The 144,179-nt window shown below is 44.4% G+C and overlaps 4 protein-coding genes and 1 long non-coding RNA gene across 7 annotated transcripts in view; 3 read left to right on the top strand and 2 right to left on the bottom strand.

Moving 5' to 3' along the window:
* Positions 1-9,960, top strand: part of LOC311148944 (SERPINE1 mRNA-binding protein 1-like) — an 11,465-nt gene extending 1,505 nt beyond the window's left edge. Inside the window, exons 2-9 of one of the 2 annotated variants that reach the window (XM_084185984.1) lie at positions 345-540; positions 3,326-3,469; positions 4,916-4,984; positions 5,293-5,367; positions 5,539-5,710; positions 5,808-5,867; positions 6,016-6,249; positions 8,409-9,960. In XM_084185984.1, the coding sequence (XP_084042110.1) occupies positions 345-540; positions 3,326-3,469; positions 4,916-4,984; positions 5,293-5,367; positions 5,539-5,710; positions 5,808-5,867; positions 6,016-6,249; positions 8,409-8,468 (1,010 nt within the window). In that variant the 3' untranslated portion in view covers positions 8,469-9,960. Of the gene's footprint in view, positions 1-344; positions 541-3,325; positions 3,470-4,912; positions 4,985-5,292; positions 5,368-5,538; positions 5,711-5,807; positions 5,868-6,015; positions 6,250-8,408 lie in introns of both variants that reach the window. The other variant, XM_084185983.1, reaches the window with a different exon arrangement.
* A 17,020-nt stretch (positions 9,961-26,980) lies between these two features.
* LOC311149077 (nucleoprotein TPR-like) lies at positions 26,981-68,335 on the top strand. The gene is made up of 49 exons (XM_084186185.1): positions 26,981-27,199; positions 27,802-27,906; positions 28,048-28,121; positions 28,205-28,301; positions 28,388-28,491; positions 28,616-28,780; positions 30,221-30,394; positions 39,136-39,223; positions 39,367-39,507; positions 39,753-39,850; positions 41,836-42,033; positions 42,357-42,464; positions 42,672-42,898; positions 43,173-43,336; positions 43,545-43,687; positions 44,519-44,667; positions 44,838-45,000; positions 45,181-45,315; positions 45,484-45,624; positions 46,017-46,200; positions 47,264-47,430; positions 47,609-47,761; positions 47,984-48,100; positions 48,376-48,579; positions 51,441-51,628; positions 51,780-51,927; positions 52,543-52,680; positions 52,888-53,019; positions 53,203-53,333; positions 53,887-54,097; positions 54,423-54,569; positions 55,882-56,080; positions 57,964-58,127; positions 58,248-58,318; positions 58,421-58,620; positions 59,108-59,383; positions 59,563-59,783; positions 59,886-60,089; positions 61,343-61,459; positions 61,982-62,075; positions 65,492-65,631; positions 65,849-65,896; positions 66,299-66,366; positions 66,472-66,581; positions 66,783-66,881; positions 67,015-67,171; positions 67,291-67,409; positions 67,689-67,772; positions 68,007-68,335. Exons 1-49 carry the CDS (start codon positions 27,049-27,051, stop codon positions 68,057-68,059), a joined length of 6,969 nt encoding a protein of 2,322 aa, XP_084042311.1. The 5' UTR covers positions 26,981-27,048; the 3' UTR covers positions 68,060-68,335.
* Positions 67,848-109,878, bottom strand: LOC311149078 (uncharacterized protein). 2 transcript variants are annotated; one of them, XM_084186186.1, is made up of 13 exons: positions 109,770-109,878; positions 109,552-109,660; positions 100,094-100,210; positions 99,576-99,698; positions 97,068-97,148; positions 92,729-93,145; positions 91,574-92,467; positions 91,044-91,130; positions 74,575-74,711; positions 74,195-74,351; positions 73,139-73,246; positions 72,546-72,674; positions 67,848-68,500 (listed from the first exon to the last, which is right to left on the bottom strand). In XM_084186186.1, exons 2-13 carry the CDS (start codon positions 109,652-109,654, stop codon positions 68,382-68,384), a joined length of 2,472 nt encoding a protein of 823 aa, XP_084042312.1. In that variant the 5' UTR covers positions 109,655-109,660; positions 109,770-109,878; the 3' UTR covers positions 67,848-68,381. The 2 variants fall into 2 exon arrangements, with proteins under 2 accessions (XP_084042312.1, XP_084042313.1); XM_084186187.1 differs by lacking the exon at positions 97,068-97,148 and having other exon boundaries at positions 109,770-109,859.
* A 4,688-nt stretch (positions 109,879-114,566) lies between these two features.
* On the bottom strand, positions 114,567-118,260 carry LOC311148817. The gene is made up of 3 exons (XR_014614953.1): positions 116,955-118,260; positions 116,797-116,838; positions 114,567-116,586 (listed from the first exon to the last, which is right to left on the bottom strand). It is a non-coding gene; the product is annotated as an uncharacterized lncRNA (long non-coding RNA).
* A 4,821-nt stretch (positions 118,261-123,081) lies between these two features.
* The window catches only part of LOC311149135 (capping protein, Arp2/3 and myosin-I linker protein 3-like), a gene marked incomplete at its 3' end in the record, with an annotated part of 39,330 nt that continues 18,232 nt past the window's right edge, over positions 123,082-144,179 (top strand). Inside the window, 20 exon segments of the mRNA XM_084186227.1 lie at positions 123,082-123,164; positions 125,423-125,517; positions 128,129-128,179; positions 128,267-128,326; positions 130,247-130,368; positions 130,498-130,592; positions 131,444-131,514; positions 134,974-135,047; positions 135,198-135,273; positions 135,370-135,458; positions 135,598-135,692; positions 135,791-135,877; positions 136,494-136,603; positions 137,099-137,176; positions 137,361-137,437; positions 138,002-138,106; positions 138,353-138,422; positions 138,664-138,745; positions 143,534-143,630; positions 143,812-143,866. Coding sequence (XP_084042353.1) covers positions 123,107-123,164; positions 125,423-125,517; positions 128,129-128,179; positions 128,267-128,326; positions 130,247-130,368; positions 130,498-130,592; positions 131,444-131,514; positions 134,974-135,047; positions 135,198-135,273; positions 135,370-135,458; positions 135,598-135,692; positions 135,791-135,877; positions 136,494-136,603; positions 137,099-137,176; positions 137,361-137,437; positions 138,002-138,106; positions 138,353-138,422; positions 138,664-138,745; positions 143,534-143,630; positions 143,812-143,866 — 1,647 coding nt within the window. The 5' untranslated portion in view covers positions 123,082-123,106.

The raw sequence follows: 144,179 nt of genomic DNA, 5'->3' as shown, positions 1-144,179 counted from the left end.
TGTTTCCATCTGCTAGTACTGGCATGGTGCATAATACGAAGTTCAATGTCAGTTCATCTGTTTATAAGGACATTTACATTTAATTGTATTCCTCCATGTTTCATGATTAAGCCCTTACATTCTAGTCCAGTACATCAGTCCTGCTCTCTTTTGGAGACTGGTCTTGAGAAAAGCTCTAGCTTTAATGACAGTAGTCTCCATTTCACTCCCCTGTTTTGAGTTATCTTTGCTAGAAAAACTCTAGAGAAAAGTACTCTTGTACTCCTTTTGTTTTTCAAAGAACCTTAACTGTAAATTGTCTCTCATAAGAGGATTAATAATTCCTATGCTCTGTCCTGCTCCAGGACCTGGTCCCAGGAGGATGGGTCGCAGACCTGAGGGTCAGGGCCCAGCTAGTGGACCGCCCCGTGAGTTCCAGGGTGAGGGCCGCCCCCCTACAGACAGACCCCCCCGGACTGACAGACGGCCACCACGCCGTTTCGAGAGGCCCCCCGGCGGAGAGGAGAAGCCTGGTGAGGGAGGAGAGTTCTCTGTGGAGAAGTGAGTACTGGGTGGCGCAGGGGTACATTCAGTTGGCACCAAATGGGAGATTTTTTATTTTTAAACAGGTACTAACCCAAACAATAACAAGACTCAGATCTGTGTGTGTGCAGGCCTTTGTTCCATCCTAGCAGTAACCCATCTGATTTCACAAATAAACTGATATTAGTCCTCATTTACGACTTTGATACAAAAGACTGAACCCACACCGGCACTCGAATGTAGGACAGTACTGTTCTTTTAAAATGGACACTAACCAGGCCTTTATTGTGTAAACAAAAACAACCCCCTTCTCCATTTGACAGGACTATTTCCCCTCAGGCTGTCAGAGGTAACCCAACCACATCTTAATTATGGGTTCCACTACTGTTTAGCAGCAGAGAAAGTCACGCCACCTTCACTGATAGTTCCTCAGCTTTGCCTTGTCACTTAGCTTAACCTGTTACAGCACAGCAGGGTGTGTAGGAAAAGGGTGGTAATATACAGTGAGGGGGAAAAAGTATTTGATCCCCTGCTGATTTTATACGTTTGCCCACTGACAAAGAAATGATCAGTCTATAATTTTAATGGTAGGTTTATTTGAACAGTGAGAGACAGAATAACAACAACAAAATCCACAAAAATGCATGTCAAAAATGTTATAAATTGATTTTCATTTTAATGAGGGAAATAAGTATTTGACCCCCTCTCAATCAGAAAGATTTCTGGCTCCCAGGTGTCTTTTATACAGGTAACGAGCTGAGATTAGGAGCACACTCTTAAAGGGAGTGCTCCTAATCTCAGCTTGTTACCTGTATGAAAGACACCTGTCCACAGAAGCAATCAATCAATCAGATTCCAAACTCTCCACCATGGCCAAGACCAAAGAGCTCTCCAAGGATGTCAGGGACAAGATTGTAGACATACACAAGGCTGGAGTGGGCTACAAGACCATCGCCAAGCAGCTTGGTGAGAAGGTGACAACAGTTGGTGCGATTATTCGCAAATGGAAGAAACACAAAAGAACTGTCAATCTCCCTCGGCCTGGGGCTCCATGCAAGATCTCACCTCGTGTAGTTGCAATGATCATGAGAACGGTGAGGAATCAGCCCAGAACTACACGGGAGGATCTTGTCAATGATCTCAAGGCAGCTGGGACCATAGTCACCAAGAAAACAATTGGTAACACACTACGCCGTGGAGGACTGAAATCCTGCAGCGCCCGCAAGGTCCCCCTGCTCAAGAAAGCACATATACAGGCCCATCTGAAGTTTGCCAATGAACATCTGAATGATTCAGAGGATAACTGGGTGAAAGTGTTGTGGTCAGATGAGACCAAAATGGAGCTCTTTGGCCTCAACTCGCTGTGTTTGGAGGAGGAGGAATGCTGCCTATGACCCCAAGAACACCATCCCCACCGTCAAACGTGGAGGTGGAAACATTATGCTTTGCGGGTGTTTTTCTGCAAAGGGGACAGTACAACTTCTTCACCGCATCAAAGGGACGATGGACGGGGCCATGTACCATCAAATCTTGGGTGAGAACCTCCTTCCCTCAGCCAGGGCATTGAAAATGGGTCGTGGATGGGTATTCCAGCATGACAATGACCCAAAACACACGGCCAAGGCAACAAAGGAGTGGCTCAAGAAGAAGCACATTAAGGTCCTGGAGTGGCCTTGCCAGTCTCCAGACCTTAATCCCATAGAAAATCTGTGGAGGGAGCTGAAGGTCCGAGTTGCCGAACATCAGCCTCGAAACCTTAATGACTTGGAGAAGATCTGCAAAGAGGAGTGGGACGAAATCCCTCCTGAGATATGTGCAAACCTGGTGGCCAACTACAAGAAACGTCTGACCTCTGTGATTGCCAACAAGGGTTTTGCCACCAAGTACTAAGTCATGTTTTGCAGAGGGGTCAAATACTTATTTCCCTCATTAAAATGCAAATCAATTTATAACATTTTTGACATGCGTCTTTCTGGATTTTTCTGTTGTTATTCTGTCTCTCACTGTTCAAATAAACCTACCATTAAAATTATAGACTGATCTTGTCTTTGTCAGTGGGCAAACGTACAAAATCAGCAGGGGATCAAATACTTTTTTCCCCTCACTGTATATAAACCCTGTTTAAATGCGTTTCAAATACGTCCTTTCTTCCTTTGTGGAAAGAGTTGCTGGTCTATCATGAATAGCCAGGGGATTTTTGGGGGGGCTCACAATCCAACAATGATGACTCTAAAGAAGGACAAATATTTTTTAGGTATTCAAACAGTGCCTAAGGCAGGGCTCTACAGTGTGACCATTTTACTCACAAATGTGCCTAAATATTTTGCTATGTGCCCTGGAATTTTATTTGAGGCATTGCGCCTAGAAAAATGAAGGATTCTAGATTTTATTACCTCTAATGTTTTTCATTGTGCTCCTACATTTTATTTGTGTGCCTACATTTTTCAATTTAGGCGCACACGTGCTCCTTGTAAAAAAGGTCAGCGTAGAGCCCTGCCTAAGGAAAGATAAGTAATGTATGGTATAATACTGTTTCAGTGTAGTTCACAGTATTGGTGATAGATCACACATTGTGTTTTGGGTCCTCATTGTAGCATTTAATGTCTGAAACACCTATTAGTTATGCACTGGGGTCTGTTCGTGAGGATGTAACATTAGAGATCGTTCAGATAACGTGTTGACTCTATTTGTTACATTTCTATCTGCAACGTTCTGAATGTTTTAACCTCAATGAATACACATCAACTGTTCCCTCCTGTGAGGCAGGCTGCTGATTGGTCTGTTTCCTTGTCGGTCTCCCCAGGCCCATTGGTGATAGGCCGATGAGAGGACGTGGTGGCAGCAGGGGCCGGGGCTTGGGCGGCAGGGGCCGGGGCATGGGCAGGAGCGACGGCTTCGACGTCAGAGGAAAGCGTGAATTCGACAGACACAGCGGCAGCGATCGATCGTAAGTCTTCTGTGTCATGTTGTGAATGATGTAGCTAGCTAACTCAGGGATGGATAAATGAAATCTCATTATTAGGCCGTTTTCCTGCTCGAATGGAGAATCTCTGTTCTAAAGTGCTTTTTAGTCCAGGGTTGGAAAACACTGGGCCAATTGCAGCCACTGGTGGCCACTATATCACCAGCTGATCTCTCCTTAAACCATAAATACGAGCTAAAGTCACCCGCATAGCTGTTCTCAATTGCAACCATCATCCGCCACCGATTTACCTCTACATAACGCGGATGTCGTGGTTATCTTTTAGTCGTGATTGCAACCAACATTTTCCAAGACTATTTCGACCCTCTGGTGGGTATTATAATAATAATAATATGCCATTTAGCAGACGCTTTTATCCAAAGCGACTTACAGTCATGCGTGCATACATTTTTTGTGTGTGTATGGGTGGTCCCGGGGATTGAACCCACTACCTTGGCGTTACAAGCGCCGTGCTCTACCAGCTGAGCTACAGAGGACCATTATCATTGGAAAATGTTTAATCTTGCTAGTTGACCAGACTAAGGGCGATTTATCTATTTTACAATCATTCCGTACAACTGAAATAAAGTATTTCCTTGTTTACCACGGCAAATCTACTGTGGCAATTTACCCGACACGTTGTATGAATGGAAAAGTAATGTTGATGGTGTAGCCTACTGTTATTTTATTAATTTCCAATTTATGTAATCCATTAAATACAACTATCTTTAAACTAAAATTGTCTGATATGGGCATTTCTTATCAAGATTGGGGGGGGGGGGGAGAGAATATCCCTGGATAGTACAAGATTTGAAATGTGTAACTAATGAAAGTAAATCTTAATATATTAATTTGCCATTTAAGGTGAAGTATTTTAATGAAATATAGGCCTCACGGTATTTTTACATTCATCAGCCTTGGTTTCCAATGCTCCTGATAGGTCATTTTCATTGGGGGCTGGGAGTAGAGAATCTAGACCAGCTGTCTGGTATCATAATCACTTGACATGATAACAACGCGCGATCAACTGATCTGCTGTTTTATCCTTGTGGGTTTGTTTTCATTGCAATCAAGCGTAGTTTAGCCCGCAGGTGCATGTAATCTCCCGTTAGTAGCGTTTTAAGAAATCTAGCGGTAACCTGCAGGAGCACGTTAGGTTCTGCCTGTTGGTTGCGATCGAGCCACGGTTTCCCGATCACAGATTAAGACTAATCCTGGACTAAAAATACATTTCAATGGAGATTCTCCCTTGAGCTTGCTTTGTAGTCCATGGCTAGGCTTAATCTGTGTCTGGGGAACTGGCCCTAGAAGTATAAGAACGACTTATTTAACGTTTTTCCATCCAAGGTAGTCTCATTGAGAGAAACTGTTTTTTTGCTGGAGAGTTTTGAAGTGAAGGTGTGAGCTAAAGCCCAGACGTTGTTTCAGCAGCCAGAAAGGTGAGGAGAAGCGTGGTGGAAGTGGATCTCACAACTGGGGCACAGTCAAGGATGAGATGGGGTGAGTTGCACTGCCGACCTAGCACAACACACCCTCTCAATAGACTTTCTATAAAAGACAGTAAGGAGTTTTGATTTACCTTGTTTAGTTATGTGTAAACTAAAGTCAACATGTTGAGTCAAGACGCCTAGTCTCTATATTGTCCTGGTAGCGTCACCTGTCAGCATATTGAATGTATGAGAATGAGTGACGTGGATGGGAATGCCATGCAGCCACACAGGGCTGTTCAGCAGGTGTTAATGTACAGGTGGAGCTAAGCTAATGTGGACACACACAGGTGAAGCTAAATTAGTTTTTCCTCTCCACAGCGAGCTCGACCAATCAAACGTGACCGAGGAGACCCCTGAGGGAGAGGAGCATCCGCCCGCCGACTCTGAGAATAAGTGAGTTGAGAGGGCTGAGCCTTCTACCACATCTCCCTCTTCTCCCCGATTGTTCTCTCCCCCTCAGGGATTTAACAGCATGGGCGGAAGGCTTTTCCTCCATATTTTTTAATACTATTTCCAGCCAGTTGTGTGTTCTGACAGTTCTGTTTTGTAATCTGTGTGTTGTAGGGAGAACGAGGTTGGTGAACCTAAGGAAGTGGAACCCAAGGAGATGACTCTGGATGAATGGAAGGCCCAGCAGGACAAGGAGAAAACCAAGGTGGAGTTCAACATCCGAAAGGCCAACGAGGGAGCCGACAGCCAGTGGAAGAAAGGATACGTGCTGCACAAGTCCAAGGACGTGAGTGGACTGTCAAAACCACAAAACTGACTTGGCCTCCGTTTGGTTTTCCATAACCTCCTAACTCCATTTTCTTCCCTCTTTCTCTCCAATAAAGGAGAAGAAAGATGATACTCTGATTGAAGCTGCAGTGGAGGCTGAGGGAGTCGCCCTTAAGGTGAGTATCACATCCAACAGACGCGCACACGCTCTCTGCCCGCACCCACAAACATGTACATCAAGATGACTGAATGTGGCTCAGACGTGTGTGCAGGAAACAAATGTTCAGTCATTGCCGACGCTCTCCTTCCCCCACTGACTTTCAGACAGAGGATGATCACCACTTCCGGAAGCCGGCCAATGACATCACAGCCCAGCTGGAGATAAACTTTGGGGACCTGGGCCGCCCCAGCCGTGGTCGTGGTGGACCCCGTGGTGGCAGGGGGGGCCGTGGGCGTGGAGAGGGCAGAGGAGAGTTCCGCGAGCGTGAACCCAGAGAGCCCCGCGAGCGTGATGGTGGAGCCCCCACCAGGCCGGTCCGCGGAGGCCGGACTGACAAGGTAAGGACTACTAATACTACACTGAACAAAAACATAAACGTAACATGCAACAATTTCAAGTATTTTACTGAGTTACAGTTCATATAAGGAAATCGATGTATTTCACGTGACTGGGAAAACAGATATACATCTGTTGGTCACAGATACCTTTAAAAAAAATCTGGGGTGACCACCATTTTCCTCATGCGGCGCGACACCTCTCCTTCGCATAGAGTTGATCAGGCTGTTGATTGTGGGATGTTGTCCCACTCCTGTTCAATGGCTGTGCGAAGTTGCTGGATATTGGCGGGAACTGGAACACACTGTTGTACACGTCGATCAGAGCATCCCAAACATGCTCAATGGGTGATATGTTTGAGTATGCAGGCCATGGAAGAACTGGGACATTTTCAGCTTCAATTCTGTACAGATCCTTGCGAAATGGGGCCGTGCATTATCATGCTGAAACATGAGGTGATGGAGGCGGATGAATGGCACGACAATGGGCCTCAGGATCTCGTCATGGTATCTCTGTGCATTCAAATTGCCATAGATAAAATGCAATTGTGTTCGTTGTCCGTAGCTTATGCCTGGCCATAACCCCAACGCCACCATGGGGCACTGTTCACAACGTTAACATCAGCAAACCACTCACCCATACAACGCCATATACACGGTCTGCAATCTGCCCGGTACAGTTGAAACCGGGATTCATCCATGAAGAGAACACTTCTCCAGCGTGCCAGTGCCCATCGAAGGTGAGCATTTGCCCACTGAAGTCAGTTATGATGCCGAACTGCAGTCAGGTCAAGACCCTGGTGGGGATGACGAGCAAGCGGATGAGCTTCCCTGATAAGGTTTCTGACAGGTTGTGCAAACCCCCAGTTTCATCAGCTGTCCGGGTGGCTGGTCTTGGACGATCCTGCAGGTGAAGAAGCTGGATGTGGAGGTCCTGGGCTGGCGTGGTTACACGTGGTCTGTGGTTGTGAGGCCGGTTGGAAGTACTGCCAAATTCTCTAAAACGACATTTCTCCTTTGCCAAGATAATCCATCCACCTGACAGGTGTGGCATATCAAGAAGCTGATTAAACAGCACTATCATTACACATGTGCACCTTGTGCTGGGGACAATAAAAGGCCACTCTAAAATGTGCAGTTTTGTCACACAATGCCACAGATGTATCAAGTTTTACATTTACATTTTAGTCATTTAGCAGACGCTCTTATCCAGAGCGACTTACAGTTAGTGAGTGTATTTATTATTATTTTATTTTTTTCATACTGGCCCCCCATGGGAATCGAAACCACAACCCTGGCGTTGCAAACGCCATGCTATACCAACTAAGCTACATCCCTGCCGGCCATTCCCTACCCTGGACGACGCTGGGCCAATTGTGCGCCGCCCCATGGGTCTCCCGGTCGCGGCTGGCTACGACAGAGCCTGGATTCGAACCAGGATCTCTAGTGGCACAGCTAGCACTGCAATGCAGTGCCTTAGACCACTGCGCCACTCGGGAGACAAGTTTTGAGGGAGCGTGCAATTGGCATGCTGACTGCAGGAATGTCCTCCAGAACTGTTGCCAGATAATTTAATGTTAATTTCTCTACCATAAGCCAATGTCGTTTTAGAGAATTTGGCAGTACGTCCAACTGGCCTCACAACCACAAACCATGTGTATGGCGTCGTGTGGGCGAGCGATATGCTGATGTGAACAGTGTGCCCCGTTATGGTATGGGCAGGCATAAGCTATGGACAACAAACAATTGCATTTTATCGATAGGCAATTTGAATACACACAAATACCGCAACGTCATTCTGAGGCCCATTTTTTTTTTAAAGGTATCTGTAACCAACAGATGCATATCTGTATTCCCAGTCATGTGAAATCCATCGATTAGTGCCTAATTTATTTATTTAAATTGACTGATTTCCTTATGAACTGTAACTCAGTAAAATCTTTTAAATTGTTGCATGTTGCGTTTTATATTTTTGTTCAGTATATATTTTTTCCGTATAATTACTATTGGTCTGTTACGGCTGCTGTGGCAAAGATTTATGCAAGTTCAAGTTAAGGGAATTTGGATTGTTTAAGTACAACAGACATTGTCATAATTTCACTGTATACGTCTGATCAATCTCGTTCCTTTTTGTTTTCCCAACCCTCTAACCCTCCTCCCAGCCGAGCGGGGTGATCGTGCCCAACGTGGACGACCCCGAGGCCTTCCCGGCCCTGGCCTAAGATGGAGTGGCTGCCCCATAGGCCCCCAGGAGCCCTTAGCAGACCCCCGGGCAGACCCCCTAGGCCCCTTCTCTACGAGGCTTGCATGTTTCTGGATCCTTCCGAAAAAATTATATGATGGAGAAGACTGTCATGGCCCATGACACTCGCATCTGCGGACTGAATTTTACCCGTTTTATTAAAAAGAAAATGAGAAAAAAAACAGAAATGGAAAAAAAGATATAAAAAAGAAAAGGACTTCTTGCTACTTCCGGAGCAAATTATTGGTAGAGGTTTTGTACTTAGAGACAAGGTAGCAGGGACGTTTTCATACAGTATTTTTTTCAGAGATTATGCGTTCTTCATTAATACTTTTTTTGTATTGCTGCTTGAAAATACGCATGTCCAAATATAAGGTATGAGAAAGAGTTATCATTTGAGCTTGTGGTGTCCCATAGCTTGCTTTGCTATATGATCACTTCAAACCAGGCTGTGCTGTGATGGAACCCAAGCCAACTAGCTCTTACCATACTGGGTATTTCTGAAGAGGTTACTGTATCATCACTCAGTGAGATTTCAAGGACTTTGCTTTAGTTCTGCAGTTTTATGTATTTTATTTTTATTTTTAATTAAGGCCTAGACCTCTATGATATAGGCCTGAAAAAGAAATTCATGGTAAGAGATCTTGGGGTGAGATTATATTATTTCTTATGGTGCAGATAGGGACATGCCTTGGATCGTTGATCTAATAATTTAGGCTCCATTATAACTATTTAAGTGTATATACACTACACTTAACACATTTTTAAAGTCGAGCCTAAATCAGTTCTGTATTAAAAGGTATTTTGAATAGAAAATAGTTTTCAAAGGACTCGATAGCAGGGGGAAGGAAGACTTCAATGATTTAAAATGTATCCCTCTGACATCTTTAGCTCTATAGGTGAACCATTCCCCCTGTATGGTTTCATTTAACAACTCATAAGCTGCGTCTCAATGACATAGTGGCTTCCTCACCTTGTTTCCTCTACCTGCACTGATCTGAAAACAGTTGACACATCAGTCCGAGGTAAGGAAAAAACTGAGAGGAAGCCACGGATTTGTGATGCAGCCAAGGTCCTTTGGAAGCCCTCAGACCTTCTCACACTGTTTACACACCATTCCAGGGCCGCATTCAGCAGTGCCCCGCATTGCGCAACGTTCAGATAGAAAGTATTGTATAGAACAGACGTAGATTGAGTCATGTCATCTCTACTCATGGCATTTCTGCAACGCTCTGTACATCGCACCCTGCTGAACGGGGCCTAGTATACTGATATCAATGTGAACCTGCTCCTGCAGTATTTCCTGTGGTGATTGAAGATCCTCCATTTTGATTTTCCCTCTGGCACCCTACTGCATATTTGCTCTGAAATAAATACAATTGTGTGTGTGGGTCAGCCAAGTGCTCAACAGATGTGTGAATCCTAACCCTGCTATTATAGACCTCCGTCGGTAAATAAAGATGGTCGATTCATTTTTGCATTGTTATGACTAACACCGTCACATACATAATCACATACACACGAAAATATGTGTTCTTTCGTGATTAAATACATTCACAGATAAAGGTGCCATTGTGTGGCGAAGGTAAAATATAAATAAGGACTTTGTTCCTGAAGTTATTTTTTAGGGTAGTCTGGAAATTGATATCCCAATGCTGTTTAATGGTGCACTGGTTCCCGAGTATAGTAATATTAAGAAATTGAACTTTTAAGACAGACTGTTTAGCTCCCTAACCATGTAATTTAGCTTTATGGTTGGATAGATATTTCACTGCCAGAGCTATGTTAACTTCTGTAGTCAACTACAAACTGGAACAAAAACCTACATCCACACTGGCCTTCACAAGACTTCCCAATATGTGATGCGTCTTAGTAAAACCTTAGTGGACATTTGGATTATTACTTTGAGATAGTGCTCATCTACTATTTGAACATGGATGACACTGCATATAAGCACTGGCAGACTTACTATTTGGCAGTAGAGGCAATTAATTGCCCCAGGCCTCACATCATCAAGGGGCCTCATGAGCTGGGCTTAACACAATGTTTTTATTTAAATTGAAATAAATAAAAATCCGCTTGTGGTCACCTCATGCTCATCTGGCATAAATAAATATAAAAATCCCCATCAAAATCTTCTGTTAAAGCTACAGATATGTTTTTTGCATGGGCTGCATCTCAATCCGTCGATGTCGGCCTTCTGCATCTGTGGTGTTTGTCAGACCAGGAAACATCTCGAAAAACGGTCTTCTCACGAAAACGTCTGTAATGTGCGAACGGTTTGGCCTACAAATTAATATGACCCCTCTATGGAAAGGTGGGCACAATGGTGTTCTCCGTTTTGCACTACAAACCCCCAAGTGTCACGGGACACGTCTGAAGATAACCCGGTACCCGGCTGAAAAATTAATGGAGGTGAATAGGGCATTTCCACGTCAAAGGTAATTTCACAGTAAAAACATTTTAATTTATTTGTACTTATCTCAGATATAGGACAGACACTTCAAAACATTCTTCCTTTTGATAACATTTTTTACTGTTTTTCCCCATGATTGAATCTGTTGTTATTCAATGGGCTAATAGCAGTAAGGCCAAATCCAATGTTTCATCAAATAATTTGTTAAATAAGTTTTGGGATAATTACAGGGATCCTAAAAATCAAATAGCTAAATTGTCCTTGGTATGACCATCTTAAAACAATTCCATATGTTGTCTTAGTAGTAGTCTCGCGTTGCCATTCCTCCAAAATCACATCGCTGTCACGCCTCCCTTGGAGGTCTGGATATTTTTGTATCGCAAAAACAGTTTGAATGGTCAGCTGGCTCCCAGCGGCAAGATTTTGATTGGATGTTACATTTCTAGAACCCTCCTTCCACATGCCCATTGGTGCTATGTGTTATGTTCGTCACTGTTTTCAGACCGGGAAGGACACATTTTGCAGAGAGTTGTTCCGTTTGCAACATTGCAGAAAATTGAAGAAATACTGGAGAAAAAAACTGAATTATGTTTTGTCAGAAGTGCGCTCTATACACAAACTCAACATTTAATTGGTTATTTCCCAGCCATCCTCCCCATAGACCGTAAAAGGAATCGACACGCACTGTTGCACCTACAACACTAATCTAGTGAGCACTATTGGAGCTCCGCCCAAGCAAGGCATTTGATTGGTTTGACGTGTAGCGAGGGGTCACTGATTTACACCGGGTCTCCACCCTATTTAGCTATTTTTCCTGCCATACACGGTGTTGCCATGTGTGCAGTTTTCCTGTAAAATTGGGCAACTTTGAAAATTATGTCGCGGGTTAAAATGTATTGGTCACGGGTTGCGGGTTTTTGGGCTATTTCTAAATGTCACCGTGGCTGCCAAGGCATTTCTTTTAAAAATATACAGTGCCTTCGGAAAGTATTCAGACCCCTTGACTTCTTCCACATTTTGTTATGTTACAGCCTTATTCTAAAATTGATTAAAAAATAAATAATCCTCAGCAATCTACACACAATACCCCATAATGACAAAGTGAAAACATTTTTTTTTAGAAATGTTTGCACATTTATTACAAATAAAAACCAGAAATACCTTATTTACATAAGTATTCAGACCCTTTGCTATTATACTCAAAATTGAGCTCAGGTGCATCCTGTTTCCATTGATCATCCTTGAGCTGTTTCTACAACTTGATTGGAGTCCACCTGTGGTAAATTCAATTGATTGGACATGATTTGGAAAGTCACACACCTGTCTATATAAGGTCCCACGGTTGACAGTGCATGTCAGAGCAAAGACCAAGCCATGAGGTCGAAGGAATTGTACGTACAGATCAGAGACAGGATTGTGTCGAGGCACAGATCTGGGGAAAGGTACCAAAAATGTCTGCAGCATTGAAGGTCCCCAAGAACACAGTGGCCTCCATCATTCTAAAATGGAAGAAGTTTGGAACCACCAAGATTCTTCTTAGAGCTGGCCGCCCGGCCAAACTGAGCAATCGGGGGAGAAGTGCCTTGGTCGAGGAGGTGACCAAGAAGCCGAATGTCACTCTGACAGAGCTCCATAGGTCCTATGTGGAGGTGGGAGAACCTTCCAGAAGGATAACCATCTCTGCAGCACTCCACCAATCAGGACTTTATGGTAGAGTGGCCAGACGGAAGCCACTCCTCAGTAAAATGCACGACAGCCTGCTTGGAATGTCCGTGAGTGGCCCAGCTAGAGTCCGGACTTGAGCCCAATCTAGCATCTCTGGAGAGACCTGAAAATAGCTGTACAGCAACGCTCCCCATCCAACCTGACAGAGCTTGAGAGGATCTGCAGAGAAGAATGGGAGAAACTCCCTAAATACAGGTGTGCCAAGCTTGTAGCGTCATACCCAAGAAGACTCGAGGCTGTAATCGCTGCCAAAGGTGCTTCAAGGAAGTACTGAGTAAAGAGTCTGAATACTTATGTAAATGTGATATTTCATTTTTTATTTTTTTTATGAGCAAAAATGTAAATCCTGTTTTTTCTTTGTCATTATGGGGTATTGTGTGTAGATTGATAGAAAGAATAGAAAGATAGAGGGAAAATAACAATTTAATCAATTTTAGAATAAGGCTGTAACCTAACAAAATGTGGAAAAAGTCAAGGGGTCTGAATACTTTCCGAAGGCACTGTATATATTTCACTGTGACTTACTCCTGACTGTCAGGCAGTGAGACAGGCTGTTGCTGAGTGACCTCTGTGACTGACCCAATATTAAGGAAAGCTTTGACTATGTACAGACTCAGTGAGCATAGCGTTGCGATTGAGAAAGGTCGCCGTAGGCAGACCTGGCTCTCAAGAGAAGACAGGCTATGTGCACACTTTCCACAAAATTAGGTGGAAACTGAGCTGCACTTCCTAACCTCCTGCCAAATGTATGACCATATTAGAGACACATGTTTCCCTCAGATTACACAGACCCACAAAGAATTCGAAAACAAATCCAATTTTGATAAACTCCCAATTGGCCCAGCGTCGTCCGGGTTTGGCCGGTGTAGGCCATCATTGTAAATAAGAATTTGTTCTTAACTGACTTGCCTAGTTAAATAAAGGTAAAATACCACAGGGCAATCACAGCAGCAAGATTTGTGACCTGTTGCCACAAGAAAAGGGCAACCAGTGAAGAACAAACACCATTGTAAATACAACCCATATTTATTTATTTTCCCTTTTGTATTTTAACTATTTGCACATCACTACAACACTGTATATAGACATAATATGATATTTGAAATGCCTTTATTCTTTTGGAACTTGTGTGAGTGTAATATTTACTGTTCACTTTTTATTGTTTATTTCACTTTTGTTTATCCATTTCACTTGCTTTGGCAATGTAAACATATGTTTCCCATACCAATAAAGCCTCTTGAATTGAATTGAGTGGTGGGGAGGGCTGGATGGGTGTGTGTGTGTGTGTTGAGAGAGCACTACAGTTATTGGCTGAGTCACGTGAACGAGAGGAGACAGAGCAGCACGTGCACACGTTGTGACAACTTTTTACCAGTTGTAGGTTGGCTATTTAGATTGTCATTATGGAGACACCTATTTCCAAACCTATTTCCATAAAAAATATTAATACTCTAGAACTGATACACAACAAGAAATAATGGAGACAAAGCACTGGAAATAACTTTAGGCGCATTAGAGCGCTTTACATAAATCTGACATTAGGCTAAATGTGGAGAATTATACATTTGCCTCTGTTGGCCATCAAGTAGACTATTAATGTATATGCCATTGTAGGCTACCATTTGGCAGTGGTGTAAAGTACTTAAGGAAAAATACATTAAAGTACTACTTAAGTCGTTTTTTGGGTTATCTGTAATTTACTATTTATATTATTGACAACTTTTACTTTTACTTCACTACATTCCTAAAGAATATTATATACTTTTTGCTCCATACATTTTCCATGACACCCAAAAGTACTCATTACATGTTGAATGCTTAGCAGGACAGAAAATAGTCAAATTCCCACACTTATGAAGAGAACATCCCTGGTCATCCCTACTGCATCTGATCTGGCGGACTCACTATAACACAAATGCTTTGTTTGTAAATTATGTCTGAGTGTTGGAGTGTGACCCTGGCTATCTGTAAATAAAGACATTTGTGCCGTTTGGTTAATATAAGGAATTATAAATTATGAATACTTTTACTTTTGATACTTAAGTATATTTTAGCAACTACATTTACTTTTGATACTAAAGTATATTTAAAACCAAATACTTTTAGACTTTTACTCAAGTAGTATTTTACTGGGTCACTTTCACATTTACTTGAGTCAATTGCTGTTACGGTATCGTTACTTAGCATATTCAGTTCATATACATATTATTACTATTTAATTCAGTGATTGAAATTATGACCCCATCCTCAGTAGCCTATTCCAGCTGGCTATTGTGGAAACAAGCACTTCTTATTGCGAAATCGCCTCACTATTCATGTTGAATAAATTAGTCTGTTAATTTGAACTAAGCAAGCTGCTAAATCGTTCAGTTTACATCTTGCCTACATCTTGTTTAGGCTACTATAGACGATCTGAAATGAACTGTAGGCATATCAGGGGCTATAGGCTACCTGCCTTTATCTAAGGCAACATTTTATTAGAATCATAAACCCAGATTTTAGTCTGAAGCCTATGCCTATTTTTTTTAAAACATTTTTTAGTCATTTAGCAGACGCTCTTCTCCAGAGCGACATACAGGAGCAATTAGGGTTAAGTGCCTTGCTTAAGGGCACATCGACAGATTTTTCACCTAGTCGGCTCGGGGATTAGAACCAGCGACCTTTTGGTTACTGGCACAACGCTCTTACCCACTAAGCTACCTGCCACCCCCAATGACAAGTCAATCTCGCAAATGGGCCATTTACAGTGCCTTGCAAAAGTATTCATCCCCCTTGGTGTTTTTCCTATTTTGTTGCATTACAACCTGTAATTTAAATTTATTTTTATTTTTATTTCATGTAATGGACATACACAAAATAGTCCAAATTGGTGAAGTGAAATGAAAAAAAAGAACATGCTTCAAATAATTCTAAAAAATAAATAACGGAAAAGTGGTGTGTGCATATACACTGCTCAAAAAAAATAAAGGGAACACTTAAACAACACAATGTAACTCCAAGTCAATCACACTTCTGTGAAATCAAACTGTCCACTTAGGAAGCAACACTGATTGACAATACATTTCACATGCTGTTGTGCAAATGGAATAGACAACAGGTGGAAATTATAGGCAAATAGCAAGACACCCCCAATAAAGAAGTGGTTCTGCAGGTGGTGACCACAGACCACTTCTCAGTTCCTATGCTTCCTGGCTGATGTTTTGGTCACTTTTGAATGCTGGCGGTGCTTTCACTCTAGTGGTAGCATGAGACAGAGTCTACAACCCACACAAGTGGCTCAGGTAGTGCAGCTCATCCAGGATGGCACATCAATGCGAGCTGTGGCAAGAAGGTTTGCTGTGTCTGTCAGCGTAGTGTCCAGAGCATGGAGGCGCTACCAGGAGACAGGCCAGTACATCAGGAGACGTGGAGGAGGCCGTAGGAGGGCAACAACCCAGCAGCAGGACCGCTACCTCCGCCTTTGTGCAAGGAGGAGCAGGAGGAGCACTGCCAGAGCCCTGCAAAATGACCTCCAGCAGGCCACAAATGTGCATGTGTCTGCTCAAACGGTCAGAAACAGACTCCATGAGGGTGGTATGAGGGCCCGACGTCCACAGGTGGGGGTTGTGCTTACAGCCCAACACCGTGCAGGACGTTTGGCATTTGCCAGAGAACACCAAGATTGGCAAATTCGCCACTGGCGCCCTGTGCTCTTCACAGATGAAAGCAGGTTCACACTGAGCACATGTGACAGACGTGACAGAGTCTGGAGACGCCGTGGAGAACGTTCTGCTGCCTGCAACATCCTCCAGCATGACCGGTTTGGCGGTGGGTCAGTCATGGTGTGGGGTGGTATTTCTTTGGGGGGCCGCACAGCCCTCCATGTGCTCGCCAGAGGTAGCCTGACTGCCATTAGGTACCGAGATGAGATCCCCAGACCCCTTGTGACACCATATGCTGGTGCAGTTGGCCCTGGGTTCCTCCTAATGCAAGACAATGCTAGACCTCATGTGGCTGGAGTGTGTCAGCAGTTCCTGCAAGAGGAAGGCATTGATGCTATGGACTGGCCCGCCCGTTCCCCAGACCTGAATCCAATTGAGCACATCTGGGACATCATGTCTCGCTCCATCCACCAATGCCACGTTGCACCACAGACTGTCCAGGAGTTGGCGGATGCTTTAGTCCAGGTCTGGGAGGAGATCCCTCAGGAGACCATCCGCCACCTCATCAGGAGCATGCCCAGGCGTTGTAGGGAGGTCATACAGGCACGTGGAGGCCACACACACTACTGAGCCTCATTTTGACTTGTTTTAAGGACATTACATCAAAGTTGGATCAGCCTGTAGTGTGGTTTTCCACTTTAATTTTGAGGTTGACTCCAAATCCAGACCTCCATGGGTTGATACATTTGATTTCCATTGATAATTTCTGTGTCATTTTGTTGTCAGCACATTCAACTATGTAAAGAAAAATGTATTTAATAAGATTATTTCATTCATTCAGATCTAGGATGTGTTGTTTAAGTGTTCCCTTTATTTTTTTGAGCAGTGTATATTCACCCCCTTTGCTATGATGCCCCGAAATAAGATCTGGCGCAACCAATTACCTCCAGAAGTCACATAAGTAGTTAAATAAAGTCCACCTGTGTGCAATCTAAGTGTCACATGATCTGTCACATGATCTCAGTATATATACACCTGTTCTGAAAGGCCCCAGAGTCTGCAACACCACTAAGCAAGGGGCACCACCAAGCAAGCGGCACCATGAAGACCAAGGAGCTCTCCAAACAGGTCAGGGACAAAGTTGTGGAGAAGTACAGATCAGGGTTGGGTTATTAAAAATATCAGAAACTTTGAACATCCCACGGAGCACCATTAAATCCATTATAAAAAAATTGAACGAATATGGCACCACAACAAACCTGCCAAGAGAGGGCCGCCCACCAAAACTCACGGACCAGGCAAGGAGGGCATTAATCAGAGAGGCAACAAAGAGACCAAAGACAACCCTGAAGGAGCTGCAAAGCTCCACAGCGGAGATTGGAGTATCTGTCCATAGGACCACATAGCTGGGCTTTATGGAAGAGTGGCCAGAAAAAAGCCATTGCTTAAAGAAGAAAATAAGCAAACACGATTGGTGTTCACCAAAAGCCATGTGGGAGACTCCCCAAACATATGGAAGAAGGTACTCTGGTCAGATGAGACTAAAATTTAACTTTTTGGCGATCAAGGAAAATGCTATGTCTGGCGCAAACCCAACACCTCTCATCACCCAGAGAACACCATCCCCACAGTTAAGCATGGTGGTGGCAGCATCATGCTGTGGGGAGGTTTTTCATCGGCAGGGACTGGGAAACTGGTCAGAATTGAAGGAATGATGGATGCCGCTAAATACAGGGAAATTCTTGAGGGAAACCCGTTTCAGTCTTCCAGAGATTTGAGACTGGGACGGAGGTTCACCTTCCAGCAGGACAATGACCCTAAGCATACTGCTAAAGCAACACTCGAGTGGTTTAAGGGGAAACTTTTAAATGTCTTGGAATGGCCTAGTCAAAGCCCAGACCTCAATCCAATTGAGAATCTGTGGTAACTTAAAGATTACTGTACACCAGCGGAACCCATCCAACTTGAAGGAGCTGGAGCAGTTTTGCCTTGATGAATGGGCAAAAACCCAGTGGTTAGATGTGCCAAGCTTATAAAGACATACCCCAAGAGACTTGCAGCTGTAATTGCTGCAAAAGGTGGCTCTACTAAGTATTGACTTTGGGGTGGTGAATAGTTATGCACGCTCAAGTTTTCTGTTTTTTGGTCTTATTTCTTGTTTGTTTCACAAGAAAAAATATTTTGCATCTTCAAAGTGGTAGGCATGTTGTGTAAATCAAATGATATAAACCCCCCAAAAATACATTTTAATTCCAGGTTGTAAGGCAACAAAATAGGAAAAATGCCAAGTGGGGTGAATACTTTCGCAAGCCACTGTATAACTGTTTGTAGTCTTAACATCTGGCACATAATAACAGCACAATTGCCAGAAAATTGCCTAATATTCGTTTTTTAATGTTCATCCAATTATTTCTTTCTCAGAGATTTCAAGATCCTCTGTCCAACTTTCATCATTCAAACTCTCCTGTCGGATTTATCTATAGTTATGCACATGCGCAAAGGGGATTTATTTACAATTATAAACCTGGTTCGAGCCCTGAATGCTGATTGGCTGAAAGCTGCGTCATATCAGACCATATACCACGGGTATGACAAAACATGACTTTTTACTGTTCTAATTACGTTGGTAACCAGTTTATAACAGCAATAAGGCACCCCGGGGGATTGTATATACCACGGCTAACGGCTGTATCCAGGCACTCCGCGTTGCGTTGTGCTGAAGAACAGCCCTTAGCCGTGGTATATTGGCCATATACCATACCCCATTGTGCCTTATTGCTTATTCATAGCAGTCAAGCGAGTTAAATCGACATCCATTGATGGAAAATGATCTGGCGAGTTTAATAAAGGCAAATTATCTTTTCTCTTGTCACATATTCTAATTCCTTTATTACGTCATGTCATAGCTTGCAATAATTATTATTTTGAGGAAACCCGAATTTTGCTTCTAACGTCGTTACAAGTTACTATGATATTCCTTCTTAATTGGCTCCATAACTTTCTGGAAAAAGGGTTTATGGCAACTCCTCTCTTGCTGTGAAAAAAAAAGGCCTAGTTTTCAGGCCTTTCGGGCTCGTTTTGAGGAGTCATTGGGCTAGAAATTTTGAGCCACTCCTTTGTTGCCTTGGCCGTGTGTTTTGGGTCATTGTCATGCTGGAATACCCATCCACGACCCATTTTCAATGCCCTGGCTGAGGGAAGGAGGTTCTCACCCAAGATTTGACGGTACATGGCCCTGTCCATCGTCCCTTTGATGCGGTGAAGTTGTCCTGTCCCCTTAGCAGAAAAACACCCCCAAAGCATAATGTTTCCACCTCCATGTTTGACGGTGGGGATGGTGTTCTTGGGGTCATAGGCAGCATTCCTCCTCCAAACACGGCGAGTTGAGATGATGCCAAAGAGCTCGATTTTGGTCTCATCTGACCACAACACTTTCATCCAGTTCTCCTCTGAATCATTCAGATGTTCATTGACAAACTTCAGACGGCCCTGTATATGTGCTTTCTTGAGCAGGGGGACCTTGCGGGCGCTGCAGGATTTCAGTCCTTCACGGCGTAGTGTGTTACCAATTGTTTTCTTGGTGACTATGGTCCCAGCTGCCTTGAGATCATTGACAAGATCCTCCTGTGTAGTTCTGGGCTGATTCCTCACCGTTCTCATGATCATTGCAACCCCGGGCCGACGGAGATTGACAGTTATTTTGTGTTTCTTCCATTTGCGAATAATCGCACCAACTGTTGTCACCTTCTCACCAAGCTGCTTGGCGATGGTCTTGTAGCCCATTCCAGCCTTGTGTAGGTCTACAATCGTGTGTCTGACATCCTTGGAGAGCTCTTTGGTCTTGGCCATGGTGGAGAGTTTGGAATCTGATTGATTGATTGCTTCTGTGGACAGGTGTCTTTTATACAGGTAACAAACTGAGATTAGGAGCACTCCCTTTAAGAGTGTGCTCCTAATCTCAGCTCATTACCTGTATAAAAGACACCTGGGAGCCAGAAATCTTTCTGATTGAGAGGGGGTCAAATACTTATTTACCTCATTAAAATGCAAATCAATTTATAACATTTTTGACATGCGTTTTTGTGGATTTTTTTGTTGTTATTCTGTCTCTCACTGTTCAAATAAACCTACCATTAAAATTATAGACTGATCATTTCTTTGTCAGTGGGCAAACATACAAAATCAGCAAGGGATCAAATACTTTTTTCCCTCACTGTATGTGTAGCCCATGTATCTGATGCTGTCTGGACGAAAAAAGGGTAGCTGATGCTGTCTGGCCGAAAAGAGTATGACATGTCATACCCTTTTTTCGTCCAGACAGCATCAGATACATGGGCTGCATATAGTAAGACAGAGCGGCGCTGTTTCGCTCGCTCGGATGCTTTCTCCGGTGAGATAGTTTCAACCGCTTCTTCCATTCTCGGAACGTAAAAAAAAACGTTCAGTTTTACTGGTCAGGAACCGTATGGCTTCGTTCGCAGAACCAATAGGAAACCTAAATTGAAACCAATTGTGCTAGCTGGGAGACAGCTATCTGAAACCATCTATCCATCTATCTATCTCTTATTTTTCTCAGAATACTGTACATGCCTGTTTGCTCACCACAGGTTGTTTGTGTGTTTTGCTTATTGTTTCTATCTGATTAACTGTACATTTGAGAAGCAGGCTGATTAGTTGATAACCAAATGTAACCCCAAATAACAAATAAAAATCGAACATCTAACATTTAAATGTCCAGTCTCATGTATACACTTTCACCATAGAGCACCTGAACTCTCTCCAAGGATCCAGGACTCTAGGCTAAGGCTGACCCTGCATATCCCAGTACTGTCTCTGTGAAGATACTATCGATTTGTAAAAATAAGTCAACTTCAAAATATGAACTCATAGTGCACTTGATATAACTCCAATTGTATATTTAAGAGAAGCTCCTTACTTAATGCCTGTAAACTGGAAGAAATGTAACAGATGCATTGTTTTGTATTGACCTTAGAGATTATACTGGTAATGATGTAATGCAATAGAACTGTTAATAAGGATTGTTGGTTAGTGAGAATCAAAGTCATAAAACCCTGAGACGAAAACATGAAGGGCTCAGATAAGACCTTTTGCTGGACTGAAGAGCACTTTCAATCAAGATTGTGATAATTAGCTTTTCATGTAATAGTCCAGGACTAAAGTTCCAGTCACATTCTATGGCTGCGGTTACGGCTAGTGACAGTGTCTGAGGTTTAGGGCAGGGTATTGGGCGGACGCGGCTAGTGGTGACTGTTTAACATTCTGATGGCCTGGAGATAGAAGCTGTTAATCAGTCTCTTGGTCCCAGCTTTGATGCACCTGTACTGTTTCCGCCTTCTAGATGGTAACGGGGTGAACAGGCTGTGGCTCGGATGGCTGGGGTCTTTGATGATCTTATTGGCCTTCCTGTGACACTGGGTGCTGTAGATGTCCTGAAGAGCAGGCAGTGTGCCCCCGATGATGTGTTGGGCTGACCGCACCACCCTCTGGAGAGCCCTGCAATTACGAACAGTACTTTTGCCGTACCAGGTGGTAATACAGCCCGACAGGATGCTCTCAATGGTGCATCTGTAGTTTGTGAGGGTCGTAGGGACCAAGCTGAATTTCTTCGGTCTCCGGAGGTTGATGAGGCGCAACACTTCACCACATTCTGTGTGAAGGGACCATTTCAGGTCATCAGTAATGTGCACGCCGAGGAACTTGAAGCTTTTGACCCTCTCCACTGCGGCCCCGTCGATGTGGATGGGGGCGTGCTCTCTCTGCTGTCTCCTGTAGTCAACAATCAGCTCCTTTGTTTTGTTGACGTTGAGGGAGAGGTTATTTTCCTAGCAAACTCCGCCAAGGCACTCACCTCCTCCCTGTAGGCTGTCTCGACGTTGTTGGTAATCAGGCCTACCACTGTTGTGTCATCAGCAAACTTGATGATTGAGTTGGAGATGTGCATGGCCACGCGGTAATGGGTGAACAGCGAGTACAGGAAGGGGCTGAGCACGCACCCCTGTGGGTCCCTGTGTTGAAGATCAGCGTGGTGGAGGTGTTGTTGCCTACCTTCACCACTTGGGGTCGGCCGTCAGGAAGTCCAGGACCCAGTTGCAGATAGACTCCATACTCAACTAGAGATTGAAAAAAAATGTGTTTCTTTGAAAAGATGTGCCTGGCTGGCATGAAAAATACATTAAGGGGAAAGGATCCACAGACACAGAGGCTGATTTATCTTTCTCTTTATTTAAAATGCTGGCTGCCATGGTTAACACAAATGCAGGACATTGAATGCTACCTGAATTGACTCAGAAAAGTTACATAAGTAGGCCTACAGTATCAAAGCGAGGTCAAACAGGTGTGGGTGTCAGTCAGATTATCCAGTATCCACAGCAACACTGTTGATTAGTCTCTACCCCCAGTGCATGTGGTGTACTGTGATCTTAGTCATGCTCTCACTAACTCTAATCTTTTCTCTTTCTCTGTCTCCCCTTCTGGAGGGCCTGAGGCTCTTGGACCGCGACTGAGGACACCCTGGCCTGACACCTGGACGTGCCTGGCCCAATCCCACCTTGCCCCACTGTTGCTGCCTCCACTGGTTCTTTCTTCCCCTCAAGTCACTGTCCCACTCCCCACACACCCAGAAACTTGTATTCCATTACTTTTCATATGACTTTATGAAAAGCCATCTGACCATAGGGTCTTAAAGTATTAGTACTTTCGCTATAGTCATTATAGATATTGTCTGAGCCTGCTAGCCATTAATACTGTTATTGCTCTTTCCTTATTGAAATGGTGAATAAAGGGAGACTATGCTTTCATTTTCAATTAAGACACAATTAAGATATTGTTAGATTGAATGTGTGCTTTTAAACTGTCTGTATCTCTGTATTACAGCAAGTAAAATAAAGATACGTGCAAACTGGAAGTGTGACTTCTTTCCCCAATGATTTCCTAAGGCTGAGGTACTTTGTACTATATTCCATACCAAGGCTAGGCGATGCTGAATGGCAACAACACCACACACAACTGCAATGCAACTAATTCATCTCATTGGTACATGACTGTTCAGTCTGTTGAATATTTCATCAATAAAAAAATTGATTTCTTCGCTGAATGAAGGTTTTATTAAACCTTCAAAAAGGGACACATACACAATAAAGAAAGTTTATTAAATAAAGTCATTGACAGGGAAAGTAATTTACTACATAAATTATAGTCACAGCCTCTCCCCTTCATTTGCTTAACTGGAGGAATGGGATGGAGAAATGGTTTACATGAGGCAAGGTGGGGCTCATGGCTACATAGATCCATGACTACATGGAACTCTATTCCACATCAAGTAACTCATGCAAGCAGTAAAATCAGACGATACAAATACACCTTATGGAATAGCGGGGACTGTGAAGAGACACACACATAGGCACAGACACACAGACACACGATAACATACACACTATACACACACGTATACATGGATTTTGAGTTGTAGATATGTGGTAGTAGAGTAGTGGCCTGAGGGCACACACTTAACGTGTTGTAAAATCTGTTGTGAAATGTGATGTAAGGTTTTTCATTGTTGGCAGCAGCTAATGGGGATCCATAATAAATACAAATACAACAGGAGAATGCATCCCAAAGGAAGGGCACTACTCCCTATGACTGTTCCCTGTATAATGCACTACTTTTGACCAGAGCCCTGGTCAGATGGCTTTTCATAAAGATGACGCCGATAGACATGGTTGCCTTGTTCATGGCTCCTAAGCAACTTTGCAGTATTTGTTTTTGTGTGTGTTATTTCTCACCTTATTAGCGCAGAATGTCTTTTGCATTATTACATACAGCCGGAAATAACTTTTGGATATTAGAGCGACGGAAATACGACTTTTCTGAATTGGATCCTTTGTTCGTACTTCCAAAAGCAATTCTACTTATCCCAGACTACTCCAGGATGCCGCCGGCGGAGAAGAGGTATTCAGAGTGGACTTTTAGTCTGACTCATGAGACGTGCATACCACCCACTGCTTCCGAGTATATTACTCGCTAATCTTCAGTCCCTGGACAATATAGTAGACAAGCTCAGGGCGAGGATCTCCTTCCAGAGATATGTCAGGGACTGTAACATACTCTGTTTCACGGAATGATGGCTCTCTCTGGATATACTGTCCCCATCCATACAGCCAGCTGGGTTCTCAGTATATCGCGCAGACAGGAATAAAGAACTCTCTGGGAAAAAGAAAGGCGGTGTATGTTTCATGATTTACTCATGGTGTGATTGTGGTAATGTACAGGCACTCAAGTCATTTTGTTCCCCCGACCTAGAATATCTCACAATCAAATGCCACATTACCTCCCGAGATAATTATCTTTGGTCATCGTCACAGTCGTGTGTATATTCCCCCTCAAGCCGATACCAGAACAGCTCTCAAGGAACTACACTGGACTTTGTGCAAACTGGAAACTGCATATCCTGAGGCCGCATTTATTTTAGCTGGGGACTTTAATAAAGCAAATCTGAGGAAAATGCTACCGAAGTTATTAACACATCGCCTGCGCCACTCATGCTTCAAAAACTCTCGACCATTGCTACTCTCCCTTCCAGGACGGCTACAACTCCCTCCCCCGCCCTCCCTTTGGCAAATCAGATCACGCCTCCATCCTGCTTCTCCCTTCTTATAGGCAGAAACTCTAACAAGAAATACCCGTGGTAAGGGTAGTTACCAAGGGTCAGTTACCACGGGTCTGCCCAACGCATCACCGGGGGCACACTGCCTGCCCTCCAGGACATCGTCAGCACCCCATGTCACAGGAAGGCCAAGAAGATCATCAAGGACCTCAACCACCTGAGCCATGGCCTGTTCACCCTGCTACCATCCAGAAGGCGAGCTCAATACAGGTGCATCAAAACAGGGACCGAGAGACTGAAAAACAGCTTCTATCTCAAGGCCATCAGACTGTTAAATAGTCATCACTAAATGCATGCTCTTCAATCGAACGCTGCTTGCACCCGCCCGCCCGACTAGAATCACTACTCTCGGCGGGTCTGACTTAGAATATGTGGACAACTACAAATACCTAGGTGTCTGGTTAGACCGTAAACTCTCCTTCCAGACTCACATTAAGCATCTCCAATCCAAAGTTAAATCTAGAATCGGCTTCCTATTTCGCAACAAAGCCTCCTTCACTCATGCTGCTAAACATGCCCTCGTAAAACGGACTATCCTACCGATCCTTGACTTCGGCGATGTCATTTACAAAATAGCTTCCAACACTCTACTCAGCAAATTGGATGTAGTCTATCACAGTGCCATCCGTTTTGTCACCAAAGCCCCATATACTACCCACCATTGTGACCTGTACGCTCTCGTTGGCTGGCCCTCACTATATATTCGCGCCAAACCCACTGGCTCCAGGTCATCTATAAATCACTTCTAGGCAAATCCCTGCCTTATCTTAGCTCATTGGTCACGATAGCAACACCCACCCGTAGTATGCGTTCCTGCAGGTATATCTCACTGGTCATCCCCAAAGCCAACACCTCCTTTGGCCGCCAGCCCTTCCAGTTCTCTGCTGCAAATGACTGGAACAAACTGCAAAAATCTCTGAAGCTGGAGACACTTATCTCCCTCACTATCTTTAAGCATCAGTTGTCAGAGCAGCTTACCGATCACTGCACCTGTACACAGCCCATCTGTAATTAGCCCACCCAACTACCTCATCCCCATATTGTTATTTACATTGTTATTTATTTTGCTCATTTGCACCCCAGTATCTCTATTTGCACATCATCTTCTGCACATCTATCACTCCAGTGTTAATACTAAATTGTAATTATTTTGCACTATGGCCTATTTATTGCCTTACCTCCATAACTTACTACATTTGCACAAACTGTATATAGATTTTCTATTGTATCATTGACTGTACGTTTTGTTTATTCCATATGTAACTCTGTGTTGTTGTTGTTGTTTTTATCGCCTTGCTTTGCTTTATCTTGGACAGGTCGCAGTTGTAAATGAGAACTTGTTCTCAACTGGCTTACCTGGTTAAATAAAGGATGGGAAAAAAAGAAAAGAAAAAATATCACTAGCCTCCCCCGCCCAGTACCCTGCCCTGAACTTTAGTAGCTGTCACTAGACGGCTACCAACCGCTTACTCTACCATGCACGTTAGAGGCTGCTGCCATATGTACATAGTCATGGAACACTGCAATTCGTTTCCCTGGATGATATGACTGCTACTTCTAAATACTATAAGAGTACATTAATAGATGACATTCACTGCTATAAATCTGTCAAAAATATAATCGCATAATTTACACAGACCCACCGCGGACCTTCGTGTCTATTTTGTCAACGAGCTCAATGTATTGCAAACACTGGTGGTAACCGGATGATCCCAATAATTTAGGTAGCCAGTAAACTGGTATGTTCTATTGCACACTGTCTGGGACTCGTTGTTTTCTTGTTTACTACGGAAATATATTTACGTATTAAGTCAAAGACGAAATTAACTGCAATACACTGGTCTCAAATATAACATGATAACTACGCTACACAGAAGAACAGCAAACCCGTAGAATGAGAGGCTTTTCTCTGTATTAAAACGTGTCCCGGTGCAACATGCCTAGCTCTGCCCACAGGGGCGTGGCTTAAGGAGCGCTCTTTGAAATAAGCGTTTGTATCATCGTATTCCAACAGATCGAGATATCTCACCACACAGGTCACTGAGAACAAGTAGTCACTGCGCCTGCTTAGAGCCAGGTGTTTCGTGCAGGGAAAATGTCGGCAGTGCTGCCACAAGCGCTGGATCGCGCTGAGATAACGAAACTCCCAAAAGCTGTTCAAAATAAACTGGAAAAGCTCCTCTCTGATCTGCAATATGAAATAGATTTCCTCAAGGCACACCATGAGCAATTTAGAGTCGATAGTGGTAAGAAATGGCTGAATAGGTCATTGTATGTGTACAGCCTAGCTAACTACGTAGTAGGATAACGTAGTAGGTTATTAACGCGTAGATGGCTTTGACCGGCAGCATCAACAACTGTTTACTATCTAGCTAGTTAGTTTACAAGGCAGAGTAATGTGATGGATTCAAAAATAACTAGCCAACATTGTTTATCAGCCATGTCTAAATTGTTTTGCTACTGTAACTAGCTAGCTGTACTGGCTGACGTAACGTGGTGAAGGAAAGACTTAGTGAGTAGGGTAACGTTAACTCAGGGTCTCCAACCCTGTTCCTGGAGAGCTAACGTTACCGTCCTGTAGGTTTTCACTCCAACCTCAGTTGTAACTGGCCTGATTCAGTTGATCAACCAGCTAATTATTAGAATCACGTGCGCTAGATTGGGATTGGAGCGAAACCCTACAGGACCTGGTAGCTCTCCAGGAATAGGATTGGAGAGCCCTGCGTTAGTTTATTAAGAACTTCTCTACTCCCTGTAGCTAGCCAACTTCATTAAAGTACTTTGATTTATCATTTAGCCTTCAAGACAAGAGCAGCCAAGTTAACATGTGTTGTTGTCACTCTTGCAGAACAACAGTTCTTTGAGAAAGTGCAGCGTCTTGAGCAGAGTCAGGAACAGTTTGTGACCCAGACTGAACAGCACCACAAACTCAGAGAGGAGTTCACCAAGATCGGTAAGTGGAATTAGTTACTTGATCCAGCCAAAGGCTCTTTACTGACTGCTGCATACATGTAAACACTGGTGTTACTGACCATGACTAAAGAATGGGGGATGACAATCCACTGTTTAATGAAATGGCTATTTTTTTCTATAGATGAAGAACTCAAGAGTTTACGGGAAAATAATAAAAAGTGTGAAATCAACCAAGAAAAGTTTACATCTGAACAGGTGAGACTCATGATCTTGTCACCTCTTTAACGGTTGGTGTTGACACCTTTTTGAGCTTAACATTGACATAAATGTTATTCTAGGCCCAGTTCTCTAAAGCCAAAGATGAACTGGAGTCAGAGAAGCGGGAGCTTGTACATACACTGGAGAGGAGATCCCAGGAAGTGGACTATCTGAGTGGTATGGATGAATATATGTGGAGGGATACATACATACACACATACACACACTTTATCTAATGTCTATGGGATTTATTTGCTCATCAGAGGACCTGCAGCGCCTCAATGACAAAGTGGCAGAAGTCAATGCCACAAAAATGAAGCTGCAGCTCAAGCTGGACGAGCTCGAGTCCTCAGAGGTCAACATCAAGGTGAGCCTATTTGAATGTTCTGTAACTTATGACCTTTTGAATAGGACCCAGCTCTCAAGGAAGGTGTTGAAATGATCTGATACATCACATGTGTAATCCACACTGTTGTGCCTGGTACCTCCAGTACCGTGAGAAGCGTATGGAGCAGGAGAAGGAGCTGTTGCAGGGCCAGACGGCCTGGCTGAACGGAGAGCTCAAGGCTAAGAGTGAGGAGCTGCTGGCCATGTCACGCCAGAAGGGCAACGAGATCCTGGAGCTCAAGTGCAGCCTTGAGAACAAAGAGGATGAGGTATGACCAAGACTAGCCCAATAATGGACTAAAGGAGCCTAATGTTAGTCCTTATAGGCCAAGGACCTTACATGTTCTGTTAGAGGTGAATTGGCTCTGGAAGCCAAAACAGCCAAATACTCCATCTAAACGTGAATTGATTCTCAATTGCAGTACGGTTCTAGAAACATGAGTCTACTTTCATATCACATAAAAATAATTTCACAAATGCTAAATGTACACTTACTGTGAACTGTTTTAACCGGTTTTACCAAAGTTGCAGCTGACAGTATTTCACATTGACAACGTTTGTGGTGTCAGTCTTCCGTTTACACACAGGTGTTCGGAGACTGACACCTAATTAGCACTGGTAGTCCAACTCTGTCTCCCGTCAGATTTCTGTAAACAAGCGCTGTAACGTGGAAATATGGCCGTGTGGGAACCATACCGCTATAAAGGTGTGTCGTAATTTAACCATTAGTTTTTAGAAAATTATTTATCACGGATATGAAAGATACGTTCCTTATGTTTCCAAAACAGTACTGCAAGCGATGCGCGATAACGTTTAGAGCAAGCATCAGGGCTCTTAACTAAACTTCCCCGGCCAGAAGATACTATCGTCAATAGGTGTTAAAGCAAGTTATACCATGGCATTGTTGAATACTCATTTCTGATTGGCTTGAAGGGGGTTCTAGAGCGTACATTATGTCCCTATAAGGCACTTTATATCAGTGCGGTAGAATTCAATGGCTATAGTTAATTCTGATATGTTCTATTGAGCTGTTTTTTTTAAAGCAAAAGTCGAATTGAAAACATATTGACATTGTTGAATTCGATTTTCATAATAGCAAGCTAGGACTTGATGGTTTAGTTAACTAAACTAGCAATTCTGTTTGTTTGCTTACCAAGGCAACTACTGTAGCTATCTAGTAAACTTGCTAGCTGCTTCAGTGGATGTTGGAACACATTTCTACCTGCAAATGAACACATTTCTTGTGCCAAATGTGTTAAATTATAGCCATGGTATAAAAGGGATAATCCACTCGTGGATCTATGCGTTCTCTGGAAAATAATGCCACTCCGTGGAAGGTCAGTTCTGTTCCGCTAGCGCCTCATGGAACACACCTTCCACGGAGTTCATTATTTTCTAGAGAAAGCATAGCTCCTCGTTGATTATCCCTTACGTAGTTAGTGTCTAAAACAAAACATCTTTGTATCACAAATAGTTATTACATTTACATTTTATTATTTTAGTCATTTAGCAGACACTCTTATCCAGAGCGACTTACAGTTAGTGAGTGCATACATTTTTCATACTGGCCCCCCGTGGGAATCGAACCCACAAATCTGGCGTTGCAAGCGCCATGCTCTACCAACTGAGCTACACGGGACTATGTGAATGTCTCTAAACTATTACCCCATTTACTGTGTCAACATTATGTTTTTGGTTGTTTTTTGTAGATGAACAGAGTCCAGGACCAAGTGAACAGTTTAAAGACTTCAAATGAAAGCCTTCAGAAGCAGACTGAAGACATGATCATCAAACTGAAAGAGGCTAAGGAGCAGCACGCTAGCATGGAGGACAAGTTTAGGAATGAGCTGAATGCCAACATAAAGCTCTCCAACTTGTACAAGGTATGTAGAACAAGTCTTGGATTTGCTTTGGATTCCAATGAATACTCTATAGCTCTCAAAGGCAGTCATCATTGCAGACGTTGCTTCTTTGATCGTTGCATTTTTGTGCTTTTCAAATCAAATGTATTTGTCACATGCGCCGAATACAACAGGTGTATACTGTACCGTGCAATGCTTACTTACGAGCCATTTTTCAACAATGCAGAGTTAAAAAGAAAGAACAATGTGCACACAAAAAAGGAACCGGTAACACGATATAATAACGAGGCTATATACAAGGAGGACCGATACCGAGTCAATGAGCAGAGGTACGAGGCAATTGAGGTAATATGTACATGTAGGTAGTGGTAAAAGTGACTAGGCAATCAGATTTGACCGAGTAGCAGCAGCGTATGTTAAACTTGAAAAAGTGTGGAAGTGTGTCTGTGTGTGGCGTCAATATGCACGTGTATGTGTTGGGAGTGTCGGTGTAGAATGTCTGAGTGTGTGTGGGTAGAGTCCGGTAAATGTGCATAGATCCAGTGAAAGAGTCAGTAAAAAAAAAAAAAAGGGGGTTCAATGCAAATAGTAGCCATTTGATTAACTGTTCAGCAGTCTAATGCAGCCTTTCCCAAACTCTCTCCTCGGGACCCAAAGGTGTGCACGTTTAGATTTTTGCCCTAACACTACATAAAAAGTATGATTGAAATGATCAAAGCTTGATGATTAGTTAATTATGTGAATCAGCTGTATAGTGCTATGGCAAAAAACTAAACACGCACTCCTTGGGTTCCCGAGGATCGAGGGAAACCCTGGTCTAATGGCTTGGGGGTAGAAGTTGTTCAGGAGCCTTTTGTTCCCAGACTTGGCTCTCCGGTACCGCTTGCCATGCTGTATCAGAGAGAACAATCTATGGCTTGGGTGGCTGGAGTCTTTGATAATTTCTAGGACCTTCCTCTAACACCACCTGGTATAGAGGTCCTGGATGGCAGGGAGCTAGGCCCCAGTGATGTACTGGGCCGTATGCACTACCCTCTGTAGCGCCTTGCAGTCATATGCCAAGCAGTTGCCATACCAAGCGGTGATGCAGCAAGTCAATATGCTCACAATGGTGCAGCTGTATAACTTTTTGAGGATCTGAGGGCCCATGCCAATTCTTTTCATCCTCCTGAGGGGGAAGAGGCGTTGTCATGCCCTCTTCACGACTGTGTTGGTGTGTTTGGACCATGACAGGTCCTTAGCGATGTGGACACTGAGGAACTTGAACGCAACCTCTGAGTGCCACTGCCACAGAGGAAAAACGGAGCACAGTGACAGTCATCCTTGTGCATTTACCAGAGCATATGAGCGGAGTGGAGCGGGAGCGAGCGTGGAGCGTGAGCGGACGGATTTTGAACAGAGCGCAGAGCGGCATTTTTAAAAGGACGGAGCGTCGCCCTATGTCCCGCTCCAATTTCGCTCGCTCACACCACGAGTCTGAAGCATGCTCAAGCCTGACCCAGAATCCATCTGTTTAATTTAATTTGTGTCGTCCATTAATTTGTATTTTATAGAGCGAGAGGAGCAGCAGCAGCAACAAGAGAAAAGGGTTGAGGAATTCAAAAGTTTATTCACTGCACGCAAAGGCCCAACCATAACAAGGGAGAGAAAAAGAGAGCTGGATGTAGCATTTTTTGAAATGATTTTCATGGACTATGAACCGCTGAGTAAAGGAGAACGCGAAGGGATGCAACACTTCGCCAGCGCAGCTCAACCGGGCTACACTCCCCCAAGAAACTATGATAAATCAGTACTTTACTTTGTCAAATTTACATCTGAGATGCCCCATTCACATGCTTCAGCTGGCGATCAAAAACGCCGTTAACAAGCACGACAACATTAATAGGCTGTTAGTGAAAGTCGGGCACCTGGTGAAAAGTGTACGCAAGAGCACAGAGGAAACCGACCAATTAGGTGTCCGCCCCACAAATGCCTGCGCCATTTGATGGAGCAGCCAGCTGCGGATGATTCAGTCGTTCATCCGGTTGTTCCAAAAAGACCCGTTATGGTAAAACAAACTCAAGTCTAATGTTGCTAACATCACCCTGAATCAAGTACGGCAGCTGACGCACCTTGTCAGTGTGCTGACACCACTAGCAGACCTCACAGACAAAATGCAGAAGGAGCTGGGGAACCTGGGGATGATCCTCCCTGCTGTCACAGAAATCAAATCCCTGCTCACCGATTACACTCAAGCTGCACTTCCAATGGGCATCGCTGCTTTTGCAGAAACATTGGCAAACAACGTGTCAATTCGCTATGGAATATACTATACTGATTAACATCTCATTTTAGCGTCAGTGTTAGATCCCCGTTTCAAGACAGAATGGATAATCCGAGATGAGTCTGTATGCAACAAATTCGGGGAGATAAAGTAAGGCTGTGGTTTAAGCTAAAAGTGAAATACATTTTTTTCCTTTTTTGGACTGAGCGGGGGGCGATTTGAGTGGAGCGCGATGCAAACTGCGTTGAGCGCTGAGCGATAATGAGCGGACTGGCCTGATGTGGCTTTGAGCGGGGGGAGCGGAGGGGTGAACAGCTCCGTGAGCGAGGAGCTGAGATTCTCACCGCTCCACTCCGCTCATATGCTCTGGCATTTACATAACAAAATCACAAGTTTCTAGACCAAAACCCATTCTAACGCGAATTGGCGCACATGTTATATAATTTTTATAAACCATGTTGCGGGATGTTTTAAACTACTCGTGGGCCGCAAGGTTTTGGTTTGATAACAAACTACCTTTTTTAGTCATGTTACCTAGCTAGCTAGCTGACAACATGGTACCCCTTAGCTATGCACACATTTGGATGGCGCAGGAAAAAGATGGATGGCCTACTCAAAGATGCTTCAAAGGTAGGATGCATATGCCTATCCTCATCAATGTAATTCTAAGCTAAATCTGAATTAAAAAATCCATATTCTTCTGGTGTTCCTTAAATTCTGTTTGCTGCCTCACCTTTGTGAGGTAGATGTGTGTGTGTGTGGAAGAGAGAAGGAAAGAGTGGTGTGTGTGTGAGGGAGAGTGTGTAAAGTTGTCTGAAGAGTAGTCTAAAGATGGTTTCATATAGGCCTAGTGTGTTTTCCCCTTACTGCCACAATGAAAATGCAGATCATTATATAATTTACATTCTTTACTACATTCCTCCTGCCCACAGGTAGGACTTTGGATATGAGCAAATCAGCTATTTTCTGCAGTTGCCTTTTCTATTATACAGTAAGAAGTGCAGTGTTTCCCCTATATTAATTCTAAATAGTTCCCGCCACTCCCAACAATATGATGGTAAAATATTTTTATTGTTATATCATTTAAAAATAAGATCATCTTTGAGAACTAACAATTGGCAAAATAATAACAAAAATGTCATGGCACGGGGCCCCCATTGATTTTGTTATGAGTTATTCAGATAGCATAAGAACACTGCATAAGCCAAGGCAAAATGTGTAGAATTGCAGGAAATGTGCTTTAAAACCAACATTTCCTTTCCGCCCCATGGCAAAATGTATAGAATTGCAGGTAATTTGCTTTAAAACAGCAAAATGTTGTCTCTGCGGCCAAGAGGATGAGACTGTGCCATTGGCCACTGTCACTATCCTTCGGTATCATGATACTTGGCCTGGTATCACATCGTTAGTCAAATGTTGGTGTTGTGACAACCTCAATCTGAAAATATGCAATTTTTTGTGCAGTTTACATAGACCACAACAAGTGTAGACCTTACAGTGAAACGCTTACTTACAAGCCCTTAACCAACAATGCAGTTTTAAGAAAAATAAGTGTTATGTAAAATAATTAAAGAGCAGCAGTAAAATAACAGTAGCGAGGCTATATACAGGGGGTCCCGGTACAGAGTCAATGTGTGGGGGCAGAGGTTAGTCGAGGTAATTGAGGTAATATGTACATGTGGGTAGAGGTAAAGTGACTATGCATAGATAATAAACAGAGCGTAGCAGCAGCCTAAAAAGAGGAGGAGGGGGACAAAATGCAAATAGTCCAGGTAGCCATTTGATTAGCTGTTCAGGAGTCATAGAGGTCCTGGATGGCAGGAAGCTTGGCCCAAGTGATGTACTGGGCCATACGCACTTCCCTCTGTAGTGCCTTGCGGCCGGAGGCCGAGCAGTTGCCATACCAGGCGGTGATGCAACCAGTCAGGATGCTCTCGATGGTGCAGCTGTATAACTTTTTGAGCATCGTGAGGACCCATGCCAAATCTTTTCAGTCTCCTGAGGGGGAATAGGCTTTGTCGTGCCCGCTTCACGACTGTCTTGGTGTGTTTGGACCATGATAGTTTGTTGATAATGTGGACACCAAGGAACTTGAAGCTCTCAACCTGTTCCACTACAGCCCCGTCGATGAGAATGGGGGCGTGCTCAGTCCTCTTTTTTTTCCTGTAGTCCACAATCATCTCCTTTGTCTTGGTCACGTTGAGGGAGAGGTTGTTATCCTGGCACCACACGGCCAGGTCTCTGACCTCCTCCCTATAGGCTGTCTCATCGTTGTCGGTGATCAGGCCTACCACTGTTGTGTCGTCGGCAAACTTAATGATGGTGTTTGAGTCGTGCCTGGCCACGGAGTCGTAGGTGAACAGGGAGCACAGGAGGGGACTAAGCACGCACCCCTGAGGAGCCCCTGTGTTGAGGATCAGCGTGGCAGATGTGTTGTTACCTACCCTTACCACCTGGGGGTGGCCCGTCAGGAAGTCCAGGATCCAGTTGCAGAGGGAGGTGTTTAGTCCCAGGATCCTTAGCTTAGTGATGAGCTTTGAGGGCACTATGGTGTTGAATGCTGAGCTGTAGTCAATGAATAGCATTCTCACGTAGGTGTTCCTCTTATCCAGGTGGGAAAGGGCAGTGTTGAGTGCAATAGAGATTGCATCATCTGTGGATCTGTTGGGGCGGTATGCAAATTGGAGTGGGTCTAGGGTTTCTGGGATAATGCTGTTGATGTGAGCCATGACCAGCCTTTCAAAGCACTTCATGGCTACAGACGTCAGTACTACGGGTCGGTAGTCATTTAGGCAGGTTATCTTAGTGTCCTTGGGCACGGGGACTATGGTGGTCTGCTTGAAACATGTTGGTATTACAGACTCAGTCAGAGACATGTTGAAAATATCAGTGAAGACACTTGCCAGTTGGTCAGCACATGCTCGGAGTACAAGTCCTGGTAATCTGTCTGGCCCTGCGGCCTTGTGAATGTTGACCTGCTTAAAAGTCTTACTCACATCGGCTACGGAGAGCGTGATCACATAGTCATCCGGAACAGCTGGTGCTCTCATGCATGCTTCAGTGTTGCTTGCCTCGAAGCGAGCATAGAAGTGGTTTAGCTCGTCTGGAAGTTTTGTGTCACTGGGCAGCTCGCGGCTGTGCTTCCCTTTGTAGTCTGTAATAGTTTTCAAGCCCTGCCTTCACTAGGAGCACTGCCTCTGGGTGAGCATTTTCTTGTTTGCTTATGGCCCTATACAGCTGGTAGAGTGCGGTCTTCGTGCCAGCATCGGTTTGTGGTGGTAAATAGACGGCTACTAAAAATATACACTGAACAAAAATATAAACGCAACAACGATTTCAATGATTTTACAGAGTTACAGTTCATATAAGGAAATCAGTCAATTCAAATAAATGTATCAGGCCCTAATCTATGGATTTCACATGACTGGGAATACAGATACCTTAAAAAAAAAGGGTAGGGGCGTGGATCAGAACCAGTCAGTATCTGGTGTGACCACCATTTGCCTCACGCAGCGTGACACATCTCCTTCGCATAGAGTTGATCAGGCTGTTGCTTGTGGAATGTTGTCCCACTCCTCTTCAATGGTTGTGCGAAGTTGCTGGATATTGGTGGAAACTGGAACACGCAGTCGTACACGTCGATCCAGAGAATCCCAAACATACTCAATGGGTGACATGTCGCTGGATATTTCCATTTTAGTCATTTAGCAGACGCTCTTATCCAGAGCGACTTACAGTTAGTGCATTAATCTTTAAGATAGCTAGGTGGGACAACCACATATCACAGGCATAGAAAGTACATATTTCCTCAACGTAGCTATCAGTACAGCGCTAGAAGGTGGTGGTGGTGGGGGGGGTCAAATGCAAATGCTGGTTAAGTGTTTTTTTTGGGTGGGGGTCAAGGTGAGGTGGAGGATTATTTAAGATACTGTTTGAAGGTAGGGTTTCAGATGATGGGCAGAGACTCTGCTGTCCTAGCTTCAGGTGGAAACTGGTTCCACCATTGAGGTGCCAGGACAGACAAGAGCTTGGACTGGGCTGAGTGGGAGCTTCCCTCCCGTAGGGAGAACGGAGTGCTCGGGTTGGGGTGTAGGGTTTGAGCATAGCCTGAAGGTAGGGAGGGGCAGTTCCTCTTGCTGTTCTGTAGGTAACCACCATGGTCTGGTAGTGGATGCGAGCTTCAACTGGATGCCAGTGGAGTGTGCAGAGGAGCGGGGTGACATGAGAGAACTTGGGAAGGTTGAAAACCAGGCGGGCTGCTGCGTTCTGGATACGTTGCAGGGGTTTGATGGCACAAGCGGAGCCCAGCCAACAGCGAGTAGCAGTAGTCCAGACAGGAGAGGACAAGTGCCTGGATTAGGACGTGTGCCGCTTCCTGTGTGAGGAACCTGCAGGAGCGGGTCACTGCTTTGATGTTTGCAGAGAACGACAGGGTGTTGTCCAGGGTCACGCCAAGATTCTTTGCACTCTGGGAGGGTGACACTGGAGTTGTCAACTGTGAAAAAGGTATTTGAGCGGGCAGGTCTTCCCCGGGAGGAAGAGCAGTTCCGTCTTGTTGAGCTTGAGGTGGTGGGACGACATGCAAGTTGAGATATCTGCCAGGCACGCAGAGATGCGTGTCGCCACCTGGGTGTTAGAAGGGGGGGGGGAAGAGGAAAGTAGTTGAGTGTCATCCGCATAGCGATGATAGGAGAGACCATGTGAGGATATGACGGAGCCGAGTGACTTGGTGTATAGAGAGGAGAGGAGAGGGCCTAGAACCGAGCCCAGGGGGACAACATTAGTGAGAGTACGTAGTGCAGACACAGATCCTCTCCACGTCACCTGATAGGAGCGGCCTGCCAGGTAGGATGCAATCCAAGAGTGTGCATAGCCTGAGACGCCCAGCCCTAGAAGGAGCTGATGGTTCAGTGTCCAAGGCAGCGGATAGATCTAGGAGGAGGAGAGAGAGTCAGCTGTGGCAGTGCGGAGAGCCTCCGTGTCACAAAGGAGCAGTGACCCGTCTTCAAGCCTGACTGGTTAGTGTCAAGAAGATTGTTCTGAGAGAGATAATGAGAAAGTTGATCAGCGACCACACGCTCAAGTGTTTTGAAAAGAAAAGAAAGGTGGGATACAGGTCTATAGTTTTTGACGTCAGATGAGTCGAGTATTGGTTTCTTGAGGAGGGGAGCAACTCTGCCATTTTGAAGTCAGGGGACGCAGCCAGTGGTATTGGCGGGAACTGGAACATGCTGTCCTACACGTCGATCCAAAGCATCCCAAACATGTTCAATGGGTGACGTCTGGTGAGTATGCAGGCCATGGAAGAGCTGGGATATTTTCAGCTTCCAGGAATTGTGTACAGATCCTTGCGACATGGGGCCGTGCATTATCATGCTGAAACATGAGGTGATGGCGGCGGCGGAATGGCACGACAATGGGCATCAGGATCTCATCACGGTATCTCTGTGCGTTCAAATTACCATTGATAAAATGCAATTGTGTTCGTTGTCCGTAGCTTATGCCTGCCCATACCATAACCCCACCGACACCATCAGGCACTCTGTTCACAACATTGACATCAGCAAACCACTTGCCTACATGACGTCATATACGCTGTCTGCCATCTGCTCGTACAGTTGAAACCGGGATTCATCCATGAAGAGCACACTTCTCCAGCGTGCCAGTGGCCATCGAAGGTAAGCATATGCCCACTGACGTCGGTTACGATGTCGAACTGCGGTCAGGTCAAGACCCTGGTGATGACGACGAGCACACAGATGAGCTTCCCTGAGACGGTTTCTGACAGTTTGTACCAGAAATGCTATGGTTGTGCAAACCCACAGTTTCATCAGCTGTCCGTGTGGCTGGTCTCAGACGATCCCTCAGGTGAAGAAGCCGGATGTGGAGGTCCTCGGTTGGCGTGGATTACATGTGGTCTGCGGTTGTGAGGTCGGTTGGACGTACTGCGAAATTCTCTATATACACTACCGGTCAAAAGTTTTGGAACACCTACTCATTCAAAGGTTTTTCTTTATTTTTACTATTTTCTACATTGTAGAATAATAGTGAAGACATCAAAACGAATTAAATAACACATATTGAATCATGTAGTAACCAAAAAAGTGTTACACAAATCAAAATATATTTTATATTTGAGATTCTTCAAATAGCCACCCTTTGCTTTGATGACAGCTTTGCACACTCTTTTCAGTCATAGGAAACAATGGCAGAAACATTATGTAGAAAAAAAGTTAAGATCAGCGCAAAAAACACTAAATGGCACAATTGTTCAGGAGCCTGTAAAATGGCTGCTATTCCCTCCAGCGCCATTCTACAGTTTTTATTTGAATATTTTTGTAAACTTTTTTTTTTTGTGTGGGTAGGCTTTTGATGAACATTTTAGTTAACAGGTGCATGTTACATTTTCCTGGTGGACGATGTGATGCATTGAACTAATAAGTGCATTAATTGTTCCTGGCCCAACACTGGCCAACAACCCTTTACCTTGTATTCCCAGGGAGCTGCTGCAGACTCTGAGTCCAAGAGTGAGGAGTTGAGTGGGGCTGTAGAGGAGCTGCACAAGCTGCTGAAGGATGCTGGGGAAGGTAAGAGAGGGAGACCAGAAAGACCGTCACACGCATCTATTGTCTCAATGCAAAACTGTCTAACACAGGCACTTTATCTTGTCAAAAGTATGCTATAACTTTGTGTTATTAGTCTGAATTCTCTTCTCCTTTCCTCTCTACAGCGAACAAGGCCCTGGAGGTGAAACTGCAGGAGATGGATGCCTGTCGGGACAAGGAGGCTGCTGAGCTGAAGTTGAGTATCTCCAGTCTGGAGAAAGAACTGGACAACGCTAATGAACTGCTGTCCGACACCAAGCTCAGAGGTCAGACCTAAGACACAATCGCCTGGCTGTTTTTTTTTACTGAACAGTTGACTGGACTGTAAAATTGCTTTAATAGGGACGGTGTCTCCGAGTAAGCATCATTACCAGCAGATTTGACAAACTGGCCACTGACTGATTTGTATTAGGATGATGGGGTTTCTTTGATCATGCTCTGGAGACTTCCATTTGAAATGGAGGATGAACTTTGACCTGTTTGTATGGTTGGTTATTTCCATGGCCTGCAGGTGCAGCCTCAGTGCTGTCAGAGGGAACGATTACCACCATGTCCCCGACTGCAGCCGCCGTGGCCAAGATTGTCAAACCTGGCATGAAGCTGACTGAGGTAAACACTAGAGAACGACCAGTGTGGATTATTTTAGTTTTTTTGGGTGTCAAGGAGGCAGATGGCCAGTATTTTAGGCCCATATTCAATATTTTTGTATATAGTCCCCCCATTTTAGGGGACCAAAAGTATTGGGGAAAATATGTGTATTTGGTAGTAAAAAGTTTAGTATTTGGTCCCATATTTGTAGCACGCAATGACTACATCAAATTTGTGACTATACATATTTGTTGAATGCATTTGCTGTTTGTTTTGGTTGTGTTTCAGATTATTTTGTGACCAATATAAATCAATGGTAAATAATGTATTGTGTCAACAAATCTGTAGAATCACAAGCTTGATATAGTCATTGCGTGCTATGAATATGGGACCAAATACTAAACTTTTTACTACTTTAATACGCATACAAGTGAATTTGTCCCAATGCGTTTGGTCCCCAAAAATGGGAGGACTATGTACAAAAAGTGCTGTAATTTCTAAACCGTTCACCCTATATGGATGAAAATGCCCTCAAATTAAATCTGGCAGGCTGACCTCGTAGTTATTGTATCATTTCAAATCCAAAGTGCTGGAGTACAGAGCCAAAACAACAAAAATGTGTCACTGTCCCAAAAAACTTTCATAGCTCACTGTATATTAGCCTACTGATCATGTTATCAGTAGAAGCATCACTCCAGAATGTCACGCCTGTATGGAAGGACCTCATATAGGCATTGCTGTTTGAGACTATAAAATATCATCTATTCAATGCAAATAATTCCAATGTAACTTCATGATTTGTGATCAGATGCTTATGAAACTTGATTGGGAAAAAGGTTCTATTTTTTTTTGCTTTCAGGACGCATCTCTAAACAACTCAGCTGCCAGGACGAAATTCGAAAAAACTAAATTGGCTAGTTCAGCTATCTGTCAAGAGATGGGCGTGTTGTAACTTGATCCTACTGCTACAGTTGGATAGAGCGAGGCTGTAACTCCGCTCCCTTTCACATCTCTCTCCATTAGTGATGGGTAGGGTTGGGCAGTATTAGGGCTGTTCCGGTGACCGTATTACCGCCACACCGGCAGTCATGACCGCAGTCAAATTCCACGTGACCGTTTAGTCACCATAACTCGGCTTCTCCAAAACTGCGCTTTGATGCTGCTGATGGTCATTAGCAGCCGACCAAACTTGCTAACTGCCTGGTACTCAGCACTCTATTGTCCCTCTAATGACTCTGACATCAATGCAAAAAATATAAATTTCCCCCTGCTCCTGTTCTGAGACAGGTGCATGATAATGGTCCATTCAAAATCCAAACAAATTTCACACATATATTATTTAGTATATGTAAAGACAAGATTAAATCAAGAATAGTCTGATGGGTGACAATATTATCACTTGTGAATGATGCCCAGCATATGCAGTAAGGCAAGAAACAGCACATGCCTTTTTTTTTTTTTGCTACTTTTTCAAATCATAGTCGGACACATCATGTAGCCTAGCCCATAGGCCTATATGTTTTGATAAGGTTTGTATCACAACTAAAGTGACCAAGTAACTTCTTAAAATGAAGCACATTCATCCGCTTTACAACCGGTGTAGAGCGTAACTGGCATAGGTGGCACACGAGTTTCAAGTTTTGGGAAGATAATATTCACCATAAAAATGCACCTTTATAATAAAGCATTACATGCATAATCGCGTTTGCGGGCACTTTTGAGAACGTGTTTTCCCGCTAATTGATAGCATTTTGGAACATTCCCACTTATAGCCAGCCTACTGCAGTGTGCACATTGCTGCGCTTATAATGTGAAGAAATATCCTAATAGTTGATCAACATTTTATGCCCGAAATATTGTCAACAACTCCAGTCACCCAAGTCATAGACTGTGCTCTCTGCTACTGCCAGAGATGGTTGACTTCGCTCAGCAAATGGTTATATTAAAAATAACATGACGCTCATAGTATACAGTATGAGTTTGAGGTCCATCTTTCTTCTCTCCAGTTGTATACGGCCTATGTGGAGAGCCAGGAGGCGCTGCAGCTGCAGTGTGTGGAGAACAAGCGGGTGAATAAGTACCTGGATGACATAGTGCAGGAGGTGGAGGACAAGGCTCCCATCCTCAAACGCCAGAGGGACGAACATGAGCGCATGCAGAAATCTGTAGCCAGCCTGTCGGCCAAGCTGGAACAGGCGGTTAAGGTGTGTGTTTTGAGTTTGTGAATTTGTTATACTGTACCAAAAAACCTGTACCTGTAAGTAAAACATCTGATGATATGTGAGGATAATTAGAAACAAATCAGTCAACTCCTGATTAATGCAAGGTTTTGAACTGCACTAAAACTGCACTGAATCAGATCATGCAGATTGTCCAGCGTAAGTGATAATAATGTATTTGAATTGTTATTGGTGAACTGTACTGCGATGTATTTGACTTGGTATTGGTGCATTTGCAGATGCCGTGCACTTATGAGAGTCCACTAAATAGGTTCTGACACACTATAACTGGTTACTATGTGTTTCAGGAGGTGCACCGTCTGCAGAAGGTGACTGACGAGGCCAACAAGCGCTCTTCTCTCCTGGAGAGAGACAACCAGAGGTCTGAGGTGCAGCTGGCAGACATGGCGCAGCAGGTGGGACTCCAAACAGAACGTCCTGTCTTATCTCTTTTAGTAAAGCCTTACTGCTTGTCCTAACATCCCCTCTAAAACCTAATTGTTGTCATAGAATTATGTGTGAAAAATCTATACATGTTGATCATAAAAAAGTGAAGGTTTTGGTATGACTGTTTAATTAGGACCTAATCAATAGCTTTTGCACCCCCTACCCTAACCCACTAGATCTGTGTCCTACTCATTGAGCTGGAGGAGGCGCGTGGCAACCACGTTGCCCCCAACGAGGAGGTGAGCTCTGCTGACATCAGCAGCACGTCGGAGGTCATCACACAGCACCTGGTGACGTTCCGTGGCGTGGAGGAGCTCCAGCAGCAGAACCAGCGCCTCCTGGTGGCCCTCCGAGAGCTCAGCGACGCACAGGAGAGAGATGAGACCGAGACCACAGGCACCAAGTGCGATATACTTAATTGTCCATGTTCTTTACTGATTATTTGTTTTGCATTCAACCCAACACCCCCCCAAAATAAGTGTCTGATTGTCCATGTCTCCATCCAGAAACAACCCTTAGTCCCGACCATCCAAAAGCGTTTGTAGATCTGACGTTGTTGGATGAGTGTAAGCAATATGGTGGTAGCTCCTGCTCCACCTTTCCCTTTGGTTTCCCTGTGTCAGCAAAACATTTCTGTTGTCTGTGGATAAATAAAGGTCATTGTATTCTCCCTCCAGGCGCGGTGAGCTGGAGCGGAGTCTGGAGAAGGCCCAGGCAGAGCTGGAGGCTCTGAGGGAGCAGCGGAGCCACCAGATGCAGCTGGCTGAGTCTATTGTCAGGCAGAGAGACATGTACCGTGTGCTGCTGGCCCAGGCCACCGGAGTCAGCTTCCCTCAGCAAGGTGGGGTTCACATACATTTACTTCTTCAGGGCCTGATGAGGCTAGTGTAGTAAAACCTTTGTAGATGTGGGTGCAGGAATAAAGCACGGGAGCATATACCGTGTGTAGGATTTGGTTCTTTATTATTAGTCTGTTTTGGCCCGCCCCGGTGGAGAACTTTGGCTTGTGTATATTACCCACACACTGACCCTTTGACCTCTTGTCTCAGGTGCAGCACCCGAGGAATTCTCCCTGACCTCCACCCCCCGCTGCTCTCCAGCTGCCACCCCCACCACAGCCACGCCCACTGGAATCATTACTATGGCAACAGAGTCAACCGAGGCGGTGGAGGCCAAGGCAGCCCTCCGGCAGGTGAGCCCACACAATCCCTCCCCTTTTTGCCCTGAGAACAGCCTCAATTCGTCGGGGCATGGACTCTACAAGGTGTTGAAAGCGTTCCACAGGTATGCTGGCCCTTGTTGATTCCAATGCTTCCCATAGTTGTGTCAAGTTGGCTGGATAACACGGGGAGCTGATCAGGGTGAAAAACCCAGCAGCGTTGCAGTTCTTGACACAAACCGGTGCACCTGGCACCTACTACCATACCCCGTTCAAAGGCCATGACATAGAATGACCAGAATCCAGGTGAAAGCTATGATCCCTTATTGATATCAGTTGTTAAATCCACTTCAATCAGTGTAGATGAACTGGAGGAGACAGGTTAAAGAAGGATTTTTAAGTCTTGAGACAATTGAGACATGTATTGTGTAGGTGTGCCATTCAGAGTGTGAATGGGTGCACCGGTTTGTGTCAAGAACTGCAATGCTACTGAGTTTTTCACCCTCAACAGTTTTCCGTGTGTATCAAGAATGGTCCACCACCCAAAGGACATCCAGCCAACTTGACACAACTGTGGGAAGCATTGGAGTCAACATGGGCCAGCATCCCTGTGGAACGCTTTCGACACATTGTTGAGTCTATGCCCTGACTAACTGAGGCTGTTGAGTGCAAATGGGGGCGCAACTGAATATTAGGATGGTGTTCCTAATGTTTTGTTCACTCTGTGTATTTGCAACTATCTGTCCTTCTGTCGCACCAAAACACCATTTTTATGATGGCTCACAAATAATATCCTTCAGTCAGGTTTATACAAAATTGTTGCAGTACTCGTATCTAAAGGAAAGTCTTGTTTTGTGTGTGTAGTTGCAGGAGGTGTTCTCCTCCTATAAGAGGGAGAGGTCTGAGAGTGACAAGGCCCTGGCGGAACAGACTGAGAAGCTACAGGAGCAGGTGTCTGACCAGAGATCACAGAATGCCAAGATATCCACCCAACTGGAGTTTGCTTCCAAGAGGTAAGAGCATTGCACATCGCTCTCAGGACACTACTCAAGACAATGTCACATGATGTGGTAGGTTGTCTTTTTCTTTGAACTTGGGAGCATGAAGATATTCCAGAATATTTTAGCCAAGTTTGCTTGATAACTAACTGAACCTGCTTGGTGACGTACCCCCCCCCCCCCAGGTATGAGATGCTGCAGGATAATGTGGAGGGCTACAGGAAGGATATTGCCTCTTTGAAGGAGAAGGGACAGAAGATGGCTGCTGCAGCCCAGAAGAATGAGCAGACTGTTCACACCATGACCGAGGACCTGAGAGTTGCACAGGAGAAACTCAACATGGCAGAGGTGTGTGTACCTGATGTTTTGTGTGTCCCAAGCCTTTTGTTCATTGTGTTAGACAAACAGACAATACTTAGTCTCTCTCTCTCTTATAATCTGTGTTAGTGTTTTGTTCCATCTTTCTATACATGCATTACATCTAGTTTCTAAGCCACAGTGAGTTGAGCTGAGACTGTTCTCTCCCAGGGTCGTGCTGAGAGCCTCAGGAAGGAGAGGGATATGCTGAAGCTAGTGGAGTCCAGACTGACCCAGGAGAAAGATCACATCCAGACCCAACAACGAGGACAGAACATGCTGCTCACCAACCTCAAGACCATACAGGTTTACACACACACACACTCCATGTGCTTGCCTATACACATAAACACCAATGTCAAGACAATAGAAACATCTCAAACTAACCACTCATAAAATTGTTGAGGCACTGTTCTCTCTGCATTCATGTCATGTCTGTTCATGTAACGTTCCACTCCCTGCGTGCTCATCCAGGCCACATTGGAGCGCTCAGAGACAGACACCAGCCAGCACCTGAACGCCCAGATAGAGAAGCAGGAAAGAGAGATCGGCCAGCTGCAGAAGAGACTGGAGCACGAGGTGGAGCAACGCCATCTGCTGGGCAGAAACCAAGATGTAAGTCCCTGATACCCCTCATCCCAGTGCCAACCACAACCCCCTCTACCTGGGTTCTATCGATTGTCCTCTTCCATCTTTCCACTTTCTCTAATATAACACTTATTCATTTTTCCCCAAGAGACTTGCTTCAAAAAGGCAGCAGTCAAGCATTTGTTACATACAAACCAGTGGAGGCTGGTGGGAGGAGCTATAGGAGGACAGGTGCATTGTAAAGGCTGGAATGGAATAAATGCAACGGTATCAAACACATGGAAACCACGTTTGATTCCGTTGCTTTTATTCCATTCCGGCCATTACAATGAGCCCGTCCTCCTATAGCTCCTCCCACCAGCCTCCAGTGATACGCACCATAGATAAAATCAACCCCTTCCTCTCTTCTCTTTTTCCAGTTGCAGCTGATGGATACCAAGAGGCAGCTAGAGACTCAGATGGGCCTGCTCCAGAAGACCAGGGATCAGCTGTGTGCTGCCCAGCTGGAGGTGAACTCTCTCAGGCTGCAGCAGGGCAGTGAAGAAGGCTGTCGTCCGTCCCTGGGCTCCCGAAGCTCCCCGTCCATTCCCATGGGCCTCGAAAGTAAGAGTACGCACAATGTTACAGAATCACATCAACCTCAGTGCCTTCTGAGACATCAGAGAATGTTCTGGAACCACTCATAAAAGTTTTTATAGCCTGAGAATGTTGGAATGGCTTGAATGTGGATAGTACTCAGTTGGTGTTTTCTTCAAGACAGGCACTTACGCAATTGCTATTTTAAAAATGTTTAAATCCCAATTTGTTGTCCTGTCTTCAAATAGTCTCTGATTTATATTTTTCAAACAGCTAAGTCTGTCTACAATTAATTGATGTAGGCCAGTCCAACATACTCTTACTCTCTTGTTTCCTTAAAGCTGTGGGATGTTATCCTGCTTTTCCTTGTGTAGACATAGGTCAGGTCGGTGTCTACAGCCATGCTTTCATTAGGTCGTCTTATGGTATTTTATAGGAAATGTAGTAAAACAAGCTAAATAAAACCCTCAAACAGTCCTGGAGGGTGTGTGCTTCTGGGGCCTGCACCATTAGCAGTGTTATGGCAGTGTCATTATGGTTCTTTTTTTATGCTGCCCGTGCCAGCTGTGACTTCAGTCTGTGGCACTTACACCTCTCTCTTTCCCTCTCTCTCCTTACCTCTCTCCCTCTCTCTCTCTCTCCTTACCTCTCTCTCCTTACCCCTCTCTCTCTCTCCTTACCTCTCTCCCTCTCTCTCTCTCTCCTTACCTCTCTCTCCTTACCCCTCTCTCTCTCTCCTTACCTCTCTCCCTCTCTCTCTCTCTCTCCTTACCTCTCTCTCCTTACCTCTCTCTCCTTACCCCTCTCTCTCTCTCCTTACCCTCTCTCTCTCTCTCTCTCTCTCTCTCTCTCTCTCTCTCTCTCTCTCTCTCTCTCTCTCTCTCTCTCTCTCCTTACCTCTCCTTAACGCTCTCTCTCCTTACCTCTCTCCCTCTCTCTCTCTCTCCTTACCTCTCTCTCTCTCTCCTTACCCCTCTCTCTCTCTCTCTCTCTCTCCTTAACTCTCCTTAACGCTCTCTCTCCTTACCTCTCTCTCTCTCTGCTCCTCGCCCCTCTTTTCATCTTCACCCCTCTACTCTCACCTCCCCAGGCCTCCAGGATTCAAAAGGGGTCTCTGAGGATCTGCGTGGCTGCCTGAGGCAGGCCGAAACGCGGGCAGAGGAGCTGGCAGAGCAGCTGAGGACAGCCACCTCCAGCATGGAGCAGTACAGAGCCATGGCCCAGAGCCTAGAGGAGTCCATGGATAAGGAGAAGCAGGTCAGGACTCCGCCCTGGCCCCTTAACCCACTAGTAGAGTACCACCCCTTAGTAGAATACCACCTTGGCCCCTTACTAGTGTACCACCCTGGCCCCTAACCCCTTAGTAGTGCGCTTCCATAAGCATTTTAGCCCCAAATCTCTCTCACTCGCTTCCTCTCCTCGTTCGTCTCTCTAGGTGATGGAGCAGGCTCGGTCCTCCATGGAGGAACGTGTAAAGGAGGCTCAGGAGCAGCACCGTCAGCTGGATAGGAAGCTTGTGGAGGCAGAGAAGGAGAAGCAGGGCCTGCAGGAGGAGAAGAGGAAAGCCCTGGCCTCCGTGGAGCAGCAGGTATGAAGCAGAGGAACATCGCTAAACATCTATGCCCTTAGTGAAAATCTCCAAACTGTATAGCTCGAATGGTATAGCTGATACATTCAGTATTATTTAACCACATCCAGTACGCACCATAGGTGCTGGGTTCACACAGTGCCGGGGTCCTCATTGTTCCATGTTGAAGAAATTAACACATCACTACTCAATTCCTGTTTTCCTTATCCCTGTGTGTGTCAGGTGGCTGAGCTGAGGAGGAGTCTGAGCAGTGTGCAGGCGGACCACCAGGAGGCGCTACAGAGGGCAGCAGTGGCAGCAGGCCAGGAACAGCAGGCCATACTGGACAGCCAGGAGCAGGTGAGAGGGAGGCTTGGGCCGTGGCTAATTGGCCCTTATCTTGTTGTAGTGATGTGCCAACTTTTCACAAGGCATATCTGACCAAGCTATTTGCCACCTTGTTCCCCACTTTCCTGCTATAGAACATTACCTAGCTTGATTGTCGCTAACCCAAGTAAATGTCAACCATGATAATGTAGCATACATTATCAACCATTCATTAAGTACTGTATTCCAGCTAGGTCGTCAGATAAAGCTTGTCTGTAATGCTGGTCTCCTCTTCTCCCCCCTCCCAGGCCAAGCTGGTGTCGGAGGCGCAGGATAAGTACGAGCGCGAGATGATGCTCCACGCTGCAGACGTGGAGGCCCTCCAGGCAGCGACGGCCCAGGTCCTGCAGGCAGCCACGCTCAGACAGCAGCTGGAGGAGAGGGCCCAGAGAGCCTCTGCTCAGCTGCTGGAGGCCAGAGTCTCCTGGGAGGAACAGGAGAATATCCTCAAGGTAGGTAATGGCAGTCAATTTATTGATTTGATAGTGGTCAAGGGAAATGCTTATATTATGAATAGTAGATATGGTGATTGTTGCAAATGGTTTGATGTGTAGATGGTGATGGTTCGAAAATTGATTTTTACACTTTTGCGTTGATGTTGGAAGCTAGCTAGTGATTGTGAACTGCCACTCACGTTTGCAGGGGTTGTGCTGCTTACATACACTACCATTCAAAAGTTTGGGGTCACTTATACATTTCCTTGTTTTTGAAAGAAAAGCAATTTTTTGTTCATTCAAATAACATCATTGATCAGAAATACAGTGTAGACATGTTAATGTTGTAAATATGATGAAGTATGAAAATGTATGCACTCACTTAACTGTAAGTCGCTCTGGATAAGAGCGTCTGCTAAATGACTAAAATGTAAATGGCAATTGTAGCTGGAAACGGCTGATTTAAAAATAAATAAATATCTACATAGGCGTACAGAGGCCCATTATCAGCAACCATCTGTCCTGTGTTCCAATGGCGCGTTGTGTTTGCTAATCCAAGTTTATCATTTTAAAAAGCTAATTGATCATTAGAAAACCCTTTTGCAATTATGTTAGCACAGCTGAAAACTGTGTTGATTTAAAGAAGCAATAAAAGATGCCTCACAGGTCCTCAACTGGCAGCTTCATTAAATAGTACCCGCACAACACCAGTCTCAACGTCAACAGTGAAGAGGCGACTCCGGGATGCTGACCTTCTAGGCAGAGTTGCAAAGAAAAAGCCATATCTCAGACTGGCCAATAAAAAGAAAAGATTAAGATGGGCAGTCTGAGATATGGCTTTTTCTTTGCAACTCTGCCTAGAAGGTCAGCATCCCGGAGTCGCCTCTTCACTGTTGACATTGAGACTGGTGTTGTGCGGGTACTATTTAATGAAGCTGCCAGTTGAGGACCTGTGAGGCGCCTGTTTCTCAAACTAGACACTCTAATGTAGTTGTCCTCTTGCTCAGTTGTGCACCGGGGACTCCCACTCCTCTTTCTATTCTGGTTAGAGCCAGTTTGCGCTGTTCTGTGAAGGGAGTAGTACACAGCGTTGTACGAGATCTTCAGTTTCTTGGCAATTTCTCGCATATAAAAGTCTTCATTTCTCAGAACAAGAATAGACAAGACGAGTTTCAGAATAAAGTTATTTGTTTCTGGCCATTTTGAGCCTGTAATCGAACCCACAATTGCTGATGCTCCAGATACTCAACTAGTCTCAAGAAGCCAGTTTTATTGCTTCTTTAATCAGCACAACAGCTTTCAGCTGTGCTAACATAATTGCAAAAGGGTTTTCTAATGATCAATTAGCCTTTTAAAATGATAAACTTGGATTAGCAAACACAACGTGCCATTGGAACACAGGACTGATTGTTGCTGATAATGGGCCTCTGTACGCCTATGTAGATATTCCATTAAAAAAAATTCTTTTTATTTTTTTATTTCACCTTTTATTTAACCAGGTAAACCAGTTGAGAACAAGTTCTCATTTACAACTGCGACCTGGCCAAGATAAAGCAAAGCAGTGCGATTAAAAACAACAACACAGAGTTACATATGGGGTAAAACAAAACAAAGTAAAAAATACAACAGAAATAAATATATATACAGTGTGTGCAAATGTAGCAAGTTATGGAGGTAAGGCAATAAATAGGCTATAGTGCAAAATAATTACAATTAGTATTAACACTGGAATGATAGATGTGCAAGAGATGATGTGCAAATAGAGATACTGGGGTACAAATGAGCAAAATAAATAACAATATAGGGATGAGGTAGTTGGGCGGGCTAATTTCAGATGGGCTGTGTACAGGTGCAGTGATCGGTAAGGTGCTCTGACAACTGATGCTTAAAGTTAGTGAGGGAGATAAGTGTCTCCAGCTTCAGAGATTTTTGCAATTTGTTCCAGTCATTGGCAGCAGAGAACTGGAAGGAATGGCGGCCAAAGGAGGTGTTGGCTTTGGGGATGACCAGTGAGATATACCTGCTGGAGCGCAGACTACGGGTGGGTGCTGCTATGGTGACCAATGAGCTAAGATAAGGCGGGGATTTGCCTAGCAGTGATTTATAGATGGCCTGGAGCCAGTGGGTTTGGCGACGAATATGTAGTGAGGACCAGCCAACAAGAGCGTACAGGTCACAGTGGTGGGTAGTATATGGGGCTTTGGAGACAAAACGGATGGCACTGTGATAGACTACATCCAATTTGCTGAGTAGAGTGTTGGAGGCTATTTTGTAAATGACATCGCCGAAGTCAAGGATCGGTAGGATAGTCAGTTTTACGAGGGCATGTTTGGCAGCATGAGTGAATGAGGCTTTGTTGCGAAATAGGAAGCCGATTCTAGATTTAACTTTGGATTGGAGATTCTTAATGCGAGTCTGGAAGGAGAGTTTACAGTCTAACCAGACACCTAGATATTTGTAGTTGTCCACATACTCTAGGTCAGACCCGTCGAGAGTAGTGATTCTAGTCGGGTGGGCGGGTGCAAGCAGCGTTCGGTTGAAGAGCATGCATTTAGTTTTACTAGTGTTTAAGAGCAGTTGGAGGCTACTGAAGGAGTGTTGTATGGCATTGAAGCTCGTTTGGAGGTTTGTTAACACGGTGTCCAATGAAGGGCCAGGTGTATACAAAATGGTGTCAGCTGTTTCCAGCTACAATAGCCATTTCCAACATGAACAATGTCTACACTGTATTTCTGATCAATTTGATGTTATTTTAATGGACAAAAAAATTGCTTTTCTTTCGAAAACAAGGACATTTCTAAGTGACCCCAAACTTTTGAACGGTAGTGTAGCTGGTGTACACCACAAGACTATAATGTACATCTCTCTCTCGCTGTCAGGAGGAGATGTCTAAGGTGGTGTCTCGCTCTGAGGAGCTGCAGAGGCAGAACAGCCTCCTCCATGAACAGATTCAGACCATGAGCAGCAAGATAGCCGCCACCCTGCAGCACCAGACCAACGAGAGCCCTCTGAACATCTCCCTCACTGAGCAGGGCAGGTCTCAGGACCAGGTCCTCGAGATACTCAGGTAATGGTCTCTCTCCCCCGCTCTTGATCGGTCTGTCTCTTTGCAAAGCAAGAGCAAGTCTGCCATTTAAAGCCAATTTCATGCAATCACTACACTCCTACAACACCTTTTCTCTCATCATATCCTCTGTCCCCTCCCTGTCGTGCTGCAGGTTTGTGCGCCGGGAGAAGGAGGTAGCGGAGTCACGGTTCGAGGTGGCCCAGGGAGAAAGTCGTCGCCACAGGCTGAGAGTGGAGCACCTGGAGAGAGAGCTGAGAGAACTACAGGAGAGCCTTAGTGCTGAGAGAGAAAGGATGCAAGTGAGCTGGACACTATGGACAGCCAATGGTTTATGGGGGGATTTCCTGGACCCAGATTATTCCTAGACTAAAAAGCCCTTTCAATGAAGAGTGGAAAAAACACCGATTTTTGTTGTCCCCCATGATGAAATCTGATCTGTCACCACTGGGCCGATTTTGACTAAACTTGGGTGAATGATGCGTATTGCCATAGATCTGGCATTTACTAAATTTCTAATTGGTCCAAGGGGAGCGCTGTAGTAATGAACTGAAATTCCAAACTTTGAACAAACATATCTCCTGTCCCGTTTGAGCTACAGTCATGACATTGTGTACATATATGCATCTCCTCATGAGAAACAAGTTTCCCATAAGTCTCTATAACCTCCGCCCATTCACAAAAGGTGAACATTTTGAAAGGGTGTGAAGACAGGCACTGTAATTCCATGCAGATACAGTTGACAATTTATAATTGTCACTAATTGGCCCAAGGGGGGCGCTGCATCATTGGTGGCAGCAGACATGTTTACTGTTGCCTTGTTCATGAATGTTGAGGGTGTGGGTGATGACAGAAATGGCAGCTCAAATGATCATGTCACCTAAATGCTGCTTATGACCTTTAACCCCTGACCCCAGGTGACAGCGAAGACCCTGGCTCAGCACGATGAGCTGATGAAGAAGACTGAGACCATGAGTGTCCTGATGGAGACCAACAAGATGCTGAGGGAGGAGAAGGAGGGCATGGAGCAGGAGCTGCAGCTGACACAGGCTAAAGTAAGACAGCAGGTTTACTTTCTCAGGGTTAAAGCACCAACCTTTGGATTTGATATCATAACCAATATTAACATTTTTCTCTCGAAACCTTCTGTGAATTTGGTCCCAGTTTAGTTTTTAGGCCTGTTTTAGACTGAGGCCCAACTTTTTTTCTCTCTGTATTGATTGACATATATTAATCTATGTTTCTCCCTCTCCCTCTGTCAGGTGCGTAAGCTGGAGTTGGACGTGATGCCCATGCACGAGTCCAACGCTGAGCTGAGTGAGAAGAGCGGCATGCTGCAGGCAGAGAAGAGGATTCTGGAAGAGGACATCAAACGCTGGAAGGCCAGAACACAGGTTACTCTTCGACAGAAAAAATAATACCCCCAAAAAAACGCTGAAGCCTAGAGTAGACATTCTCAAAGTAATGATACCAAGCTTGAACGATGCCTTCCTTGTGACCCACAGCTTGTCAAATGTCTGAAAGCCGGTCTATTGAGTTTGGATTTGAAACATAATCTGTTCTGTATGTCCGCATAGAACCTGGTGAGCCAGCAGAAGAACACAGACTCAGAGGAGTACAAGCGTCTCCACTTCGAGAAAGAGGCTCACCTCAAACGCATCCAGCAACTCACTGAGGAGACAGGCAGGCTCAAGGCTGAGGTGGCCAGGTGAGAGTTAGCCTTGTCTATAATCCAAACTGAAATCACTGTTTCACTATTCTCTTATTACTTGGTACCAACGACCGCTAGGAAGCTGAATTACTTGATACAATAGACAAATGGGCTCCGTCTCTTGTTGTCAAATGGGAAAGCTCCACCCTCCCTCTTTTCCATCAGCGTCTCAGAGGCGTGGTAATCTCCTCAGGAGTGGAATCAACAATGGCAGTAGAAATCGCTCTGCCATTACCTGGTTGCATTATTATTATTTTTTATGTTTGCCTAATTTCAGTTTGTCAAAAGAAGTGTAGAAAATCGTATAATCTAAACCGCTGTGAAATATATTTTAAATAACCCAAAATATCCTATTTTTCAGATGTTTGAAGCTGGTGTACAAAACTGAAAGTATTAAGACTCAAAAGCGGGTCAGGGGACAGGGAGTAAAGCCAGGAAGGAGGGGGGGGAGAGAGTTGTTTGAATTCAGGCTGTTGTTGTTGCAATTCACCTAGTTCCACAAGGGGGCTGCATTCTACATGTAGATCCTAAATACCTGATCTCCCTGTAGGAGTGGTGGGTTCGTGACGTCCCTGCAGAGCCAAGTGCAGATGCTGCGTGAAGGCCTGGGGAAGGCGAGCTCTGAGCGGGATGCTCTCAGGAGGGACGTAGAGGCCAAGAACCTGGACATCCAGGAGAAGTTCTTCACCATCACTCAGGTCAGGAAGATCGGCCGCCGCTACAAGACCCAGTATGATGAGCTCAAGGTGGAGCACGACAAGGTGGGTTACTTGGTGAACCAGCTGGTGCCTTTTCTGGTTTCATAGAGTGATTTTTAAAATTGTTTTTTTTATTGATTGTCACAAAGTTGTTTCCTGAAACTCATCCTTGAATTCACTCCATCTCCAAGATTCCTCTCAATCATTTTCTCATTAAACTAATAATATCCCTACTCATCTTGTCGCTAAATAACAAATGTGCTTGTCTGGATGGGACCATGTCGGACAACTCAAAATGTCTAACCTGATGTCCTTGATTAAATAGACGTTCTATTGTGTGAATTCTGCCATGCTGTATTGAGTGTTGATGGACTGATCTCCTCTCCAGATGGTGGCAGAGGCAGCATCCACACCAGCCCAGGAGCAGGAGGCCCAGCAGGCCTCAGTCCAGGAGCTCCAGGGTCTGAGAGACTCCCTGGGACAGGCTGAGACCCGGACTAGAGAACTGGAGGGACAGCTGGACAACCTCAACAAGGTCAGAGCAGTGTTTCCCCTACACCAGTGGTCACCAATGTTTTCTGAGTAAAGATCACTTTCTGAGTCAAAATACCAGCCTAGATCTACCGCTCAGATTTTTTTTTAACATGACATAAACGTAAGCCTATGCAACATTTAACCAATTAAAAACAGTTATTTCTGTAGCAATGACGTTTGTGCAGTGGGCTATAGCCCCAACACATCATTATCACTGCATATTGGCTATGCTTGAATTACCCTGCCAATGTCCTTCTCAGACCATCTTGACATTATATTTAAAAAATGTAAGTATATGATCACACTGGTAATATATAATTTGTTGTATTACAAAGTGTTGACAGTGCTGAATAACAACTTAAAAATGAACTTACTCAAAAACAGCAGAACTTTGCTGTATTCGTTGAGTCTCTCTATCGACTTTGATGTGTGTTCAAGGCTTTTTTTTTTTTTTTTACAGTCTATGGCTCGAGGAAACAGCAGACAGGGTGATCTGATTGGCTGCAGTAGGCCTATAGGTGCACTTGATTTGCTCTCAGGGCCTGCCGGGTAGGCAAAGTTCTACCTTCAGACACATTAAATGGTTCAAAATAGGAACACTTTGCCTTCCCGGTGTTAGGGCTGCTGAATCGAGTGCACCAACAGCGCGAAACAAATAACAAAAAAAAGGAACACAAGGCTTTATCGTTGGGTTTTTTACAGAAATGTTTGGTGAACGCCTAGGAATGCCTTGAAGATCGACCGGTTGGTGACCACTGCCCTACACTATTTTCCAGGCAACATCCAGACCAATACCTCACGAGGCTTCTTCTCTCTAAGATGAGACCTAGAAACTGAGATCTTTCGTTCTCAAAATAAAGGTCTGGGCATACTGCCAAATTGCAGATACTGATAGTGAGGATTTGTTCAGTCAGTCACTTGCATGAACACAGAAATTAGTTAGTACAAAAGCACAAACATTAAACATTTCCAGCACATGCCTAACTCTTTTAGGCGGAGGGTTCATGGGATAAGCCATTTTTCTACTTACCCAGAGTCTGATGAACTCGTGGATAGCATTTTTATGTCTCTGCCTGCAGTATGCTATTGAATACTGCATTGTTGGGAAAGAGCTTGTAAGTAAGCATTTCACTGTACTGTTTTACACCTGCTGTATCCTGTGCACATGACAAATAAAGTTTGAAAGTTGAAGGAAGTTAGTTTCGAGAGCCAATGCTAACTAGCGTTATTGCATTGACTGGAAGTCTACAGGTACGCTAGCATATGCTACCATACCTGTAGACTTCCACTAAACCATGGTGTGTCCCTCTCAGGTGGTGGGTGAGCGTGAGGCAGAGGTGCGTGGGGCCGAGGAGCAGACCTCCGGGCTGCAGACAGAGCTGACCAGGTTGAGACAGGAGCTGCAGGAGAAGGCCTCCCAGGAGGACACCCTCAAACAGCAGATGTCTGAGAAGGAGGAGAAGACCAGGAAAGCCTTAGTAGGGGCCAAGCAGAAGATCAACCAGCTCATGGGTAAGAGGCCAGGCCAGGCAACCTGACTGTGGCGCAAGCTTGTGTGTTGGTTTGGGTCAGGGTGAGCTTGGCATAGAGGTAGATGTGAATGCTGATCTCGCAGATATGTTTTGACTTGTCATCTCAACCGTTTGCTGGTTGGCAGGGCAAAAAATTAACAACCGCCAAATGCGCGTAGATTTAGGTATTGGCAGGTAACAATGTCTATATCACCAGCCACGTTGGCGGGTGGTCAATTTGCAGGGCTCTACAGTGCAAGCATTACGTTTGCTTGCACTAAAATACATTTTAAATGAATTAATTAGGCCCTAATCTATGGATTTCACATGACTGGGAATACAGATATGCATCTGTTGGTCACAAATACCTTAAAAAAAAAAAAGTAGGGGCGTGGATCAGAAAACCAGTCAGTATCTGGTGTCACCACCATTTGCCTCATGCAGCACGACACATCTCCTTCACATAGAGTTGATCAGGATGTTTATTGTGACCTGTGAATGTTGTCCCACTCCTCTTCAATGGCTGTGCGAAGTTGCTGGATATTGGAACGTGCTGTCGTACACGTCGGTCCAGAGCATCCCAAAACATGCTCAATGGGTGAGAATGCAGGCGATGGAAGAACTGGAACATTTTCAGCTTCCAGGAACTGTGTACAGATCCTTGCGACGTGGGGCCGTGCATTATCATGCTGAAACATAAGGTGATGGCGGTGGATGAATGGCATGACAATGGGCCTCAGGATCTCGTCACGGTCTCTGTGCATTCAAATTGCCATTGATAAAATGCTATTGTGTTCGTTGTCCGTAGCTTATGCTTGCCCATACTATAACCCCACCGCCACCATGGGGCACCCTGTTCACAACGTTGACAACAGCAAACCGCTTGCCCACACGACGCCACACGCCATCTGCCCAGTACAGTTGAAACTGGGATTCATCCGTGAAGAGCAGTCTTCTCCAGCGTGCCAGTGGCCATCGAAGGTGAGCATTTGTTCACTGAAGTCTAATACGACGCTGAACTGCAGTCAGGTCAAGACCCTGGTGAGCGTGCAGATGAGCTTTCCTGAGACGGTTTCAGACAGTTTGTGCAGAACTTCTTTGGTTTGCAAACCCACAGTTTCATCAGCTGTCCGGGTGGCTGGTCTCCGATGATCCCACAGGTGAAGAAGCCGGATGTGGAGGTCCTGGGCTGGCGTGGTTACACATGGTCTGCGGTAGTGAGGCCAGTTGGACATACTGACAAATTCTCTAAAACGACGTTGGAGGCGGCTTGTGGTAACAGCTCTGGTGGACATTCCTGCAGTCAGCATGCCAATTGCACGCTCCCTCAACATGAGACATCTGTGGCATTGTGTTGTGTGACACAAATGCACATTTTAGAGTGGCCTTTTATTGTCCTCAGCACAAACACTTTACATGTTGCGTTTATTTTTGTTCAGTATACATTGTTTTGTTCACAAGCTCGGTTGTTTTTCAATGTTCGTTTGAATCTGCTGCTTCAACTGATAGCGAAGAGAGACTGTAGACACTGTCTACTACCAGTCACATCCCAAATCTCAAACACATACACGTGACATGACTCGAGTGGCCCCGTTGGCACGGTAATGTCCCGTCCTTAAAGGGGCAGCAGAACATTGTCTCTTCTGATATTTTGGTTACAAAACTTTGGTCACAAAATTAAATGAATGTACCATTACTTATTTTTTCTTTTTCAGAAACAATGCATGGTCTTTTTTATTGATGAATTATTATTATTATGGCAAAAATATTTTGGCTGGTAAAAAGAAATCCTGCCACAATGGCTGGTGGACTAAAGTTAATTTTAGGCCCGTCTGGGTGACAAAAACGTTTTGACCTTTCACCTCATCCCATCCTCTTCCCCAGGCTCCAAGGACCAACTGCAGAAGGAGAATGAGGAGCTGAAGCAACAGAAGGAGGAGCTGGAGGTCAGGGTCAGTGTTCTGAAGTCTCAGTACGAGGGCCGTCTGAGCCGCCAGGAGAGACACGGAGAGCAGAGGGACGAGGCTCCTGAACAGGGCCTCAGCAAGGTGAGATGGAGGGCTTAATGGAGGCATAGATTTCAATAGAGCACTCCGCTTTCTACCACACAAGCCTGGATTGCTATTCATTATGGCCGTGGTGCGAATAACACACTCTTCCACCTGTAGGCCCAGGAACAGCAGAGGGCCACAGAGCAGAGAGGACCACTGAAGACCACCCCAGCTGCAGACAGGGGCAGGTAAAGTACACACACACACACTACTCCTGCACACCACGTGCAATGATGTTTGGTGTTGCATTGCAACACCTGTTCACCTGTTGTATTTCCCCTTCCCTATAGCGCCAGTACCTCAGAGCCCCCCACTGCCAACATCAAGCCCACCCCTCTGGGGGCCCAGGGCCAGAGCAAGCCCCCTGCCAACCCCGGGAACAAGTCCACCCCCCGGGCCAGCATCCGGCCCATGATCACCCCCGCCACCGTGCCCACCCCCACTCCTACTGCTACCGTCATGCCCACCACACAGGTGGAAAACCAGGAAGGTGAGGAGTTCTGTGGAGCTAATATCATTGTCAAATCAAATAACATTACAACTGGTGTAGATGTTACCTTGAAATTCTTACTTACGAGCCCTTTCCAAATAATGCAGAGTTAAAAAGTAAGAAGATTTGGCAAAAAAGGAAATGATAACATAAATAAAATTACAATAACAAGACTATATACAAGGAGTACCGGTACCAAGTCAATGTGCATGGGTACAAGGTAATTGAGGTAATATGTACATGTAGGTAGTAGGGGTAAAAGTGATGTGAATGTTATAGCATCATTATTTGAGTATTGGTCATTTTAATGTGATAGATGGCTCAGTCTGTATTGTGGTTTGGTAGTTGAAGTGCACTTTATTACTTGAATCAGATGAGATCCATGAGGGGGAAAACTAATGCACATTTCAGACAGAAGGATAGAGAATCAGACCGTAGCCATGGTATTTCCCTGTCTGACCCCCTATTGACCCTCTGACCCCTCCAGCCATGCAGTCTTCTGAGGGCTCGCTGGAGCATGTGACCGTGTATGGCAGTGCCAGCGGTTCAGTACGGTCAACCAGCCCCAACGTTCAGACCACCAACCCAATGCTGGCGGTCCAGCAGACCCAGACCACAGCCTTCGTCCAACCAACACAGCAACAGAGCCTGCCCCACACTGAACCAGCCAATCAGGAGCAGCCCCTGGCCCCAGTCGTCATTGAAGCTGCACCCAGCTCGCAAGTGGAGAGGCCATCGACGTCCACAGCTGTGTTTGGGACAGGTAGGAGACGGGATTGAATCTAACCTGGGGTTTCTATAGATTTGGGGTATAGTAGCTTTGTCTAACTAAGCTCAAGGGTTGGCAATGTACTCACTGTATTACCACTGGCCCTCTAATATTGAATGAAATATGCATATCCACCAAGTGAAGTTAGAAATGTGACTTGTCCAACCTTTCAGTTTCAGCCACCCCAGGGACATCCTCTATGTCCAAGAGACCTCGTGAGGAGGAGCAGGACACCTCTACGGTGACTGACACAGACACCCCCCAGGAGGACCCCTCTGAACCCCCCATCCCCAAGAAGCTACGCATCATGCAGAGGGTCGACCCAGAGGAGCCAGAGGCCCAGGAGGTGGTGCTGGCTGAGAGCAGGACAGTGTTGGCCCCAGAGACCAGCCAGGTGAGACTGTGTGTGTACGCATGCGTGTACCCACCCTATGTCTAGAGGCTGATGGGATGGTCTTTCTGGTTTGCGTGTAACCATGTGTGTCTATATCAGCAGGTGGTGGTGGAGTACCCAGTACTAGAAGAGGCTGATGCGGGGACAGCGTCTCAGTCTGTCCCCGTAGTGCTACTCCTGTCCCAGCCCACAGAGGTCACATTCTCATACGACTCCCCCGATGAATCGCCTCAGCACGACGTCATCGTCATAGTGACTGACTCGGAGAGCGAGGATGAACAGGAGGATGAGGAGGAAGAGGAACAGGTATGGACTGAGGGAAATATTTTAGGGGCCAGACACTTTACTCCCTCAAGTCCTAGCAGAAATGTTGAAGATGAAAAATCTTGCCTAAAATTATTTTAGAAATGTCAAATTTACATTTTATTAATTTAGCAGACGCTCTTATCCAGCGCGATTTACTGTAGTGAGTACATACATTTCATATTTTTCTAAACTTTTTTTTGTACTGGTCCTCCGTGGGAATTGAACCCGCAACCCTGCCGTTTCAAGCGGCATGCTCTACCAACTGAGCCAAACTCAATTAGAAAGGATGAAAAGGTTGATGTGAAGCCCATACTCATAAAGATGTTAATTTCAACATTGACAGTGCTGGATTATGAGACCTTTTGGTAACACTTTACTTGACACCCAGCCTCATAACATGGTCATAACCATGTCATGTCATAACAGCGGACATAACTGGTCATAACCATGTCATAACAGCGGACATAACTGGTCATAACCATGTCATAACAGCGGACATAACTGGTCATAACCATGTCATAACAGCGGACATAACTGGTCATAACCATGTCATATGTCATAACAGTGGACATAACTGGTCATAACACTGTCATGACACATATTTAGACCTGTTGTGACATATATTGCGTTATTTGATGGCTGCTTATGACAGAGTGTAAAAACCCACAAAACCTACCACCCAATGAAAAACATTCCATTACACCATAGCCTATGTGTTATCAGTATGTTTATGTTGTATAACATATATATTTTTTGGACCAATTGTAATTGCGTACACATTGATGTCAGACATGCACCTACCCCAATGCTCTGTTGCTGATGACTGAGATGAATGCAGGACCAGATTTCAGGAGCAGGTCAAGACGTCCTATTTTCTACTGATACAGTATAAGGACATGTTCGTGATGGGCCTATCTGATTATGATGGTCATAATGCTTCTTGACAGTGTCGTAAAGTGTATTTTCTTAGTCCAAGTAAAGTGACACAGGATGGTCATAATGATTCATGACAGTGTCAAAGTGTATTTTCAACAAGTTATTTAAATGTATGATGAAAAAACATGACTGTAAAACTTATTGGCAGGGAAAAAAACTAATTTGAATAAATGTGGGTTTTGACACTTATGTAGGTGTCATAACTAGCCATAAAATAAAGCAATATACGTCACAACTGATGTAAATATATGGGTCATGACAGTGTTATGACACTGGGTGTCAAGTGTTACCGACCTTTTATACCTGCCTCTCTGTAGGACTATGATGAAGATGACGAGGAAGATGAGGAGGATGAAGAGATGGGAGATGAGGGAGAGGAGAGCAACGAAGGTAGCGGAGATGGCAATGAGGCATTCGAAGGCGACTACAGAGAAGTAAAATCAACACACACACTGTTACTAACCTAACTAGATCATTTCCAGTATGTTTTGTAATCCCACCCTCTAATTCTTTCCACTCTCACTCCTACCTTGGATGTTACAGCCAGCCAGCATGTTTTCCTGTGTGACCAAACAGTGTCTCAGCAGTGCTCTTGCTTCACTCTGCTACCTCATGTCTGTGTTGTGATCTTGTGGCGGTGTGTGTGGGAGGGAGGTGTTGGGGGGAACTGGAGGATTTGCAGGGGAGAGGGGTGGGTGCTTTGTGGTCAGGGTAGGAGTGCAGAAGAAAGTGGGGCAGGGAACACAGTCTCTGCCTAGCTAGCTGTAAAGTTACAAGACCTCTAAGGGAACGCCTGTACAAGGGAAATAAATAATGATCAGAATGTGTTGCTGACCGCACCAACACTGCCGGGCAGTAGGTAGTGCGTGGGAACCATCCTGTAACCACCTCCTTCCACCCTCTTTCCTCTTCTTTTCTGTCTCTCTCCCACTGTGTGTGTCCCTCCTCCCTCAAAGGGTGCTGATGTGACAGACCCAGGCACGGAGACGGAGGAGGGTCTAGGAGCATCGGACTCCACTCAGCGCCCGGCCGACTCCCAGACACACAGCTGTAAGATGATGGAAACTCTGTCACACACTGTTGTCTCGACAGTCACATATGACATATGCCTGTATTCAGACCCCTTTTTCCACATTTGTTACATTACAGCCTTTTTCTAAAATGGATTAAATAGTTTTTTTCCCTCATCAATCTAGACACAATACCCCATAATGACAAAGCAAAAACAGGTTTTTAGAAATTGTTGCAAAAATACACTGCTCAAAAAAATAAAGGGAACACTTAAACAACACAATGCAACTCCAAGTCAATCACACTTCTGTGAAATCAAACTGTCCACTTAGGAAGCAACACTGATTGACAATACATTTCACATGCTGTTGTGCAAATGGAATAGACAACAGGTGGAAATTATAGGCAATTAGCAAGACGCCCCCAATAAAGGACTGGTTTTGCAGGTCGTGACCACTGACCACTTCTCAGTTCCTATGCTTCCTGGCTGATGTTTTGGTCACTTTTGAATGCTGGCGGTGCTTTCACTCTAGTGGTAGCATGAGACGGAGTCTACAACCCACACAAGTGGCTCAGGTAGTGCAGCTCATCCAGGATGTCACATCAATGCGAGCTGTGGCAAGAAGGTTTGCTGTGTCTGTCAGCGTAGTGTCCAGAGCATGGAGGCGCTACCAGGAGACAGGCCAGTACATCAGGAGATGTGGAGGAGGCCGTAGGAGGGCAACAACCCAGCAGCAGGACTGCTACCTCCGCCTTTGTGCAAGGAGGAGCAGGAGGAGCACTGCCAGAGCCCTGCAAAATGACCTCCAGCAGGCCACAAATGTGCATGTGTCTGTTTCTGACCGTTTGAGCAGACTCCATGAGGGTGGTATGAGGGCCCGACGTCCACAGGTGGGGGTTGTGCTTACAGCCCAACACCGTGCAGGACGTTTGGCATTTGCCAGAGAACACCAAGATTGGCAAATTCGCCACTGGCGCCCTGTGCTCTTCATAGATGAAAGCAGGTTCACACTGAGCACGTGACAGACGTGACAGAGTCTGGAGACGCCGTGGAGAACGTTCTGTTGCCTGCAACATCCTCCAGCATGACCGGTTTGGCGGTGGGTCAGTCATGGTGTGGGGTGCATTTCTTTGGGGGGCCGCACAGCCCTCCATGTGCTCGCCAGAGGTAGCCTGACTGCCATTAGGTACCGAGATGAGATCCTCAGACCCCTTGTGAGACCATATGCTGGTGCGGTTGGCCCTGGGTTCCTCCTAATGCAAGACAATGCTAGACCTCATGTGGCTGGAGTGTGTCAGCAGTTCCTGCAAGAGGAAGGCATTGATGCTATGGACTGGCCCGCCCGTTTCCCAGACCTGAATCCAATTGAGCACATCTGGGACATCATGTCTCGCTCCATCCACCAACGCCACGTTGCACCACCGACTGTCCAGGAGTTGGCGGATGCTTTAGTCCAGGTCTGGGAGGAGATCCCTCAGGAGACCATCCGCCACCTCATCAGGAGCATGCCCAGGCGTTGTAGGGAGGTCATACAGGCACGTGGAGGCCACACACACTACTGAGCCTAATTTTGACTTGTTTTAAGGACATTACATCAAAGTTGGATCAGCCTGTAGTGTGGTTTTCCACTTTAATTTTGAGGGTGACTCCAAATCCAGACCTCCATGGGTTGATAAATTTGATTTCCATTGATAATTTTTGTGTGATTTTGTTGTCAGCACATTCAACTATGTAAATAAAAAAGTATTTAATAAGATTATTTCATTCATTCAGATCTAGGATGTGTTATTTTAGTGTTCCCTTAATTTTTTTGAGCAGTGTATAAAAAATATCAAACTGAAAGAAAACATTTACATAACTATTCAGACCCTTTACTCACTACTTTGTTGAAGCACCTTTGACAGCGATTACAGCCTCGAGTCTTCTTTGGTATGACGCTACAAGCTTGGCACACCTGTATTTGGGGAGTTTCTCCCATTTTATTCTCTGTAGATCCTCTCAAGCTCTGTTAGGTTGGATGGGGAGTGTCGCTGCACAGCTATTTTCAGGTCTCTCCAGAGATGTTCGATCGGGTTCGAGTCCGGGCTCTGGCTGGGCTACTCAAGGACATTCAGAGACTTGTCCTGAATCCACTCCTGCATTGTCTTGGCTGTGTGCTTAGGGTCGTTGTCCTGTTGGAAGGTGAACCTTTGTCCCAGTCGGAGGTCCTGAGCGCTCTGGAGCAGGTTTTCATTAAGGATCTCTCTGTCCCTCGATCCTGACCTGTCTCCCAGTCCCTGCCGCTGAAAAACATCCCCACAGCATGATGCTGCCACCACCATGCTTCACCGTAGGGATGGTGCCAGGTTTCCTCCAGACGTGATGCTTGGCGTTCAGGCCAAAGAGTTCAATCTTGGTTTCATCAGACCAGAGAATCTTGTTTCTCATGGTCTGAGTCCTTTAGGTACCTTTTGGCAAACTTCAAGCGGGCTGTCATGTACCTTTTATTGAGGAGTGGCTTCCGTCTGGCCACTCTACCATAAAGGCTTGGTTGGTGGAGTGCTGCAGAGATGGTTGTCCTTCTGGAAGGTTCTCCCATCTCTACAGAGGAGCTCTGTCAGAGTGACCATTGGGTTCTTGGTCACTTCTCTGACCAAGGCCCTTCTCCCCAGATTGCTCAGTTTGGCTGGGCGGCCAGCTCTAGGAAGAGTCTTGGTGGTTCCAAACTTCTTCAATTTTTAAGAATGATGGAGGCCACTGTGTTCTTAGGGACCTTCAATACTGCAGACATTTTTTGGTACCCTTCCCCAGATCTGTGCCTCGACACAATCCTGTCTCTGAGCTCTACGGACAATTCCTTCGATCATGGCTTGGTTTTTGCTTTGACAAGCACTGTCAACTGTAAGACCTTATATAGACAGGTGTGTGTCTTTCCAAATCATGTCGAATCAATTGAATTTACTAAGGTGGACTCCAATCAAGTTGTAGAAACATCTCAAGGATGATCAATGGAAACCGGATTCACCTGGGCTCAATTTCGAGTCTAATAGCAAAGGGTCTGAATACTAATGTAAATAAGGTATTTCTGTTTTTTAGTTTTAATAAATGTGCACATATTTCTAAAAACCTGTTTTCACTGTCATTATGGGGTATTGTGTGTAGATTGATGAGGGAAACATTTAATTTCATCCATTTTAGAATGAGGCTGTAACGTTACAAAATGTGGAATTGTCAAGGGGTCTGAATACTTTCCGAATGTACTGTATGTTAGTGTCTGTCCGGATTGAGAGTAATACATTTGAGTCAATCAGTTGGTAGACTAACCAAGTCAGTAGATTCACCATATCGTAAACTCATACAGACATGAGCCTATTTTACAATATTACAGCGTTGTCTGTTGGTTTATTATGATTTTGATGTAAAGGAGAACTCTCTGTCAAACTAAACCACTGTCTCCCCTCTCCTGTTTTGTCAGTCGAGGGCAGCAGCAGTATGGAAGCCTTCTCCAGTGAACCAACCAGCTCTGCTCCCGGAATGCCCTGGTCACCACGGAGGGCACCCCACCTGCTGCCCCCCCGGCTCAACATGACCCAGGAACTGGGCCCCCCCGCTCAGGTACAGGTCTGTGCTTATGACTCAATATAACCATCTAAACTGTATCTCTGTGTGTAAAACATTTTTACATTTTAGTCATTTAGCAGACGCTCTTATCCAGAGTGACTTACAAATTGGACAGTTGTATTGCTGTTTGTGTTATGGTTACATTTGTGCAGTATCAGGTTGTGGTAACCAGTAGTGTGTGTGTGTCTTACTGCGCCCCATGCGTCGCCAGTCTGTAGGCCGAGTCCCTCAGCTCAACCCTGGGATGGCCATCAGCGGAGTAAGTGACACCCTTGCATCTTAAAGGGATATAGTGTGAGATTTTTCAACCCAGTCAGATGAACCCATGAATACTATTTTTGTCTCTGCGTGCAGTTTTGAAGGAAGTTGAAGGTCGTTTTGCGAGCCATTGCTAACTAGCGTTAGCGCAATGACGAAGTCTATGGGAACAGATTGCATGCTAGCTATTCCCATAGACTTTCGGTCATTGCGCTAACGATAGTTAGCAACTTCCTTCAAACTGCAAGCAGAGACAAAGAAATGGTATCCATGAGTTCATCTGACTCTGGGGAAGTAGAAAAGGGGCTTAATTGCCAAAATCTCGCACTATCCCTTTAAACTATCTTATGTGTTGTGTTTTGTTGTCAGTGTCTGTATAAAATGATCTCCTTCCCTCCTGCAGCAGCACTACTGTGACGATGACGACAGGATGGTGCCACACCGCTCTGACGGCTTTGCAGAAGCTATCCAGTGAGTAACACACACATACTTAAACACACCAAAATCAGCAGCTAAACACCGCTAGTGAAGTTCCCATAGCTGACCCCATAGTACTAATCTCTCTCTGTGGTCCAGTTCTCCCCAGGTGGCTGGTGTTCCTCGGTTCAGGTTCGGCACCCCAGAGGACCTGATGTCCCAGACCACCTCCTCCCACTCTGACCTGGGACAGCTGGCATCACAAGGAGGTACTGGACTGTACACAGGCACACCTCATCCCTTTTCTTTTTCTCCATACCCTACCATACCCTTTTTTTTCTCAGAGACCTTTGATTTGAAGAGATCTTACTTTTGCCATGTCTATATCTCTGTATCTCAATCTCTCATTAGTGAAGTCAAAATTATTTGTTTATTGTAGGTTTGGTTCTAAAGTGTATCTGTGTATGTAGGTCTGGGGATGTATGATAGTCCTCTGTTCCTGCCAGGTCATGAGGATGAGTCTGGGGGTCGCAGTGTTCCCACCACACCCCTGCAGGTGGCTGCCCCAGGTATGGTTCACACACATTCTCTTTCAACTATCTCGACTTGAGACAATTTGAGAATTGTGACGTGTATCAGGCTATTACGTTTCATTATTGGTAATAATATTTTAACACTCCAGAATTCACTATCTCCCGCCAGTGTCCATATTCGCAGAGGGCCTGCCCTCTGACGGCACTGAACACTCCTCCCAGTCTGTTCCCATGGTAACCACCTCTACCCCGGGCCTGGCGGTGGCCGGAGGACCCAGTCCTGGGGACGAGAGGGATGATGTCTTCATGGAGCCTGAGGGAGACCGGTGAGACCAACATGCTTGAAATTGATCAAAAGTAAAGCTAGCTGAACTTGAACCACAGCAGTAGTTAATGGTGTGATCCTCCATAGTGAATGACTAACCTGTGTTGTGTATGTGTCCAGTGTGGAGGTGTCTCTGGAGCCTGTGGCGTCTCAGGCAGGGGAGATGGAGGTACCTGCCCAGCCCTCAGATGACGTAAGCCTGCCTTCTACCAGTAAGGAACCCTCCTCCAGCTATGCAGGTACTGACCCCTACATTATAACCCCTACCCATGCTCCAACCTTATATCAAACTATAAATAGGTGGAATTTACATTCTAGTGAGATTTCAGTCAATTTGACAGGCTTAATACTGTTTTTATAGGAGCTTGGTTCCGACCACCTTGGAATGAATATTTAACGGAAGGGTCCATTGTCTTTCTGACTAGTAGGCCAGATTGCTTTCTCATTTGGCTGTAGTAGCACCCAGTGTTGGAATGAGCCGTGTAACTGTGCCCCTTCTCTCACCCTCTCTACCTTAGACACTAGTAGCACTCAGCCCAAACCCTCTAGACCAGGACCCAGCCGACAGCTCCAACGCTGGACAGAGAACCGTATGAGGAGAGGTGAGATAAAACACAAACACACTTATACTGTACACAGCTCTTAATAGCACATAAAAACCATGTCCAGATCCATTGTTGATGTTGAAGCAATTTTAAGTCAGAAGATAAAACATTTAATGTAAAATTGTTACATTAGCATTGTCTTTGCATTATACATTATATAGAATGTGATTGTTTTTACATTGGTAAAGCAGACCTTTGTCTCATCAGTATGTGTCTTTTGATGGGAAACAGGTACATTGCCATCACGGGGTGTAACTGGGACTGGGAGGAGATTCGCCAGATAAACAACCAATCAGAGCTCCTGCCCCGACATAATTCCTGTCTCCATGGCGCTACAAGATTGGTCACCATGGTTCCAAAGATAACACCCGCGGTCACCATAAATCAAAATGACATATTGCGTTTTAGAATCGGTTCTAGTCATGATGGATCACCTGATCATTTCATTAAAGTTGATTAATCATATTTTTTTGTACTTAAAGTTTGTAAGCTGAGTCCTTGCTAAAGCATTGTGTTGTTGGTTTTATGAATAATAAAGTTTGCGATCTGTGAGAATAGTGTGTTTGTGTGACCCAATCTGTTTTTGATTGTCCTGGCTGTTTTTTCTCAGACTTCCTTTGGACAGTTTAAAAAGTCTTTGGCTGAGTTCTTCTGGGGAGCGGTGTTCACTGGAGGAGTAGCTATGAAAGGCCGCTCATCTCCCATATTGACGTTGTAGTATTTGGCTGAAAGACAAGAGGGGAGAGGGATGTGAGGAAAATATGGGCTCACTTGATGTCATTGCAGAGTTGACTTGTTTTGACTTGAACCATGCAAAATATATAACTGACAGAAAACCACCAACCATGTTTTGTCAGAAAAACATCACTTGTGGAAGGCCTCTTAATTGGCCACAGCAGACCCTGAGCCTCATGTTTTGTTTCTTTAGTGACAATGAACAGACGGACAGCAACACCTCCGTACTCAGAGTAAGGAAGGTTGGCTGCTGTTGACGACCTCCTAGGACGAGATCAGGACCTAACCATGCTGTACCAGCAGACCAATCATCTTTACTCCACCATCCCCTTCCTCTTGCTCCATTTAGTCAGGCAGACAATTATTTTGACCAATAAAATCAGATCTTTTTCAGATCTGATTGGTCAAAAGACCAATTAAGGAATAATAAATATCAGAATTGAGCTGCCTGTCTAAATGCAGCTTTATGATCCACATGGTGGTCTGATGTGTCAGATATGACTGTGTGTAAGGTCTAGTCTAGGAATGGATCTTTACAGCAGCCAGACCAGTGCTGGGTTTTCCTGCAAACTAGTCTTAAAAGAACAAGCTAAAGTAGCGACATTGAATTAAAATCCTCAAAGAAGGCTACAGGCTCTGATTTGGTAGAGTTATCCTACCTGTAAGATTTATGGGAAGATTGTTCCATTTGTTTTCATATTCAGTAATGGAATAAAGTTATCTTTATATACAGTGAGGGAAAAAGGTATTTGATCCCCTGCTGATTTTGTACGTTTGCCCACTGACAAAGAAATTATCAGTCTATAATTTTAATGGTAGGTTTATTTGAACAGTGAGAGACAGAATAACAACAAAATCCAGAAAAACGCATGTCAGAAATGTTATAAATTGATTTGCATTTTAATGAGGGAAATAAGTATTTAACCCCTCTGCAAAACATGACTTAGTACTTGGTGGCAAAACCCTTGTTGACAATCAGAGGTCAGACGTTTCTTGTAGTTGGCCACCAGGTTTGCACACATCTCAGGAGGGATTTTGTCCCACCCCTCTTTGCAGATCTTTTCCAAGTCATTAAGGTTTCGAGCCTGACGTTTGGCAACTCGAACCTTCAGCTCCCTCCACAGATTTTCTATGGGATTAAGGTCTGGAGACTGGCTAGGCCACTCCAGGACCTTAATGTGCTTCTTATTAAGCCACTCCTTTGTTGCCTTGGCCGTGTGTTTTGGGTCATTGTCATGCTGGAATACCCATCCACGACCCCTTTTCCATGCCCTGGCTGAGGGAAGGAGGTTCTCACCCAAGATTTGATGGTACATGGCCCCGTCCATCGTCCCTTTGATGCGGTGAAGTTGTCCTGTCCCCTTAGCAGAAAAACACCCCCAAAGCATAATGTTTCCACCTCCATGTTTGACGGTGGGGATGGTGTTCTATGGGGTCATAGGCAGCATTCCTCACCAAACACAGCGAGTTGAGTTGATGCCAAAGAGCTCCAGTTTGGTCTCATCTGACCACAACACTTTCACCCAGTTCTCCTCTGAATCATTTAGATGTTCATTGGCAAACTTCAGACGGGCATGTATATGTGCTTTCTTGAGCAGGGGGACCTTGCGGGCGCTGCAGGATTTCAGTCCTTCACGGCATAGTGTGTTACCAATTGTTTTCTTGGTGACTATGGTCCCAGCTGCCTTGATCATTGACAAGATCCTCCCGTGTAGTTCTGGGCTGATTCCTCACCGTTCTCATGATCATTGCAACTCCACGAGGTAAGATCTTGCATGGAGCCCCGGGCCAAGGGAGATTGACAGTTCGTTTGTGTTTCATCCATTTGCAAATAATCGCACCAACTGTTGTCACCTTCTCACCAAGCTGCTTGGCGATGGTCTTGTAGCCCATTCCAGCCTTGTGTAGGTCTACAATCCTGTCCCTGACATCCTTGGAGAGCTCTTTGGTCTTGGAATCTGATTTATTGATTGCTTCTGTGGACAGGTGTCTTTTATACAGGTAACAAACTGAGATTAGGAGCACTCCCTTTAAGAGTGTGCTCCTAATCTCAGCTCGTTACCTATATAAAAGACACCTGGGAGCCAGAAGTCTTTCTGATTGAGAGGGGGTGAAATACTTATTTCCCTCATTAAAATGCAAATCAATTCATAACATTTTTGACATGTGTTTTTCTGGATTTTTGTTGTTGTTATTCTGTCTCTCACTGTTCAAATAAACCTACCATTAAAATTATAGACTGATAATTTCTTTGTCAGTGGGCAAACATACAAAATCAGCAGGGGATCAAATACTTTTTTCCCTCACTGTATTACCTCAATTACCTCGAATAACCTGTACCCCCGCACATTGACTCGGTAATGGTACCCCTGAGTGGCGCAGTGGTCTAAGGCACTGCATAGCAGTGCTAACTGTGCCACTAGAGATCCTGGTTCGAATCCAGGCTCTGTCGCAGCCGGCCGCGACCGGGAGACTCATGGGCGGCGCACAATTGGCTCAGCGTCGTCCAGGGTAGGGGAGGGAATGGCCGGCAGGGATGTAGCTCAGTTGATAGAGCATGGCGTTTGCAACGCCAGGGTTGTGGGTTCGATTCCCACGGGGGGCCAGTATTAAAAAATATATATGTATTCACTAACTGTAAGTCGCTCTGGATAAGAGCGTCTGCTAAATGACTAAAATGTAAATGTAAATGTACCCCCTGTATATAGTCTCGTTATTGTGTTACTTTTTTTAACTGAAGTTTATTTAGTAAATATTTTCTTAACTCTTATTTTTCTCAAAACTGCATTGTTGGTTAAGGGCTTGTAAGTAAGCATTTCACAGTAAAGTCTACACCTGTTATATACATAACATTTGATTTGATTTGAATATGCGCATGCTCATCTATTTTCAAATGATAAAGCTATGAACATTAACTTCATATTTAAGAACACTATAACAATATGGAAGAAAATGAAACGTATTCTACAAGAACCAATATAACGCCCTAAAAACACAACCTTATGGAACAATCCTTGGATAGCTTTTCAGAATTCACCGATAAATTGGTCCACATGGAAAACTAAAGGCATAGAAACTGTAAATGACTTGATAATAAGATTTTTTTAAATTTCCATTACCGCTTTAAAAAGCAATTTTGGTTTAACCAATGTTGATATTTTCACATGCAACAATACATGCAACTTAAAAGTTTTATATCACAAAATGTGGATTTGAAATCTTTTGGAGATCAGAGAAATCTTGAGGGAATCCTTTTTGATTCAGAAAAGGATATTCATATGATAGGCAAGATATACAAAACCTTGCAGAGAGCCTATCCAACTGACAATCTCTTAGAAAAAAATATAAACTATTGGAACCAAGACTTAAAAATAACTGATATTGGCACAAGATGGAGGGAATGTTGGAACATAACTAATGAGATTACAGTTAATGAAAATGTACATTTAATCCAGTATAAATGAATGTATAGAATGTATTATACAAGAGACAAAATGCACATTCTACAGCACAACAGCAGTCATGTCTGAAGTGTAAAACGAATAACAACTCAATAATCCATGCCTTCTGGGAATGTTATAAAGTCCAAAGTTTGCTGTCAGAAGTATTACAATGTAAATGTACTTTTAATCCTTTTGTCTGCATATTTCAAGACATGGCATAGGAGGGTGCAGTGAGATACCCGATGGGTTGGACGATACTTTTCTCGTCAAACATCTTTAAAAAAAGGTATACTTAAACTGGAAATCAACCAATCCTCCGTCATTAACGCAATGGAAAGGTGAAATGATTTATTATCAAAAAATTTAAAGTGCGTGGGCTACAGAGAGAAACAAAATGGTACAGTTTGAGGCCATGTGGCATAAAGTGATGCGGCACTGGAGATGGGGGAGTGTGCTAGTGGGTCTTGGAAGGTGTGATGTAGTTGATGTTTGTATGATGCTGTCGTTTGTATGTGTATGTTATGTATTGTTTATTTTTAAAAATATATCTTAAAAAAAATACAATGATTTTGTGTCTAGGCTAAATACTTACAGCGTGAGAGGAGGTAGTAGTTGTATCCCTCAGGTTTCCTGGAGGTGGGGATGGACACGGCGGAGGTCACGGTGGAGGGGAATCCTCTCCAGGTCAGACGGATGTTGATCTCCTGTCCCAGCAGAGACACTGAGAGGAGAGACACAGTTCAGTTTAGAGACTGACGATGGTGTGATATTTGAAATGAAGAGTTTATGGTCTAGGAGTCTGATTGTTAGAGTAAAATGTCATGGACTGAATTGTGCGTCATTGCAGTCTGTCCGTTTACTTTTAGTGACTCATTAAAAAAACATTGTTGTTGTGACACTCCACTACAATCTGATTCTGCACCCACACAATCTGTGTTCTGTTTGATGTCCCTGAATGACCTGTTAACATAGTGTACCTTTTTCCCTCCTCTTTCTCAGTCTTTCATCTCCGAGTAGGATCTCTCTCTCTGTGACACATCTTTATAGATAACAAAATGTGGCTCAACTCAAATATAACCTTACCTAATATTATATGACAAGTTTTTCAGGTTTTCACCACTACCTCAGTCTGACAAAATGTTCAGTGAAAGGACTGAAAAGGTCAAAATGTAGGCGGCTCGTTACCTGCTTGTCTGGCAACGCGGTTTTGTACGGTATAAGCAGAGTAGTGGACCTTCCTGCCACATGTAGGGCTGGTGCCAGACTGGTAGGAATACTTCTGCACCAAGCCTCCTGAATAGACAATCATACAGATATCACACATGCTAACTCAGGATACTACAGATGGCATGAGCATGCTTGTTAATGTTATGCTTTACCAGAGATGGTAGAAACCTAAGTAAATCTGTTATCACTGGCTTTAGCAATAAAAAATCATCCCATGTATTTATTAAACAGAGCATATCAGGGGTTAATGAACGATGTGGAAGGAGTGAGCCTGAGTTTATTATCCCTTTTAAACCATGGCTATAATTTAACACAGTTGCTGCTAGAAATGTGTTTATTTGCAGGTATAAATGTGTTTAACATCCACTGAAGTAGCTAGCAAGTTTACTACAGTAGTTGCCTTGGTAACCAAACAAACAGATTTGCTAGTTTAGCTAACCAAACCAAAAATTGAATTCAACAATGCTAATAATAATTTCAATTTGACTTTTGCTTTCAAAAGCAGCTCAAACATAGAACATGTAAGAATGAACTATAGCCATTGAATTCTACCGCGCTGATATACCGTGCGTAATACTGAAATAATGCACGCTCTAGAATGCCCTTCAAGCCAATCAGAAACGAGTATCCAACAATGCCATGGTATAATTAAGCAATAAGGTCCGAGGGGGTGTGGTATATGGCCAATATACCATGGCTAAGTGCTGTTCTTATGCACTACGCAACGCGGAGTGCCTGGATACAGCCCTTAGCCATGGTATATTGACCATATACCACAAACCCCCGAGGTGCCTTATTGCGATTATAAAATGGTTACCAACGTCATACCCGTGGTATACGGTTTGATATACCACGGCTGTCAGCCAATCAGCATTCAGGGCTCGAACCACCCAGTTTATAATGTCACTTATAAACTGTGTGAATCGAGCCCTGAATGCTGATTGGCTGATTATTATGAGCCGTCCTCCCCTCAGCAGCCTCCACTGAAGTAGTTTGGCTATAGAGATCAGTCACCTCTCTTGAAGAAGTAGACAGACTCTTTCCTCTTGCGGTACTCAGGCACAGACAGGGCAGCCGTGATCTGACCTTGCAGCCCATTGAAGCCCACCCTGATCAGCTTGGGGTAGCCCATGTCCATCATGCCGTTCTCAAACCTCCAGTAGTTAGCACCCTGCAGCAGAGGGGACAGCACACAAATAAATAAACAATATTTTTCTGTCCATCACCTCCACTTAATGTAGTATAGAAGTCTTATAGCACACAATAGGCTTAGGATAGTCACATTTTAGGCCTATTGAACAGATGGCACTGACTTGAAGTGTGACTGAGAATGGAAATCCTGCCATTTCCTTTGGGTAGCTTATGTTTAATGTTACACAGAAGGTGTGCTGTACCTTGAAGAAGTATGTCTTGCCCTGGCAGTTGCAGCGGGTGAAGACGGTGTCGATGGGAGAAGGGACGCCCCACACGTCTGTTATCCCATGGGCAGGTCCAGGCATCCTGTTACTATCCATGACCCAGAAATAGTGTCCTACAAGGGAAGCAACACTGGTATTATGGTACTTACATCTACATCTAGTCTTAAATCACTTTTCATCCTCAATGTATCCTCTATAGCCTTCAAACTCAACCCTGGACCTCGACGCCAGTTCCACTGTATTGTTTCATTGCTCCCCTTTAATCAGGGACTGATTTAGACCTGGGACACCAGGTGTGTGCAATTCATTATCAGGTAGAACAGAAAAACAGCAGGCTCCAGACCTTGTAGGGTAAGAGTTGAATACCCCTGCTCTATAGTCTATATTAGGGGTATAAAATTGGTGTCCCAGGTATAAATCAGTCCCTGATTAAAGGGGAGCAATGAAACAATACAGTGGAACTGGCGTCGAGGTCCAGGGTTGAGTTTGAAGGCTATAGTTTTCTGTTCTACCTGATAATTAATTGCACCCACCTGGTGTCCCAGGTCTAAATCAGTCCTTCATTAGAGGGGAAGTGTGGAAATCAGCAGTGCTATGGAACTGGCTTCAAAGTCCAGATTTGAATTTAATACAGGGTGTTGTTTTATAAACTGTAGTTAACTCTCTTTACCCTCATGTCTCAATTTAGAAAATGGTTGGGGTTCTATTGGGTTTGAAAAACAATCAAACTGTCACATCTATAGAAAGCAAATAAGAGCTGAAGGACAGTCCACTCACAATATCGCTGCAGCATTCAACATTCAAAGGCAGACAGACAGGGTGCAGTCTGGGAGGGCAAACCCAACATCTGGTGTGTCTGGCACATAGACTTATATAACTATCTACACCAAGTCGTTCACGCTTTCCGTAGCCGATGTGAGTAAGACCTTTAAACAGGTCAACATTCACCAGGCAGCAGGGTCGGACGGATAACCAGGATGTGTACTCAGAGCATGCGCTGACCAACTGGCAAGTGTCTTCACTGACATTTTCGTTCAAATATTTTTTATTGAACACACACAAGAATGGTGTATAGGTATGAAAGACATGTGTACAGTTCTGATCTAAACATAAGAGAACAGACATGAACAACAAGACCCAGAGTTCTGGACACAAAACAAATATTACAAAACACGACATACAGAACAGGGACAGGTAGAAAGAAAAAGGGTAGATGTAACCCCCCCACTTATACCCCCCTTTATCCCCCCCCCATTCCACCCTATTCCCCTCCCGACTGCTCGAGTGTCGGGGCCAGCACACGCTGCCCAAAGGTAGATTACAATATGACAATTGAGAGTGCGTTAAAAAGTACAAATTCACAGCACCGACTGGTCCAGGTAAGAGAGGAAAGGCTGCCAGATTTGATCAAATGTTGATAATTTATTGTTTAGAATATATCTAATTCTTTCTAAGTGTACAGTTTTTGCCACTTCGCTGAGCCATAATTTGGTAGAGGGCGCTTCCCTCCTTTTCCAAAACAACAAGATTAATTTTTTTGCCGAAATGAGACTGTAAGAGATGAGTTGTTTTTGGGAGTTGGTTAATCCGTTTAGGGAATCGGACACTCCCAGGATTATCAGAAGCGGGTCTGGGTCTATTGAAGTCTCCAGAACTTCAGAGAGGACCCCAAATATTCCACACCAATAACCATACAGACTAGAGCATAGGGCAAAGCATTGGAGTAGTGTACCCTGCTCAGCCTGACATTTATCACACATAGGGGATGTATCAGGAAATATCCTATGCAGTTTAGTTTTGGAATAGTGTAATCTGTGTAATACCTTAAATTGTATGAGACGATGTCTGGAGTTAATGGAGCAGGTGTGGATATACTCCAAGCTATCCTCCCAGTCTGCCACCGAAATATCAGTCCCTAGTTCTTCCTCCCATTTTGCCTTAATGGCATCTGTAGAGGGTGCGCTAACAGATTGAAAAGCGTCATATAGACGAGATATCAGTTTGTCTGAGGTGGGGCATATTTTTATGCATCCGTCAAACATGAAAGGTTTAGCATTCTCAAATGTTGGGAGGTGTTTTCTAACATAGTCTCTAATTTGTAGGTATCTGAAAAAGTTACTTCTGGGAAGGTTATAAGTTTCCCTCAGCGCTTCAAAGGAAGCAAAGGTCCCTCCTATATATAAATCCCCTATGGTACTTATCCCCAACTCCCTCCATCGCTCAAAGGTGTTATCAAGGTTAGAGGGGGCAAAGGAGGGATTCCTGGCAACAGGGAGCATGAATGATATTGGTCTAAGCTCAAAGTGGACTTTAATTTGCTTCCAGATTCGGACTGTGCTATGTATAATAGGATTGTTATGGTAAAGTGACATCTCCAGATTAACAGGTGACAAAATCACGGCACCAATAGAGAAGGGGTGACACTCCTCCCGCTCCATGCTAAGCCAGCTGGATGGCGGGGTTGCGTCATCCAGCAAAAACGTAACAGCGCGGAGGTTAGCGGCCCAATAGTAAAATATAAAATTTGGGAGAGACAATCCTCCTTCCATCTTGGATTTACATAGGTGTTTTTTACCTATCCTGTGTGTTTTATAATCCCAGATGAAATGATTGATAATAGAGTCCAGTTGTTTATGAAATGATTTAGGTATGAATACTGGGATGTTCTGGTATAGGTAGAGCAGTTGTGGGAGGAAGACCATTTTAATGGCATTAATTCTTCCGAGCAGAGAAATTGGGAGAGTTCTCCAAAACTGTATGTTTGCCTTGAGATTTTGCATCAGAGAAGGGAAATTCTCTTTAAATAGTAAGGAGTATTGTTTGGTAACTACAATTCCAAGGTAGATACATTTTTCTGAAGATAACTTAACTGGAAGATGTTCTAGCCAGGAGGTGTTTTGCAACCGTATGGGCATTAATTCACTCTTGTTCCAATTTATTCTGTATCCCGAGAAGATACCAAACAAATTAATCACCTCAAGAATAGCTGGAATACTAGCTTGGGGTTCTGTTACATAGAGGAGAATATCATCTGCGTATAGGGAAATCTTATTTAGAGTATCTTTAGTATTATAGCCGTGTATTGCTGAATGAGATCTGATCGCTTGAGCGAGAGGTTCAATAATTAGGGCGAAGAGCATAGGCGACAGCGCACAACCCTGCCTTGTCCCTCTGTGAAGGTTAAATCGGGGCGACATTGATTGGTTAGTGAGTATTCTCGCACAGGGGTTCCTATATAAAAGCTGGATCCAATTTATGAACCCATCTCCAATATTACATTTCTGTAGGACCTTGAATAGATAGGGCCACTCAACTTGGTCAAAGGCCTTTTCGGCGTCAAGAGATATAACGGCAAGGTCCACGTTAGGTAACCTCTGAGAATACATAATGTTGAAGAGGCGCCTGAGATTGAAGAATGAGTTTCTATTAGGGATAAAGCCGGTCTGGTCCGAATGGACCAATTTGCCAATTAAAGTGCTAAGCCTGTTAGCCAGAGTTTTTGCTAAAATCTTTTGGTCTGTATTAAGGAGGGATATTGGTCTGTATGACCCTACCTCTTCTGGATCTTTACCCTTCTTATGTATAACTGTAATAAACGCCTCATCCAAAGTAGATGGGAGAGCTCCATCCTCATTGGCCCGAACCAACATTTTGTGCAGGTAGGGAGATAGCATGTTGCTGAATGTTTTATAGAATTCACCAGGGTATCCATCTGGGCCCGGGGTCTTGCCACTCTTTAGAGATTTAATTGTTTCTCTAATTTCTTCAACAGATATTTCCTTATTCAGGAAGTTAGAGTCTTCCTGGTTCAGGGTAGGAAGATTACAGTCCTCCAAAAAGTTTTGCATAATTAAGGGGTTAGGATCCGCTTTAGATGTATATAGAGTCTCATAAAACTGACGGAATCTGTCATTGATGTCTTTGGGGGAGGAGAGTAATTCCCCAGATGCAGATTTAACTTTGTGAATCATTCGGTCACTCACGTTTTTTCGAAGTTGTCTGGCGAGTAATTTGTGTGGTTTGTCACCAAACTCAACATATTTTTGCTTGGCATAGAGAATTCACTGACATTTTCAACCTGTCCCTGACCAAGTCTGTAATACCTACATGTTTCAAGCAGATCACCATAGTCCATGTGCCCAAGAACACCAAGGTAACCTACCTAAATGACTACCGACCCGTAGCGCTCACGTCTGTAGCCATGAAGTGCTTTGAAAGGCTGGTCATGGCTCACATCAACTCCATCATCCCAGAAACCTAGACACACTCCAATTCGTATACCGCCCCAACAGATTCACAGATGACACAATCTCTATTGCGCTCCACACTGCCCTTTACCACCTGGACGAAAGGAACACCTACGTGATAATGCTGTTCATTGACTACTCCTGAGTGGCGCAGTGGTCTAAGGCACTGCATCGCAGTGCTAACTGTGCCACTAGATCCTGGTTCGAATCCAGGCTCTGTCGCAGCCGGCCGCGACCGGGAGACTCATGGGCGGCGCACAATTGGCTCAGCGTCGTCCAGGGTAGGGGAGGGAATGGCCGGCAGGGATGTAGCTCAGTTGATAGAGCATGGCGTTTGCAACGCCAGGGTTGTGGGTTCGATTCCCACGGGGGGCCAGTATAAAAAAATAAAAAAATAAAATAATATATATTCACTAACTGTAAGTCGCTCTGGATAAGAGTGTCTGCTAAATGACAAAAAAAAAAAAAAAGACTACAGCTCAGCATTCAAAGCTCATCACTAAGCTAAGGACCCTGGGACTAAACACCTCCCTCTGCAACTGGATCCTGGACTTCCTGACGGGCCGCCCCCAGGTGGTAAGACTAGGCAACAAAACATCTGCCACGCTGATCCTCAACACGGGGGCCCCTCAGGGGTGCATGCTTAGTCCCCTCCTGTACTCCCTGTTCACCCACGACTGCATGGCCAAGCACGACTCGAACACCATTATTAAGTTTGCCGATGACACAACGGTGGTAGGCCTATAGGGAGGTGTGGTGCCAGGACAACAACCTCTCCCTCAACGTGATCAAGACAAAGGAGCTGATCGTGGACTACAGGAAAAGGAGGGCCGAGCACGCCCCCATTATCATCAAACACACCAAGACAGTCGTGAAGAGGGCACGACAACGCCTATTCCCCCTCAGGAGACTGAAAAGATTTGGCATGGGTCCTCAGATCTTCATAAGGTTATACAGCTGCACCATCGAGAGCATCCTGACTGGTTGCATCACCGCCTGGTATGGCAACAGCTCGACCTCCGACCGCAAGGCGCTACAGAGGGTAGTGCGTACGGCCCAGTATATCAGTGGGGCTAAGCTTCATGCCATTCAGGACCTCTTTACCCGGCGGTGTCAGAGGAAGGCCCTAAAAATTGCCAAAGACTCCAGCCACCCTAGTCAGACTGTTCTATCTGCTACCGCACGTCAAGCAGTACCGGAGCGCCAAGTCTAGGTCCAAAAGGCTTCTTAACAGCTTCTACCCACAAGCCATAAGACTGCTGAACAGCTAATCAAATGGCTACCTGGACTATTTGCATTGTCCCCCCTTACAGTGGGGAAAAAAAGTATTTAGTCAGCCACCAATTGTGCAAGTTCTCCCACTTAAAAAGATGAAAGAGGCCTGTAATTTCATCATAGGTACACGTCAACTATGACAGACAAATTGAGGGAAAAAAATCCAGAAAATCACATTGTAGGATTATTATTATTTTTTTTTCAATTTAAAGTTTTATTAAGTTTTCAATCAACCAACCAAACACATTCCACATTCACAGATGTGAATTAAAAAAATAAATAAAAAAAATTACAAAAGTAATAATAATAAAAACAAATTTGTTTTATATATGTATATATATATATACATACATATATATACATACATACATACATACATACATACACACAAATAATAATTATAACAACATTTTAATTATAGAACTTGCAGCAGCACTATCAAGGTTCTTATTAGCTATTTCCAGCCTTAGCTGAGATGACGAGCCAATAATTAGTTTTTAGGTTTTACAGCACCTTACACAACACGCATCTGCCCATCTCCCTGATTCCCCCATTCACTCTGTCCAATTTGAAATATAGTTGAGTAGTGGAGACCAGAGTCTATCAAACTTGGGCTGTCTCTTGTGGAGGTCATAAGTGAGCTTTTCAAGGAGGAGAAAGTCAACAATCTGGTCAATCCACATTTTAAATGTAGGAGAAGTATTAGAGGCCCACAATAGGAGAATACATTTCTTAGCAAAGTATGTAATGGTCATGAGCAAATTTTCTCTGTCAGGATCAAGAACAAAGTCCTGCTGGGCATTAAGAAGGTAGAGACACGGGGTCATATCAAACTGTACATCTAGTATTTTCTGTGCAGCAGTATGTATAGATTGCCAAAATCTGGCAATCTCTCTGCAGCTCCAAAATACATGCATATAGGTTCCACTTTCAGAGGTACATCTATTACAATTAGGAGAAATGTCTGTTTTCATTTTATGGAGTCTCAGGGGAGTGTAATAAAATTTGTACAAAAATTTGTAATTAGATTCTTTCATTTTTACATTAGTAGAGGAGCAGTATACCCTGTCGCAAACCTCCGCCCATAACTCATCACTGATAGTCAGACCAAGGTCCTTTTCCCATATTATTTTCAAAGGAGTAAAGGAGGATCCTCCTTTCTCAGAAAGGAGTCTATAGATATGGGATATTTTGCCTTTAATGGATTGTGCTGTGACAAGAAGGGTTTCAACTTCATTCAACTGAGTTCTAAACCTCCTCTTGGAAGTAAATGAGGAGATGACATGTCTAATTTGTAGATATTTAAAAAAATGGGATCTTGGCACATGGAATTCATTGCAGAGCTCTTGAAAGGATTTCAGTGTAGTGGTCTTCTGATGAAATAGGTCTGAAAAGGTCCTGATTCCTAGAGTATGCCAAAGATTAAAGTTGGCATCTCTCAGGGCTTTTGGCAAGTCTGGGTTGCCTACTATAGGCGAGTAAGAACATATTTGGGAGGAGATGCCCAAGTATTTCTTACAGTCTCTCCACGCTCGTAGGGTACTGTAAATCACAAATGTTTTGGCTATGTTGCCCACTTCACTAAAGTTATCAATGAATATAGTTGAGCTTAGTGGCAATGAACCACAAGATTGGGCTTCTATCTGGCTCCACGTTGACTCTTGTCTGTTTGTGATCCATGTTAGCATGTTGCGGATTTGGGCAGACCAGTAGTACAATTGGAGGGAGGGAAGGGCAAGACCACCCTTAGATTCAGGTTTCGATAGAGTGGAAAGCTTGATCCTAGGTTTTTTATTGCCCCATATAAATTTGGTGATGCTTTGGTTAATTGTTTTGAAAAAGGAAGCTGGGAGATAGCATGGGAGCATCTGAAATAAATAGTTCAGTCTAGGGAGGATGTTCATACGGATTACATTAATTCTTCCTACTAAGCTAATTGGGAGGGAGATCCAGGTTTGGAGGTTGTTCTTGATTTGATCCAGGAGTGGAAGATAATTCTCTTTGAAAAGCCTGTTCAGATCTGGTGTTATGAATATCCCAAGGTATTGAAACCCCTGTGTCTTCCATTGGAATGGGCATAGTGTCTTCATAGAACTGGTGAGTATAATATTGAGAGGGCAGACAGTGGATTTGTTAAAATTAATCTTATAACCTGAAAACGTGCCATACTGAGCAATTGTATCTAAGATGGGAGGAAGGGATTTCTCAGGGTTGGATATGTAGAGCAAGACATCATCCGCGTAAAGCGAAATCTTGTGCTGCAGGCCGCCTGCAGGAACACCCATAATACTTGGATTGCTCCTTATCAATTCTGCCAGAGGCTCCGCCCCCAACAGGTAGAGCAGGGGGGACAGCGAGCACCCTTGTCTTGTGCCCCGTCCCAAAGGGAATCTGTCAGAGTTCAGTCCGTTAGTAGTCACCATGGCATTTGGATGAGAGTATAGTGATTTGATCCATTTAATAAAGTTTGGGCCCATGTTGAACTTCTCTAAGACTGAGAACAGAAAGCTCCACTCCATCCTGTCGAACGCCTTCTCAGCATCCAGTGAAGCCAGCAGGACAGGGGTCTTCTGTGCGTTTACTTGATCAATAATATCAAAAAGACGGCGAATGTTATCAGAAGAGTATCTGTCTCTAATAAATCCCGTCTGGTCCGCTTTTATTATTTTGGGAAGAAGAGTGTTTAGTCTTTTGGCGAGCAATTTGGTGATTATTTTGTAGTCGAAATCCAACAAGCTTATGGGCCGGAAGGAGGAGCAGGATAGGGGATCCTTGTCTTTTTTGAGCAACACTGTAATGCGAGCTGTGTGCATTGAGTCTGGGAGAACTCCGTTTTTGCAAAAATCCTCCAGCATTGGCATGAAAATAGGGCTAAGCTGGGGCCAAAAAGCTTTGTAGAACTCTCTGGGGAATCCATCTGGGCCTGGGGACTTGTTAGGTGGCATGGAGGTAATTGCCTCCAGGATCTCCTCAGGAGTGAAGGGGGAGTTGAGATCTTCTTGGTCAGTCTCTGATAGTTTAGGTAGCGAGATTCCCTCTAGGAAGGAGTGGAGTTCTGCCTCCGTGTGTTTTCTCTCAGAGGTATATAGTTTGCAGTAAAAATCATGAAAAGCTAAATTGATCTTTTTTGGATCATATGTGACCTCATCCTCTGCTGTTCGGATAGCCATAATTGTACGCTCTGACTGCTCTTTTTTTAATTGATAAGCAAGCAATCTACTAGGCCTATTGCTATACTCATGGTATTTCTGTTTAGTAAAGAAAACTTTTTTTTTAATCTCCCGAGTATAGTCCAAATTCAGTTTGGCTTTGGCTGCTTTAAGTTGACTCCAGGAGGTGCTGTCTGGGGATTGTTTATGTACTTTTTCACAGCGTTCCAGCTCCCTCTCCAGATCTAGCCTGTGTGCTTCCATTGCTTTTTTCTTAGAGGAAGCATATGCAATTAGATGACCTCTTAGTGTGGCTTTAGCAGCGTCCCACATTGTGGCCGGAGAAACAGGAGAATCTTTGTTGTCTTGTGTGTAGTTGTCTATCCATGTAGTTACCAATGTATGGAATGCTTCGTTTGATAGCATGGAGGTGTTGAATTTCCAGCTCTTTGATCTCGGGATGTTTTTGCAGAGGTCAAAGCGGAGGTGGACAAAGGCGTGATCCGAAAGCGCTATGGGTCCGATTGTACACGTGGCTGAATTTATGAAACTCTTTGGGATAAAAATGTAATCTATACGGGAGTAGGTGTTATGGACATTAGAGTAGTATGTATAGTCCATAGCTGAGCTGTTAGTCTCTCTCCAGATATCTATCAGTCCCATCTCTTTAGTAAGAGAGTTCAACATCTTTGCAGATCTAGGATTTGTGGTGGTGATTTGAGATGATTTGTCTAGGGTTGGGTTCAGGGTACAATTAAAATCTCCGGCCAACACTCCAAAGGAGACACAATGCTCATTGAACAGAGTTATCATTTTCGACATAAAAGCAGGAGTATCTGTGTTAGGGGCGTATATGTTTAAGATAGTAATTGGTTGCCCATACAGTGACCCAGTTATCAAGATAAATCTCCCCTCCGGATCAGATATGTTTTTGTCAATTATGAATGGAACATTCTTATGGATAAGTATTGCTGTACCTCTACTGTTGGATTTGAAAGATGAGAAATACACCTGTCCCACCCAAGCTCTGCGGAGTTTGGCATGTTCAGCATCACAGAGGTGTGTCTCTTGCAATAGCGCGATGTCTGCTTTTTCCTTTTTTAGAGCACATAGTATCTTTTTCCGTTTTATTGCATGGCCTAGACCGTGGCAGTTCCATGTCAATAGATTTAAGGTACTAGTCATCGTCATCGAACAGTAATCGAACTTTAGTGCAAGTCATCTCTGGATAAAGGTGGATCGTAGTTACAGCTGCGTTCACATAAAAGGAAAATAAATGGTTTACATAAAAGAACAATCTCTGAACACCCCAGCCGAGTTCCCAAACAACTCGACATATCCCGTTGGATCTATTACCTCCCCGCTCAGTCACAATTCTGTGTTCCAACAAAAAAAAAAAGACCGGGAACAGTTAGCAACGCACAACGTCTCCCCCTCCCCACCAAAGAAATGCCTCATCCTCTCCGCCCGCATTGAGTAACTGACAACGTAGCCCTCGTCCAGACCACATTAAGAAAGGGAGAAAATAAAATCAGTAGCCCAGCCTACATACAGTAGGCCTAAGTTATAATATAGGGCCTATCCCTCTCAGCTAAAGGAACATAAATATAGATTGGACGGCTATAATGAAATTTAGCAGGGCGGAGGGTCTTTGGATATCGGCTATATGTTGTCTTACCTCCTTTAGTAATAACAGTAATCGCATTAAGTCAATGGTCCATTTCTCATTGACCGGGGTTGTCTTTCAAAAAACGTTTTGCCTCTTCGGGAGTTTTGAAGTGTCGCAGGGCTCCTTGGTGAAGAATCCTGAGCTCGTTTGGGTATTTGAATCCCCTAAAGATGCCTCGGTCAATGGAGCATTTCTTCACCTCGTCAAACTCTCGGCGCTTTCGGCGTATTCCAGCTGACAGGTCCTGGAGTAAGGTGAGTTTGGCGTTTCCCACTGTGATGGTGTTGGTTTTCGCCGCCTGTAGGACTCGTTCCTTGTCGGTGAATCTCAGGAAACGTATGGTGATTGGGCGCGGTGGTTGTCTGGCTGCTGGTGGGGGCCTCAGTGCTCGGTGAGCTCTCTCGAGTTCTATGGGTCTGTCGGTGGACAGGTGGAGCCACTCGGGAAGTTTGTCTTGCAGGTAGCGGATCAGTGGCATGTTTCCCTCTTCTTTTTCGCCCAGATTTAATAGAACACAATTATTCCTTCGCCCCCTGTTTTCCAGGTCCTCTGTTTTCTCTTCCAGCTGCTCTATTTTTTTTTTAGCATATGCTATTGTTTCCATGGCGTCTGTCAATAAGTTTTCCGTGGATAGGATTCGCCCCTCTGCCTCGTCCAGGCGCCCCGCGTTTATGGTTATCTTGTTGTTTATGTCAGGCAAGGCATTTTCCAGGATTGTCACCTTTGCCACCTATCGCACTGAGCTGGGCGTTAATGGCATCTAGTTTAGTGTTGAGTTCTGTACGTTGGGATCTCAGCTCAGAAAAGATGTCTTCGACAGAGTGCGAGGTTGGCATTCGTTGGGCCTCGGGGGGGGACGGGTCCTCTTTCTCCTGGCTAATGGCGCTAGCTTTTTCTGAAGCTAGCTGCTTCTTGGAGGCTTTTTCCGTCGCTAGTGCTCGAGTCCGGGTAAAAATTTCCCCTGTAGTGTTGCCTTTTGAAGCCGCCATGACTTTTTGACTAAAGCTAAATGAGTTTAAACTTGAAGTGGAGGTAAGATTTAGGAATTGAAAACTACTTGTGCGGAGCTCCTAGTTCATGCGGCCATCTCGTTCAAGGGTCACCCATTGTAGGATTTTTAATGAATTTATTTGCAAATTGTGGTGGAAAATAAGTATTTGGTCACCTACAAACAAGCAAGATTTCTGGCTCTCACCGACCTGTAACTCCTTCTTTAAGAGGCTCCTCTGTCCTCCACTCGTTACCTGTATTAATGGCACCTGTTTGGACTTGTTATCAGTATAAAAGACACCTGTCCACAACCTCAAACAGTCACACTCCAAACTCCACTATGGCCAAGACCAAATAGCTGTCAAAGGACACCAGAAACACAATTGTATACCTGCACCAGGCTGGGAAGACTGAATCTGCAATAGGTAAGCAGCTTGGTTTGAAGAAATCAACTGTGGGAGCAATTATTAGGAAATGGAAGACATACAAGACCACTGATAATCTCCCTCGATCTGGGGCTCCACGTAAGATCTCACCCCGTGGGGTCAAAATGATCACAAGAACGGTGAGCAAAAATCCCAGAACCACACGGGGGGACCTAGTGAATGGCCTGCAGAGAGCTGGGACCAAAGTAACAAAGCCTACCATCAGTAACACACTACGCCGCCAGGGACTCAAATCCTGCAGTGCCAGATGTATCCCCCTGCTTAAGCCAGTACATGTCCAGGCCCGTCTGAGTTGTGTGGTCCTCTGTAGCTCAGCTGGTAGAGCACGGCGCTTGTAACGCTAAGGTAGTGGGTTCGATCCCCGGGACCACCCATACACAAAAATGTATGCACGCATGACTGTAAGTCGCTTTGGATAAAAGCGTCTGCTAAATGGCATATTATTATTATTATTATTATTAAGTTTGCTAGAGTGCATTTGGATGATCCAGAAGAGGATTGGGAGAATGTCATATGGTCAGATGAAACCAAAATATAACTTTTTGGTAAAAACTCAACTCGTCGTGTTTGGAGGACAAAGAATGCTGAGTTGCATCCAAAGAACACCATACCTACTGTGAAGCATGGGGGTGGAAACATCATGCTTTGGGGCTGTTTTTCTGCAAAGGGACCAGGACGACTGATCCGTGTAAAGGAAAGAATGAATGGGGCCACGTATCGTGAGATTTTTAGTGAAAACCTCCTTCCTCAGCAAGGGCATTGAAGATGAAACGTGGCTGGGTCTTTCAGCATGACAATGATCCCAAACACACCGCCCGGGCAACGAAGGAGTGGCTTCGTAAGAAGCATTTCAAGGTCCTGGAGTGGCCTAGCCAGTCTCCAGATCTCAACCCCATATAAAATCTTTGGAGGGAGTTGAAAGTCCGTGTTGCCCAGCGATAGCCCCAAAACATCACTGCTCTAGAGGAGATCTGCATGGAGGAATGGGCCAAAATACCAGCAACAGTGTGTGAAAACCTTGTGAAGACTTACAGAAAACGTTTGACCTGTGTCATTGCCAACAAAGGGTATATAACAAAGTATTGAGAAACTTTTGTTATTGACCAAATACTTATTTTCCACCATAATTTGCAAATAAATTAATTAAAAATCCTAAAATGTGATTTTCTGGATTTTTTTTTCTCATTTTGTCTGTCATAGTTGACGTGTACCTATGATGAAAATTACAGGCCTCTCTCATCTTTTTAAGTGGGAGAACTTGCACAATTGGTGGCTGACTAAATACTTTTTTTCCCCACTGTATATATACAGCTCTGGAAAAAATTAAGAGACCACTGCAAATGTTTCTTAAATCAGCATCTCTACATGTATGACAGCCATTCCATTCCAGTGTCTGTTGAATTCCAACACAGGCACACCTCATTCTACTAAATTAGTTACTGATTAGGTGATCACATGAACCAAATCTTATTTAACAAGGGAAAATGTATAAAAACCTCTGCTGTGGTCATCACTATCCTCTTGCAATAGGACCAGCTGGATGGCAAAAACAGTGCTAATAGTACCTCAAAAGTAATATTAATCAAAAAATAACTATTGACCATGCCAAAAGAGTTGAAAAGGAAAGTTTTGAGTGAGGAAAAGAAGGGTTCCATTCTGGCTTTACTGGCAGAGGGATACAGTGAGCGTCAGGTTGCTTCCATCCTTAAAATTTCAAAGACGGCGGTTCATAAGAACAAGGTCAAGCAGCAGACATTGGGGACAACAAAGCTACAGACCGGCAGAGGGCGAAAAATACTCTCTACTGACCGGGATGACTGCCAACTCATTCGGATGTCACTCAACAACCGTAGGATGACATCAAGTGACCTACAAAAATAATGGCAAACGGCAGCTGGGGTGAAGTGCATGGCAAGGACGGTTCGAAACAGGCTCCTAGGGGCAGGGCTGAAGTTGTGCAAAGCTAGAAAAAAGCCCTTCATCAATGAGAAGCAAAGAAGAGCCAGGCTGAGATTTGCAAAAGACCATAAGGATTGGACCGTAGAGGACTGGAGTAAGGTCAGCTTCTCTGATGAGTCCAATTTTGAGCTTTGCCCAATACCTGGTCGTCTAATGGTTAGACGGAGACCTGGAGAGGCCTACAAGCCACAGTGTCTCGCACCCAGTGTGAAATTTGGTGGAGGATCGGTGTTGATCTGGGGGTGCTTCAGCTAGGCTGGAATCGGGCAGATGTGTCTTTGTGAAGGACGCATGAATCAAGCCACGTACAAGGTTGTCCTGGAAGAAAACTTGCTTCCTTTTGCTCTGACATTGTTCCCCAACTCTGAGGATTGGTTTTTCCAGCAGGACAATGCACCATGCCACACAGCCAGGTCAATCAAGGTGTGGATGGAGGACCACCAGATCAAGACCCTGTCATGGCCAGCCCAATCTCCAGACCTGAACCTCATTGAAAACTTCTGGAATGTGATCAAGAGGAAGATGGATGGTCACAAGCCATCAAAGAAAGCCGAGCTGCTTGAATCTTTGCGCCAGGAGTGGCATAAAGTCACCCAGCATGTGGTGGAGAGCATGCCAAGAAGCATGAAAGCTGTGATAAAAAATTAGTGTTATTCCACCACATATTGATTTCTGAACTCTTCCTAAGTTAAAACATTACTATTGTGTTGTTTAAAAATTATCATGAACTTATTTTCTTTGCATTATTCGAGGTCTGACAACACTGCATCTTTTCTGTTATTTTGACCAGTTGTCATTTTCTGCAAATAAATGCTCTAAATGACAATATTATTATTTGGAATTTGGGAGAAATGTTGTCAGTAGTTTATAGAATAAAACAAAAATGTTATTTTTACCCAAACACATACCTATAAATAGTAAAACCAGAGAAACTGATCATTTTGCAGTGGTCTCTTAATTTTTTCCGCAGCTGTTTATATACAGTGGGGAAAAAAAGTATTTAGTCAGCCACCAATTGTGCAAGTTCTCCCACTTAAAAAGATGAGAGAGGCCTGTAATTTTCATCATAGGTACACGTCAACTATGACAGACAAATTGAGGAAAAAATATCCAGAAAATCACATTGAATTTATTTGCAAATTATGGTGGAAAATAAGTATTTGGTCACCTACAAACAAGCAAGATTTCTGGCTCTCACAGACCTGTAACTTCTTCTTTAAGAGGCTCCTCTGTCCTCCACTCTTTACCTGTATTAATGGCACCTGTTTGAACTTGTTATCAGTATAAAAGACACCTGTCCACAACCTCAAACAGTCACACTCCCAACTCCACTATGGCCAAGACCAAAGAGCTGTCAAAGGACACCAGAAACACAATTGTAGACCTGCACCAGGCTGGGAAGACTGAATCTGCAATAGGTAAGCAGCTTGGTTTGAAGAAATCAACTGTGGGAGCAATTATTAGGAAATGGAAGACATACAAGACCACTGATAATCTCCCTCGATCTGGGGCTCCGTAGGGTCAAAATGATCACAAGAACGGTGAGCAAAAATCCCAGAACCACACGGGGAGACCTAGTGAATGACCTGCAGAGAGCTGGGACCAAAGTAACAAAGCCTACCATCAGTAACACACTACGCTGCCAGGGACTCAAATCCTGCAGTGCCAGACGTGTCCCCCTGCTTAAGCCAGTACATGTCCAGGCCCGTCTGAAGTTTGCTAGAGTGCATTTGGATGATCCAGAAGAGGATTGGGAGAATGTCATATGGTCAGATGTGGAGGACAAAATGCTGAGTTGCATCCAAAGAACACCATACCTACTGTGAAGCATGGGGGTGGAAACATCATGCTTTGGGGCTGTTTTTCTGCAAAGGGACCAGGACGACTGATCCGTGTAAAGGAAAGAATGAATGGGCCATGTATTGTGAGATGTTGAGTGAAAACCTCCTTCCATCAGCAAGGGCCTTGAAGATGAAACGTAACTGGGTCTTTCAGCATGACAATGATCCCAAACACACCGCCCGGGCAACGAAGGAGTGGCTTCGTAAGAAGCATTTCAAGGTCCTGGAGTGGCCTAGCCAGTTTCCAGATCTCAACCCCATAGAAAATCTTTGGAGGGAGTTGAAAGTCCGTGTTGCCCAGCGACAGCCCCAAAACATCACTGCTCTTGAGGAGATCTGCATGGAGGAATGGGCCAAAATACCAGCAACAGTGTGTGAAAACCTTGTGAAGACTTACAGAAAACGTTTGACCTGTGTCATTGCCAACAAAGGGTATATAACAAAGTATTGAGAAACTTTTGTTATTGACCAAATACTTATTTTCCACCATAATTTGCAAATAAATTCATAAAAAATCCTACAATGTGATTTTCTGGATTATTTTTTCTCATTTTGTCTGTCATAGTTTACGTGTACCTATGATGAAAATTACAGGCCTCTCATATTTTTAAGTGGGAGAACTTGCACAATTGGTGGCTGACTAAATACTTTTTTCCCCCACTGTATATATATATATATTTTTTTTTTAATTACGCTGCTGCTACTCGCTGTTTATTATCTATGCATAGTCATTTTACCCCCTGTATATAGCCTCGTTATTGTTATTTTATTTTAAAAAATTCTTAAAACTGCATTGTTGGTTACGGTCTTCGGCAAATGTGACAAATAAAATGTGATTTGATTTTGATTTGATTTGGTCTGGCACTGACCTCTGAAAACCACTACGGTCCCGTTCCTCAGCGTAGTGATCGCGCCGACAGGACGACCGCTGCAGATGTTGGTGTCATTGTGTTCATCTGGAGGAAAAAGCCACATTTAAAAGGAGCCACATGTGAGGACTAATAAGAAAAACAACATGGAGAACGTGTTAAGTGAATCAGGACCATTTCTCCCAAGAACTGTTACTGCACAGCACACACTACTTAATGTCAACTGTTTGTTTGCTCTGTGAAGGAGTACTTTTTTCCAAACCACAGAAACTGCTGGACAGACTTGTTAGGCTCTGGGAAAACTGTCACATTTGACAGTTAATATAGTGCAGCTACACTTGGCAGGAGGAAGCTATTTTCATCCAAGAGAAGTAATAAAACTCAGTGCTACCTATAAGAAAAGTAGAGGCTGGCGAATCTACCCAGTAATAGCTTTTACCATTGGTAATTAGTGCTCTACCACTTTGATTGAATTTCTTTGCAATATAATTAAAGTAAGGCAAAGCAAGGTCCAACATGGTTAAGCTTACCTGCTTGGTAGTCCCTGGGGTTGTCTGTGCCCAGAGCTTGGTTGATATCCGTGAAGGTGCTTGGCCGTGTGGATTTGGGCTTGGGTTTCTCTGTGGGTTTACTGGGCTTGGTTTTCTCTGTGTGTTTGTTTTGGGTGGGTTTGGTGGTGGGGATAGGAGTGAGCTTCATGGAGTTGCTGGTGGTCTCCTCTGGTGCTGCCTCATCTCCTTCCTCTTGTCCCGCTGGGTCTGTGGTGGGACGCGTAGCCAGATCTCCAGTCTGGGGGACACTGTTGTCATTAAAACTATCTGGGGTGTCCCCTCTACCAGGTTTAGACTCAGAACCACTCTCAGACGCTGGTGGCTCAGAGGCCACATTGGGATCCTGTGGGTCTGAGGGGGTGGTTGTTGGGGCATCCTCCTTGCGGCTGTCCTGATCTGAGCTTGGGGTAGCTCCTTCAGGGGCACTGGGTGTCTGGTCAGGCTTGGTGGAGGGGGTGGTGCTGTCTGGAGAGGCAGGGGTAGTCTCAGGATCCTCTGGGGCTGAGGGTGTGCCCTGTGTGGGGCTGGTAGAAACTGGGATGGAAGCCGGGTCAAAGGCTGGCGTGGAGGCTGGGGTGGTGGCAGCATTCTCTAAGTTTGAGGGTGTGGGTTCGGATTCCTCTGGCAGTGTGTTCTCAGATTCTGCCTCCTGACCTTCAGGGTCCAATTCACTCTGTCCTTCAGGTAGGAGTTCAGGGGTGTCCTCTGTAGGAGTAGGCCCAGGCTGGGGCTCTGAGCTCGGAGAGGCCTGGTCGGAGGGCTGGAGGGCGACTGGGGAGGCGGGGGTGGGCTCAGAGGAGGATCCAGGGGGAGTTGGGTCGGCTGCAGACGGGCTGCTGCTGGAATCAGGCTGTCCCTCAGGATCACTGGAGTCTGGAAAACATGAGATTTGGGTCAGTGTTAGATTTGATTTGAATCCAGATGACTCAAAGTAGATTGTGAAACATCTTGTCAAATGCAATTTCTAGGAACAGTGAGATAGGACTATCTCATTGATGTTGGTATGTGAGAGATGGCTTGGCTATCATTTCCCGCTCTGTGCCCAGGTATAATGGTATACATATCAACTGTAAGCTCCTAACAGCACAATTAATTTCCCTGTTAGGACAATAAAGATAGAATTTAATTTGTTACCTGTTGCCTCAGTGGGGGTCTCGTTGGCTGGTTCGGCAGTGGAGGGGTTGGGGTTGGCTGCTGGTGGAGTCCCTTCTGAGCCTGGTGTTGCCTCTGTAGCCAATTCCTCAGGGAAGGGTGTGTAGTCCCCCTTTAAAATGGCTTCCTTCTCAGGGTCATCCTCTATATCTGTGGTTGGGGGGGTAGTGTCCAGCGAGGGTTCTAAGGGGTCTGAAGAGGCTGGCTCAGTCGGAGAGAGCTCTGACCCGCTTGTGCTCTCTGGGGCAGGGGTTGCTTCAGGGTCATCTGGGTTAGGAGTTACCTCTGGATCCACCAGACCAGCTTCAGGGTCCTCTGAGTTAGGGCTTGCCTCTGGATCCTCTGACCCAGTATCAGGAGAGGGAACAGGAAGATCTGGCCAGGTCTCACCCTTCACATCTGTGGAAGGGAATAAGAGCAAAATGTATGTAAAATCATTACATCTGGAAATGAATTGAATAGTTTATTGAAATAACTGTATAATTCATTTCCTGGAGTTGAGTTATATGGGGCATATGTAATTATTATACAACTCTATCTGAGATGTTCTTGATGTTCTAGGTCATCCTGGCATGTCTTGAACCATACGGCCCACCGTATCAGCTATGGACAACGAACACAATTGCATTTTATCGATGGCAATTTGAATGCACAGATACCGTGGCGAGATCCTGAGGCCCATTGTCGTGCCATTAATTTGCCGCCATCACCTCATGTTTCAGTATGAGAATACACGGCCCCATGTCGCAAGGATCTGTACACAATTCCTGGAAGCTGAAAATGTCCCAGATCTTCCATGGCCTGCATACTTATCAGACATGTCACCCATTGAGTATGTTTGGGATGCTCTGGATCGACGTGTACGACAGCGTGTTCCAGTTTCCACCAATATCCAGCAACTTCGCTCAGCCATTGAAAAGGAGTGGGACAACATTCCACAGGCCACAATCAACAGCCTGATCAACTCTATGCGAAGGAGATGTGTCACGCTGCATGAGGCAAATAGTGGTCACAGCAGATACTAACTGGTTTTCTATTTAGTCTGCCAATAAGAATGCAGTGATTGACAGTCAAAAGCCTTGACCAGGTCGATGAAGCCGACTGCACAGTCCTGTCTTATCAATCGCGGTTATTATATCGTTTAGGACCTTGAGCGTGGCTGAGGTGCACCCATGACCAGCTCGGAAACCAGATTGCATAGCGGAGAAGGTACGGTGGGATTCGAAGTGGTCGGTGATCTGTTTGTTAACTTGGCCTTCAAATACTTTCGAAAGGCAGGGTAGGATGGATATAGGTCTGTAACAGTTTGGATCTAGAGTGTCACCCCCTTTGAAGAGGGGGATGACCGCGGCAGCTTTCCAATCTCTGGGGATCTCAGATGATACGAAAGAGAAGTTGAACAGGCTAGTAATAGGGGTTGCTACAACTTCGGCGGCTAATTTTAGAAAGAAAGGGTCCAGATTGTCTAGCCCAGTTGATTTGTAGGGGTCCTGATTTTGCAGCTCTTTCAGAACAACAGCTATCTGAATTTGGATGAAGGAGAAGTGGGGGGGGGCATGGGCAAGTTGCAGCGGAGGGTGCAGAGCTGGTGGCCAGGGTAGGGGTAGCCAGGTGGAAAGCATGGCCAGCCGTAGCAAAATGCTTATAGAAATTCTCGATTATCGTAGATTTATCGGTAGTGACAGTGTTTCCTAGCCTCAGTGCAGTGGGTAGCTGGGAGGAGGTGCTTTTATTCTCCATGGCCTTTACAGTGCCCCAAAACTTTTTGGAGTTAGTGCTACAGGATGCAAATTTCTGTTTGAAAAAGCTAGCCTTTGCTTTCCTAACTAATTGTGTATATTGGTTCCTGACTTCCCTGAAAAGTTGCATATCGCGGGGGCTGTTCGATGCTAATGCAGTACGCCACAGGATGTTTTTGTGCTGGTCAAGGGCAGTCAAGTCTGGGGTGAACCAGGGGCTATATCTGTTCTTAGTTCTGAATTTTTTGAATGGGGCATGCTTATTTAAGATGGAGAGGAAAGCACTTTTGAAGAACATCCAGGCATCCTCTACTGACGGAATGAGGTCAATATCCATCCAGGATACGCGGGCCAGGTCAATTAGAAAGGCCTGCTCGCTAAAGTGTTTTAGGGAGCATTTGACAGTGATGAGGGGTGGTCGTTTGACCGCAGATCCATTACGGACGCAGGCAATGAGGCAGTGATCGCTGAGATCCTGGTTGAAAACAGTGGAGGTGTATTTAGAGGGTAAATTAGTCAGGATGATATCTATGAGGGTGCCTATGTTTACGGATTTAGGGTTGTACCTGGTAGGTTCCTTGATAATTTGTGTGAGATTGAGGGCATCTAGTTTAGATTGTAGGACGGCCGGGGTGTTATGCATATCCCAGTTTAGGTCACCAAGCAGTACGAACTCTGAGGATAGATGGGAGTAAACAATTCACATATGGTGTCCAGGGCACAACTAGGGGCTGAGGGGGGTCTGTAGCAAGCGGCAAAAGTGAGAGACTTATTTCTGGAAAGGTGGATTTTTAGAAGTAGAAGCTCAAACTGTTTGGGTACAGACCTGGATAGTATGATAGAGCTCTGCATGCTCTCTCTACAGTAGATTGCAACTCCGCCCCCTTTGGCAGTTCTATCTAGATGGAAAATGTTGTTGTTGGGGATGGAAATGTCTGAATTTTTGGTGGCCTCCCTAAGCCAGGATTCAGACACTGCTAGAACATCAGGGTTGGCAGAGTGTGCTAAAGCAGTGAATAACTCAAACTTGTGGAGGAGGCTTCTGATGTTAACATGCAAGAAACCAAGGCTTTTACGGTTACAGAAGTCAACAACTGATAGCGCCTGGGGAGTAGGAGTGATACTGGGGGTTACAGGGCCTGGGTTAACCTCTACATCACCAGAGGAACAGAGGAGGAATAGAATAAGTATATGGCTAAAGGCTTTAAGAACTGGTCTTCTAGTGCGTTGGGTACAGAGTACATAAATGGGGCAGATTTCCGGGCGTTGTAGAATAGATTCAGGGCATTATGTACAGACAAGGATATGGAAGGATATGAGTACAGTGGAGGTACACCTAAGCATTGGGTAACGATGAAAGAGATAGCATCACTGGAGGTACCGATTGAGCCGGTCTCCGCGTGTATGGGGGGTGGGATAAAGAAGCTATCTGAGGCAGGTTGAGCGGGACTGGGGGCTTTACAGTGAAATAGTACAATAACAACTAACCCAAACAGCAATAGGCTAGGCATATTGACATGGGAGAGAGGCATAACGCAATCACAGGTGTTATTCGAGAGGGCTAAGACAACAACTTGTAATGACGACGAAAGTTTGGGCTGAGGCTAAACAGATAAACAGGATGGGGTACCGTGTAAAGGAACAGTCCAGCGGGCATCAGATGTGTAGCTGAGTGATCATAAGGTCCAGTGAACAGCAATAGGTAAGTCCGGGAGCAGTTTGTAGGCTGCTACAGCACAGGCGAGCAGGAGGCACGGCTGTTGATTGTGCGTGCTAGCGGGCCGGTGCTAGCAGATGGATCTTCGTGGTCGTCACAACGGGAAGCCTGTTGAAACCACATCAGACGATTACGTCGGCAGACAGGTCGTGATGGATCGGCGGGGCTCCGTGGCGACACTAGGCGGTCCCGTCCGGTTGACAGCCGGGAGATGGGCTCGAGGCTAGCTCAAGGCTAACTGGTGCTAGCTTTGGAACAAGTGGTGATCCATTCGGTTGCAGCTAGCTAGTTGTGATGATCCGGTGTTAAGGTCCAGTGATTCAGTGATTCCGGCAGAAAATCCTAAATGCTCTGAGTCGATGTCATGTGAAATCCATAGATTAAGGCCTAATTAATTGATTTCAATTGATTGATTTCCTTATATGAACGCTAACTCAGTAAAATCATTGCAATTGTTGCATGTTGCGTTTATATTTTTGTTCAGTGTATAATGACATTATTTCCCCATGTTTCTCTTGGCAGGTTTGGCCGCGACAGACACAGAGCTCCTTGCTACATCTGGGGAGACTTGGCCTCCGGGCTCCGGCTCAAGTCACAGCTTGAGAGAGCTGCAGCAGTGTGACAGCCTATCCAAAACATCCGGGAGTCACACTCTCTACCATGTGCTTTATTGGTCAAGAAAAGTTAAAAAGATCTGTGTTTTTCGTTAGACAATATTACACTATTATTACAGGGAATGTTTTGACTTTGGTGTTCGAAGATGTTGGGCTGAGTGAATACTGGTGAATATTCCATTTTCATTCTTATTTAAGGCTAAACTGTTGGTTGTCCATCTCCTCAGTAAGGTTGTTTTGAAGGTACTGACCTTCACTTAGTTCCTCCTGTGGATTGGGAGTCATCTCTGGCTCCTCAGTTGGTTGGATCTGGGGAGGCTCTGGTTCTGGCTCTGGTGTGTCAATCAAGTACTAAATGAGTCAAAGTATCCAAAAGCAACTACTTTTCCTATAATAACTATCTAAAATCTATTGTTTATAATAACTATTGCTTTATGAAATATACCTTTTGGTTTGTTATCGAATACGTTATCGCATGAGCTAGTCTTCAGTGTTGTTGTACTGGCTGGTCTTGAACTAAAACAGAAAATAGTCAAGATGAACTGACGACTTCTGCATTTTAGCATGCATATTTATATGAATATACTGAATGCATAGTGCCAGCATGCCTATATTTAAATCAAAACTATACCTTTTGGTTAGTCATCGTTTATGTTATTGCATGAGCTAGTCTTCAGTGTTACTGTGCTGCCTGTTTTTTTGGTGTTGTCTGTAATAATTATTAAAAGAGAAAATAGTCAAAACAAACTGATGCAGGCTACTGCATGAGTTTAAAATGTATTTGCCTATTTACAGTAACTTCGGAAAGTATTCAGACCCCTTGACTTTTTCCACATTTTGTTAGGTTACAGCCTTTTCTAAAATTGATTAAATTGTTTTTTTCACTCATCAATCTACACGCAATACCCCAAAATGACAAAGTAAAAACAGGTTTGTAGAAAAATTTGCAAAACCCCCCCGGAAATATCACATTTACATAAGTATTCAGACCCTTTACTCAGTACTTTGTTGAAGCACCTTTGGCAGCAAGTCTTCTTGGGTATGACGCTACAAGCTTGGTACACCACTATTTGGGGAGTATCTCCCATTTTTATCTGTAGATCCTCTCAAGCTCTGTCAGGTTGGATGGGGAGATGTTAGATCGAGTTCAAGTCCGGGCTCTGGCTGGGCCACTCAAGGACATTCAGAGACTTGTCCCGAAGCCACTCCTGTGTTGTCTTGGCTGTGTGCTTAGGGTCATTGTCCTGTTGGAAGGTGATCCTTCGCCCCGTCTGAGGTCCTTAGCGCTCTGGAGCAGGTTTTCATCAAGGATCTCTCTGTACTTTGCTCTGTTCATCTTTGCCTCGATCCTGACTAGTCTCCCAGTCCCTGCCGCTGAAAAACATCCCCACGGCATGATGCTGCCATCACCATGCTTCACCGTAGGAATTGTGCCAGGTTTCCTTCAGGCGTGACGCTTGGCATTCAGGCCAAAGAGTTCAATCTTGGTTTCATCAGACCAGAGAATCTTGTTTCTCATGGTCTGCGAGTCTTTAGGTGCCTTTTGGCAAACTCCAAGCAGGCTGCCATGTGCCTTTTACTGAGGAGTGGCTTCCGTCTGGTGACTCTAACATAAAGGCCTTATAGGTGGAGTGCTGCAGAGATGGTTGTCCTTCTCCCATCTCCACAGAGGAACTCTGGAGCTTTGTGTGACCATTGGATTCTTGGTCACCTCCCTGACCAAGGCTTTTCTCCCCCAATTGCTCAGATTGGCCAGGCGGCCAGCTCTAGGAAGAGTCTTGGTGGTTCCAAACTTCTTCCATTTATGAATGATGGAGGCCACTATGTCCTTGGGGACCGTCAATGCTGCAGAAATTTTTTGGTACCCGTCCCCAAATCTGTGCCTCGACATAATCCTATCTCAGAGCTCTACGGACAATTCCTTCGACCTCATGGCTTGGTTTCTGCTCTGACATGCACTGTCAACTGTGGAACCTTATATAGACAGGTGTGTGCCTTTCCAAATCATGTCCAATCAATTGAATTTACCACAGGTGGACTCCAATCAAGTTGTAGATACATCTCAAGGATGATCAATGGAAACAAGATGCACCTGAGCTCAATTTCGAGTCTCCTAGCAAAGGGTCTGAATAGTTATGTATTTCTGTTTTTTATTTTTAATACATTTGCTAAAATTTCTACAAACCTGTTTTCGCTTTGTCATTATGGGGTATTGTCTGTAGATTGATGAGGTACATTTTTTATTTAATCAAATTTAGAATAAGGCTGTAACGTAACAAAATGTGGAAAAAGGGAAGGGGTCTGAATACTTTCCGAATGCACTGTACATGCATAGTGCCAGCATCCCTATCTTTCTTGTCATACTATCATGTACTAGACATTATTTCATACATTGTTTCATGTCATACATATTATTTCATACATGAAATCAGGGGTGCAACTTTCACTGGGGACATGTCCCCACTACATTCTGAAATTGCATTTTTGTCCCCCCCAGTTTTATAATTGGAATGTGATACAAAACGAGGCAACGGTGTGCTTTAGGACCATCCGGATGCCTCCGAGCAATCGTATATATGGCTGTTTGGAGTGTTTATCCGACTGAAAAAAAAGTGATGTCTCTCTCACTTCTAAAACCAAAGTTGCGCCCCTGCATGAAATACTATATAAATAAAAGTTATATGCAGAAAAACTGCATGGTTTCATTGTAAGATTTTACTTCACAAGACTATGTTAGGTGTCTTTGACATTTTACTAACCTTCTATGCCACACTGACTGTTGTAATCTGGGCAGCACTTGTTGTACCGTGCACAGTCAGGATCACAGTCACACAGCCTTCCCCTCTTAAAGGATTCACCACACCGCCCTTTACACGAGTCACCTGGTACACAGACATACAGTACATCCATTATCACACCAGTCCTGGTTATGTTATTATAACACATGCATAATACCTGTATGTACATGTGGGTATTTATCATCTGAATAAATTACACATCATACACTCTCATGGATCATTATGATGTACATTTTGTTTATGATAATGCAGGGTTTCCCAAACTCTGTACTGCAGACACAAGGGGTGCACATTTTGGCTTTTGCCATAGCACTACACAGCTGATTCAAATAATCAACTCATCATCACGCTTTGATTATTTGAATCAGCTGTGTAGTGCTAGGACAAAAAACAAAACGTGCATCCCTAGGGGTCCCCAAGACCCAGTTTGGGAAACTCAGATACCACTAATACAGTAAAAATATAAGAAAACTCCTTACTGGTGGTGCACTGGGATTCGTAGTCCATACAGCACTCATCGTGAGTGAGACAGTCATAATCACACTGGCACATGTAACCCCTGTAATACTCTCCTCCACATCGCCCATTACAGCTTGCTATACAGAAAAGACAACAACATAATGTATATTTAGTGTCATTCAGTAGCCTAGCACAGGGTTTCCCAAACTCGGTCCTGCCCCTGGATGCACAGTTTGGTTTTTGCCCTAGCACTACACAGCTGATTCAAATAACCAGCTCATCATTAAGCTTTGATTATTTGAATCAGCTGTGTAGTGCTAGGGCAAAAACCAAAACGTGCACCCGGGGGGGGGGGGGGGGGGGGCATGACCAAGTTTGGGAAACCTTGGCCTATCACACAGTCATGGAGATACTGTATATCCACAAAGAGACAGTCACAAGTCACCAGCTATTACAAGAGTATCAATATCATTTCAACAATAAGGCCGTGTCACATTTGTCACATTAACTTGTCACTTGTGCTGAGCGATTAGTGCTTTTTGAGGTCTGTTCGGTTTCGGTTCGATTCTGAAAAAATTATCACAGTTTTCGATTTTCTGTTTCAAATTTTCTTATTTTTTTAAACATTAAATGCGCTATGCATTATGTGGGTTGAAAGCTGTAACAACACAGTGTAAAACTATTAATAACAGTCCCATGATGCTAGTGACTACCCATTACTGTTTATCACTTATGACCCATCATTTATTCACATTACTTTACTTTAATAAAATATTTGTTTTATTTGATGACTTTATTATTTAATTCCAAGTCATCATCTCATATCGAGCTGCTGCATATGCTGTCTAACAAAATCATTATTTTAGTAGTACTTTTATGACCTCTGAATACCAACTATCAATCACTAGATCATGTATTCTTCAGGCTTGCAAAGCAACTGCTTTCTATCCATCTCGATCCCATGTTCTCTATTCTCTCAGTCTCCGCACAGACCGGACAAGTTTAAGCGGCACACACAATGGATTATGGTCATTGTAGGTAATTACCACATTTTCTGCGCTAAACTATACTGAACAAAAATATAAAAGCAACATATAAAGTATTGGTCCCATGTTTCATGAGCTGAAATAAAAGATCCCAGAAATTTACCATACACAAAGAAAAACGTATTTCTCTCAAATGTTGTGCACAAATTGTCATGAGCCTCTCACTCCACCGGGTTACCACCTTAATTTTCTTCCACTCTGCTCACCACTCTCTCTACTCAGCCTAACTAGCTCCACCTGTCCCTGCTCTGCTCTGCTCTAATTACTCTGCCAGCTGCGCTGCATTACCCACTACCTCTCCCAGTATTTAAGGCCCTGTCTTTCAGCTCTCCGGTGTCAGATCGTCTGCAAAGCTCACACCCGGAACCTGTTTGCTCGCGCTTCTGGCTCACCCTGGTTTTGTGACCCCGGACCTGCCTGATTTTTGGATACTCTTCTGCCCCAGGAGATCCAGACCTGCTTCTGCCATAACGACTCCTGACTACTCTTCATTCCCGGTAACTCTGACCAGCCTTCTGCCTTGCTACTACGTATTTTGGATTTCCCTTGAACTGTACTGCTGCCTTGTTTCATTCCGCCCTGTTGTGTCTGTGTCTCCCCCCCCCCAGGACTTCTGGACCACCCACCACCAGCTTCATAGGACGCATCGCTGCCACTGGGGGGGGCACAGACCCAGCACATTGGACGGGATCCCTGTTACCCCTGGAGCCTTCATTCACTCCCTACTTCCCTTTTCCCTTAAGTTTTAATAAACTTTCTGGTGTGACGCAATTGTGGTCCTCTGGTCGTCTGTCTGAATCGTGACAGTACGATCTGACCATTATGGACTCAGCGCACACTTTCCCCGACATGGAAACCGATGAGCATGAGCAGCAGTTCCAGCAGCAGCAACAACAACTCGCCATGATCATTCAACTCCTCACCAACCTTACCCCAGCCAGTCTGCCCACCAGCCCTGCCCCCGAGTTACCTGCCCCGGTCATTGCAGCCGCTGCTCCGGAACCCAAGATTGGAAACCCCGAGCGGTTCAACGGCGATTCAACCCAGGTCCGGCCATTCCTGACTAGCTGCCGACTTCAGTTCTCCTTGCAGCCAAGGACCTTCGCCACGGAGGGGGCTAAAGTTGGGTATGCCATCACTCACCTGACGGGCCGAGCTCGACTCTGGGGAACAGCAGAGTTCGAACGTCAAACCCCCGCATGTGCAACCTTCGACCTGTTTGCTGAGGAGATGCTGAAGGTGTTTGACCTGGATTCACCAACCGCAGAGGCGTCTCGTGAACTGTTCAGTATTCGACAAGGCAGACGTACAGTCGCAGACCATTCCATCGACTTCCGAACCCTGGCTAGACGAAGTTCTTGGAACACACCATCGTTGGTGGACGCGTTCTTCCATAGTTTGGCTGACTATATCAAGGACGAGTTGGTCTCCCATGAACTGCCTTCCACTCTTGATGAAGCCATCGCACTGACTGTCAGGATCGACAGAAGGATACAGACCCGTCGTCGTGAGAGGGGGCGCCAAGGTCCACCTACTACCGGCATTCGGAGAGATCCGACTGGGCTCCTGTCATCTACTGCCACTCACCCAGGTCAGCTTGATCAGTCTGAGCCTATGGAGATTGGGCGAGCCTCTCTCACTCCTGCAGAGCGCCAGCGCCGCTTCACCTCAAACCTCTGCCTCTATTGTGGAGGTGATGGACATCGTGTGGTAACCTGCCCTTTAAAGGGCCGAAGCTCACCGGGCATAGGGGGAGTCCGGTTGAGTTCAATGACCATCCAGTCCTCCGACCGCAAACCCCTGCTGCAAGTTCACCTCCGCCTCTCTGACTCAACTCACACCCTGGCTGCTCTGGTGGATTCTGGCGCCGAAGCCAACATAATGGACATCAAGCTGGCACGCCAACTGGGACTGGAGAACCTCCGTTTGACACCTCCTATTCCTGCCCGGGCACTGGACGGACACTTACTCGGATCGGTCACTCATGTCACGGCCCCGGTCTCGATGGGTCTGTCCGGAAACCATCAAGAAACTATCCAGTTTCACCTGCTCCCCTCTCCAGGCCAACCCCTCATCCTGGGTTACCCATGGCTCCGCCGGCACAACCCTCAGCTCGACTGGGTGACCGGGGTGATCAGGGAGTGGGGAGAGGACTGCCACCGAACCTGCCTGCTTGCTGCCGCACTACCCCCTCGGCCAGTACCTACTAACTCCGCTCCTGACCTCTCCAATGTCCCAGAATGCTACCATGGTCTCAGAGAGGTGTTTAACAAAGCAAGAGCCACATCTCTGCCCCCTCACCGACCGTACGACTGTGCCATCGACCTCCTCCCTGGAACAGCCCCTCCAAAGGGTCGTCTTTATTCGTTGTCTGCTCCTGAAAGAAAGTCCATGGAGGACTACATCAATGGCTCTCTGTCCGCAGGATTAATCCGTTCATCTTCATCTCCTGCTGGTGCTGGCTTCTTCTTTGTGGGGAAGAAGGACGGATCTCTTCGCCCCTGCATCGACTACAGGGGACTCAACGACATCACAGTGAAAAACCGTTACCCTCTGCCTCTGCTCACCTCTGCTTTTGAGTTGCTCCAGGGAGCCACTGTTTTTACCAAGTTGGATCTCAGAAACGCTTACCACCTAGTGCGGATCCGGGAGGGAGATGAATGGAAAACCGCATTCAATACACCAACAGGCCACTACGAGTATCTGGTTATGCCTTTTGGCCTCACCAATGCTCCTGCTGTGTTCCAGGCTCTAGTGAATGATGTACTGCGGGACATGTTAAACAAGTTTGTCTTCGTTTACCTGGATGACATCTTAATCTACTCCAGAAACCTGTCTGAACACACCCGCCATGTCCAGCAAGTCCTTCATCGTCTTCTGGAGAATTCCCTCTACGCCAAGGCAGAGAAATGTGAGTTTCACGTCAAGACAGTGGCCTTCCTGGGGTACATAGTGGCAGAGGGAAGTATCCAAATGGATCCTGCCAAAGTATCAGCAGTCACTTCATGGCCAGTTCCGGAGAACAGAAAGAAGCTGCAACAGTTTCTGGGGTTTGCTAACTTCTATAGAAAGTTTATCCGGAACTACAGTACCGTTGCTGCCCCTCTCACTGCTCTAACCAGCACCAAGCAACCCTTCACCTGGACCCCAGCAGCCGACAAAGCCTTCAGTACCCTCAAGGTGAGGTTCACCTCCGCTCCCATCCTCCAGATGCCTGATGTGGACCGGCAATTCATTGTGGAGGTGGACGCCTCGGATGTGGGAGTTGGTGCTGTGATTTCTCAGTGGGCTGCGGAGGATAGGAAGCTCCATCCCTGTGCCTTTTTCTCACGTCGGTTGTCCCCCTCTGAGTGCAATTACGACATAGGGAACCGTGAGCTGTTGGCTGTGAAGCTTGCCTTAGAGGAGTGGCGTCACTGGCTGGAGGGGTCCACCATTCCATTTCTCGTTTGGACCGATCATAAGAACTTGGAGTACATCCGCACGGCCAAACGGTTGAACTCCAGGCAGTCCCGCTGGGCCCTGTTCTTCACCAGGTTTAATTTCACTCTGTCATACCGGCCTGGATCACGCAACACCAAGCCAGACGCCCTCTCCCGTCAATTCCAGAAGGATGACACCCCCTCCAAGGACCCTGTGTCGATTCTGCCAAGTCCCTGCATCGTTGCAGCTCTGACCTGGGCTGTTGAGGAACAGGTGCTGGAGGCTCTCCGTAACCAGCCAGGTCCCAGCACTTGCCCAGCTGACCGCCTTTTTGTCCCCGAAGACCTGAGGTCCCAGGTCGTTCAGTGGGGACATGACTCCCGCCTAGCTTGTCACCCTGGCTCCACCCGCACTTACAACCTGCTCGCCCAGAGGTTCTGGTGGCCCTCTCTGAGAAAGGATGTACGGGAATTCGTCCAAGCCTGCCCCATCTGCAACCAACACAAGTCGTCCTGCCAGCCCCCAGCCGGATTGCTGCAGCCCCTGCCTGTGCCCAGACGTCCCTGGTCTCACATCGCCCTTGACTTTGTCACGGGGCTGCCCCCTTCAAGTGGCATGACCGTCATTCTCACCATAGTTGACCGTTTCAGCAAGATGGCACACTTCATTCCCCTCCCCAAGCTCCCAACCGCCAAGGAGACCGCCCAGGTGGTCCTGGAACACGTCTTCCGGATCCACGGACTGCCAAAGGATGTAGTTTCTGACCGTGGTCCACAATTCTCCTCCGCTTTTTGGAAGGAGTTCTGTCACCTGCTGGGAGCCACAGTCAGTCTGACTTCTGGATTCCATCCCCAATCCAATGGGCAGTCAGAGCGGGCTAATCAGGAGCTCGAGAAGGCACTGCGATGCATGACTTCACGCAACCCCCACTCCTGGTCGCAGCAATTGACATGGGTGGAGTACGCACACAATTCTCTGACCTGCTCTGCCATCGGTATGTCCCCTTTCCAATGTGTTTATGGATACCAGCCTCCTCTATTTGCCAGCCAGGAAGAGGAGGTTACTTGCCCATCTGCACTTGCTTTTGCCCGTCGATGTCGCCGCACCTGGTCACAAGCCCGAGCCACACTCCTCAGATCCGTTGCCAGCTACACTACCGGGGCCAACCGTCGGAGAATTCCTGCTCCCACCTACCATGTTGGTCAAAGGGTGTGGTTGTCATCGAAGAACCTGCCACTCAGGGTGGAGTCGCAGAAGCTGGCACCTCGGTTCATTGGCCCATTCCCTATCATAAGAGTGATTAGCCCAACTGCTGTCCGGCTCCAACTGCCTAATTCCCTGAGGGTGCACCCCACTTTCCATGTGTCTAAGATTAAGCCCATCCATGAGAGTCCGCTGGTCCCTGCTGCGCCTTGTCCTCCTCCTCCACGGCTCGTCGATGGTGGTCTGGTTTACACCGTCCGCCGCCTGCTTCGGTCCAGACGGAGGGGTAGGGGTCTCCAGTACCTCATTGACTGGGAGGGCTATGGACCTGAGGAAAGGACCTGGGTGCCAGCTAGTCGGATTGTGGATAGGACTCTCATCACCGCTTTCCACCAACGGCATCCTGATCAACCTGCAATCCGTAGGGGCCGCCCCAGAGGGGTCCCTAACCGTCCTGCCCGCTCGGCTTCCTGTCCTGTGCCTGATCCTGTCTCGGGACCTGTCCCATCTCCCGACCACGGCCCTCCGGCTTCCTCCGAGGATGAGGACGTTCACTCGGACCGTTCGGAGGAGTTCTAGCCCTCCTCCGGCTCCCCTCCTCCCGCCCGGCGTGGTGTTGCTCTTGGGACTTCTGGGGCCGTCCCTTGGGGGGGGGGTTCTGTCATGAGCCTCTCACTCCACCGGGTTACCACCTTAATTTTCTTCTACTCTGCTCACCACTCTCTCTACTCAGCCTAACTAGCTCCACCTGTCCCTGCTCTGCTCTGCTCTAATTACTCTGCCAGCTGCGCTGCATTACCCACTACCTCTCCCAGTATTTAAGGCCCTGTCTTTCAGCTCTCCGGTGTCAGATCGTCTGCAAAGCTCACACCCGGAACCTGTTTGCTCGCGCTTCTGGCTCACCCTGGTTTTGTGACCCCGGACCTGCCTGATTTTTGGATACTCTTCTGCCCCAGGAGATCCAGACCTGCTTCTGCCATAACGACTCCTGACTACTCTTCATTCCCGGTAACTCTGACCAGCCTTCTGCCTTGCTACTACGTATTTTGGATTTCCCTTGAACTGTACTGCTGCCTTGTTTCATTCCGCCCTGTTGTGTCTGTGTCTCCCCCCCCCCAGGACTTCTGGACCACCCACCACCAGCTTCATAGGACGCATCGCTGCCACTGGGGGGGGCACAGACCCAGCACATTGGACGGGATCCCTGTTACCCCTGGAGCCTTCATTCACTCCCTACTTCCCTTTTCCCTTAAGTTTTAATAAACTTTCTGGTGTGACGCAATTGTGGTCCTCTGGTCGTCTGTCTGAATCGTGACACAAATTTGTTTACATCCCTGTTAGTGAGCATTTCTCCTTTGCCAAGATAATCCATCCACCTGACAGGTGTGGTATATCAAGAAGCTGATTAAAAAGCAAGATCATTACACAGGTGCACCTTGTGCTGGGTACAATAAAAGGCCACTCTAAAATGTGCAGTTTTGTCACACAACACAATGCCACAGATGTTTCAAGTTTTGAGGGAGCATGCAATTGGCATGCTGACTGCAGGTACGTCCACCAGAGCTGTTGACAAATAATGTTGTTTTAGAGAATTTAGCAGTACGTCCAAACCGGCCTCACAACCACAGACCACGTGTAGCCACAGACCACGTGTAACCGCATCTGGGTTCTTCACCTGCGGGATATTCTGAGACAAGCCACCCGGAAATCTGATTAAACTGAGGAGTATTTCTGTCTGTAATAAAGCCCTTTTGTGGGAAAAAAAAACTCTGATTGGCTGGGTCTGGCTCCACAGTGGGTGGGCCTGGCTCCCAACTGGGTGGGCCTATGCGCTCCCAGGCCCACCCATGGCTGCGCCCCTGCCCAGTCATGTTAAATCCATAGATTAGGGCCTAATGAATTTATTTCAATTGACTGATTTCCTTATATGAACTGTAACTCAGTAAAATCGTTAATATTGTTGCATGATGCGTTTATATTTGTGTTCAGTATATGTAGAATATTGGCCTATTGGAAACTACAGACCCCTACTCATGGGCGGTGTGTTCAATAGGGCGATATGGGCGACGCACTGCCAAACGGGAAAAGGAAGGGATTTTTTTTCTAATCAATTATATCATGGCAACAGTAGTTCAGTGTTCACGTCTGATCTGCCAGCCACTAAATGTCCAATCAGGCTAAAGTCGTGCTTCAAATGTCCCCGCCCGTTTTGGGGCGATTTCAGTCAGGTTGAAAATCGCCCAGAAGTCTCTCATAGCCTCTAATGTAAAATATTTTTTTTTCAAATTTCTGAGCTTTCAATACATTCTCTATGGGTGTCTGAGGGCTTGCACTTACGCGCTTTCGTCATACGTAACGTAACGTAACCATGAACGGCAGACAGCAACGCTTGGACAGCGACTGGTGTAACCGACATGCACCATCTTTCAGAAAAGATTAAGAAAAATGAGCTGTCAAAGACCCACATTGATAGCTGTTTGAGATTGTCTGCTTTGGTGAGAGTGAATATTGCCACTCAACTGGATGAGGGATACAGGCTAGCTGTCCGCCGCCACAACGATGAGGTTAGCAACAGCAGAGTCGTGAACACTGTCTACGAGAATCGAGACGACCTCATAGAATGTTTTGAAGCCATCCGGACGGGTTCATTGGGTTCATTTGACCAGCCCACCGTACCAGAAGCTACAGAATAAGGACATCGATGCTGTCTTTATCAAACGTGCCCTCGACAGCTTCGCAAGCAGTGTGCAGGCCATAAGGTAAGATAAAGATTAAACAATATCATTCGATCTTTCTCAAAGCAGAGCTTTATTTGAAAATGTATGCATGAAAGGAGACTGCATTTGTGTTTGAAATTACATTATTGTCATTATATATGGCCAGTGGTGTAATCTATCTTATTTTATATACTATGTGTACTGTACAGTGGTGCTCATAAGTGTATGAACACATTCTAAAGCTGACTAAAAAGAGGAATAAAAAAATAAAAAAATCTGTTCATGTTCATTTTTACAAATCTATACAATTGGCCAGAATATGGTTGTTCATATTTACAAATCTATACAATTGGCCAGAATATGGTTGTTCATTTTTACAAAGCCATACATATTGTTTATGCAGTGTTGAGGAATGTGAAAGAACACCCTTGATTATTTTTACTGTGATAACTTATTTTGCTTTTGTAAGCCAACACTTTTGAGATCAGTCAATAAATGCTTCTGGTATTGACTTATATGCTGCCCCTGTCTTCATGTTGTTGCTGGACATATCTTTTTAAAAATGTGTGTAGGTCACCTAAATCATCAGAAAAATTGCCCCTCCTTAGAATTTTTTCAGGAGCCGCCACTGCCCCTACTACATCGCACAGTTCAGGCTTGATCTGATTTATCGCTACAGAAACTGCACATCAAGCTCACAGAAAAAACCTGAACAAAATGGAATTCAAATAATTTAACCGATGTCTTCAATAATTTTGGTTAATTTCTCAGCACTACTTTTCACGTGTCACACTGACAAGATAATGGCTTAATCATACATTATAGAGCCAGAATACACTTTTTCCGCCTCTAGTTAATAATTTGTTGATAAGTAAATAGAAATCAGAGCGTGGTCAAGCAGTACACACAATCTGTTATACCTTCTCGGAAAGCAGTTCAGTACACTCATGGTAATTTAAATAAAGAGAGTGACAACACGCATCTTTATCTCTAACTGACGTTAAAACAATTTAGAATAAAACCCAGAAACACCACACATAAGGAGCTGAATCAAAGCAATTTACATACGCAGTGATTACAAATACTCACACTGAGCATAATTGAATGGGAGAGCACAAGCCAGCAGAAAAGCAGAGAAAACTGATGGAGTCATTGTCACAGGTGTCCTCTGTTTCAACCTGAGCAGTAGCATATCAGACTGAAAGGAGAGAAGAAGAAAAACAACTCAATTCTATTCATTTCTATTCTATTATAATTCATATGACCTATATACAACAATTACTTGAGAGTGAAAAGTATCATTGTACCTTGAAAGAGTACCCCTTTGTCCAGATCTAGCTGAGTCCTGCACTGTGTCTGCTTTTATAAAGACTGGGAGAGAGGCTGGCTGCCGGTTTCGTGTCTGATAAGGATTCTGAATCTGGTCCAAATAAAACCCACAAGTGATTCGCAGACGAGACTCCTACTCACTGAAGGGAGAGAACCCTAGACTGCACGTTTCCCCCCTTGAACAAGAACTGGAACTGCTCCAACACACACGTGTGTTTACTGTGCAAGTCAGATGACATCACAGACTGGTGTACACTTTTCTTTCAAAACATATCACTAACAAAAAAAGTTCAGCAAAAGGGTATTCAATTAACTCAATAGTCTGAATATTGTCTGTGGCAATCTGAAATAGGCAGGGTAGGTTATTCTATCCTTTCCTGAACTCAATAAAATTCTGTTCACGGAAATAATGTCTCAAAATTCAACCAGATCCCAAATATATTTAGCTAATATTGTTCAGGAAGCAGTAGTTGTAGCCTATTTCATTTGATTAGGGTAGGAGAATATTACATGATTAGGCTATGTGATTATGCAATGATTATGGTAATATTTTACTGGAAGCAAATAGACTGGGGGGGACCACGCCAGTCCATTAGGCTACTCACGACTGTTTGTTTTTATTATAAGGATGACTGGCGCGGTTTAGCTCGTGTGGTCGGGCTGGTCACATGTGTGTGGTCCTCATGCCACATACAAATACAACTTTTATTTAGGGCCTTTCCATTTGATTTCAATCACTTTCTGACTGGAGAAATGTAACAACTCTCAAATGCATAGACAGAGCTATGGATGCAAGGACTGACCATCCATGGTGATCGTTTTAAACATGTTTTGAGACTACAGCGCATTCGGAAAGTATTCAGACCCCTTGACCATTTCCATATTTTGTTACGTTACAGCCTTATTCTAAAATGGATTCAATTATTGTTTTTCCTCATCAACCTACACACAATACCCCATAATGACAAAGCGAAAACAGAAATGCCTTATTTACATACGTTTTCAGACTCTTTGCTATGAGACTCGAAATTGAGCTCAGGTGCATCCTGTTTCCATTGATCATCCTTGAGATGTTTTTACAACGTGATTGGAGTACACCTCTGGTAAATTAAATTGACATGTTTTGGAAAGGCACACACCTGTCTATTAAAAGGTCCCACAGTTGACAGTGCATGTCAGAGCAAAAACCAAGCCATGAGGTCGAAGGAATTGCCTGTAGAGCTCAGCGACAGGATTGTGTCGAGGCACAGATCTGGGGAAGGGTACCAAAACATTTCTACAGCATTGACTGTCCCCACGAACACAGTGGCCTCCATCATTCTTAAATGAAAGAAGTTTGGAACCACCAAGACTCTTCCTAGAGCTGGCCACCCGGCCAAACTGAGCAATCAGGGGAGAAGGGCCTTGGTCAGGGAGGTGACCATGAACCCGATGGTCACTCTGACAGAGCTCCACAGTTCCTTCCAGAAGGAAAAACAATCTCTGCAGCACTCCACCAATCAGGCCTTTATGGTAGAGTGGCCAGACAGAAGCCACTCCTCAGTAAAAGGCACATGACAGCCCGCATGGAGTTTGCCAAAAGGCACCTAAAGGACTCAGACCATGAGAAACAAGATTCTCTGGTCTGATGAAACTAAGATTGAACTCTTTGGCCTGAATGCTAAGCGTCATGTCTGGAGGAAACCTGGCACCATCCCTATGGTGAAGCATGGTGGTGGCAGCATCATGCTGTGGGGACATTTGCAGCGGCAGGGAATGGGAGACTAGTCAGGATTGAGGCAAAGAAGAACGGAGCAAAGTACAGAGAGATCCTTGATGAAAACCTGCTCCAGAGCGCTCAAGACCTCAGACTGTGTCGAAGGTTCACCTTCCAACAGGACAACGACCCTAAGCACACAGCCAAGATAACGCAGGAGTGGCTTCAGGACAAGTCTCTGAATGTCCGTGAGTGGCCCAGCCAGAGCCTGGACTTTAACCCGATTGAACATCTCTGGAGAGACCTGAAAATAGCAGTGCAGCAACGCTCCTATTGGGGATTTATTATTCTCCTAAATTGATGGGATGACTAACTTAGAAAGAATGCATTCTTGACTGGGCTAATGTAGGTTGTGACACCTGGGGAGGCTGTGATTGATGTGAAGAGCTGTTTTAGTGGGTAAAATAAGATAAGGATTGTGTCTTCAAATGCTAGAATATACTGGTTCTTTGTGATCTATGAGCCTTCCTTTGACGTAGGAATGATGTCTAAGGGAGCTGGCTCTTCTCACTATGATAGGTTGTTATCATAATCTTGTGCCTGGCTGAAGTGTGCAACAAATGGCGCCGAGGAGATGAGACCAACCCCTGAACTAACGGATTGGCTGAGAAAGTTTAAACCACGCTCAAGTCTTTACTCTAATTGGCCAGCAGAGAAGTGGGAAACTTTCTCTGTCAGAGTATTTGGGTATTGTTTCTGAAACAATGTTGTTAGTTCTCTGGAGTGTCCTGCGAGGCATCACAGAGAGCCCGTATATACGAAACATCATATTTACCATTGAAGGTTTTTGCATTAATTAAAATAACTAGTATATCTTAGAAGTCGTGTTGACCTCTTTTGTTCCTAATACCAGATTTGAATTGACGCAATTTCTAACACTCCCCAAACAACATGACAGAGCTTGAGAGGATCTGCAGAGAATAATGGTAGAAACTCCCCAAATACAGGTGTGCCAAGCTTGTAGCGTCATACCCAAGAAGACTAGAGGCTGCAATCACTGCTAAAGGTGCTTCAACAAATTACTGAGTAAAGGGTCTGAATACTTATGTAAAGGTGATATTTCAGTTTTTTATTTTTTATAAATGTGCAAAAATGTCTGAAAATCTGTTTTTGCTTTGTCATAATGGGGTATTGTGTGTAGATTGATGAGGGAAAATAACAATTTAAACAATTTTAGAATAAGGCTGTAACCTAACAAAATGTGGAAAAAGTCAAGGGGTCTGAATACTTTCCGAATGCACTGTATATAGTGTTTGTTTACATTTACTGTGTTTACAAACATTAGAGTAAAATACATTTCATTTACATTTTAGTCATTTAGCAGACGCTCTTATCCAGTGCGACTTACAGTTTTAGTGAGTGCATACATTTTTCATACCATATTTTGGGTCCTGGTGGGGTAGGACAGTTGAACTAAACTCATGAGGCATTTATAATCCCTGGCCATGTGGTCCTCTGTAGCTCAGCTGGTAGAGCACGGCGCTTGTAACGCCAATGTAGTGGGTTCGATCCCCGGGACCACCCATACACAACAACAAAAAAAATTATGCACGCATGACTGTAAGTCGCTTTGGATAAAAGCGTCTGCTAAATGGCATATTATTATTATATTATTATTATAAGTTACATTCTTCAAGAATCAATGGGTACATTATTTTATAACTCCAAAAATTGATGTAAAAAATCTGGCCTCCAGAGTGGCGCAGCAGTCTAAGGCAGTGCTTGAGGCGTCACTACAGACCTGGGTTCGATCCTTGTTAAGTGGGGTCATGACCGGGAGACCCATGAGGTGGTGTACAATTGGCACAGCATAGTCCGGGTTAGGGGCTGGCTGCGATTTCCTCGTCCCTTCGCACAGTGTTTCCTCTGACACATTGATGCGGTTGGGTTAAGCGAGCAGTGCGGCTTGGCAGGGTCGTGTTTTGGAGGACGCATGACTCTCGACCTTCGCTGGGGAGTTGCAGCAATGGGACAAGACTGTAAGTACCAATTGGGGAGAAAAAGCGGTAAATGTAATTTTTTTAAAAGTCAATCATCTGAAAACGTGTAAACTCAGATTTACACCTGAGATTATGTAAAATAGTGTCTAATGCCTCAATCACACTGACAGGGTCATTGCATTGTGGTACACCAGAAGTACATTAATTTCCAATGGAACGCTGCGTTTGCCTTGCAGCATTGCGTTGCAGAGGCAGTTTCAGTGCGTTCTGTGTGGTGCGTACATTGGATTTATCGAACATATGCATCAAACTTTATGCGTAGACGGTTTGACAGAAATGGTAGCAGAAGGTGAATGTTGAATTGTTGTTGCACACATATCCAGATGATGCTGCGTACCATTTTGCGCAATAACACTGTCGGTGTGATCGAGGCATAATCTACAACATATGTGAACATGAAAAATGCCACAATACAACTTTTGCTAGCCTATATAAGTGATGCAAAAATGTCATTGTCAACAACCCATTAAGCTATTAATTGGTAGTCTAACTGATACCAAACTCATTTATTGAGATACTTGTGTAACGAACCTTGCCAAGGTAGATCTGTTACAATCACCCCAAAAATAATTAATCATTTTTGGAGCAGTGGCTAGCAGGTCTGCCTATGGGCTGTGAGACCCCAGTTTGAGACCCACAAGGGGTGTTACATGGTCGCCGTTAGCAATTATTGCTACATTGATGAACAGTGGTGGGATGGTGCCTTGAGGGCAAAAGGGAAGAGGCATGCACTCATGAGGGGGTTGGTATAGTACAGTGTGAGGGAGGCAGAAGCCTAGCGGTTAAGAGCGTTGGGCCAGCAAACTTTCGGTTACTGGTTCGAATCCCCGAGCCAACTAGGTGAAAAATCTGTCTGTGCCCTTGAGCAAGGCACTTAACGCTAATTGCTCCAGGGTTGCCATAAATAATGGCTGATCCCTGGCCATGACCCCATTCTCCAAGGGTGTCTCAGGGGGAGTGGGATATGCAAAAAACACATTTCCAATTCACACATAATACACACTTGTCCAGTGCCTTCAGAAAGTATTCATACCCATTGACTTATTCCACATTTTGTTGTGTTACAGCCTGAATTCAAAATTGATTAAATATTTGAAAAAATATCACCCCTCTACACACAGTACCCCATAATGACAAAGTGAAAACATGTTTTTAGACAATTTAGCAAATGTATTGAAAATGAAATAAAGAAATATCTAATTTACATAAGTATTCACACCCCTGAGTCAATACATGTTAGAATCACATTTGGCAGCGATTACAGCTGTGAGTCTTTCTGTGTACGTCTCTAAGAGCTTTGCACACCTGGATTGTACAATATTTGCACATTATTCTTTTTTTAAATTCTTCAAGCTCTGTCAAGTTGGTTGTTAAACTCTGTAACTGTTTTAAAGTCACCTGAGCGGTTTCCTTCCTCTCCGGCAACTGAGTTAGGAAGGACTCCTGTATCTTTGTAGTGACTGGGTGTATTGATACACAATCCAAAGTGTAATTAATAACTTCACCATGCTCAAAGGGATATTCAATGTCTCCTTATATTTTTACCCATCTACCAATAGGTGCCCTTCTTTGTGAGGTATTGGAAACCCCCCTGGTCTTTGTGATTGAATCAGTGTTTGAAATTCACTGCTCGACTGAGGGACCTTACATACAATTGTATGTGTGGGTTACAGAGATGAGGTAGTTATTCAAAAATCATGTTAATCATTATTATTGCACACAGAGTGAGTCCATACAACTTATTATGTGACTTGTTAAGTACATTTTTACTCCTGAACTTATTTAGGCTTGCCATAACAAATTGGTTGAATAGTTATTGACTCAAGACATTTCAGCTTTTCATTTTTAATTAACTTGTAAACATTTCTAAAAACATAATTCCAATTTAACATTATGGGGTATTGTGTGTAGGCCAGTGACACAACATATCAATGTAATCTATTTTAAATTCAGGCTGTAACAGAACAAAATGTGGAAAAAGTCAAGGGGTGTGAATACTTTCTGAAGGACAAATGTAAGAGGACAAATGTAAGCACCCACCTAATTATTATGAATTATAGTTTAGGTTTCTCAATGAAGTGATCTGTACCAATAATTAAAAGTAATGACATGTAACTGTGGTCATAATAAGAGTTGAAACAGTTCGACCCCTGTAAATTGATAATGGAATGTTTCGAATTTTACTCACTCTATGTCTATGACCTCCATGCAAGGCCGGCCCAAGACATAAGCGGTCACTTATAAGCTCCTTGTTGAGAGTTAGAATAGTAGAATACGCAAGATGCAGTTTCGAAATTTGGTTGTGCATCAGCAGTTTTCCTTACTGACAGTCACTGAATTAGCCTATGTCAGAAAATTTTTGATTAGTAAATTAGTCTAGCCAGATATCTAAACTTGTAATAATCATGGTCGAATTACCGACTAGGCACCAAAGGCACGTGTCAAGGGGCCCTGACCTCTAGGGGGCCCCCATTGATTTTGTTAGTCAATCTCACTCAGATATCATATTAACATGACTTACGTCATGGCAAAATGTGTAGAATTTCAGGAAATTAGCTTTAAAACCGCAAAACATTCTCTCCGCCCCATGGCAAAATTAGTAGAATTGCATGAAATTAGTTATAAAATTGATAAATGCGCTCTGCCCCCTGGCAAAATGTGTAAAATTGCAGAAAACTTGCTTTAAAACTGCAACATTTTCTCTACACCCCATAGAACAATGTACAGAATTGCATGAAATAGACTTTAAAACGTAAAAGAATGTCTCACTGCCATCAAGAGGGGGGTTCACTAAAATGTTTTGCCTGTGAGGTGGGGGCCCCCCAACCAAGTCTTGCTTAGGGCCCCCAAAAGGCTATGGCAGGCCCTGCTCCATGCTCCTTTGTTCAAATAGTGGATTTTTTAAAATCTCCATATCAAATGTATCAATTTATTTGCTGATCTTCTTCTGTAGCTCTTCCCCCCTCTTCCTCATGTCCTTCTGCATTGTATTAATGCCTTTGAATTGTATTTTTGTATCTCCACCAACTGCAAATAAATCTGGAAAACAAAACACAAATACATTGTGAGTTGTGGATGATCACCATATTGAAAATGAGGACAGCACCACCCATCTCCAGGTACCTGAATGAGATAAAACAGACTCCCTGCAAATGTAAGCGTGTGGTGTGTGTATGCGCATGTGTGTGTGTGTGTGTGTGTGTGTGTGTGTGTACGTGTTGAAGTGTGATATGTGTAGTCACTCTCTACCTTCAGTGGACCATGTCTTTCTGTCTTCTGAGGTAGAATTTCCTAAAAGGCACAAAAAATCTATTCAATGTAAAATGAAGTTAATCTGTATTTCAAGCAGTATTGAGAGGCAGTAAAATATTTGGACTGTAGTCACGCGCACAACCATAAGCTCTTACTTCTCTGGGCTCTCCACTTTTTTGTCGGGGTCAGCACACTTGTAGAAACCCTCATCTGCACTGATCACATTATCTATAGTCATCTCTGTGACGTTCAGAGAAACAACCTCTACTCCATCTTTGTAGAAAGTGGTCCGGTTAGGTTTGCGGAACCAGTAGTGGCAGAGCAGAATCACCTGCTCTCCCTCTGTGACAGGGTGAACAAGGCCCAGAATGTAAATGGACCCATCTGTGAGACACAGAGAGAACAAGACAAGATGCTGGATCACTACATCTAGTGCATATAATTTGGTAGTTTATGCATGATCTCAATTTCTACAGGAACATGAACAATAGACGGTGGGAGGAACAGCAGGGGGGAGGGGTGGGTAGGAAGACAAGGTGGCTTTTCAGCAGCCTGATGGTCTGGGGGTAGAAGCTATTGGCCAGTCTTTCAGTTTTTGCCATGATGCTCCTATACTGCCTGCATCTGAGTGATGGAAACTGGGAGAACAGGCCATGGCTCGGGTCCCTGATTATCTTCTTGGCCATCCTGCGACACCTGGTGGTGTAGGTGTCCTGGAGGGCAGGCAGTGTGCACCCACTCTGTAGCGCCTTGCGGTCCGCGACTGTGGAGTTGCGGTACCAGGCTGTGATGCTCCTGTAGAACACTGTGAGGCAGTGATGTAGTACTCCTCGAGGCCGGTCTCGATACCACATATTGAGTGTCTCGGTCTTGTCTCGGTGTCGGATACATTTGTACTTCCCGAGACCAGCAGAGTAAAAACTCATAATTATGAGCTTCCATACAGTAAGCGCATAAAAGCGCTTCGCCAGGTCAAATATATACACTCATTTCTTGAAACATAAATATCCTAACAGTCTTTGTATATATTATAGACATGTTTGCGCAGTGGCGAACCTATAGGCCTTCAGTGTGTGACAGGTTCGTGATTCTGAAAGGACAGCAACCGTAAGACCAGCGCAATCATGTAGGAGAGTATGAAAATGCACTCATTACTGTAAATCGCTCTGGATAAGAGAGTCTGCTAAATGACAAAACATTTAATGTGAAATGAGAGTGCACATTATGTAAAACACCAAGGGCAAGTGGGGTAGTGAACGGTATACGCAGGTATAAACCGTATACCCACTTTTATTTTCAGTGGGCATTGCATATACTTACTTCTTAATCCCTATTGATGCATATCAAAGTGGTGTAGTGGAGGTATACGACTTATCAATTATGTGGTACAATAGAGAAATCATGCACAAAGTAGCCTACACAATCACAAAGCACGTGAAATATATTCACACGTGAGCCCCACACATAGGCTTGTTTCAGCGGAATATAATCTGCAGGCAGCAAGAGTGTGCAGCTCTCAACAGGTTTTAGAATGGAGCAGCTCACAGAAGAATGACATCGGTAGCCGGTAGGGTAAGAAAGACGTTTCAATTTATGATATCTACCAGTAAATGCTAACTAAGGCAAACACGGGCATGCAAACCAGGTATTGAAAAAGTTTAGTCCGACGTGTTGGTTAGTAGGCTATTTGTGATATGCAATTGTCATCATGCACTGTTTGCATCAGGGGCGTAGACATGGATGGGCCTGGGAGGACACTGACCCACCCACTGGGGAGTCAGACCCTGACAGGCCCTGACAGGCCCACCCAATCAGATTGATGTGGTTTAAGCATTGTTGTGGACTTAGACCATCATATTTTTGTAAAATAAATAAAAAAAGTGATTTTGAGAGTGAAAATCTGAAATATCTATAGGAAAACGCATAAAAAACCATAGGAAACAGGAATTTTCACACAGGATGCCTTTCCTTTGCTGGGCAGGCCGTTTCTGATTTTTTTGTGCAAATGTGAGTATACCCACCTCTCCAGGCACCACTAAACCATTGCATAGGGTCGATGGAAAGACAGCAGTCACACACAGCATGATATTAAAGGACAAGCAGTCCATTCACTCTGACATAATAAGCCAGTAGGTCCTAATCATAAGAATACAAAACCACAACCATTAAGCATTTCCCAATCGAAATGTACAACTATTACTTCCCAATGCAAAAAACATTTCACGTTTAGCACACAAAGTAACCACTGACCTGAAGTATCTACTTTGCAGATATGAAACAAACAGACAATCATAATATCAGTAAAAAATATCAACTTCCAAGTTTATGCTTAAAAACCAACTTAATAAGAGTTTTATTTGACTCAATGATCCAGGACGTACACTAAGGCATTTTTTTGTATTGTTATTTTTATTTTTTAATTAGGGGCAGTGTTGGCTGAATAAATGGATGCAGTTCAATGCATTACTAATATAATTCACCAATACATTTCTTGGTAGTCCAAAATATTGCAAACAGGTTGTAAATCACAGCTGGCCTGGTACATTGTTTGCTGCCACCATTTGGGATGCACTGTTTCAATGACTCAATATTCTGGACAAAAACAGACAAATGTACTGCAACTAAGACTGGGAATGTCAATACAATCAAACTAACAAGGGCAATGATCACAAGTCAGTCATAACATGGCTAATAGGCTAGCATATCTATTTACAGTTGAAGTCGGAAGTTTACATACACCTTAGCCAAATACATTTAAACTCAGCTTTTCACAATTCCTGACATTTAATCCTAGTAAAAATTCCCGGTCTTAGGTCATTTAGGATCACCACTTTATTTTAAGAATGTGAAATGTCAGAATAATAGTAGAGAGAATTATTTATTTCAGCTTTTATTTATTTCATCACATTCCCAGTGGGTCAGAAGTTTACATACACTCAATTAGTATTTGGTAGCATTGCCTTTAAATTGTTTAACTTGGGTCAAACGTTTTGGGTAGCCTTCCACAAGCTTCCCACAATAAGTTGGGTGAATTTTGGCCCATTCCTCCTGACAGTTCTGCCCACAAATGTTCTATAGGAAAGAGGTCAGGGCTTTTTGATGGCCACTCCAATACCTTGACTTTGTGGTCCTTAAGCCATTTTGCCACAACTTTGGAAGTATGCTTGGGGTCATTGTCCATTTGGAAGACCCATTTGCGACCAAGCTTTAACTTCCTGACTGATGTTTTGAGATGTTGCTTCAATATATCCACATAATTTTCCTTCCTCATGATGCCATCTATTTTGTGAAGTACACCAGTCCCTCCTGCAGCAAAGCACCCCCACAGCATGATGCTGCCACCCCCGTGCTTCAAGGTTGGGATGGTGTTCTTCGGCTTGCAAGCAACCCCCTTTTTCCTCCCAACATAACAATGGTCATTATGGCCAAACAGTTCTATTTTTGTTTAATCAGACCAGAGGACATTTCTCCAAAAAGTACAATCTTTGTCCCCATGTGCAGTTGCAAACCGTAGTCTGGCTTTTCTATGGTGGATTTAGAGCAGTGGCTTCTTCCTTGCTGAGCAGCCTTTCGGGTTATGTCGAAATAGGACTCGTTTTACTGTGGATATTGATACTTTTGTACCTGTTTCCTCCAGCATCTTCACAAGGTCCTTTGCTGTTGTTCTGGGATTTATTTACACTTTTCGCACCAAAGTACGTTCATCTCTAGGAGACAGAACGCGTCTCCTTCCTGAGCGGTATGATGGCTGCGTGGTCCCATGGTGTTTATACTTGCTTACTATTGTTTGTACAGATGAACGTGGTACCTTCAGGCATTTGGAAATTGCTCCCAAGGATGAACCAGACTTGTGCAGATCTACAATTCTTTTCTGAGGTTTCTTTTGATTTTCCCATGATGTCAAGCAAAGAGGCACTGAGTTTGAAGGTAGTTCTTGAAATACATCCACAGGTACACCTCCAATTAACTCAAATTATGTCAAATAGCCTATCAGAAGCTTCTAAAGCCATGACATCATTTTCTGGAATTTTCCAAGCTGTTTAAATGCACACTCAACTTAGTGTATGTTAACTTCTGACCCACTGGAATTGTGATACAGTGAATTATAAGTGAAATAATCTGTCCGTAAACAATTGTTGGAAAAATTGCTTGTGTCATGCACAAAGTAGATGTCCAAACCGACTTGCCAAAACTATAGTTTGTTAACAAGAAATTTGTGGAGTTGTTGAAAAACTAGTTTTAATGACTCCAACCTAAGTGTATGTAAACTTCCGACTTCAACTGTATATAGATGCACTGGGGCTTTAGTGGGCAGATAGTCTAGATAGAACACTGCACTCAAATACACCAATCTAAACATACTCTCTTAAGAGCAACATCTTACTCTGTTCTTCTCACATTACATAAAGACACATTTTCAGAACCCCAGTGTCAACCAAATAGGCTGCAATAAACATATTTAAACAGTTATCAATCAAAATTATTACATTATCAAACAAAATGATATTTCAAATCATTACAAATGATTTAAAAGTATAAAATAAAACGATGAGTTACTGCAATTAGGCCCTAATTTCAAATTCAGACTGGGTTATAGCACCATGCACATTATATTACTATATTTGATCATTGAGATTTATATGAACTAATTGTAATTATAATCAGTCAATGAGGGAATAAAAATGTTGAGGAGCTCACCCAGTATGACAGTGATGGAGAGGAAATGAATGATATCTATCTGGAGTGGCATTACTGTGGCACACAATGAAAAACCTGACAAATCTCTCCTTCTCCCTCTGTCTCTCTCTGTCTGGTGATCTCTCTATCTTGTTGTGTCAATTTGTAGCATATATTGATGGATCTAAAGATTGTTAGCTATACCTACAAGGCCAGTAATTGCCAACAGGATCAATATCATACTGTGTGCCTATAGCTGCCCTGTACACAGACTGTAGGCCAGTCCAATTGACTCACTGAGTCTGGCTGAAAACAGAAATGTAGTGAGATGTTTTGCACACTCCACTAAGGAAGTCCAGAGAGGACATATGAATAAAACAATTATTCCTACTTTATGTTGAGATCACGACTTATTTATCTCATGATCACAAGTTGTTTTGAGTTGTTTTGTTGACATCAAAAGACAATTTTCTCATGATTATTACATAACAAAAGTTGTTTTGTCGAGATCACGAGATAAACAAACATACAAACATACATGCAAACATATTACATTGTGTTAGCATGTGTTTAATATTAGATGTCGAAGTGTGTCTTTAAAAGTTTCAATGAGTAATGTCAGATCGATTTTTGTGGATTTTTTATCCATGTTCTGGGGCCAGGACTAAAATAGCTAAAGGTCATTACTAACATCCACTACCGTTGTGCAAGACACTCAGCCGCTCCACTGCCGCTGACCCTATGCTGCGTCCACCATTTTGGTGTGTGTGTGTGTGTGTGTGTATGGTCCCTTAATGTCTATGGTGTGGTCCTGCCGTCCCGGAGGTGTTGGAATAACATACGGGAAACACTATTTTCACCATTTTGGTGTGTGTGTGTGTGTGTGTGTGTGTATGGTCCCTTAATGTCTATGGGTGGTCATGCCGTTCCGGAGGTGTTGGAATAACATACGGGAAACACTCTTTTCACCATTTTGGTGTGTGTGTGTGTGTGTGTGTGTATGGTCCCTTAATGTCTATGGTGTGGTCCTGCCGTCCCGGAGGTGTTGGAATAACATACGGGAAACACTATTTTCACGCCACTTCGATACCGAAGTGACTTTTTCGCAGCAGGTTAGGATAATTAATGTAGCAGGTTAGTAGACTGAGGTTAGGTTAGGAAAGGGTTAGGTTTTAGCAAAAATGCTCTCCTAACCTGCTACGAAAATCCATTTGTATCTAAGTGGCATGCAAATAGTGTCCCAATAACATACAGCAATTTCTGATTTGGAAGCCATCTATAACCACTACAGTTTTCCATCCATAACATAATTGTACTGAAACGTGTACCACTATTTCTATTAATAGCATCATTATCCTCCTCATCATCTATGATCAGTATTAGTTTCACAGTTCCAATAATTTCTGATACCACCAAATTGTCTAGCCCACTGTATCTCCTATTCTTTCAATAATCTCTTTCCAACTTCTCTCCTCCCTTCCACCGCCCGCGCTCTCTCACGTTGGCACATTATACTATTCTCAGAGAGCGGGTTTAGCAGCAGTCAGATGGTGGGATGCTTCGGAGAGAAGCGATCCGTTCGGTCCATTATCGCGAAAGAAAAGGGGGAGGTGATAGAGGAAGAAGAGACATGGCATCTAAAGACATAACTGCCTCTTGTTTCGTCAGTGTGAGCAGGGATATTACAGGTAGGGAGAAATATCAACATTATTCCTATTCCCATTATCTCGATCATCATCATCTGTAACGTGCACGGATTCTGGCTTTCCCAGTCTGCGACTGAACAGGCGCATTGGAGGTTTATAAGCAACAACTCTTTCATATATGCTAGTGCCACCAAGCTTTGTGTGTCATTTTTTATTTGTCATCATCTAGGCTAAACGTGCACTGCATTATTCGATCATTTAAAGCTAGAAAATTCTGTAAAGCAAAGACATCCTGCTTGCACAGGATTTACCATAAAAGCACAGCAGGCTGATCATGTAAAATCCCCAGGCCTAGGACATAGGAAAAGGAGCGTTTTGAAAATCATCGTGTGCATCACGCGTGGGTTTAATCGCTCATGATGTGATCTGCATTCAGAAATGCATGCCAGGTTGTAAGAATAGGAATTGTTACCCTCTCAGTGTGTTGGCAGTGAGCATGGTCTTTCTTTGTCTGCAGTGTGTGTGTGTGTGTGACAGACAGAGAGCAGAGATAGAGAGAGTGTGTGTGTGAGTGAGTGAGTGAGTGAGTGAGTGATTGATTGATTGAGAATTTAAGATAGCAAGTGGGAGCAGTATGCATTTTCTTGCCAACAATTTGCATGTATTCTTCACTTTCCTTTATTGAACGAGCCAGACATGGACACTGTATCCTACACTTCTCTTTCTGAGAATTCTCACATGATGAGGCTGCCAGTGAGTTGACACAAGCTTACCTCTCACAAACTCACACCATCAGGCCACACACACATGCTCACACACACTCACACCTACATCACACACATGCTCACACACACACACTTAGGCCTACCTACCTACCTACCTACCTACCTACACACACGTATTCTCTCACCCTCTAACCAACACCACACACACATGCTCACATTTGCAGGGAGTCTCTGCTGAGATAATTATTCCTAATGGTTCTATTAATCACACTGTGATAATTAATCCAGTGGAATCCCTGCCTTTAAATCCACTCACCTACCTGCCAGCCACTTCCCTCTGCCTCAGATATACAGCTATATAGCATCAGACTCCAGGTGGCCAGAGCCAAAATACCATCTCTGTTTAAACAGTCATCATGGTGATCATCTTCATCACCATCAGAACATTACTCTAACGGTCCTGTCAGAACAATCAGACTCAGCAGCATTCTCTTATTTGACCATGCATTAGTCACAGGTGAAGTACAGCACATTCAGTGCTTTGGATGGTTGGTTATCCATAATCTAATACCTTTCACCATCTCACCCTCTCCTCCTGTCCTCCTCTTTAGCCTCGCCCCTGTCTCTCTGATGGTGACTCTCTATGTCAGTGTGCCTGTCTGTCTGTGAGGGGATGTCCTCAGGCCCAGCCAGGTTATCTGCAGGTGTCTGGCAGGTGGGGGGGGGGGGGGGGGGGGGGGGGTGGAGTCACACCTCTGACTGGGATTCTATGTGACAAGAATGCCTTGGTGACTGAGACTCACTTGAGCAGAGAGGAGCCATGTGGTTGTTGGTAGTAGTCATATTGTGCACATAAGGTTGTTTGTGTGGGAAGAAAAAATTGTCTGGCAATGTATTTTGAATCTCATTAATAACAGAATGAATGCGATTGCAGGTTTTTGCCTATGAAACACACAATTAATAATAACAAGATGTTTGTTGGTTTATTTGCATTATTAGATGAGCAATAATGAAAAGACAAAAGCCCTTGTAATTCATAATAAAATACAATTAACAGATAATAATGGAACACATACAACAACAAACAGAAACAGAAAAACAGGAGAGAAAAAAACAGGCAGTGTTTTGTCTTGATCCACTCTCACCAGCCTCAAGTACTGTATTCAAGCTCTGGTTTCCATATTCTAAAAATATGCTCTCTATTTTATGGCTTCATTCTGTCCTCGCTCACATATCCTTGTTTTATTGGGCAATTTCTGTGCGCCTACCTTGGTAAACAATACTGTTATTTACGTTTTAGTGAAAGATCCAACAGTTTTGGAGACTCAAGGGTTTTATCCTCTGATTATCTTCCTCTGTTTATGAAATGCCAATATGTACGTTTTAAATGACACGGTTGGTCTGTCTTCAGTTGTATGGCGAAAGGGCTGTGCACTCAAAGGTCAAGCTTATCTCTCTCACAGTTCTGATGTACTGTGTACTTGGTTGATATGTGTGATTGTGTGTGTGAAATGTTTGCTTTGTGTGTTGTGTGTATTAGTGCGTATCTGACCTGGGATGTTTTTCTATTTACAGAGAGTATCAGGAAGATTGTTGACAAGTCCTCTATCAAGTTTATACGCGGCATTAAGCTTGACACCAAAAATGGCAAGTCAGAGGACCGGATACTGGTGAGTACTGTTTCATCTGAATAACTTCCATTGGTGAAAACAACATTTGCTATATTGATGTGCTGGCTGTGGAGTGGGTGGTATTCCCACAGATCATTGTTGATCTATTGATATAGAGGAGTCCTCCAGGCCATCCACACACAGTACTACTCCGTCCCTCACTACGTCAATACAAGTCTGATGCAGGGGAGGGATGCTCCATAAGACATTGGATGGAAACCTGATGGTTGGTTTAGGAGAGACATGATGCAACATAGGCAGTATTGAAGTGCAATTAATCACTATGGTCAGTTACAGACTGAGCACAAGCTATGGCCAGACTGGCCACATGCCATGAATATATTGAGTTGATATGCTGCTGCTTCCCCATACCGGCTGTGCCTGTGTGGGCATTGGAGTGGGACAATGTAGGACAGAGAGGTCTGTAAGAGCATCAGCTTGGGGAGGGATCTGTTTAAGGCTCTGTCTCTGTGAGACCCTGGTGGTGGAGGCAGTGCCAGGTGCGGGCGGATCTCTGCCTTTGATACTGGGGTGCTTTCATCAGAGAATATGGGGCAAAGATGTGAAATCTTCAATAGAGGAGCTGCAGCCCTGCCAGCTTATATGACTAAATCTGGGCCAGTGAGCTCTTAAGTGTATAGATCCCAACCTATGTAAGTACAGCAAATAGGCAAAAGTATAAGAAATAGACCGACCATTTAACTGAGACTGTACTAACAATTCCACATAAAACTGCATTGAAATGTTTTCATGTTTTTGTGCTCCCGAAAAACTACCAGCTGATGAGGCAATGGGCTCACACCCCCAGCTGGGCAGACTAGGTCTTGGCAGGGAGTCGTTCCCTCGATGACTGCTTAATGATTCATTATAGGGCGAGTTGGAAGAGTTTTGCAATGTGCACCCTTTGATATTCAGGGCTATGTCTATCTGACAGGACTATGTTATCCATTAAATCCTTGCTGTCCAATCTCTTTCTGCTAAATGATTCCTTTTTTACTCTGAACTAGAGTAGGGTATCTATCTGGAATTCTAGTCTCTGTGGGGCTTAGGATAAGGCTGAGGAGAGGGCTAGGATTTAAGGGGTCAAGGTAAAGCTTGGGGAAGGGTTTGGGTTAAGAGTCGGGCTTGCTGATAAAGCCTGGGCTAGGGTTAATGTTTTAAGGCAGGTTCAAGTTCAGGCTGGTAGGTTCTTCTATCATTGTTCTTCTTCCTCTCCCGTCAGGTTTGCTTGAGGCCATGTCATGGTCAATGTACAGTATATTACGCTTTGGTTTCCTTGCTTGTGAATTATTTAACCAGGTACTGGAAGTACCTTGTTCATGTATAACAGTTGCCTTACCCCCTTATCAATCCAATAAGAAAAGACAGGCGTCTCTGCTCCAAAAACAGACACATAAAACAGACACAGAATTATTTGATGTGTGCGGTGTGTCTCTTTGATCTGGAAGACTTTGATAAGGACTTCTCTCCCGGGAGGACTGTCTCCCCTTCTCTCCTGCACCATCAGCATGATTTACTTCTATATACTCATATGGTACAGTACTCACACACTGTCTCCACTGCCACCCCCTACCCAGTATACCCCCCCTCCCAACTCATCACGTTAATGTGATACAATCCACACATTTTAATCAACTCCTTCAGACACAGTCTTTGAAGTGGTGGAATGCAGGAGTCTCTCTTGCTCTCTCTTCTCTCTCTCTCTGTAACTTCAGATACTCTCGTTGCGGTTTTTTGTTGTTGTTGTGTGGGTGCTGTGGCTGCCGGCAAGTGTTTGGCTCTGATGGGTAGAACCAAGCACCTCTCTCCCGAAATGCAACAGAGAGGGAGAGCCACAATTCAATTACTGCATTTCATTAAGAGGGCATACTGTACTAGCTAGTGTTTCTAGAGAGAGAACGAATGAGAGAGATAGAGAGGCAGAGAAAGATAGCCAGAGAGAGAAAGGCAGAAGAGAGGAAGGAGCAAATGATCAGGAGCGAAGGAGCAGAAAAAGAGCAGAGGACGAGAGTCAGAGAGAGGGAAGGAGAGTAACTGAAAAATACTTGCTGTTTGTATATCTGGTAAAAACGTATAAACTGTGCTGTAGCAATATTTACAAAAGGTTCTTCACTCTCCTCTAAAAGATGGAGACAGGAGCATGATAATAAGGTATATAGAGATTGTGTTTGTAGCTCAAGGTGGTTGCATGTGTGTGCGTATGCATACAGTACACATGTGCGTGTATGTGTGTGTGTGTGTGTGTGTGTGTGTGTGTGTGTGTGTGTGTGTGTGTGTGTGTGCGTGCGTGCAGACGGGTGTATGTGGGTGCTTTTAAATCACTTCCCTATGGAATTATTATTGTTGTAATCATATCTATAAACCATGTTAATGCACATCCTGAGAATGCAATCATCCCCAGTATACAGCATAGCCCATCAAAGCATGATGCTGTGGCAGAAAAGATTCCTGCCCAGATCAATAGGTGAATACAGAGAGTACTCCTCATTTCACTCTCTCCATTACCATGGCAACCCATGAGAGAATTGGGTGCCCGTAGTGAGTCTTGAATGTGCGGTGAACTTTTGCTCAGTATGGATGTAATTTGTTCATGTTTCTCCATCTGACTCAGGTCCTCACAACATGGAGACTCTATTTCCTGACAGCCAAGGTTCCAACAAAGGTAGCCATCATGATCTCTATGTTATTAGGGACCTTTTACCATACACCAAACTCTCAGCATTATGTTAACACGTGTATGTTATTACAGATAGAGGTGACGTTTAACTTCTTGGAGATCCGAGCCATGAACAGTCACCCTGAGTTTCAGGTGAGTAACATATGCCAGATTAACTGAGGTTTTGAATGGCCATGTTAGTGCATCGTCCCTGTGGCCTCTTTTATTAGAACTGATTAGTTGTCTGAACAGATTTATAATGGAGTAGGCCTATGTAGAGTTGAAGTCGGAAGTTGACATACACCTTAGCCAAATACATTTAAACTCAGTTTTTCACAATTCCTGACATTTAATCCTAGTAAAAATTCCCTGTTTTAGGTCAGTTAGGATCACCACTTTATTTTAAGAATGTGAAATGTCAGAATAATAGTAGAGAGAATGATTTATTTCAGCTTTTATTTCTTTCATCACATTCCCAGTGGGTCAGAAGTTTACATACACTCAATTAGTATTTGGTAGCATTGCCTTTAAATTGTTTAACTTGGGTCAAACGTTTTGGTTAGCCTTCCACAAGCTTCCCACAATAAGTTGGGTGAATTTTGGCCCATTCCTCCTGACAGAGCTGGTGTAACTGAATCAGGTTTGTAGGCCTCCTTGCTCGCACACACTTTTTCTGTTCTGCCCACACATTTTCTATAGGATTGAGGTCAGGGCTTTGTGATGGCCACTCCAATACCTTGACTTTGTTGTCCTTAAGCCATTTTGCCACAACTTTGGAAGTATGCTTGGGGTCATTGTCCATTTGGAAGACCCATTTGCAACCAAGCTTTAACTTCCTGACTGATGTCTTGAGATGTTGCTTCAATATATCCACATAATTTTCCTTCCTCATGATGCCATCTATTTTATGAAGTGCACCAGTCCCACCTGCAGCAAAGCACCCCCACAACATGTTGCTGCCACCCCCGTGCTTCAAGGTTGGGATGGTGTTCTTCGGCTTGCAAGCAACCCCCTTTTTCCTCCAAACATAACAATGGTCATTATGGCCAAACAGTTCTATTTTTGTTTAATCAGACCAGAGGACATTTCTCCAAAAAGTACGATCTTTGTCCCCATGTGCAGTTGCAAACCGTAGTCTGGCTTTTTTATGGCGGTTTTGGAGCAGTGGCTTCTTCCTTGCTGAGCGGCCTTTCAGGTTATGTCGATATAGGACTCGTTTTACTGTGGATATAGATACTTTTGTACCTGTTTCCTCCAGCATCTTCACAAGGTCCTCTGCTGTTGTTCTGAGATTGATTTGCACTTTTCGCACCAAAGTACGTTCATCTCTAGGAGACAGAAAACATCTCCTTCCTGAGCGGTATGACGGCTGCGTGGTCCCATGGTGTTTATACTTGCGTACTATTGTTTGTACAGATGAACGTGGTACCTTCAGGCATTTGGAAATTGCTCCCAAGGATGAACCAGACTTGTGGAGGTCAAATTCTTTTTTGCTGAGGTCTTGGCTGATTTATTTTGATTTTCCCATGATGTCAAGCAAAGAGGCACTGAGTTTGAAGGTAGGCCTTGAAATATATCCACAGGTACACCTCCAATTGACTCAAATGATGTCAATTAGCCTATCAGAAACCTCTAAAGCCATGACATAATTTCCTGGAATTTTCCAAGCTGTTTAAAGGCACAGTCAACTTAGTGTATGTAAACTTCTGACCCACTGGAATTGTGATACGGTGAATTATAAGTGAAATAATCCGTCTGCAAACAATTGTTTGAAAAATTACTTGTGTCATGCACAAAGTAGATGTCCTAACCGACTTGCCAAAACTATAGTTTGTTAACAAGACATTTGTGGAGTGGTTGAAAAACGAGTTTTAATGACTCCAACCTAAGTGTATGTAAACTTCCAACTTCAACTGTAAGTACAGCTACAGTAAGTAAGTACAGCTACAGCAATTCTGTCTCTGCTTAGATATTTACTGCAATTAACTGTTAGTTATCTGGCATCATGCCGAAAGTCACTGCTCCGTCTATCACTATTCATTGAAACTATGTTGTTGTTGTTTTCCTATGCAGGTCGTCATAGACTTGGACAAGTCCACTTATTCTCTGCGGCTTCAGTCACGTGACCACCTCAGTCATGTGGTCAGCCACGTTAACTTTGCCCTGTCCAGAATATTCAACAACTCTGTTTTCTCGTAAGTGTCCATTTTCAGGCAGCATAGACTCCTGTACCAGACAGCTTTGAAACCCAGCAAATGATAAGTAATGTTAGCTATTATGCCCCTTCTGAAACTCAAACCTCCTTTGTCCCCTCTCTCTCTCAGTCCCTCCATCTGTCATTCAGACAGTGACCTTTCTGAGGGAAGCAGGAAGTACTCCCCCAGCTCAGAGACGTCTGTGGAAACCCAGAGGGCCTGTGGTAAGAGACGCACAGACAGGCAGGCAGGCAGGCAGACAGACGGACACAGATATACAAACTGCATAAGAGACTAGATTCTAGTTGATGATAGACAGGAAATAGTTGAGTAACTTGAAACGAGAGGCTGAAAGCAGGTCCTCATTAAGAGACTAATAGATAGAGAAACCCACTGCACTGCGTACAGTACATATTTTAAAGTTAATTCTTTGCTTTTTACACAGACATTGTAAACATAGGGTAAATGCACTGCTGTCATCTCTATTTTATCTCTCTCATCGAAACAAACACCTGCTCTGTACCCATGCCCTCTAGTGGCCTCATGGGTGGAATGTTATTAATACTTTTCATAATTTAATGATGAATAAACATAATTGTATCCAGTGTTTCTATGTCAAACGGTTTTGTTATATTTCAAGTCAGTCTTCTGTGATGTACAGTATATAAAGTGTGATATTGGGATGCAAACTCAAAATTGAATACATTTCAACTCTATATCTGACATGGTACAGGTGTCTTCTTTTTTTAAGCCCATAACCATGTGTGTGAGGTGTATACTTTTGTTTCAAAGTAGATTTGTTTAAGACTACCAAGAAACACTCTGTGTGACCCTGATTTATATATTTCTTAATTCCATTCTTATACTTTTAGATTTGTGTGTATTGTTGTGAATTGTTAGATTCTACTGCACTGTTGGAGCTAGGAACACAAGCATTTCACTACACCCGCAATAACATCTGCTAAATATGTGTATGTGACCAATCAAATTCGATTTGATTTAGCCCAATGCAGTAAAAGGTTAAAACCCTCCTCTCTCACCATCATCTATTTTTCTTCCTCACCGTCCGTCTCAGGAGGGTTTTCCGAGACCTACGCTGCCCTGTGTGACTACAATGGAATCAGCTGCAAGGAGGAAGTGCAGTGGGTAAGAGCTATGGGAGTAGACCTGTTGTGTGTTAGTGCACTGGACTGTTAAAGTGCTTTCAGAAAGTATTCATACCACTTGACTTATTCCACATTTTGTTGTGTTACAGCCTGAATTCAAAATGGATTAATATGATTTTTTTCACCTATTTCTACACACAATACCCTATAATGACAAAGTGAAAACAATTTTTGTAAATGTTTGCACATTTATTGAAAATTAAATACATAAATATCTCATTTACATAAGTATTCACACTTCTGAGTCAATATATGTTAGAATCACCTTTGGCAGCAATTACAGCTGTGAGTGTTTCTAGGTAAGTCTCTAACAGCTTTGCACACCTGGATTGTACAATATTTACACATTATTCTTTTAAAAAGTCTTCAAGTTGATCATTGCTAGATAGCCATTTTCAAGTCTTGCATTAGATTTTCAAGCCGATTTAAGTAAAAACTGTAACTCGGCCGCTCAGGAATATTCAATGTCGTCTTGGTAAGCTACTCCAGTATATATTTGACCTTGTGTTTTAGGTTGTTGTCCTGCTGAAAGGTGAATTTGTCTCCCAGTGAAAGCAGACTGAACCAGGTTTTCCTTTAGGATTTTGCCTGTGCTTAGTTCAATTCCGTTTCTTTTTATCCAAGAAAAACGATCTAGTCCTTTCTGATGACAAGCATAACCATAACATGTGCAGCCACCACCATGCTTGAAAAAGTGGTACTCAGTGATGGTTGTGTTGGATTTGCCCCAAACATAACACTTTGTATTCAGGACATAAAGTTAATTACTTTAGAGCCTTATTACAAACAGGATGCATGTTTTCAGTTTTCTCCTATCACAGCCATTAAACTCTGTAATTTAAAGTCATCATTGGTTTCATGGTGAAATCCCAGAGCGGTTTCCTTCCTCTCCGGCAACTGAGTTAGGAAGGATGCCTGTATCTTTGTGTCACGACCGTCTAATGAGGGAGACCAAGGCGCAGCGTTGCGGGTGAACATATTTATATTTATTACTAGATCACACGATCAAAACAAAGAACGAAACGTGAAGTCCTTCGATACCAAACCAAAAGGAACAAGAAACCACAAAACACAAAGTGCAAGACAAACAGTTAAATATGGCTCCCAATCAGAGACACCCAGCTGACACTCGTTGCCTCTGATTGGGAGTCACTCAGCCCAACATAGAAAATTAAACATAGACTTACACACCCTGGCTCAACATAACATAGTCCCCAGAGCCAGGGCGTGACAGTACCCCCCCCCAAAGGCGCGGACTCCGGCCGCGCCAAACAACCACAACAGGGGAGGGACCGGGTGGGCACTCCGCCTCGGCGGCGGATCCGGCTCCGGACATGACCCAGGCACGGGTTGTGCTGGACTGACGACGCACACCCCTGGCTTGATGCGTGGAGGAGGAACGGGCCGGACCGGGCTGACGAAGCGCACCCCTGACTTGGTGCGGGGAGCAGGAATGAGCCGGACCGGGCTGACGACGCACACCACTGACCCGGTGCGGGGAGCTTGGACGGGCCGGACCGGGCTGGCGACGCGCACCACAGACTTGGTGCGGAGAGCAGGAACGGGCCGGACAGGGCTGACGACGCACACCACTGGCTTGGTGCGGGAAGCTTGGATGGGCCGGACTGGGCTGGCGACGCGCACCACAGACTTGGTGCGGAGAGCAGGAACGGGCCGTGCCGGACTGACGACGCACACCACTGGCTTGGTGCGGGAAGCTTGGATGGGCCGGACTGGGCTGGCGACGCGCACCACAGACTTGGTGCGGAGAGCAGGAACGGGCCGGGCTGGGCTGTCGACGCACACCGTAGGCTTTGTGCGTGGAGCAGGAACAGGCCGGGCTGGGCTGTCGACACGCACCACTGACTTGGTGGGAATGGCAGGAACAGGCCGGGCTGGGCTGTCGACGCGCACCACTGACTTGGTGGGAATGGCAGGAACAGGCCGGGCTGGGCTGACGACGCGCACCACTGACTTGGTGGGAATGGCAGGAACAGGCCGGGCCGGGCTGACGACGCGCACCACTGACTTGGTGGGAATGGCAGGAACAGGCCGGGCTGGGCTGACGACGCGCACCACTGACTTGGTGGGAATGGCAGGAACAGGCCGGACCGTACTGGGGACACACACCACTGGCCCCACGCAGGGATCAGGAACGGGCCGGACCGGACTGGTAACACACCCCAGTACCTCTCGCCGTGCCTCCACACTTTCCCTCTCCTCTGTGCCCAGTGGCCCCCCTAACCTGGCGGCCTTCTCTGCCAACGCTTTGCACCGCTCTAACCCGTACACCTGCTGGCCCGACGTTGTGAGCCCCCCCCTAAAAATTTCCTGGGGGTCTCTCCTCCCTCTTGCCAGACTCGCAATCATCTCCTCCCACGTCCATCCTCTCTCCTCGTCCCGCTGCTTGATCCAGTCGAGGTTGCCACGGAGATCTGCCAGCGATGGCTCCTGAACACGCTGCTTGGTCTGGTTAAGGTGGTTTCTTCTGTCACGACCGTCTAATGAGGGAGACCAAGGCGCAGCGTTGCGGGTGAACATATTTATATTTATTACTAGATCACACGATCAAAACAAAGAACGAAACGTGAAGTCCTTCGATACCAAACCAAAAGGAACAAGAAACCACAAAACACAAAGTGCAAGACAAACAGTTAAATATGGCTCCCAATCAGAGACACCCAGCTGACACTCGTTGCCTCTGATTGGGAGTCACTCAGCCCAACATAGAAAATTAAACATAGACTTACACACCCTGGCTCAACATAACATAGTCCCCAGAGCCAGGGCGTGACACTTTGTAGTTAATGGGTGTATTGATACACCATCCAAGGTGTAATGAAAACTTCACCATGCTCAAAGGGATATTCAATGTCTGCTTTTTTTTTTTACCCATCTCCCAATAGGTGCCCTTCTTTGCGAGGCATTGGAAAACCTCCCTGATCTTTGTGATTGAATCTGTGTTTGAAATCCACTGCTAGACTGAGGGACCTTACATATAATTGTATGTTTGGGGTACAGAGATGAGGTAGTCGTTCAAAAATCATGTTAAAAACTATTATTGCACACAGAGTAAGTCCATGCAACCTATTATGTGATTTAACCTATTATGTGATTTGTTAAGCACATTTTTACTCCTGAACTTATTTAGGCTTGCCGTAACAAAGGGGTTGAATACTTATTAACTCAAGACGTTTCAGCTTTCCATTTTTGATTAATTTGTTAAGATTTATAAAAACATAATTCCATTTTGACATTATGGGGTATTTTGTGTAGGCCAGTGACACAACATCTCAATGTAATCCCTTTTTAATTCAGGCTCTAACACAACAAAATTTGGAAAAAGCTAAGGGGTGTGTATACTTTCGGAAGGCACTGCACTTTCAAATGAGGGGTCATATACTATAGCAAGTGGACTCATGGGTAATCTTGCTCCTAGGATGTGGACACTATCTATCACTCTCAAGACAACAGGGAGTTTAATCTAGTGGACTTCAGCCACCTGGAGAGCAGGTGAGAGAAGGGGAGAGGGAGAGAAAGAAAGAGAGCAGACGCTATCAAATTGATGCTGCTGCAGCCTAAATAAATCCAGTTGCTAAATTGATATCAAGGGTATTATGAAATGTACCTGTTTCGATTCAGTTATTGTTGTGTGTTTGACAGGGACTTGGCAGTGATTGTGGCCTCAATGGCATACAACACCTGGTTCACCAAACTATACTGTAAGGACCTTCGCATAGTAAGTATCCTTCTGTCTGTCTCTCCTTGTGTTTCAATGGTAATTGATATGCAGAAGTTATAAGCATGTAATGACATGAGATCATTTTCATTTCAGGGGTCAGAGGTCAGTGAGCAGGTTCTGCACACACTCAGTAAGTCCTCCAGTCTGGCAGAGCTCACACTGGAGAATGCTGGTCTCAAATCGTGAGTTTTCCTTTCTTCACAAAACTCTCCTACTCTTTTTTTTATGAATAAAAAGGGTATTAGAACTATAGAAATAGTGTTTGTTTGTGTCATTGTGTCTATGTCCAAATATGTTTACTGTATACTGTGTATGTTGCAGTGACTTTGCACAGAAGCTGTCAGTTGCGCTCTCAGAGAATCCTGCTTCTGTCATCCACTCTCTGAACTTGGCCCACAACACGCTGGACAACCAAGGTACCAAGCAGATGCCTTATTTCCTGTTAGTCTCACACACTTGCCTATTTCTGTTTTAGTGACATCTCTCCTCCCTCTGTCTCTCTCCTTTGGTGTAGGTGTGTCTAACCTCATCCAGCAGGTGTGTCGTCTCAGCAAAGGACTGCGTCTCCTCAACCTCTCCAAGACCTCCCTCAACTCCAGAGGTTTGGACTGCTTCATCTCTCCATCCTTCCATCTGTCAATCTCTCTACCAGCCCCACCCAGAGAGAAGGCCCCACCTTCCTGTCCTCCTCCATGTTACAGAAGCATCCTCATCCCCTCAGCGACCCTGACATTAATACAGGGCAGTAACTCAGCAGACGGGGACAGTCAGCTGGATAATCAGTTAATGAACACTTTCAACTGCGTTTGAGTTTAATGAAGCTGCAACAGCTGATTGAACAGGCCACTAAGCCATGCATGCTAGGTGATATAAACCTCTGTACCTCCTGTAAGTCCCCCCTGAACAGCTCAGTGTGTTGTCCTGTTTTGTGTCTGCTATACAACAGCTTCAAGATTGACGATGTGTCCCCATGGTAACCATCTTTCAGGCAACCAGGCTCTCTATTACTTCCCCCACTTATTGAGAGTTTGAATACTGAATATTGAATTAAGAATGATACTGCACACATTTACACAGACTGCTTCTGCTGACAGATGCAGGTGAGAATCACATAATTCAAAATGTTCTGAAATGTTTTTTTCCCCTCTTTGGTAAATTTGCATTAGCTAGCTGAATGCATCTCTCATGGCTTCCCCCTCACTCTCTGTGTGTCTCAGGTGTGGTGTCTCTGTCTCAGGCTCTGTGCTCCAGTGATGAGTATTCCAACTCTCTACTGCACCTGGACCTGAGCAAGAACCCTGGAGTCCTGTCTGGGGAGGACGCTTCGGTCAGAAAACACATACACACATATACACACATATATACACGCATACACTGAGTGTACAAAATATTAGGAACACCTGCTCTTTCCATGACATAGACTGACCAGGAGAATCCAGGTGAAAGCTATGATCCCTTATTGATGTCACCTGTTAAATCCACTTTAATCAGTGTAGATGAAGGGGAGAAGGCAGGTTAAAGAAGGATTTTTAAGCCTTGAGACAATTGAGACATGGATTGTGTATGTGTGCCATTCAGAGGGTGAATGGGCAAGACAAAATATTGAAGTGCCTTTGAACGGCACCTTGTAGTCCACGCCTGACGAACTGAGGCCAAAGGGGGTGCAACTCAATATTAGCAAGGTGTTCCTAACATTTTGTAAACTCAGTGTACGTACACTCACACTTTGTATACAAACCAACAGGAAAGTATATGCAGTGCTTATGCCTTATGCATGAGTTTCTCAGTTTAACATTAGCGTCTTTTCTCTCTCTTTCTGTAGAATCTGTACCTTTTCCTGTCCCAGCCTAATTGTCTGGTCCATTTGGACCTGTCTGACACTGACTGTGCTGTTGACTCTGTGAGTATCTAGTGGCTCTGCGAGTTAGATTTGAACTTGCTTATATAATGTAGGATTGAATGAGTTTCTCTACACCCTTTGCAACCTCTGTCTCTGTTTTTCATCCTCTATAATCCTCAACCCCTGTATCTTTCTCTCTCCCACTAAAACTGCACAACACAACTGTCTCTCCTCTCTCACATAGCTATTTGGGGCTCTGCTGAGGGGGTGTTGTGCTGATCTCTCCTACTTGAATCTCTCCAAAAATTCCTTCTCACACAGGTTAGTCACATACTTTTGATTAACTATTTCTTTGGTGTGATGTGGCAGAAAAATGCTTTGAGGCTCTGAGTGAAGATAGAACACTAATTTTAGCAATAAATCTTTTTTTCTTCAAATATCCTCAGGCTTCATCTTTTGCTCTCTCTTTTTCTGTTCACTCTCTCTATCTGTCTTTTTCTCTGTTGCTCCCTCAAATGAGAAATCAGAAATGAGCTTTGTGGGAATCACTGGAACATTGTGTTTCCTCTCTGTGGGTGTGTCTGTCGTTTTTAAAACGAGAACTTGCAAAGCTGTCTGCATAGATAAGACTCATGAATATTTAAGCAGAGCTATTTATCATCTGACCCCACTTGCTCCCTCCTCTTTGACCAACTCCATTTTCTCTCTCTTTCTCATTTCATCTCAATCCTCTCTCCACTTCATACCACTCTTTTGTATTTTTTCTGCCTATCAACAACTTAACCACTCGCCTTCTATTGCTTTTCCCTCCCACTCTCCATCTATACCTCCTCTCCCTCTCCCTCTCCTCTCGTTCATCTCCCTCTGACCTCTCTCCTCTCCCAGGAAAGTGAAGGAGACCCTGCCGTTATTCCGTCAGTTCTTTAGCTCGGCCTTCAGCCTCACCCATGTCAGCCTGGCCTCTATGAAGCTGCCCCCTGATGCCTTGAGGTCAGTTCCCCTATTCTCCTTTTCTCCCCTGCACTCTCTCACATGCCTACAGCTCACTAGAATGACAGGGGCAAGGCTAGCTGCACAACACACACTGGTCACTATGGCACTTGAGACTGAGTTAAAGGGTGTGAATTTCCAGACAAAGAAGGAAGCAAAACGGTCTTTGTTGTTGTAAGACAGGTCAATACCCTTTCCACCTATCACATATTATTTTTATTTTCTTCCCTCTCTGTCTTTCTTTAGGTCTCTTTTCATAGGTCTGACCACAAACCCTCACATTAATGACCTTCACCTGGACATCAGTGGCTGTGAGGTACAAGTCTGTCTTTCTGTCTGTCTGTCACTCTGCACACAGAACATTCAATTCCTGCTGGCCTTTATAATTTCCCATCTATATCTCTCTGTCATTCATTTCTTATGTTTCAAGTAAGGACTTACTGTACAGTAGGTATACATGGAGACTATCTTTTCTCAAGGTCTTGTCTTATTGTGCTTTGAAAGTCCTCCTCCTTTCACACATGTTGTCTCTGTCTCTGTCTCTCTCTCTGTTCCAGCTGAAGTCTGCAGGAGCTGCTGTGATCCAGGAGCTGTTCCCCAGGGTCTCCTCCATCGCCACCCTGGACATCTCAGACAATGGTGAGCACAACGACAGACTGCACCACTATGGCACAGACCCAAAGAGGTTTTGAATGGATCGCGAGTGTCTGAGTAAAAAAATATTCCTGTGTGAACTTAAATGACTTAAACCAGGTAGAAAGTGTGTAGAAATGATAATGAACTTACATTTTTACATAATGTAATCTCTGAACAATTTTTCGTCAATCACAGAATTTTCGATATAGAGCTATTAGCAGCACTATTTTGGTTGGTTTTGTGGTCTCAAGCCAGCGAGTTCTTCAACATTCTTCATCAAGAATATGGGCAAAATGTAGTTATTGACACTGAAAGAGGGAATGGGAATGTTGTTACCTTGTCATATTATTGCTACATTTACTATCAATATAGCATTAAAAATAGTTTTCCAGATTGCATTTTGGCCATTATTTTTCGCGATGCAAATATTGGGTCGCGACTGAGACAACCTGGTTAAATTTGGGTCCCGTGGCAAAACTAGTTGAGAACCACTGCTGTACACCACTGTGGCACACAGTGGCACTCTGCACCACTCAGTCAGATTGTTTTGTGTGAGGTGGTTGTTTGTGTTTGAACACGTTTTGTATGAGGGGGCTGTGTGCTTAATACTTTTGAGCTAGTTTTGGATTTGTGGGGGCTGTGTATTTGTTTTTGTATTTATTAAGGATCCCCATTAGCTGCTGTCAAGGCAGCAGCTACTCTTCCTGGGGTCCTGCAACATTAAGGCAGTTATATACAGTTACAAATATTACATGACATTACATTTCATAACACTTTTCACAACACATTAAGTGTGTTCCCTCAGGCTACTACTCTAATACCACATATCTACAATACAAAATCTATGTGTACGTGTGTGTGCCTGTGTGTGTGTGTCTTCACAGTCCCCGCTGTTCCTTAAGGTGTAATGTTGTCTGTTTTTTAAATCTGACTCTACTGCTTGCATCACTTACCTGATGTGGAATAGAGTTCCATGTAGCCTTGGCTCTACGTTGTACTGTGCGTCTCCCATAGTCTGTTCTTGACTTGGGGATTGTGAAGAGACCTCTGGTGGCATGTCTTGTGGGGTATGCATGGGTGTCCGAGCTGTGTGCTAGTAGTTTCAACAGACACCTCGGTGCATTCAGCATGTCAACACTTCTTACAAAAACAAGTAGTGATGAAGTCAATCTCTCCTCCACTTTGAGCCATGAGAGATTTACATGTATATTATTAATGTTAGCTCTCTGTGTACATTTAAGGGCCAGCCGTGCTGCCCTGTTCTGAACCAATTGTAATTTTCAGAGATCCCGCTTTGTGGCACCTGACCACATGACTGAACAGCAGTCCAGGTACGACAAAACTAGAGCCTGTAGGACCTGCCTTGTTGATAGTGTTGTTAAAAAGGCAGAATACCGCTTTATTATGGACAGACTTCTCCCCATTTTAGCTACTGTTGTATCAACATGTTTTGACCATGACGATCCAGGGTTACTCCAAGCAGTTTAGTCACCTCAACTTGCTCAATTTCAACATTATTTATTACAAGATTAAGTTGAGGTTTAGGGTTTAGTGAATGATTTGTCCCAAATACAAGGCTTTTAGTTTTTGAAATATTTAGGACTAACTTATTCCTTGCCACCCATTCTGAAACTAACTGCAACTCTTTGTTAAGTGTTGCAGGGATTTCACTCACTGTAGTAGCTGACGTGTATAATGTTGAGTCATCCGCATACATAGACACACTGGCTTTACTCAAAGCCAGTGGCATATCATTAGTAAAGATTGAAAAAAGTAAGGGGCCTAGACAGCTGACTTGGGGAATTCCTGATTCTACCTGGATTATGTTGGATAGGCTTCCATTAAAGAACACCCTCTGTGTTCTGTTAGACAGGTAACTCTTTATTCACAATATACAGTGCCTTCGGAAAGTATTCAGACCCCTTGACTTTTTCCACATTTTGTTACGTTACAGCCTTATTCTAAAATGGATTAAATAAATACAAATCCTCAGAAATTCCTTATTTACATAAGTATTCAGACCCTTCGCTATGAGACTCGAAATTGAGCTCAGGTGCATCCTGTTTCCATTGATCATCCTTGAGAAAAAAACAATTTAATCAATTTTAGAATAAAGCTGTAACGTAACAAAATGTGAAAAAGGTCAAGGGGTCTGAATACTTTCCGAAGGCACTGTAGCAGGGGGTGTAAAGCCATAATATATACATTTTTCCAGTAGCAGACTATGATCGATAATGTCAAAAGCCGCACTGAAGTCTAACAGAACAGCTCCCAAAATCTTATCATCAATTTCTCTCAGCCAATCATCAGACATTTGTGTAAGTGCCGTGGTTGTTGAATGTCCTTCCCTATAAGCGTGCTGAAAGTCTGTTGTCAATTTGTTTACAGTAAAATAGCATTGTATCTGGTCAAACACAATTTTTTCCAAAGGTTTACTAAGGGTTGGTAACAGGCTGATTGGTCGGCTATTTGAGCCAGTAAAGGGGGCTTTACTATTCTTGGTTAGCGGAATTACTTTTGCTTCCCTCCAGGCCTGAGGGCGCACACTTTCTAGTAGGCTTAGATTGAAGATATTGCAAATAGGAGTGGCGATATTGTCCGCTATTATCCTCTGTAATTTTCCATCCAAGTTGTCAGACCCCGGTGGCTTGTCATTGCTGATAGACAATAATACTTTTTTCACCTCTTCCTCACTCACTTTACAGAATTCAAAATTACAATGCTTGTCTTTCATAATTTGATCAGTTATACTTGGATGTGTAGTGTCAGCGTTTGTTGCTGGCATGTCATGCCTAAGTTTGCTAATCTTGCCAATGAAAAAATCATTAAGGTAATTGGCAATATCAGTGGGTTTTGTGATGAATGAGCCATCTGATTCAATGAATGATGGAACTGAGTTTGCATTTTTGCCCAAAATGTCATTTAAGGTGCTCCAAAGCTTTTTACTATAATTCTTTATATAATTTATCTTTGTTTCATTGTTTAGCTTCTTCTTCTTTTTATTCAGTTTAGTCACATGATTTCTCAATTTGCAGTACGTTTGCCAATCGGTTGTGCAGCCAGACTTATTTGCCATTCCTTTTGCCTCATCCCTCTCAACCATACAATTTTTCAATTCCTAATCAATGCATGTGGATTGAATCGTTTTTACAGTCATTTTCTTAATGGGTGCATGCTTATTAGTAAAGCAATTTCATAAATGTGTCAAGTGCAGCGTTTGATTGCTCCTCATTACACACCACAGACCAACAAATATTATTTACATCATTTACATTTACATTTTAGTCATTTAGCAGACGCTCTTATCCAGAGCGACTTACAGTTAGTGCATACATTATTTTTTTTCATACCCCCTGTGGGAATGAATCATCAACATAGGAATCACTACAAATATTATTGTATGACCTCTTATACACTATATTAGGCCCAGCCTTTGGAACTTTGGTTTTCCTAGATATGGGTACTATATTGTGATCACTACATCCGATGGATTTGGATACTGCTTTAAAGCAAATTTCTACAACATTAGTAAAGATGTAATCAATACATGTTGATGATTTCATTCCAGTGCTGTTTGTAACTACCCTGGTAGGTTGACTGATAACCTGAACCAGGTTGCAGGCACTGGTTACAGTTTGAAGCTTTTTCTTGAGTGGGCAGCTTGATGAAAGCCAGTCAATATTTAAATCACCCAGAAAATGTACCTCTGTTAATATCACATACATTATCAAGCATTTCTTACATGTTATCCAGATACTGACTGTTAGCACTTGGTGGTCTATAGCAGCTTCCTACAAGAATGGGCTTTAGGTGAGGCAGATGAACCTGTAGCCATATTACTTCAACAGTATTTAACATGAGTTCCTCTCTAAGCTTTACAGGAATGTGGTTTTGATTATAAACATCAACACCTCCACCATAGGTATTTAAGTATTTTCTGTAGAGGTTATAACCATGTATTGCTACCACTGTATCATCAAAGGTATTATCTAAGTGGGTTTCAGAGATAGTCGGAATATGAATGTCATCTGTTACTAGCAAGTTACTGATTTCATGAACCTTGTTTCTTAAGCTACATATGTTAATGTGGGCTATTTTTAGTACTTTTCTGGAATGCTTGATTGTTTTCATTGCTTTACTGGGAAGCTTAGCAGAAGCAGACATGCTCATGTTATTTATGTTAGTGCAGGGTGAGCTGCACACAGTGGACTTCCTACTAGGGCACACCGCCTCAGTGCTAACAGTATAACTCTGGTTCATAGGCACATGATTAGGGAAAGGGAAAGGGAGATACCTAGTCAGTTGTACAACTGAATGCATTCAACTGAAATGTGTCTTCCACATTTAACCCCTTTGAATCAGAGAGTTGCGGGGGGCTGCCTTAATCGACAGCCACGTCATCGATTACTGCATACAATAGCTGTAGGATCAGCAGGGCAGTTAGAGGGACATAAATTAGGTTACTTACATTGTGTCTACCAACGCCCCTGGGATAATGTATATTTGCTGAAGCATTATTACAACTCAGCGACACAATGGTAGGGATTTACTGAGCTAGGCTTGGGTCATTGCTAAGTCATTGTTTCAACGCAGCCTTATAATGCAGTGAAATTATCCAGGAACCCAAATTATTCGGGTGGATCCCATCCTCCTTATAAAACGTGTTTTGTTTCGAAAAGGTATCGAAATTGTCAACAAAAGTTACACCCATTGAGCTGCAATAATCACGTAGCCAGTTGTGAAGAAAAAGTGTATGTTTGATGTCGTTTTGTTTGTGGTTTGTGTTTACAGGGCTGGATGCAGACCTTCTCTCAGTTCTACCAGCTCTCTCCAGACACACCTCCCTAAAGCACCTGTATCTGGGCAAGAACTTCAACATCAAGAGCAGGTACAGTACTACAGAGGCACAGTGGGTGTGTGGTTGTGTGTGTGTGTGCACGTTCATGTGTGTGCGTGTGTCAGCTTGATTTTCCTCAGGCAGACTGGGATGATTACGATAGCGGCAGGAAATGACTAGTGCCAGAGCTCCTGCTGAGTGTAGCCTGAACTGCCTCTCTCTCTATCTACAGGGTGCTGGAGGAAATCCTACAGAAGCTGGTCCAACTCATACAGGAGGAGGAGTGTGTGAGTGAGAATGCGTCACAATTCACACAACACTCACACATTACACAATATAATATTATATTTTATATTCACTGATTGTACTGCGGAGTATATACACAAACGCACAAACACTATACACGTTCATATACTCAATGAAAACTCATGGTCAAATATTGACATTCACCATACTGTATTTTACATGGTACTCTCTCATACATACTCTTTATTTTCTACAGTAGTGTTTTCCTTAGTGTAAATCAATCCATGGCCCTGTTACTGTGGGCTGTAACATATTATGCCTTCTGAATTATTCATGTTGTGTACAAAGCTATGT

This window comes from Coregonus lavaretus, assembly GCF_964263955.1.
Source record: "Coregonus lavaretus genome assembly, chromosome: 21".
NCBI classification, from domain to species: Eukaryota; Metazoa; Chordata; class Actinopteri; order Salmoniformes; family Salmonidae; genus Coregonus; species Coregonus lavaretus.
The sequence above is the reverse complement of the archived record's forward strand: the minus strand, read 5'-3'. Positions and strand labels throughout refer to the sequence as shown.

Coding starts and splice junctions, on each gene's coding strand:
- LOC311149078 (XM_084186186.1), bottom strand. CDS start 109,654: ATGCTACTGCTCAGGTTGAAACAGAGGACACCTGTGACAATGACTCCA. Junction 97,149..99,575: donor CAGTCAGTGTGGCATAGAAG/GTTAGTAAAATG, acceptor TTGACACACCAG/AGCCAGAACCAGAGCCTCCC. Junction 73,247..74,194: donor TGTCTACTTCTTCAAGAGAG/GTGACTGATCTC, acceptor TTGTCTATTCAG/GAGGCTTGGTGCAGAAGTAT.
- LOC311149077 (XM_084186185.1), top strand. CDS start 27,049: ATGTCGGCAGTGCTGCCACAAGCGCTGGATCGCGCTGAGATAACGAAA. Junction 45,316..45,483: donor CCAACCTCAAGACCATACAG/GTTTACACACAC, acceptor GTGCTCATCCAG/GCCACATTGGAGCGCTCAGA. Junction 60,090..61,342: donor ATGAGGAGGAAGAGGAACAG/GTATGGACTGAG, acceptor GCCTCTCTGTAG/GACTATGATGAAGATGACGA.